This window comes from Clytia hemisphaerica, unplaced genomic scaffold, assembly GCF_902728285.1.
Source record: "Clytia hemisphaerica strain Z4C2 unplaced genomic scaffold, Clytia hemisphaerica genome assembly, whole genome shotgun sequence".
Lineage (NCBI taxonomy): Eukaryota > Metazoa > Cnidaria > Hydrozoa > Leptothecata > Clytiidae > Clytia > Clytia hemisphaerica.
In genome coordinates, this window is record NW_027103421.1 from 1,561,996 (window position 1) to 1,706,174 (window position 144,179).

Below are 144,179 nucleotides of genomic sequence, written 5' to 3' on the forward strand. Positions count from 1 at the left end.
GTTGGGGATGCTTCATAGCTCCATTGGTTGCATATCCAACGGACTGATTTTCTCTGGACACATTCTAGTTGATATGTTAACGACTGATTACCAACTGGATCCCATACTGTGGAGGCATACTCAACGATTGGACGAATAAAGGTTTTGTAACAGGGTTCGAATTATAGCTTCGCACTTTGCAAAATGCGAAGTGAATTTTAGATTTAGCGACCAAAAAAGATTTCCCAACTCAAAAATGCGAAGTTGAAAAATTATAAGACAACTCACTTATTTTGCTACCCACAAATTTGTTTATCTAATGCTTTATCTACTGGCTACCTCGCAACTTTCTTCATTCGTTTATCTAATGCTTTATCCACTCGCTACTTCGCAACTTTATTCACTCGTTTATCTATTGCTTTAACTACTTATCTACTCGCTACTTCAAAGTTCACTATACTTAATTTCGCATGCGGTGCTCCCTTTTTTACCTCGCTTCGCTCGAAAAATAACGAAGCTCCTTTAATTTATAATTCGAACCCTGTGTAAATTTGCAGCTTTACCTCTTTTGAACATTTTCCAAGGTTACGTTGTAGAGAAGTGTCGGCAGTTTATTGTCAAGAGTTACACCTAAGTATTTTGCAGTTTTAACAAGCTCAAGATTGTACCCATGGATTGAGTAGGTACCTTCAGTTATTTTTCGTTTATTTGTAATTCGTATAACTTTACACTTGTCCGCATTGAACTGCATTGACCAGTCTTGCTCCCACTGAATAAGTCAGTCTAGGTCTTTTTGAAGATCACGTTTGTCTTGTGTAGATTTGACATTTTTGTAGAGCAAGGCATCGTCTACGAATAAGCTTATTTCAGATGAGGTGGTTGCTGCAGAAATATCATTGATACAAACAAAAAAACAATAATGGATCCAAAACTGAACCCTGTGGTACTCCTGAAGTAACACTCCCTTCAGGCGATTCAGACCCTTTAACAAGAACTTTTTGTGATATGTCCCTTAAAAAGTCCTCAATCCAATCAAGTTTATTTCTAATACCATAGAATCTCAACTTCAGCAACAACTTTCGATGACACACTTTATCAAAAGCTTTGCTGAAGTCGAGTAAGACTGCATCTGCTTATATTTTATCATTTAGGGTTGAATTTTCATGCTTTTCATGATAGCTATGCTCCGCTGACAAAGTTTCATTTTTTTTGCCAGAATCCTGTTAATGATGTTCCATGAAAGTTACTTTTTTCAGACTAATTTTAAAGAAAGTGAAAACAAATTCATGGGCAATTTTTCAATAAATTGTCATTTTTAAAGGATTTTTATTACGGTATAAGTTTTTGTAGACTCTAATAAAGCATGATCACACTCGAAGGTGAACATGTCAAAAAAATCCAGAATTGAAGAACAGGTTTAAAAAAGTACATGACATTTTATATAAATAAGTAAGGTGTAATAGTAGTGGAAATAAAGTGTTTGCTTGTTACTTCATAAGGCATATCATACTGTTTTAGAGAAAACTTCAGCTCTAGTCTAATCATGTTGCATAAGGTTGGTAGGATTTCCTAATTCTAACTCATAATTTGCAATTTATTTCTTATACATCTTTACTAAAACTAACGTTGTTTTTAACATGTGATATTATAGAGGTTTTCAAATTAAAAAATTAATGAGAAATCTGAAAAATAGGTGTTGGCTTTGTTTATGGTAGAGTCTCCTTCTAAAGGATTGATTTTGGACTTTTCATTGAATGAGTTATGAAAAGAAATTAAATATTCATTAAATTAAATTCTAAATATAAAACATGTATTCAGTCCAATTTATTGAAACCAGAAATTTCATTTATATACATCAAAAGGCTCCTTTTTTGAATCAGAGATGAAATTTTTTTGATTCGTTTTTACCTTGTTTTACCAAGATATTATGCACATAGGGAGAACTTTGACAAAAAAAGTTGGTTTTATAAAGAGAAGAAACTAGTTCAATGTTTTGGTGCTTTATCGACTGAATTATCATCAATTGTTATCACTTTTTGGCTGAAAGAAATTTTTAACCCCAAGAAGATTTTTTTTAATACTATGTTTTGAATTGTCATATCATTTTTTCGTAAAATATATTGAGAAAATGTGATACTTATTATATGATTATATCTTGCTTTGAACTACTCATGTGTGCTTGGGGATGGAGGATAATATATTCTATCTTAGGGGAAATGAATTTTTTTAGTGATTGACAATTTCCATTGGAGTACGAAATAGTCAATCATAAACATTCTGCACCCAGTAGTTCAAACTCCCTTCTTTTATAAAGCATCGTGTTGAATTTGAGTTTTAGGAGGAGGGCAAATACTTAGTATCTTGAAAGATACACAAGCATTGGGGTTTGGCATTTTTCAATAGAATGAAAAGATACACTGAAGGTATTATCCAGATTACATACCATGTAGTTAATGTTAAAAATTATGTAACATAGACGAGAAAAGCTTTTTGCATTGTATATTCATCACACCAAATTCTCGTGGTATTATTTAAAAGTAATAAATGATGGAATTCAAGGAATTCGGTGCAAGTAAGAAAAAAATTTCTTTTCTCATTATTATATAGTTGTGTTGTGAGCTATATGTGAGTAAGATAATGCTTTGAATTTAGAAACTGAAAGCTTGACAGTGATAACAAAGTGATAACAGAACTTTTTATTCAAGGGGAATTATTTTTTATCTGCTTGCTAACGGTTTGATTCCAATCTTAAATTTTATTTTGCTCCCGTTTGAAAACATTTTTTGCTCTGATCAAACAAAAGATGCAGGCAGAATCGGTTGTACGAAACTTATTTTATTATTTCGTTTTCTAATTGAATAGTAAATGTGGCCAAGCAAGCTCGACTGTCATACACCCACTTCTCACAGACCCAGTAGGGTTTTTTCAGTCTTTTGGGGTAAATATAACGGACAGAAATTCGATGTGAATTAATATTTGCATGCTTTTTACAGCTCTGTGGATGTAAAAAATGAAACGATATTTTGCAGCGAGGATTTGTTTATTTCATTTTTATCAGCGGGACAAAAAATGAAGCTTACTTTTTCATTGGGGATAATATTTTGGCCAATTTTCTATTTTTGGGGGGGGGGGCCGGGTCTGTGAAAAGAGGGTGTTTATTTGTGTATTTTGCTCTATGCCAGAGAGCTCAAGACAAGGCATCAAGTAGGAAAGCATTTGAGTAGCGAACTGAATATATGTCTCTTTAACAATTTATTTTATTTTCATATAGAATGAACTTCAACATGGCAAACGTTAAGAAGTTTTAGTGGAGTGAAAACGTGCTTGTCATTCGTGAAACGTGGCCACCCCGCATGTGGGAAACAGATTTCCCCTATGGGAACAGATTTCCCCTATGATTTGCTTTTCTTTCATTAAAAATTCTCAAATCTTTGTTATTATCATATTATGATTTTCAATTTATGGTACCTTTGTTTGTAATGGAAGGGGCAGGTGAAAATGAGAGAAGAATGAAGAATAATTTAAAGAGTTTCTTAACTTCCTTGTTTAATTCTTCGTTCTCTTACGGGATTCTTTATGTAAGAAAATTTAACGTACACTGTTTCAAAAAATGTGTTTTTTTCTGAAAACTATGCACTATAAAACTATATAAAATTCCTCAGTTTAGATGAGGACCCTCGTTTGAAGTGAAGTCTTAGCTTACGTATATATGAAAGGTACAATGAACCCTAAAAGTTAAATTTGTCATTTTTTTTTCAAGTATATTTCTTATTCCTGTAGGTTTTCTAAAATGTGCTTTTTCTTTTATTTCTTATGAATTTTTCATGACTTTTCCCTTAATGATTCGTATATTGAAGACATTTTTCTCATTTTCTTTTTCCTCATAATATTTTATGATTAAAATGTAAAACTGGTAGATTTTAGCTCCAACTGGCTCTTCAATAATAACATTTCAGTAAAGAAACCCTGAAACGAGTATTGTGATCAGATATAACTTTTTAGGAGGAAAGCTCTTTTTGACTCGATTACCTTTTTCTGTATAATTATAGTTCGAAAGTATATGGTGAGATAACGGCAACATCAAAAACTTTAAACAAATTTTAAACAGAATCTATTCCACAGAATCTATTCCACGGTTTGTTTATTTAGTAAATAACGTCATTTCATGTGACAGACAGAGTACTCTAATACTAATTTAGCAAAAAGCCAGTTGGATTGTAATAAAACGCTGGAAAGGGTATTTTTGTTTGTAAATTGTGATTTTAGTGTCGTGATTACTGTAAAGTTCAGCAGATTCATGATATAAATAATATGGAAACTGAAGTATAAGCAAAAATGCTTGATGATGCTTATTTTGATTATGCTTACCATAAAATTGTTTGAAATTCTGCTCTTTTCCTCGTGATTTTCCATTTTGCACAAACATCAAAATGTAATTTTACTTTTAATTACTTTATAACTATTATTTGATAAGATTATCAGCGTGATGCAGAGATAAGCATTTTTATACCAATGAATATAGAAAAGACTCTTATAATTTACATTCACGGTCTAACTGTGGAATGTAGTGGGGGTCTTAGATTGAAATTTTGCCCATTGGTGTTACTATAAAAGGTTTGTATCTGACTCTGATGTTTGTGATCATATGAAATGTGATCATTACCTAGTTTCCTTTAGTTTCTTTACTACTTGGGCAAAAAGGGATACGGGGATTTGCTGCTGGTCAGGGTACCTTTTTTCACCTCCATGACTCCCAGATAGGGTCGCAAAAACACAAAAATAGAAAAATCAGTCCCTCGTTGGGTACTTTTTTGGGAGAATTTGGAATTTCAGGTCACTTTAAAAAAAAAAACTAGTCCCACGTAGGATCAATTTTTCGTAATTCAGCGGCACACCCCGTCGCTCGGCAAGGGTAGTACCCCCTCCCCGGGCTTTACTATTATTGTCCCTCTCCGTCTTTATTTCCTTACTATATTACTCCGTTTCCTCTTGAACCTTGAATCAGCCTCGTAATTGAAATACTATGCAATGAGTGCTACTATGCATAAAGTTTATAATAATAATTGTTGATACAGAACATATAGAAACCCATAAAGAGAAACTTTTTAGAGAGTGAACCTACTACATGACCAAAGTAGATTCAAAAACAACGGAGATGTCTACCGAAGCTGTCAATGTCAAGGACTATCAGAATATCGACTACAATGATGATAATCGTGGCGGTAAGAAAAAAAACCTCTAAAAATGTTCTAAAGGTAGCCAGACACCGGAGTCATTTAACTCATTGATCAATTTTTTATATTATAGGGGTTGAGCCGACCTCCTGAGATACGTCACTGTATACTGGCTGTGACGAGTACTGAATAGCTCGTTCGTCTTTTTGTAAAATTATACTCTTTTAGCAAGGCATAAAAAGCTCTGAAAAAATTGAAATAAACGCCAATGGCTCAAATTATGAAATTCTAGAAGTCTTTCGCTTTCACACTTCTTTTCTTTGTTTAGATACTGGTCTTGGATTATGTGGCTGGGTGTTGACCATTTTCTCCCTTCTCATGTTCATTTGTACATTCCCTCTCTCACTTTTTTTCACACTCAAGGTAAGTCACTTTCTCTATATGAAATTCTGAAATATTTGGTCATTCAAAGGAAACTGTTGGCTACAATTTCATATACTTATTTACTCTTTCCTCGGAGAATTTTATTACCGAGTGGAGTACAATATGGTGTCATCGTCACAAACTAGATGGGGGTTCCCGGTTTGAATTCCCGCACTTTCTCATGCCCTTTCACTTTCAGCCGGCTGGCCGTGGGGCTTTGTATATCTTTAACATGAAGCTAACAAGTTTCCTATGAATAAAGAGACAAGTTGTCATTAACTTGGGAGAAAAATAATATGTGGATTCAATTAGACAGGCACGATTGAATCGGCAAAAGATTTTAAGCGATATCTTAGCCATTTTAGTTTTTTTTGAAAGAATCTTGGAATACTAGTAATACCAACTCCATTGTTCTTATGATTGTTAGAAATCTTTATCTTCGTCCTTTTTTTTACATACAAAATGCAATATGTTTGTGTATTTTGGTATTTCTTCATGTGTATTTTTCATAGATTGTTCAAGAATACGAGCGAGCTGTAATCTTCAGAGTGGGTCGTCTCGTCAAAGGAGGAGCTCGTGGACCTGGTATTTTTTTCATTCTACCATGCATTGATAACTACCTTAAAGTCGATTTACGTGTTGTCTCATTTGATGTCCCTCCACAAGAAATTTTAACCAGAGACAGTGTCACCATTACTGTAGATGCCGTCGCTTATTTCAGAATCTCAAATCCTATCTCGTCTGTCTGTAATATCGAGGATGCTCAAAGATCCACAAAACTGTTAGCTGCAACTACTCTGAGAAACGAGTTGGGTACGAAAAATCTCAGTGAAGTTCTTTTGGAGAGGGATACAATAAGCCATTCAATCCAACAAATTTTGGATGCAGCTACAGATCCATGGGGAGTGAAAGTTGAACGTGTTGAGATTAAAGATGTCCGCCTTCCACAAATGTTACAAAGAGCTATGGCTGCTGAAGCTGAAGCCTCCAGAGAAGCCAAAGCTAAGGTATCAAAAATATATATAGATATATTACATATTGGTATTAAACTTTACAGACTCCTAGTTAGTTTTGAGGACCATAGCTACAAGAAGCAAGGAGGTTGTAAATGTAAAGCCCTTTCCGGATGATAACCAAAGCCAAAGCAACATTTTACTTCTCAAGATTTCAAAAAACTCTTTGTGTCTCTTGTTTATGCTTTTTTAACTTTCAATAATAAACATATCGATTATTACTGTATATATAGAAAGATTTTTTAAGAATAACTTTTTCTTGAGATATCTGATACCTCGATTTGCTGATTCTTCTTCCTTCTATTACGAGGGAAACTAGCTAGACGCAGAAGCTTTACTACATAGGAGACAGTATAACTCTCACGTTTATCGCTTCGTAGTACACTCTGTGCACATAATCTGTTTGATAAAAAAATTCCCGTACGGTAACCTATGCGATAAAGTATGATTTATAAATAGCAAAACTGCCCTTTTTCCCCCAGCACTCCATCGCAGTGGTCGGTTTGAAAAATCCCAAATGAGAAAAGACAATGATAACAGACCCTCTACGGCAATGAATTTTGATATTAGCCGTAGATACTGGGTCCTGTGTACAGACGGCAGTATAACTTGAACCTCAGCTCGAACAATCTGCGTTCACCGTGACTCTATTTCTACTACCTTATCGGGGAAATTTTCGTCGGGGAAAATTTTCGTCGGGAAAAAATATTCGTCACTTGCTGGTAGTTGGTAAACGCATTAAGGCCGGGGAAAATTTTCGTCTGGGAAAAATATTCGTCACTTGGCCAATATTTCGTCATTTTTCCCCGACGAAGTTTTCCCCGATAAGGTATTCTATCACTACTCTTTCTTTCTTAGGTGATTGCTGCTGAAGGAGAGATGAATGCTGCTCGTGCTTTGAAAGAAGCTTCTGACGTCATTTCCGAATCACCACAAGCTTTACAACTCCGTTATTTGCAAACCTTACAAACCATTTCAGCTGAAAAGAATTCCACCATCATTTTCCCGTTACCCATTGACATGTTATCGAAAGCACTTAGCAAATGAGAAGTGTACGAAGTGTTGTAGGCGCTCCTGGAAAAGACATGCAATTTAATTGTGATGTAGGGGTGAGAGTCATTGAGTTTCACTAGCATGGAAGTTTGTTACCTTGTATGAAAATTCACAACGCATGCGCGCAAGTGATTTTATGCATCGGAGTTCCTCTTATTTTTAAAACCAAAACCTTCTTTTTTTGTGTATTTCCTAGTTTCATATTCAGGAATTAATTTAAAGCTTTTCTTTTAAAAAAAGTGAAGAAGGAATTTCTTCGGATATGAATTTTGATTTTCTTTTCGATTATTAACATCTTTTTTTTCATTTATATCTTATTCAATGAAAAAATTAATTTACGTCCCGTTGAGAGATTTCAAGGTTATGAATTCAATATCGAATATTTTTTCATCGGGACAAGTATGCATGGGAAACATTTGCTTAAATTAACAGTTTTTTTAACTCGTGAAATATTATTTTGGTCACTTTAAATTTTGGTTGTCTTTTATTTTTGTAAATATCATTTGGTACTGTTTAGTAGTAACTTTCGTTGCTTCATCATGCACTCGGGAAGATTGTTTTTTTCCTGGCTAATCGATGAAAATAACATTAGAATCTTTAGTGATTTTTTACTCGCTTTCCCTATTCCCTTACAGTTTTTTATAGTAATTTATTAATTGATATTACTGAAAAATTTATTACTAATCATTTTGTTTTGTTACTTTGTAGCTAAAAATTATACATAAATTGATCACACTTATTGTACGATAAATAAATTTAATTAGGATACCGTTGTGTGTTCTCTATGACTTGATATTCTCGCGGTTGCTTATTTAACTAGTTTTCTAAGCGTTGATTGACAACTTGTTAATAACTTGTTATAATCTCACAATTTTTATTCGTTTTTATATTTTACAGAGAACAAAGAAACAAAAAAAAACGAACGAAAAAACATTGGGAAATAGATGCAACAGTTTGATGTCTGGCCTTACTTAATTTTGATGTTTCATGACTGGTTGAATTTATTACTTTGGTGAAAAAGAATCCATTACTGGTGATGCTTGATTGAAATTCCAATTGGATGTATACCCTCCACGGACACCTGTTTTACCTCTGGAAAAGCGCCATCAAATCACTTATCACCCCAAACAAATTTTGAGAGAACTCTCCCCCTTGTGAATTATCGATTCTGAAAAAGCCCTTCTTATCTAGAAATATTATTTCTCTCAGATGTTTTCCAAAATCTCCAATTGGTTTTGAGTTGATATATCAGACATTTTCTTGAGAAGGTAATTTTTGGATATGACCGAGATTAAAGGGCAATTTTCCAACTGACGGTTTGCGCGGCGAGGAATCGCACCCTTACAGTGCAGAATCGGTGAAATTCATACCATTACAGTGCTTTTTTCAAATTTTAAACTCTTTTCGAGCAAAAAAAAATCAAGATTTTCGAGCTAGATTTGCTGAAATTTCCACCCATACAGTGCATTTATCCAAAGTCCACCCTTACAGTGCATTTCTTATAATTTGAAAAACATACCCTTAACTGCCGCACATACCCGTCGGTCAACTTGTCTGACTGCCCCCCAGCCTTTGTCACAGATCCAATGGGATCCCAATTTCATCCACGGTGGGAAATTGACTTAAACTTTATCCCATTGAAAATCATGTAAAAAATTGCACTTCAAACTCTCCGATTGCAATTGGGCACCCCATTGGACTCTCGCTCGATTTCTTTATATGGAAAAAGTTCCACCTGGGCTGTGAGACAGGAGTGTATAATTAAGTACACCTTTTATTGAATACTTAAACATTGGATTAATCACTTTATAAGCTTGAAAAAAGAGGGAGGATGGATATCATCCAATTTTGAAATCACAACATAAAAGTTCCCGTTAAAAGATGTCAAATATAAGGAAAAGCTTCAAATAAAATAATCTGAGATAAAAGCCTTTCCCTCCCTCCTCTTCTCTATACTCTTTTAGTTTTATTAAATGTTACTTTCTATCTATTCTTCTTTATTTTCATTTTATTTTGCTTCCCATGGCTTCAATACACGTTTTTTTTTTTATTAGAACCTAGTTTATAAGAACATATAGGCTGAAATTCGTCGAAAAATTAAGAACATCTTAAGAACATGCCCAGCCTCAGTTTGGAAAAAATGACAAGAAACTACAATTTTTTCCTCTTTTTAAGCAGTTTTAACCGAATTTAGGGGTGGATCTTCAAAAGTCGAGAGTCAAATATTGTCCAAATTTTGCCAAATTTAAGGGCTCTTTATTTTGTATCATATTGTCGATTTAGAGAAGTCTGAAAAATTAAGAACGCATTTAAGAACATTTTAGGCTGAAAATTGCTAAAATAATAAGCACATCCAGGCTCAGCCAAATTTTAGGTGTTCTAATAAAAAAAAAAACGTGTATTCTCACTTTAAACGTAACTTTCCCTCCCATGAGGAAGTAAGACTGGGGTTCTTTTCCAAAATTGTTAATGTGTTTAAATTTAAAAGTTGGTGTTTACATAATTTCATTATTTGAAACTTGAGCATATTTTTTAAAGAATACAGGTTGTAAGAAAAGCTATTCCAAGAAATTGCCAACCACGATTAGAACCACGTCTTGGGGTGATATCTAAAGGCTCCACTTGCGCGCGCTTCGATCACACTTTTTCGAGCAAAGCTTACACGCTATTAGTCACAAGAAAAATGACGCAACTCCATTGGCACGATCTGACGTAACGGTTGAAAAAGTTGAAACATGTTCGAGCGCGCGCTACATTTTTATGACGTAATCTTTTTTCCAAGCAAAAAGGATTGAAGCCAAAAGGTGCAATCACAGCGCGCGCAAGTGGAGACCGGCCTTAAAGGTGCATGGGTTTCGGGCTCCTAGCTCCCTACTGGCGGTATCCAGTCAAAAATAAACGTACCCATTCATCTGGAATGGCCGTGCAAAGTTATACCTTAAATGCTTGATAACCTTCACTGATTTTCTTCTTACAGTGTAAAAGAACTCAAAATAGAAAAAAGAAAAAAATAATTTCACTTTCCATATAAAGACACATGGAGATGTCGGGCAAAATTGACTCCACCGAGCAGAACAATCACAACAGCAGTGAACCAATTGATATCCGAGAAACCCAAGGTAAAAAAACTGATTCATTTTTGCAAGAGAAAATAAATCTCGCGAAGTTGTATGAGATTATTGCTAACTCGCGAATTTCGTCCATGCGGAATTTTCAAAATTATATTTTCGGATCGCGAAATAAAATGGTGCAAAAATTTGTCTTCAGGGAAATGATAGTCTTTATGACTCACTTATAAAACTATAAGATGATTTTTACGAATCTACAGGACCAAAATTTTCATTATTTTCTTACCTTTTCAGAGATATTTAGTGATAAATGGACCCTTTTCGAACGCTATAAGCTTACAGGCGGTTCCGGAGGTCCAAGGGCTAATTTCTGACCAAAATAAAGAACCCAGAGGCTCTAACCCCTCTAAATCGCATTTTCATTTTAGACGATGGTGTTGGTTTGTGTGGATATTTGCTGACATTTTGTTCGCTCATCATGTTTGTATGCACCTTACCTTTGTCACTACTCTTTTGCTTGAAGGTATTTATCTTTCTTTGGCTTTGCTAAACTATCTGAGGCTCAGTATACCTCAGACTCTAAAGACAAGGCTTCATTCTTTTTTTACCTTGCAAAAACAACGAAAATCTGGTGGACTGTTTTACAGTCCGCCTAAGCAAAAGCATATTATCATATACTACTACCGGGCCACTTAATTGCGCCATCCAGTCTATAAAAAAGCCTTAAGTGGACCCCGGACTAGGTATACCTTTGATAAACATACAACCAACAAGTCATACACATTTTTTTTAGATTAACTTACCTGATAAGTGGCAGAGATGTTTTCTACCGAATTTTCATCAGCCGACCAGATCTTTCCACCAATTTCTTGTCCTTGGCCAAAAGAAATTCGTACTCTTTTGTGTTCTTTGGAAATCCTTTACTTAGAGATCTAATTTCCATCGATGAGGTTTGCGACTGTTCTTTTTCCTCTCATAGATTGTTCAAGAATACGAGCGAGCTGTAATCTTCAGAGTGGGTCGACTCGTCAAAGGAGGAGCTCGTGGACCTGGTATCTTCTTCATTTTACCATGCATTGATAACTACATCAAAGTCGATTTGCGTGTTGTCTCATTTGATGTCCCTCCGCAAGAAATTTTGACCAGAGACAGTGTCACCATTACTGTAGATGCTGTCACTTATTTCAGAATCTCGAATCCAATTCAATCAGTTTGTAATGTCGAAGATGCCCAAAGATCCACACGGTTGCTTGCACAGACTACTTTGCGGAACGAGTTGGGTACGAAGAATCTCAGTGAAGTTCTTTTGGAGAGAGATACAATAAGCCATTCAATTCAACGAATTTTGGATGCAGCTACGGATCCATGGGGAGTGAAAGTTGAACGTGTTGAGATTAAAGATGTCCGCCTTCCACAGATGTTGCAAAGAGCTATGGCTGCTGAAGCTGAGGCCTCCAGAGAAGCAAAAGCTAAGGTACGCACTTTTGTACTTAGTTTGTTGGTCCTTGTAACCCCAAGGACGGGATGGACTTTTACAATGTTAGCCACATTCATGTACAAGCATAACGGCCAAAGTATTTTGGCTGAGTGTACATACAGAAAATAGCAGCGTGGTAAATTTAAGGAAAAGTTAAGAAAGAGGACCGAAGAAATAACATTGAGAGATGCTCGATTGACTGTTGGGATTTTAAGTTTGGATCTGGATTTTTTAACCTTGGAACAATAGAATTTATATCCCAATAGGTATTTCTATAGGAATTTTTATCCCTACTGAGGAAAAAAGTTTCAAAATGGTTCTTGATGTCTTACTGTTTAAATTGATTTTACAATTACAATAATTAAAGATTTATAAGGATTAAAGAGTTCTAGGGAGGAAGCTCCTCCCCTTCTTTCGTATAGATCACTATAAAACACTCAAAATATTTCCTCCTCCTTTTCTTAGGTGATTGCTGCTGAAGGAGAGATGAATGCTGCTCGTGCTTTGAAAGAAGCTTCTGACGTCATTTGCGAATCACCACAAGCTTTACAACTCCGTTATTTACAAACCTTGCAAACCATCTCAGCTGAAAAGAATTCCACCATTATTTTCCCGTTACCTATTGACATGATCCAACGTACTTTAGGAAAATAAGACCATCTTGTTATTCAATGCAATACATCTGCAGGTTGTGTGGTTGTGTAATTCAAATCGTGAAATCGTGGTTGGTTGACACTACTCGGTTGAATTGATCTTCTGAAAGGGGAATACATCAATTAAGCTTGAATTATAATCAAGTTTGTTAATACAATGGAGTGTCCATAACTCGTACACGCACGGGGAACGCAAATTTGTTCAAATTATTGAAATTTTGAGTTACGGAGATTGGTTTATAAGGCATTGTCAACTGAAGTTTCCAGAAAACTTGTTCGACTAAAAAAGTTATTTGAGTTATAGAGGTTCGAGTTATGAAGACTCCACTGTACTCTGTATTGCCATATCAACATCTTGAAGGTTGTTCATACAAAGTTATCACTGTCATGTATCGCTTTGGCTTTGATTAAAGACATTTTTGTAAGTATGCGTTGAATAATAGCCTTGTTTTGAGTGCTAGGTATACACCTTTTCGACCGTAGCTGCCAATTGCCGCGCGGGCATTTTTGTCCGTTTTATCACCCTAAAACCGTCCCAGTCTTTTTTTACACCTATGGATTGGATCGAGTTTTGAGGGATAATTGAATAATAAAGTGGCACGCGCCTGACCGCGTGACTACGGTCGAAAAGGCGTATTATCAGGATTGTATTCGTTCATGTAATTTTCTTCATTATTCTATATCACTACATACTTCTTCTCAGTTTTTGTTTGTTTTGAAATTAGCATCAAATTTATTAACAAAGCTTCTCTATTCCAATAACGGACAAGTCTATCAACCGCAACCCGTAAAATGATCCGTTAAGCGGTACAATCTCTGACGAAACTTTTCTAGAAGATGTTTACTGCTCTTTGGCCACTTTCAATTTCTTTTTAAATCTATTTAATTATTTATTTAAGGATGCAGTTATTTCTTTAGGCAATTTATTCTGCGATTGAGTAGGATGGTTAGTGAATAGACACTTTTACGAGAGTTTTTCTTTAAAATTCCAAGTCACTAATTTCTGATAAAATTATTTCCAAGAATTACCTACTACCTACTCTTTTGTGAAATGAATTTCAAGATAATGATCATACCTTATAATTACCAAGTTGTACAAAAAAATAATATTATTATTAAATTTTATCGGAGTAATCGTGCGTGTAATTAAAATGTAGAGCATGAAACTATGGTCACATCTTATACGTTTTTTTAGTAAATGGTAGTAAATAAATAATCTTCAGTAAAATTCTCCCTCCCTTAATTGTTTTCCTGAAACCGGAAGATGCCGTCGGTTTGAGTAAGATTAATTCCGCTACCGGGACTTATAGACCCCTTATAGATTCTACTATTGCCATTTTCTAGCGAAAAAGATCAAGAGTCTAGATAATTGTCCCGAATTTACAAAAATCTGGGTATTTCTTCTCATCAAAACACAAAAGGTCGCGATTTTCGATTAATTGAGATCATCTGGGGAAAACTTAATTATAATCTGTTGTTATATGTTCACGCTGTAATAAAAAATTAAAACACACACCTTATCGGGGAAAAAAATGTCGAGGGAGAGTGACAAAAAATTTGAGAGGGTGACGAAATTTTCCCCTGGCGAATTTTTTCCCCGATATTTTATCACCCGACCAAAACTTTTACCCGATTTTTTAAACCCCAACCCAACCAATATTAAAATCTAAATTTTTTACACCTTTATTGACCGCAATTAGTGCTTTAAACGCAGAATTACAAGATCTTTTTTCGAGCTAGTGAAGGAAAGCATTTCATTTGGACAATTTAGTTGGGTGAAAGTGACTAAGACGAAAAAAAAACCCCGACTAAATAAAAGTCCGAAAAACTCCGACATTTTTTTCCCCGATAAGGTATATCATTTTCATTTTCAAAATCGCCATGTATTTAGAGATAGTGTAATTGTAGCTTTAGAATTTCGAACGTTCGAACCTTTTGTAAACATTCCAAATTCGAACGTTCGAAATAAAAAAATAATAAATAGAGCGACAAAATCAAACAAATGTCAGTTTTTCATGAATAGAGGTGCTGAGAAAAAAGAGAAAGATAATTGGTTAGAAAAAACACCCAAATCAGAAAGAATTCAAGAAAACCAAGAGATGGCACAAACATCCCCGATTGTACAGCCCGAGGTGGCATCAAAAGACATTCGACAAGCTGATGGTTTGTAACTACCTTTTTCTATTAGATATAGGGCTTTACTTTTTATATGTAAGGTTTTGAGAATTTTGATTAAAATAATCTTTTTCTGAACTAATTTTTATCCCCATTTTTATATTAAAAATTAAACCTTTGGAAGTTTGTCTTTTATGATTGGTTCATTCTACATGATTTAAGATGGAATAGAACTGACTTCATTTTCATTTTCCATGTCATGTAGTCCAACAGTAAAATTTTGTACAGTTATCACACAGACAACAAGGGTCGGAAATCGGAAAGTTTTAAATGTCGGAAAATTCAGAATTTTTAGGAAATTTTTTGATTTCCAGAGAAAAAATTGTAATAAAGTCTCTCTAAGGGTATGACTTTTTTCAAAAATCGAAAAATAAATTTCAAAAAGTCTCTCTAAGGAGCCATAAGCAAAAAGCTCGTACCCATGTCTATTTTTAGCTGTTAAAGCATAATAATTTGAGTTGAGTTCTTTTTCAGGAAATGAAACTTGGATATTCAAAATCTACTCAAAATTCCGCTTCCACTGATATATAACATGATAGGGTTATTTTCAAGTTAATATTCCGGTTTTTTTGGATTTCGGCCTAAAAATGACCCATTTTTGTCCAAAAAAGTGATGAAACGCTAAAAATCAAAAATGAGAAATATGTAATTATTTTCCTGAATTTGTAAGAAATATTATAATTTTAATGTAAAGTTGTCAGAAATACATACTAGAATGAGAAAAATAAACTTAGAAAGTTAAAACACGACCTAAATCCTAAAAAAAAACCGGGTTTTTCCAAAATTAGTCTACGAAACATTTTGATCAAAAATGAGAAAATCCACCTTGCAGGACCTCTAGTTCATTGTAATTCTGCATTTTTGACTCTATTTTTTGCATATTCTGATATACTCTACCTATTTGAAGAATTTTCAAGCAAAGAAATCTCAATTCAAGTACAATTGACGAAAAGATAGGGGAATTTTGACATAGGCCCAAATTTTCCGTCACGGCGTGACAAAAACTAAAAAGGGCTACAGAAAATCTTGTGGGTTGATTTTTGAATTTCTATTTTAGGTTTCTGATTAACACTATATGGTTGATGTTTCATGGAGAAAATTAAGGCCTGATTCCATTCCACTCTCATAGATTTTTACAGGCTATTGAAAATTTTCCGTCACGGCGTGACAAAAACTCTGACCTAGTACTAGTCAGTGAAAAAATGGATTTGAAAGCCTCAAATCATAGATTAACCAGTCCAAGTCCTATAGAAAGTTGCCTCAGCTTGCAAAAGAGGCCTTTTGGTAAGTTTTTTGAATCTATACCTGAAAAAAAACACCCTGTAATAAGGACATCATTCCAAAGCAGTTTTTTCAGTACCGTAGCAGCAGGCTCAGATTAGCCTATGTTGATTTTTCGGGAACATATGGCATGTTATATATCAATTGTCGGAAATTTTATGTAGATTTCAAAAATGGTTAAAAGTAGGGGTTAAAAATGAAGTCAATGAGAAGAAAATGCAAAACTTGATGATTTTTTCTCCTATTTTGGCCTGCGATTTTACAAAAACCTAAAAAATGCGATAAAAAATTTCTAAAGCGAGGTTAAGCTCTATTTTTTTTTGCTTTTTGCTACAAAATACCATAGCTTCCCATAAAAATAGGTTTTATAGAGATTCGAAGACCTTCATTTTTTGACATTTTTAAAATTTTTGGGTACGAGCTTTTTGCTTATAGCTAAGGGTCACCTTTTCAGCAAAAATCAGCCTCTCTAAGGGTCGGTTTTCGAAGGTCCCCTCATTTGCCAACCCTAGTACCCCCCACCCCCCCCCCCGGGCTTCGTATATAAGTCACCGGTACATTAGTTGCTACTAGGGTACTGATGAACCTCCATTTTTTCTGGAGGTTCAGAAAGCTCAGAGCTGACAGGTCGTAAAAAGATCCTGACTCTTTCAAAGCTAATTCAATTACAATTCAATGATCTATTCAGTCTACCCATAAAGGCTTAGATAAACTGTAAAGTAATAATATCAAAACCCGGTACTAGGGTTGCAAGCTGACGGGTATATGCCGCCCGACTTTCGACCCTCACACCCTTAGTTAGTCTAAAAAGGAGAAAAATAGGAAAATTTTGCGATTTTTAAGACCCTTATTGGGACTAATTTGACCAAATTTTAATCTTTCAAGGAGCCAAAAGTAGAAATTTTCCTATTTTTTCCGACCCTTACAATTTATGAAGAAGACTCGTCGAACTTTTTCGACCCTGAAAAAAGAATCTTTCATAATTTTCGGACAGAAAAGTTTTTCCCATTGTCCTATAATTGACGGGTCTTTTTTTCTGGAAGTTACACATCCTATTGTACCTATTGCAGAGTGTTATGCCTAAATTCAGCTTACTGGGAGCTTTGTCCGGGTAACAGTGATGAAGTTCGCCGTACTCTAACTCTGGACTATTATGTTTTCTTTTTTTTCTTTTTAGAGGGCACTGGCATATGTGGCTTATTCTTGACATGTATTTCTATTTTGCTTTTCATTGCAACGTTCCCAATGTCATTGCTGTTCTGTTTGAAGGTTAGTTTTTTTATATCCAGAGATTTTTTCTGATAAGTGAATTTAAAAAGGTGGCTTCTCCTACTCTAAGACTTCTGAGTATAGACCAATAGGATTATTAACTTCTTTAAAATTTGCATAAATAAAGCAGATTCTGGAAAAATTTCCAACTTCCTTTATTTGCTCACTGGAAAAGCATGCCATACATAATTTTTTTGGAAAGGTAACCAAATGAGATACAAAGTCAAGAACTTTTAGAGTAACCGGTAGTAAAAGGTATACTAGGTAAAATTGATTAATTATATAATTTTATAATTAACCAACTAATTAATTAATTAATCAATCAATGAATTAATAATTTAATTTATTAATTAATTAATTTTAATAACTTATTGATTTCATTTTTATAATTTCAATCTTGTATGATGTAGATTTTGAAAGACTTAAGAGAATAAAACTATTCCTTACCACTACTTGAAGTCTCGTCTATGGTTTCCAATTCAATTTTGGTGAATTTGATATTTTGGATAGCACCCAACATCAGACCACGTACATCATTTGCAAGATTTTTAGTAAGAACGACTCGTGCCATAGGGCGTTCGTCAGCAAGGGGATCTCGGAACTCGGGATTTTCAATCAATGTGATCTTTCTCTTCACTGCTGCAGCTCTAACAGCTTCATAATGATACCTGAGCGCTCGACTACACACTCCTCTGTTGTTATGGTCTTTCAACACTTGGAAAAGCAACCTTGAATACGCCACCAGCGTTGTGTAAGTTCCTTTGCCTATAAGGCAAAAAAATAAAAATAAAAATAAAAAAAATAAAAAAAAAACGTTTTCAAGTATTTTATAATCGAAATTAATTTTCATTCATTTTTCCAAAAATGTAAAAAACTATTTCCAACTGGCTATTGGTCAAGACGCACTTTTAACACTTGGGGAAAACGCAATTTAATATTTGTAAAATTAGTGTTTCAAAATGAGGTTGGCTTCTCAACTTAAAAACAAAATTACAAAAGATGCCGTACCGATTCACAAAACTTGAAGCCGCCCCTTTTAATATACAATAATTTTTACCTCTGACAATGATTTCTTTGCAATCACTAACATTCAAGCCAGCCAACATAATTCGTTTACATATTTCCGCTTCGATTTTATTTGCACCACCTCGTGTTGAAGATATCGCTATCCAATATGAAATCCCTAAAAAATAGTCCGTCCCAATTAACAAAAGAACAAAGTTTTAATACCTTAAGAGAAGAAATTTTGTAAGAGAAATAGAGACTAGTGTGGAAAAAAATTAAGTTTGGCCATAATCATGATCAATTTTTGAAAATATCGTCGATTAAAAATCAAATTATGCAATAAATTTTTACCTGGTATGACGGTTTTCTCCCCGTCTATTTCGTAACTTTGATAATCCTCATCCGAATCTAACGGTGCTTCTCTTCTCTCTTCTTCTTGCCTTTTTCGTTTGATTAGTTTGTGTCTCATGTCGCTCACTTTCATGCCACAAAGACAGGAAAAGTAAAGCATCACTTCATCAAAACGCTTTATTATGGTTTCAATCTCTTCTCTTTTATTTCCAAGGTTGTAGTTGGCTTTTTCAAGGTCTTCATCAAAAACATCCCATAGACAACGAAATGATATAACAAAGTATCTATCAACAACGATAGGCACTATGAAGTTTTTAAGTGCACTTTTTATCGTGTCACATCTTATGGTCATTTGTACGCCTGACATCTTGCTCACGCGAAGTGAACATCTTTCACTCATATGGCTATTTTCAGCTGTTTTCTGGCTTATTCGCGAAATTAAATCCACGCGAAATATTTCAAAACTCTGATAATCAGCCATGACGAGCCCAATACCGGAAATTCAGAAGTCAATAATCGTATTCAATTGGCATCTGCAAAATTCAACGAAATGTCAAACCTCCTTCAAAATCAGCGAATCAACCTTCCCACCCGAATCAACTTCCTCAATAGTTTTGTGAGAAGTCGACTTTCGTACGCGTGTCAAAACTGGAACCTAACAAAAAATCTATTTGAAAGATTGAATGTTAGTTATCGTTCTTTTCTTTGGCGAATGATACGTAATGGTCAAAAGTTTGTCGATTTCAGAGATTAAAAATTAAATTAAGAGTTTAAGAATTTCAATAGAAAAAAGCTAAACTTTCGACACTATCAATATCATCTCAACACCAACAATAAAGGAAAATCGCAGAATATCGTTTAACAGCAAAGCCGACTTTCCTTGACCAGGTCGGGTGGATTCTTGACTAGTTGGGGGGCCGGTTCTTGACCAGGTCGGGTGGATAGTTGACCAGTTGGGGGCCGGTTCTTGACCAGGTCGGGTGGATTCTTGACTAGTTGGGGGGCAGGTCCTTGACCAGTTCGGGTGGATAGTTGACCAGTTGGGGGGTCGGTTCTTGACCAGGTCGGGTGGATTCTTGACTAGTTGGGGGGCCGGTTCTTGACCAGTTCGGGTGGATTCTTGACCAGTTGGGGGGCAGGTCCTTGACCAGTTCGGGTGGATAGTTGACTAGTTGGGGGGGCCGGTTCTTGACCAGGTGGGTGGATTCTTGACAGTTGGGGGGCGTTCTTGACCGGTCGGGTGGATTCTTGACCAGTTGGGGGGCCGGTTCTTGACCAGGTCGGGTGGATTCTTGACCAGTTGGGGGCAGGTCCTTGACCAGTTCGGGTGGATAGTTGACCAGTTGGGGGGCCGGTTCTTGACCAGGTTCGGGTGGGATTCTTGACTAGTTGGGGGGTCGGTTCTTGACCAGTTCGAGTGGATTCTTGACCAGTTGGGGGGCAAGTCCCTTGACCAGTTCGGGTGGATGTTAGTTGACCAGTTGGGGGGGCCGGTTCTTGACCAGGTCGGGTGGATTCTTGACTAGTTGGGGGGCCGGTTCTTGACCAGGTCGGGTGGATTCTTGACCAGTTGGGGGGCCGGTTCTTGACCAGGTCGGGTGGATAGTTGACCAGTTGGGGGGCAGGTCCTTGACCAGTTCGCGGGTAAATTCTTGACCAGAAAGTCAGATTCTTGACCAGCTGAGGGGTGGGTTCTTGACCAGGTTTTTTGTAAGATTTTACGAAATCGGGTCAGTAAAATAAGTCCCGGGTGGATTCTTGACCAGTTTCAAAAACTAGTCAAGAATCCAACCAGCGACCAGTCCAACCGGACTTGATCCGATTTTATAGTATAATTTAAGACCCCCCCCCTTTACGGCCTGAAGCCGTTAAAAAAGGATGCTGTATGACCTGGAAATTTTCGATCTGTTCGCACTGATATTTAAACTGTTAGCTGGAAATTTTCGATCTGTTCGCACAGATATTTAAACTGTTAGCTGGAAATTAAGTGTCTGTTCTTTAAAGTCCTTCAATGTCGAGCTGGAATTTAGCGATCTGTTCTTATAAGATTTTGTCAGCCCTGGTAGATAAGAACAGTTAACTCGTATAAAATCAGTCACCTGGTAATTTCGTACCTGTTCTGAAAGTTTTTTTACCTCCTAGCTGGAAAAATATAACTGTTCTGAAGTAAAAATTTCTCCCCTGGAAAATGAGGAACTGTTCTTAATTTCGGGAAAATCCTTCCAGCTGGCAAATAAGAACAGATATTTGCAAATTTTAGGTCGGTGGCTGCTTCTGAAATTTTCGAAGTTAACAAGCGGGGGGGCGCTTTATTTGGCACCTAAGATGAGTAACTTTTGCGTGTTGTTAGACCTGGTCTACATCACCAATCAAACTTCATGCGATGTAAAAGGGCCTGTAAATTATGTGCAGAACTAACTCGCAGGAGATCGATCTAGTCGGGTCTGACCGTAATATACATTGTAAAATCGATAATTACGCCAGACAAAATTTCCCAAGGTAAAGAGGTAAAACGGGAAAAATGTATTATGTATTGAAATCAGAACCGACTGGAAGCTGCAGTGTGTGGTGTGGTGAAGCGGCGAAGCTAGCAAAACAACGAGCTACAAAAAGGTATTGGAAATGAACTGATAAGCCTATTCTAACCAACTCTTCAACTCCTGGAAATCATTTTTTAAAGCCAATGTTCCCTAATATCTATGATGTGTGAGTTTTTATGGTCTAGTCTCTTTCTCATGACGTGATGTAGCCGTGCCGCCAGTCTGGAATTCATGCACAGTACCAGACCCCCGCGCTCGATAGGATCGATCATCGGAACGGCTCGATGACGGATCGATATGTGATCGATGGATTACTTATCGATCCGGATAGGAGATCGACGATAGAGGATCGATACTCAAGATTTTTTTTTTTTAAGCTTATGATTAGTTATCGATCTATCATCGATCGATCTATCATCGATCTTTTATCGATCTTATCGACCCTATTGACTCTTTCTAAAAATCGAGCTCTAGTATTAATCGATCTTTCTCGCTATCGATTACCTATCGACACCTATCGATTACCTATCGACACCTATCGATTACCTATCGACACCTATCGACACCTATCGACACCTATCGATTACCTATCGACACCTCTATCGATCCAATCAAAATATCGACCGTTTTTTTATATTGATTAATCGATCCATATCGATCTAATGGCGTCAAACCGGATTTACTTATCGGTACTTATCTGGCACCCGATGTAGAAATTATCTTTCGACACGCTAAGAAAGCTCTGGGAAAAGGTCGGGGAAACTTTCAACATCTGCTGTGGAAAGTTTAGATTACGGCGGAATTTCGCCTGAGCCCTAGCTCCGAACTTAAAAAAGCGGATGGGGCCGGCTTAAAAATGGCCGATATGGTACTCTCGGGTACCTAATATAATAAGCGTCCCCCGCCCCTTAGAGCCTGAAAAATTAAATAAGCTTATTCGAGGATTTACGGGCTCGATGTATGATGGATACATGATCGATACATGATAGATGCATAATCGATTTATAATCGATGCATAATCGATAATCGATGACGAATCGATTAATGATCGATGACGAATCGATTAACGATCGATGACAAATCGATTATAAATCGATGACGAATCGATTAACGATCGATGACGAATCGATTAACGATCGATAACGAATCGATTAACGATCGATAACGAATCGATTAATGATCGATGACGAATCGATTAATGATCGATGACGAATCGATATACTTGATTGAAATACTAGCTCGATAATGGATCAACGAAGGATCGATACTCAAGACTTTTTAATGGCTGAATCTTCGATCGATCTCCTATCCGGATCGATAAGTAATCCATCGATCACATATCGATCCGTCATCGAGCCGTTCCGATGATCGATCCTATCGAGCGCGGGGGTCTGGACAGTACGCTGAATATATTCGGCGTGAGAATGTCCTCAATTGGGTGTAACCTTCTTGATCCTCAAAATATCTTTGGCGTGGCTTTTGCATGGATTCCACACTGGCCGTGCCGTGGACCGTGCACCCAGCCCAGGCCAGGCCAGCCCCAGTTTGCAGAGTATCTATGCCAATGGCAGAAATCATTGAGATCTCGGGGGCAGAGTGTGTATCAGTTTCAAGGGCAGGGGCAAATTTTTTGATAATTTTCTGGTCTCGGGGGCAAAATCACTGAAAATTGGCCAATTTTGTTACTTTTTCTGTTTTTTTAGCAGCCTTTCTGGGTTTCTTTCTGGGACAGTCACGTGCGTTTCGTTTGGGAATGCGAAACACGAACGCGAACTACCCATGTCTAAACTTTTCAATATATCTCCAGAACTAACAGATTTTTTGAAATTTTGTAAAAAGGTCCAAGTTCCTGAATAGGTTTTGCTATGTTCTGTGAAAAAATCATAATCATCAGTAGGGCGGTCGGAAGTCGCGTATTTTCCCGCGTGACAAAAGAAGCGGCAACAAAAAAAGGATAAAAATAAAATTCAGAATTAAATATCTAAATGATAAAGAAAGATATCTGCATGATTTTTCTTTTTAAAATGAAAAGAATTTATTCACCTTTATAGTGCAAAAAACCAGAAGTCTTTAACGTTCTTCGTTCATTTGTAATCTTCGATTTTCAGAGCTTGGGTTGCCCTATTTGTTGTGAACAAGATTACGGCACCGCGAATTTGGAAAAACCATGGCTACTTTTGTTAAGATCACGAAGGAGCAGATCGGTCCCGTAACAAATGGTTTTTTGTGTTTGAAAGATGGTAGATCAAGCTTTCTTTTGAAACCGTTCGTTCTGTGGGGTCGTGCATTGTCTTCCAGCAAATGTAAATCAAAGAATTAAATCCAAAATTTTTGCGAAGAATCCGTCAAATTTTTATGTGGCGAAAGGTAACAGCAGAGAGTTTAGACCTTCCTCTTTCATGCTGTGCAATTATCTTTTGTGTATCTATATCTGCTCCATTGTAAGGGAAGTTTAATGGTATAGTGACACCCGTCTCTATGGCTCGCACTACGGAAAAACAATCTCGCCCCAAACCTCCTGCGCAGATTTTTTTGTAAAACACTTGATTTCAGTGCCGTGGACATGTTACAAGATGGTAGGAGGTTTTTGAACAGGAATCTTCAAAAAAATGGAACTTCAAAATGGAATATCTGAAAAACTACTAAATGTTGAAAGATAAGTGACCCCTCATTTTTTTTCTGAGGATAAGGGCTTTTCATTAAACTTGGTTTTACATTTTGAAAATGATTTTAGAATTTCGACTGACCCCCCTACGTAGGCCAGGTTTTAAACGCATCCACTTTGCTCTCCCTTGACCGTCATATAACGATGTAGAGTGTAAATAGAATATAAAGCGCTTTTAATTCATTAATCCCTAATCCTATCAATTCCTAAAATATGGCTCATAGTCATGATTCATTTAACTTTAAACATTTCTTTCTTCTGTTAGAAGTACCAGCAATTCAAGCTCTTTTTCTACAAATTTTGAGCAACTTTTAGGCATGAGAAAATCAAAATCTCAGGGCTTTCGGGGGCTTCGCCCCCTAAACCCCCACCAGGGCTCAGCCCAAGACCCGTGGGGGGGGGGTCAATACCCCCTGCAATTTCACCCCCCCCCTTTTCTGCAAGCAAAACTTCTTTTGGCATGCACCTCACTTTAATCAAATAACAATTCGGCATGGACTTTGAAATTGGATGTTAGAATGACGGTGCTCCTTTCTTCTTGATTACCTTACCTTTGATTCCCTTTGACGTGTTTCAGCAAATTCTCTGCTCACTCAACCCGTGGGGTCCGGTGTTTGACCATTTCAACAATTGAATTCCAGTCAGCCATCCTGTAAGGGAGATAAGCAGGGAGCAGTGGCTGGTCGGGAACATCTTGGAGAAATTGATGAAGTTGTTTTTTGAAGGAATTTTTGGAACATTTGGTCATGTGACGTATTTTTCTTGGTAACACATTGAATAGTCTTTGACCGGTGTCTGAAAGGCACCCCTTTCAAATGTTCTTGTTTGTTGTATTCACTGGTTTGAGGTGGCATTTTCTTCCCAGGTGTGGTTTGTATATGAATAAATACCGCCTTCCCCTTCACCATAGTTAAAATTTGGCACCAGTTGTTTGATTATACACCATGTATATATAATTTGGACGACACAGAAACCCGACGATTTCAGGTCTGCTTATATCGCGAGCAAGCCTAGCCAGTTAAAAGGCAATATCTCAACTTTACCTGACATCAATAAAGTCAATGTAGTGTCATCTCTCGGATGTGCAAGAGCATTGGTTTTCCAAACCTAGATGTAACATACTGTACTGGTAATCGTCCAAATTCAGACCATGCTTCCCAGACACAGCAGTCTGGCAAAATTTGTCTGACAGATTTTAAATGCTTTCCTATCAAATTTATTTTCTTAAAAAGTTTTTAAATAAAAGTTTAGCGCCATTCCAATTCAGTCCTTCTTTACACTCTCTACCATTGTTGGCTACACCAAAAAACTTCACATTTTTGTTGTCCTCAACATTCTTTTGTGTTGGCCAACTCACATAGATATATCTTCTATCTACCAAGTTTTTTTGATTTTAATATTGAATATTAATAAAATTAGTAAACATAAATTTACATGTAAGGATTTTATTGGAAAAATTTCTTTTTCTATTCAATCTAGAGAGTGAGTAAACGAGTATACAAGCCAACAAGCCTGGGTAATTTGGAAAACATCAATTAGATTTTTACACCAATGTAAAGAAAGGTAGTCACTGTTTATCCAAATTCTATTTGAGACTACTGCCTTTCTACTTTCTACTTTCTGTCAGTTCAACAGATTGGTATAATAGCTGGTTTTCATAAAGTCCATGCAACTGGTTTCTTATAAATTATTTCTTCTTATTATTCTAGAAAATCAAAATCAAAGTAAAATGAAAACTGACAAATATTTTGATAGAGGACCAATTTATGAATATGTTTTGATAATTATTGGTTTCTCTATGCTTGCATTTTTGGTTTACCATCCTGAACCTGAAATCTATTTAGGTCAATTAGGGTTTGTTGGGAAATTGCTTTTGAATTTGCATCTGAATTATCACAAGCAGTTGTATAACACATTATTCATTTCAATTACCATTCATATTCTTGAAACCTTGTTAATTATAAAGATGGCTTACAGTTTGAATATGACAAAGTCAACAGTATTCAAGTGGGCTTTTCAAACTTGGTTCCTGGGTGTTTTATCTTTAATGAGATTGAGAAGATATCGCAAAGAAAAACTTTCTAAAGAGAAATAAATTGATAAATTTTACGTTTTTCCTACATATGTCTGTGATCTGATGAGATGACTTAAATTATTTGATTAAAATAAAGAATTTATTTAGATAAGATTCACAAAATGTTCTACAGGTGCTCACTATTTTTATACTTGATTTATTTTTTGATATTTGGTCCAATATTTTTTATTGCACTCCATCCAGAACCTGCTGTTTACTTGGACAATCTTGAAGTGGTTGGTCATATATTCTTGAAAGGCCATAAAAATTATCTACTCTTATTCCAACTGGTGGCTGTAGGGACTTTGGTGGGTCATTTTCTAGAATCATTGTATGTTATAAAGCTATCTGTTGAACTTGGTTTTCCTTTCAACTCAATCATGAAATGGGCCTTTCAAACTTTTGTCCTTGGCTTTCCTTCAATGATGAAATTTAAGGAACTAAAAGTGAAGATTTTGCATGCTAGATAATGTTTAAAATTTTTTTGAAGTTTTTTTGTAATTTTTGTTGATTTGTTTTGAAACATGTTATAAAATCTCTTTTTTATAAGAAGCTTGATTCTTATTCCAATCTGCTAAAAGGCGAATTCTTTGTTTGAAACAAATCTCTTTTCCTCTGAAATTTTAATTAAAAAAATTGTTCATTAATAAACAGACCTGGACGGACTCAAAAGTTTTAAAAATATTAAGTTATTATAAATTCTTGATCATTAATTTATCAGTCTAAGGGAATTTTCTATTTTATAAAAAAAATGATTTTAATCATTTAATAATTACATCAATTCTTTATATATATTTTGATAATTTAATATTTTGAAAATGATATTTTATACCACATGTTAATTCTACATTTTGATCTAAAAATTAATCTTTTCTTTGTTTCCTTTGTTTGCTTTAAGCTTACTCGGCCAAATCAAAAGACATCTGTTTGATAGGATTCTTTACATTAATTACAGTATCATCATTCTTATATATATTTTTAGTGTAGCAAAAAGGTATGGAGGAACTCAATACAGGCAGACGACCTAAGAAAGAAAAGAAAGAAGAGTCTCCTGAGGATGCAATAGACCCTGAATTTTTTGTTCGTGTTTCTTTTCACAAATTTTTAGCCATATCTTTGGGACTGGCTTTGTATGCTTTCTTATGTTTTCATCCTTCCCCGGAATCATATTTGGACAGAATGGGCGGACCTGGACAACGACTTCAATATCTCCGCGAAAATTATATGATACATATGAGAATTGGAATGTTTATTGCTATACTGTTACATATTATTGAGGCATTGTATGCTATTAAACTTGCGACTCAACTTGGTTTGACACAGGAAACCATCCAAAAGTGGGCCATTCAAACAGGAATGATGGGTTACTCATCTCTGCAAGATCTTATCAAATATCATGATGAGAAAGTGGTACAAAAGCAAAAACGAGAGTAATTTTTTATATGGACTACTAACATTTTCTTAACTTTAACTTATTTACAGGATTTTTTTCTATTGAATATTTAGCATTTTTATACCTCTAGTATTTATTTTTACAGGACTATAAGATTGTTCTCCATTTAGAAGTTCCAGTTTACAATTCAACATAATAATTTTATAAATCATATCCGATGTGATGGATACTTGTTTTTAACTTTTCCAATTTACAGTGTTATTTTGTTTTCTGATCCTTTTAAAGAATTAAAAAGTTTCACTAAAATAGTATTACTGAATGTTAGTCGTCAGTCGTGCCAAAATTACTTGAATCTGATTGGTTTAATAAAGGAGTGAAATTAATTGTTAGTTGCATTATTACCACTTTTTGTACTCTACGACAGGGGACACTTTGGCCCCCCTCTTATTCCTTTCTCTCACACACCTTTTGTAACAATAAAGTAACTTAACTTCATTATTAAAAAAAAACAAAGAAACTTCGCATTGTAGTAGATTCTTATTAAAAATCGCACTGCAACAGCTTCTTTTTCGACTAAAGAAGAGAGAGGTTTTTCGAATGTTTGTAAACAAAAAAAGTTGGAGTCTCTTTCAATAGAAAAGTAAGAAAGGAGAAAATACCATAATTTTTTTCTTTTGTTACTCGTGATTAATCGTTTGAGGGGTAATCAGATGGTTTGAGATTTTTTGCCTGAAGAAACCCTCTGTGGTTTTGAGTAATATCGCAAAGTATTTTTGTCTAACTATATTCTAAAGTTGAGATATCACAATTTAAAATTTCTGAAAATGGGTTCTCACACGGTTCTAAGTTGAAATTCTATTGTTTTTTACTCAAAGTAAAAAAATAGTAACTTAATTATCTCGATTTTGGGAAGTATTTAGGGGAAAATATTTCGAGGTTTTGCTCAGGAGGACAATAGAGGGATTTCACATGCCAAATATCCCAAACCACCTGATTATCCCTTTAATTGCACTCCAAAACATACCATTACTAGTAAGTCAAGCAACACTTAACTATCAGAGTGATTCTGTAATCTTTCTGCAACACTTTGTTTGATACAGTTATTATATAATTTGTTTTTCTTCTTAGGGATTTAACTCCTTAATAAGCAAAAATTAAAAGTGAAACTAAAAGAAATCAATAATTATGGAGGAGGATGTCTGGAATGAGAATGTTCGAGAAGCTTCCAGTATTTGGCTGTTGATGGGCAAAGGTTATCGTATTTCCAGAAGCATCCGTTTACAATGGTTTTTCCAATATCTTAACAAGATCATTTCACCAAAATCTCCTGAAGAAATAGTAAGTCTGTTGTAAAAAATTCTGTCTATTCTCTTGTCATCTTTTGTCATTTTATCTTTTGCTTCTTGACACTAACCTTTTTATACTGAAGTGATTTCGTGCTGGTTCTACTGTTTTACTTCAGCATCAATCATATGCAAAACACATTTCCTAACCTTTTATACATGAAAAGTATGTTATTATACTGTATAGCTTTTCCCTTGACATTCCAGGTAGATTCTGAAGAGGAACTTGAGGTTCTGGCAATACTTGAGGGTGATAATGAGCATGACCTGCTCGCTACCAAACAAATACAATCCTCTGAATCTATTGATCAAAGTCTACTTCGTATCACACCAGAGACTCGACTAACATTTTTGGATCGGCAATATCGTTTTGTGTATTGTATTGATATGAGTCCCTCTATGGCTATGGTGGTAAGCTAGGGCTCTGAGCTGACTTTTTTAAAATTATATGGTTTTTACAAGAGCCTGATCGGGGTGGTCTCGCTTAAATGGAGAAGTAAGGTGAAGTAAGGCTCAGTGTCTATAAGAAATGATTATTTTTTCTTTGGACAAAATTTTTTTAAATTTAAATTCAGATAAGTTTTTAAAGCTTGGTTCATCACATACTAGTGTCATTTGCTAACTCAGCCCCCTTTGGACCCCTTTAGATATTAATTACAATGACTTTTTCTAATCATTTTATGGTTATCCTTTATTGAAATTTTATAGGATAGCAAAACTGGAGAAGTTTTGGTCGATGATATGTTCAACAGTATCAAAAACTCCCTAACTGGTCTTGTACAACCTGTAAGTAAACTTGTATCATTCAATGCAACTGAAAACATTTTCATTTCCTTCTCTGTTTTTATGGATCTGTATTTGTTGATTGCAATAATTGCTCAATTCTTTTAAAAGTAACCCATCCTGATCAGTTCATAACGATTTGAATCTAAATTTGAAAAGGGTTGTCTGGGATCATTATCAACATCTGTGAGAAAGATAGGTGGGATTGCATGAAGCGTGACCAGTAAATTCAAAGCAACTAATAAGGATAATATAATTAAGGAAAAAATGTAATTCATTCATAATAAACTCATTAGCGTGATTATCATAAGTAATATTTGATTCTTTTTAGTTTTGTGTTGGAAACAGTCCTTTGGAGCTTTCTCCCAGGCTTGATATCACCGTTCTTGCTCACACCTACACTGACAACAAAGAATGTCAAGTAAGTTTGCTGTGTTTTTAAGAAGGGTTTTTTTGTATATCTAATACTAAAGTATGTTAACCAAAAAGGACTGGGGTAACTTAAAATATTTTTCATCAAAATAACATAAAGTTGCACTTTAATCGATAAACTTTGTTTCAAGTGGCCCACCTCTTTTAATGAAAAACAACAATATGAATTTGTGTATCATAACCAAAAAGCATCTAAAGCAGTCTTAATTCTGCAACAGTTTCTGGCTGGACAGAAGTGACCCCAAACCTTAAATAAGCATACCACATTTGAAAAAAGTTTTGGCCATAATACATTATTCTTCCTGAATTGGTGAATAATACTGCATTATGTCACCTTGATTGATTTGCACTATTATTGACTTATTAATTTTAGGTACTGATGCAGGGATTTTGTTTGAATTCAAAGAACATCAATGATTTCTTATGTAAACTTAGAAGAAAATTACGAGAATTGTGTGAACGGTTGATCAGTGGTATTGTCGAAAACAAGGTAGATTCTATGACTCTTATATACTGATTATTAGATTTTCATTTTGTATGGATAAAACGAAAGAAGAGACTGCTTCATATTTTTGTTTTTGTGTGTAGACGAAAAGTCATTGATTTCAGGTACTACCTCAGTACCTCAGGTACCTGGGTACTATTCCACAATTTTTCCAAACTGCAAAAGCTTGAAAACCATGTTAACAAGTTAATTATGCCTTTTCGTTAACAGGACAAGGTTGACAATTCTCAAGGTTTTCAGAAGAATCAAACAAGTCTCTTCCACATGATTCGTGACAGTCTACTAGCTTTGTACCTCCTTCCCAACAATGCTTCTGCAGGTTTGAAAATGATCTCATATGATAGCAGGCACTTCTGATGAATAAAATGAACGTTTCAATTCGAAATTTGAATATTGATTTTTATAGAATTTTCATATTTTTAAGAAAAGAAAGCCAATTTTTTTCCAACAACCCTCTCAAAGTTAAAGGGAAAATGTGTCTCCTGCCATTTGCTGACATACAGTGTTATTAAACAAAAGAATTTGAGCAATTTTTCCCCTTTTGTTGATAATTCTCTTTTGTCAGCATTTTAAGAGGTGCGCATCCCTTCTTATCATGAAAAAGAAAATCTTTAACAAGAGATTTGTATCCAACTTTAATGTTTTACTTTAGCTATCGTTGTGGTCACTGATGGTGTGTTCATTCTGGAAAACGCATATTTCACAGATGCATTACTAGCACAATGTAGAAACTCACAATCTGTTGTGTCATTCTTGCAAGTTGGAACTGGATTTCAAAGAGCCTCCGTAGAGTAGGTTGAAACACATCTTTATATGGATCAAAATGGTGTCTTATCCTGTCTTATGCTCCCTACTTTATCCACCCTTTTCAACAAAGTGTACTTACCCATGCAGTACCTTCTCAGTACTCACTGTCTTTTCAAATTTAGATTTGTGTATTTGACTAGCATAACGGTAATTCACTTCTTTTAAGTTAGGCGTTAAACATATTGGTCAACGTTAATAACGGGCCTCGTGACATTTAAAGGGACATAAAAGTAATAAAATGTATAAACATTGCGCGAACCATTGTCATTAAAGAGAACAATTAAAATCACGTGTCCAAAACAAACTTGTAAAACAATTGAAACAATCAAAATCAGGCATATTTGTTTTTATTTTTTATTTTGACATGTGACATTTTGTATCCCGCTGCATACGATTTGTTTACAATTTCGTCAGTACTTTTATGTCCCTTTAACAAGTACCAAAAGATATTAATGAGTGATCTGTTACCAGTCCTCTTATTTTGACCCAGCTAACAGCAAATTTCACCTGTCCAAACCACGAAAGTTATTACAATACGCTGGTCGAAACATTCTGTTTGCTGCCTCAAGTGCAATTTATTGATAATCTATTCACTGGGCTTGCTAAGAGTTAATTTTTCATTCGTCAGCCTATCAAAAACAAACCAGAACCACCGAGTAATACTTTCCCGAACTTTCATTTTGCCTAAAACTTGTGTGTCTTTTGTTCTCAAACAGGTTTGGTTTTGTACCTCATTGCGCATTGATGCAGTTTATTGCAACAGCCACGTCTGGTGCTTACCTTTTGCAATGCCCACCGGTAAGTTCTCACATCCATGCCATTCACAGGCATTTGCTCTACCATTGAGCTACGGTTCCATGTGGAACCTCAGCCAATGCCCGCAAATGGCATGGAAAAGGGCAAAATTCATGATTTTTAGAGGATATAATGCATCACTGTTTTATACTAATGCAGATTTAAATGTTAATTTTCAATCACTATTCATCAAAGTACAACATGCTCATGAAAAAGGGATTTCATGAAAACCCTCACAATTTATGGGACCTTTTAGAATTCTGATGAAAATGGATCAAATACTTTCAGTGAATCTGTTTAGTAGTGGGGTTGCTCAGCATAAAAAAATGTTTTTGCACACTATTAATATATGAAATTTAAGTAATTTAATTTTCCTCTTTCTGCCAAAAGTTTCCATATAATAATAGTGTGTAAAATATCAGACAGAGCTAAAGAACTATTCGCAGTAAAATTATGTTCATTAGAGCTAGGCTACCCTACTGTAGTGTTGTCTCATCATTATTTTAAAAATTGTCTTTTTTTTTTGTGTTTCAGATTGATACACCAGAAGGTGAGATATTTTCACTATCTCGAGCCATGGAAAATGTTTATAGATTTTCGTTATACAACTCTCATAATATCAAGTTTATCTCAAGGATCAAAGCTAATCACTTACGCACTTCCTCAGGCAATTCACATGGCTCGTTCGTTTGATTCTTAAAACAGTAGACCAGTTTTATAGTGATAAGATATTTGATTTTGAATCTGTTTGTTTACAGACAACAAGATGAACATGTACCACAAAGCTTTGCTGTGTTGGAATTTCCAACGTGATATTGACCAAGGGAAAGTCATGATTACCCAAGATGACATCTCAGACTATTTGATCTTTCCTGCGTGGGGTGATAGAACTAGCCTGTCATCTGATCCTAAGTATGAACAACAATTTCACATGCCCGTACAACCACAGCAGACGACCAGATACACTGGTCTTGAACTCGGCACCAAAATATCAAAGTAAGAGACAGTTCTCTCTCATGGGGAATGCCTTTATAAATTATACGCAATCATTAGGGTTTGGGCAATAATCTTTCGTATTATGGAGAGAACTCGACAAAAAATAAAGTATTCTAAAAGTAGTCTTCCTCTTGACTACCACTGACATATGAGATCAGACTTTTACTATAGGTCTGAACCTAGGTATGAGCGTCCGCCCATTTACAATCGATAGATGTTCTTATAAATTAAAAGTTGCAGTGATATGGCACACTGTAATATCATCAAAATGTAGCTTTGATTTCATTTCAATACTTTTATAGCTCCCATGTCCTATATTGGTTGCTTTTGGACAATGAATGCTAAGATCCAAAACTAAAATCCACGAACAAAGTTCATTTGAGCATTCGCTTTTCAGCTCTTCCGATCACTTTTTATTTTTGAATCGCCATTTCTTTCAGCTTGTTGAGTTTGAGAGCACGTGAAGGTTACATCACTGATGGTATCCGTTTTCACCAAAGACAAGGTTCGAAGTCTATCTTTATTTCAACTCCAATAGCATACCAACAGCTAGCTTTCTTTTCAATAGTTCACTAGCACAGGCACTCTTTTCTTTCAAATTTCTCTTCGACTGGAACACTGGACACTTTTTACGTCATATGATATTAAAACAGAGAAGTGATATCCAAACTTTAGACGTAAATTCCCTATTATTATTGGCTTACTAGTTTTTTATTATGAGCTAAATAAATATAATTTTTTTCAAAAAGTATAAAAACACTTAAATAGTCACTTTTGAGACTTTCAATCAATTATGGAAGTAGCGGATTAAATTTAAAAAGTAGTACCTCAAATTTTAAGTTTTAGGGCTTCTACTTTCCAAATGCTATAGCTCTAAGCACTTCGGGACATAATGGCTGACCTTATCATCTCCCTTCTTACTCCAAGCAGTTTAGGAAATTCTTCGGCATCAGGACGTCAAAAACTGTCTGAAGTTATATTCATAGTTAACTCAGTAGTTGAACCTGGGTTGGCTCAGATCCTGCAACTTATTGGTCTGTCCACTGCTCTTATGTTACGTAATTTACATGTTTTTTTTTATAAGCATTGCACTTATAAGCATATCTAGGCTCAGATATGGGGAAAAATTAAGCATATGGCAAGCATTACTTGAGCCTACGAAAAATGTTTTTTTCCTGATTTTGGCTTTTTCGGCTGGAATTTTACGGATTTTCAGTATTTCCCTAAATTTATGCTTTAGATTTAAGCATCCCCTCAAGCATTTTTCAGCCTTATTAAGCTTTCGACCTAAGCATCTCTGAGCCTGTTTTCGGATTTTTGTATGCTTATAAAAAAAAAACATGTAATAAAGAATTTTAAAAACTTGTGTGCTAGAATAAAATAGTTTCCATCGTCCATTAACTTAACACACGTGTTTCTCATTATATTTTCAATTAGGAGGCAATTATATCATTGAAGTTAAACTTGTTTGGCCTTGGAAAGAAAACGTGACCATTGAATACATAGCGAAATCTGTGAGTATTGTCAAACTATTGATGTTTCCCCACAATAAAATGATTCAATTTTGAGCAGTTTAACTTTTGACACTGTAGCAATAGTTGTAAAGGTTGACATCGGGTTCACTTTTTGATAGAATGGATGTCGCTTTAAAAATGGCCCGATGTTTTATGGTAGCTCTCAATTTTTAGCTTTTGCTTAAGACAAACTGGTAAAACTAGACTCTAGTTTTGGTTGAAATGCATGGTCTTTGTGTGAGTATAACCACTGACCTTTATATATCCCTGGACCAAGTTTCTCAATACCGGCAAAGCAAAATCTTTGATCGGAGTTTTTTGAAAAGTGGTACCTTAATGGCGGCCTTACTCAATAGTGGTGTAAATGCATCGAGAGCGCTAGGTCTCCTTTTCCTCAACTACTTTTGATGATATAGCGCCGTTAGACGTTAATTTTTAACATTGCAATGGCTTCAACTCGGGTAACCAATTCCAAAAAACTCCAATCAAAAATGGCGGATATAGCTTGGTCCAGGGATATATAAATGTGAGTGAGTATAACATAATGACGACAATAAAAAATGACAATTGATTAATTTATGTTTTGTTATATTTTCAGCAATGGCCATTTGATTCTGTCAGGTATCAATTCCTTTGTTCTGTTTCCTAAATTGGTATGCTATACTTTTGTTAAGCTACACCCCTCAAAATGTCCGAAAAAATATGATTTTTGGGTTGGACAAGGAGCAATTAGGTCCGACCGTTATTTCCAGCTACGGTGTTTTTTAGTGTGCATTGTTTTTAGCCAGTTACAACGGTGACATTGAATAATCTCTTGCTTCATGTCATAGCAATCAAACACATGTCATCATCAATGTGAGTGGACAGTATGAATTTCTTGTCGACATCACTCAACAAAAACCCAAAAAACAACAAAGCAAAAAGAAACCTTACAGGTAAAAAGTCAAGGGAAAAATAGGGAAAGTCAATAAATCTTTGTAAAATACCTCTTAAAAAATTAGGGAAAGCAAGAGAATCTTTTTCCAGAAAGTCTTGCATTTAGTGGTTAACAGCCAATTTTGAAATAGCTATTTTTTGATTTCGTTCATTTAGAACAATAAAAATTAGGCAAAACCCATTTTCAGAAACAGCCGAGAACCCTGTTACTACTTTTGATACCTATTGCAGAAGATGTTTAATTACTTTAATCACTTTACTTTATTTATAGAAAAATAGTGTTGCAAAGATTTGAACAGACCATGAGAAGGTATGGCAGTCCCCATTCTGATCTCAGTTGAGTTTGACTTATTCGATTTTTGTGACTTTTTGCACAAAGGTGCGTTATCATTAACCCTGGAATGTGACAGAGCCCGATTTTCGGGAATGTCCCGAAGAAAGCTGTTTTTCTGGATTTTCTCGAGATTTTTTCGGGATTCTCTCACTAGTTTTTCCTGCTTTCTTATTCATTTCGAATTAATGTTTTCTGTTGATATAGCCAGATAAGCACATAAAAGTATCACTTATTTTATTTCAGCTTGGAGCAATCTGATAAATTGCTTGTTCACCTTCAGTCTTTCTCAAGCCAACCATTAGCCTCCAAGATACCGGAAACCATCGCTAAAGGCTCTTCCGTCTTTTGTATGGCTTCTAATACTAATTCACCTGTGAGTACTTTTTTCGTATCCACGACGCTCACAAATTACGCATGATTTTGAAGAGGAATTCAAGATATACAATGATCCTGCTACTCTTCCGACGTCACTTAACGACGGCTCATAGCCTGCAATCACTGGAGGAAAATCTTTAATCTGAGTTTTTTTGAAAGTGCTACCCTAATGGTATAGCACTACTCAGCACTAATCTATAGCGATCATGTTTATGCATTGAAAGCGCTAGATCTACTTTTTCTTAATTCTTGCGACGAAGCACCGTTGGACATTGCTAACTTATATAACTGCAATGGCTTTTTCACGGGTATGCTTTCAAAAAAACTTTGATCAACAATGGTGGATATAGCTGAATCCATGACTTATAAAGATTAGTGGTTGTAATTGACTTACTTTGATAGAAAAGGCCAGAAAAGATGCATAATTTTGTGAAGTCGTTGCAGTAATGAATATACCTAAATCTACTGCTGATTCAAGTATTGTCGTATCTAATCAATTAGGTATTCAAATATTCTTTATTTTTTTTCGGAAAGAGTTGGAACCGTAAAGTGTGAAGTGAAGCTGAACATGGTTTTCCTTTACACCAACTTTCGCTTTCTAATTGCCAAAACTATCGATATAAAGTTTCTAATTACTTTTATTTCAGGTTTTATCATGGCAATATGGGAAAGGAAAGTAAGTAAAGAATTCATATTTTCAACCGCTCCTTGCTCGCTTATTTTTGATGCTTTAATGAGGGAAAGAGTCTCTAAATCATCATCACTAACCGAACAGTTAGATCTAACTGTATCTAGATATCCTCTAGAATTTATTGAAAAGTATTGAGTTGGTATTGCTATGACATATACCTCATCCCGAGTACTCTTTTGAACCACGTGTCATCATTGATACATTGTAGAAAATCGTCCAAGTCTCCCGAAGCTGTCTTCGCTGGTTTTTGGAAACCTGTCGTCTCCCTGGACACAAAAATGTGGTACGTATTCCATTCTTGTTTATCTATAATCAACGTCATTTAACATTTGGCTCAAAAGAGGAATTTCCTCAAAATTTTGTAATATTGAGTGCTTTTTATAAGGGCCTTAACTTACGGTTGGAAAGTAGAGTTTTAACTCTGAGTTTTAACATGAGTCTTATAAGGATCTAACAACTGTTCTAATAGGGCTTAGAATAATAGCCTGGACAAGCGTCCACTAGCAATCTTACCTGGGTTTCAACTTCTTTTATTTAGATGATTATTGATAATTGAGTACTTTTATTTTGAAAAATAATTGAGTACTTTTGTTTGGATACTGGCCACTCTAAAAAAGTGGTATTGTAGGAGTTGAAATGTCATGTCAAGCGATTTCCATAACACCCGAATGAAACTGGATATCTAGATATCTCGTCACGGATCGTTAATAATCTTAGAAAAACCTTACGATTCATCTTCGTAATGCAACTTTTTCTTTTCTTTCGAAAGGTCAAAATGGTTTCATTGTCATCGTATAAGAATTTTGATGAAACATGACAGGTAATGAAGTTCTGTTGTAGTTCGGTCAGTTGCTGTTTAAACGTTGATGCCCTTTATGAACTGAGTGGGAAAATAGAAGGCACAGGGACTCGAACTGGGGACTCATAGTTTATGACTCTGATGTCTTAGATCAATCGGTTATCGCTGCATCCAGTTTCACTGTCAAAACTTTCTTTAAGTTTAATTTGTTGCATGCTTTTGGTGTAAATAGTTCCGATATGCTATTAAATTGAATTCCCAATTGTAATTAAATTTTAATAAAAGATGCTGGTCATCTTTTCAGTTTCTCTGTAGGGCTCTTTGATAAGAACAAGTAAATAAGTGCGTTCAGTATAACGAATCGCTTTGAAAGGATTGGGAATGCAAATCAAATTTCAAATCAAAACAGATGGTGTGATCAAATTTAAATCAACTCTTTGAAAAACTCTTGTCTTTACAAGACTTATTTCGACACTGTGATGAAAAAATTGCATTTTGAGATTTTGGGACTAGCCGTTCGCTAGAGAAACCGTCGTTGTAGCCCATTGTACACTGTTGAATTTTATACATTCGTAATTCTTGCTAGACCGATCACCAAAGAATTGTTTGTGGCATCAGCGACTGGACAATATGCATCAGTACCCTGTCGTATGTCTATCAGTGCGTACAACAAACTCATCAAGGACTGGTGTGATTTTACACTCTTGGAAAACCATACTTATGTTAAATTCCTCACACAGTAAGAACATTCTTCTATCATTTATTTTGCATCTAAAAAAATGACAAAATTTTCGTGCTAGATATCCAATACCGTAAAAAACTACTTTCCCCAGAAATAAGTGCCCGCCATAATTAGTTAATGAAAAAAGTTGACGACTCATTAAAATTGTATTCAGATTAAATCGTTGGAAAAATGACTACCACCAATTAAGGAATCCCACATAGTCCCAGTGTTTATCCCAACTTATATCCAAATACAACAGGCTTCTATAGAAGAGGGGGCTCAAACTAGTCTGGTACTTGTATAAAGGCCGGTCTCCAATTTCGCGCGACATGAGTGAAAACTTTTTGATGTTTCTGTAAGGTCATTGGTCGGTTGAAAAATGAAGCAATTCCATTGGTCGAAATTGACGTAACGGATGAAAAAAGTAGAACTTCCTTCAACTTTCTTTTTGTTCGCGCAAAACTTTTTTATGATGTAATCTTTTCTTCAGGCAAAAAAGGTTGAGAAAAAAACTATCGCCCATTTCGCGTGAAAGTGGAGACCGGCCTTAAGACATCGAAGATTAATTGTTTAAACCTCTTTAAACCTATTCTCTTCTTATTCTTTCATTGCAATAGATAAATTTAGAAATCATGACTTTAAAATCTACCATTTCCTTTCAGTTCTGACAACGACCGACCGCACTCGTTCTGTTTGTTGAGGCTGACGCCCAAAGGTCTTTGTATCATCATGAGATTGGCTTTTCTTCTTGGCACGCCCGGCATCGAACGATCAAAGGTATGTACAGTTAACGCTCTACCCGGTAGGGGGGTACTAATATTGGAAAACGCATCGGATAGTTGAAAGCTGCTTTAGTTTTAAGTTCCGTTTAGGATGGTAATTCCCCCTTTATTACAAAGTGATTCATGTGTGATTACAAAGCTTTTCGTATCACAAAATAACACAGTCCGTTAGGTAAATTAATACAAAGTTTTAATACAAAGTACACTGGACATGGCTAACTTTGAAAGTGCGTTATGTATTACAGTGTAGCGATATTACAAAATGTATTTCCGTATTACTCCGGGCGTTTATTGAATTTTTTAGGGGAATCAAATTCCGGACAACACTATCAAAATCGGGGGAGTTTATTCGAGAGGGATTTGTTCATTGAAAGATTGTTTTTTCGAGGGTGAAGGGGCGTTTAAAAGAAGTGGGCGTTTTTTCAAAGTAAAAGATTTGTTTTTAAATTGTTTTTCGTCAAAGGTGACTGAGGATTTTCGGAAGCAACTCTCGACAATGTCTGCTCAACTTGATCGATCCGTTCAAAGTTCAGAGACACAGAAAGGAGAAGAACCTTGTATAATATTTCTCAATAAACAATTTGAGAGGATTCTTGTCAAGTAGGTTTAATCTCTGTTTTCGTCTGCTTTTTCTTTCAAGACCTTCCATTATGTATTAAATTTTTCGAGTCGAAATTTTTTTTCTGCTACTTGTTACAGCACAACCCTAATTTTGAATGTTTTCAATTAGGCTGAGGCAATCTTCCACGATCGTTTCAAGAGTGCTCCCGCTCCCGTTTCTGGAAGTTTTCCACCTTCCGGTTCGGGAAATGTTGAAAATACATTTTGATATAGTGTTGAAAGAGGACATTGTTCATATTTTCCTAAGAAGTCGGTTGATTTAGAGTCTAAAAATGAACTTGACTTGCTCTTATTATTTTGCTCATCGAATCCTTATGCTCTCATTTAGTTTGTATCGTGTATGTAGCAGAGAAAATTAAATATGACAAATTTTTCTAGATATGATGGCATTCCTGACGAGATTCGAGGTAGCAGTCTACCTGGTTCCAACTCAACCACCTTTTCACCAGTGCTTCAAGAAGCGTCCATGGAGCTTCAACAGCAACAACAAGGTTGGTGCAAATCTCTTATTGAGGCTTTCTCTAGTGCACGGTTCCATACACCTTTTCCGACCGTAGTCGCCAATTGCCGCGCGGGCATTTTTTTCGTCCGCTATATCACACTAAAACCGTCCCAGTCCTTTTTTCGCACCTATAGACAATAGAAAAATGTGTCAAAAAAGGATTTGGTCGAGTTTAGGGGGAAAATTGAATAATAAAGTGGCACGCGCCTGGCCGCGCGACTACAATCGAAAAGGTGTATTGCTTGTCAACTAAATTATTCAAACATCAAGATAATATTTAGCCTCTCTGATTTATTTTAATTTACGCGCGCAGTCTACATATCAGATAGGCTTACACACTCATTTTTTATAAGGACCACTAAATTTTTGTTGGCCCTTGACTGTTCTTTGAGCCTCAAATTGTTCTCGTCCTGTTCTTGTCTCAAGGGAAAAATTGAAGTATTTTGAGGCTTCATAGGGCTTTTGTACCACATTTTGTACCATCTTCCTACCCTTAAATTTAATCCTCAGAGTGCTTGAATTTGAGTCATTCTTCGTAACTTAATTTAATCTTCTTCAAACTCATCTTCTGAAACTTTTTTTCGCGCTTTTGAGCCTCGTATTTCTACTAAAATTGTTTTTAAAAAACTGTAGCTGCTTTTTGGACCTACCTCCGGGTGCCCCGGTGGAGGTTCTATAAATTAACCCATGTTTGTTCGTCCGTTCGTCCGTTCGTCTGTTCGTCTGTTCGTTCGTCCGTCTGTTACCAGCTTTTCTCAGGATTGGCTCATTAGTTTTTTCTGACTTTTTGCACAATGATGCGAAATGGCAATGCCCAGAACGTGACGGAGCCCGATTTTTGAGAAAAAATTTATTTGGGCAAATTTGGGCCAAAAACTACTTAAAAATAGGGTTTTTGGACTTTGTGCAAAATCCTGTCATTACTTTTTTCTGATTTTTTGTACAAAGATGGAGGGCAAGATTCTCTAAAGAATGACCGAAGTGGTTTTTCCCGGGAAATTCTTATTCGTCTTAAAAGACGGATTTTCGTATTTTGGGGAAATTCCCTTTAACCCTTTAAGAGCCATTTTTTTTAAAAACCTTCAGAATAAAGAGAGTCTGATACCTCACCCTCTTAGATTTTGATGAAATTTTGACCAAATGATCTATCACACAAGAAAATAAGACTCTGAAAATTTCACCTTGATATCTCAAGTAGTTTTGAAGATACAACGTCTCAAAGATGGGCTACTAAGCGAAAATTGACCCCTAAAAATCATGAACTCTGGTGGGGAGCAGATTTTGATAGCCAATGAATTTTTATTCAAGTACATTAGAAAGCTGATTTACAGTGGATTTCAAGAACTTTTTGTAGGGAATCAGAAAAAATCAAATTGAGTCTCCAAAATTTTCCCTGAAAATCTCTAGCACCTCCTGTAGAGGGCTTCAAACTTTGCGTAATCTGGGTTTGGAAGCACTTTTAGCTGGCTGCTGATGGTCCTTGGGACTTTTTTGAAGTAAACTTTTGACCTGGAGTGGTTTTACTGCTGGGTTTTGCCACAAAAATAACATTTTCAGGATTTCCATCTTTGCGTAACCGTCAAAAATGGCCGAAAAAATTGCTATTTTGGCAACCTGGAGCAAAATTCAAGATGGCGTATCTTTTTAAGGCAACACCAAATTTTTTTGAAATTTTCAGCAAGGCTTCCTTAGTAGGTCTAGTTATAGCCTCAAAAAAATCTCAATGGGCTTTGAAGTCTCTTAAAGATATGATCGATTGAAAATTTGCTTAACTTCGTTGTTTTCTCCCTCGTAAAATGCTAAATCAGGCCCACTTAAGGGCTCTAACAGGATAATTTTTGTCAAAATATTGGTTGATCTTCTCTAGCCAACTAATCATTGGCATTAGGGGAACAACTGAAAAAGATTTCAGGTCATTTCCATCAACAGATGACATTTTATGACTGTTTCTTTATTTTTAAGTACAGAATATGTAAAAAAATGAGACTGGCATCTGGCCTTTCCTACCATTCCAGAGCCCATATTTCCAGGAAACGCCTCAACCTTTCACAGTTTGGTGAATAATAATCTTAAATATAAGCAGGCTACTTTCAACTAAATGGGTTTAACAGTACTTAATTCCTATTCAAAAACTTTTTAGACTCATTCAGAAATCCTACTTTGACAATAATTTGCGCTTTACCGCAAAATTTCTAAGTCCAAGTGTCGTGATTAGCTTTTAGACTGTCCAATATCTCTATAATAGTGTACACTAACAGTCTTACTTGTTGATTCTTAAATAACTAGGCAACATTACTAGGGTGATAATTTATGAGATACTGCAAACAATGCTGTTTAAATCTTCTGGACAAGAAATATTGGACAGTCTAAAGCTAATCAAAACACTTGGACTTAGAAATTTTGCGGTAAAGCGCAAATTATTGTCAAAGTAGGATTTCTGAATGAGTCTAAAAAGTTTTTGAATAGGAATTAAGTACTGTTAAACCCATTTAGTTGAAGTAGCCTGCTTATATTTAAGATTATTATTCACCAAACTGTGAAAGGTTGAGGCGTTTCCTGGAAATATGGGCTCTGGAATGGTAGGAAAGGCCAGATGCCAGTCTCATTTTTTTACATATTCTGTACTTAAAAATAAAGAAACAGTCATAAAATGTCATCTGTTGATGGAAATGACCTGAAATCTTTTTCAGTTGTTCCCCTAATGCCAATGATTAGTTGGCTAGAGAAGATCAACCAATATTTTGACAAAAATTATCCTGTTAGAGCCCTTAAGTGGGCCTGATTTAGCATTTACGAGGGACGAGGAGAAAACAACGAAGTTAAGCAAATTTTCAATCGATCATATCTTTAAGAGACTTCAAAAGCCCATTGAGATTTTTTTGAGGCTATAAACTAGACCTACTAAGGAAGCCTTGCTGAAAATTTCAAAAAAATTTGGTGTTGCCTTAAAAAGATACGCCATCTTGAATTTTGCTCCAGGTCTGCCAAAATAGCAATTTTTTCGGCCATTTTTGACGGTTACGCAAAGATGGAAATCCTGAAAATGTTATTTTTGTGGCCAAAACCCAGCAGTAAACCACTCCAGGTCAAAAGTTTACTTCAAAAAAGTCCCAAGGACCATCAGCAGCCAGCTAAAAGTGCTTCCAAACCCAGATTACGCAAAGTTTGAAGCCCTCTACAGGAGGTGCTAGAGATTTTCGGGGAAAATTTTGGAGACTCAATTTGATTTTTTCTGATTCCCTACAAAAAGTTCTTGAAATCCACTGTAAATCAGCTTTCTAATGTACTTGAATAAAAATTCATTGGCTTTCAAAATCTGCTCCCCACCAGAGTTCATGATTTTTAGGGGTCAATTTTCGCTTAGTAGCCTATCTTTGAGACACTGTATCTTCAAAACTACTTGAGATATCAAGGTGAAATTTTGAGGGTCTTATTTTCTTGTGTGATAGATCATTTGGTCTAAATTTCAGCAAAATCCAAGAGGGTCAGGTATCACACCCTGAAGACTCTTAAAAAAAATGGCTCTTAAGTGCCGATGTCGTATATATACGACATGGGCTATATAGGAGGGCGAAGCCCTCCTGTAATGCCCAGTTTGATTTAGAAATCGTTATTTTTGGTCGAACTCGTAGGAATTAGATTGTCCTTTATGGTCAAGCAAAAAAAATTTCAAAAGTGAGTCTTTCCAGCGAGATTTTAAGCGAAAAAGTCAAAAAAATGCAAAAAATTGACAAAAATTCACTTTTTTGAGATTCTGACCGTTTTTTGACTATTTTTGGTCAACGAGTGATCCAAGAACCTCCAAATTTGGCCCTGTTTTACTTTATTCTGTCTTCTAGTGAATCGATTTGAAGTTTTACCACTGGGCACCTTTCCATCAGTTCAGTCAGGTCCGCGCAGCGGGCCTGACTGCTTTAATTCCCTAACCTACCCCCCCCCCTGGCCGCCGCCCACCACGCCCTTCCTAAATCGGGCACTCAAAGGGTTAACCAATTAAGAAAATATAGCTTTTCTCAATGTTGACTCATTATTTTTTTCTGATTTTTTGCACAATGATGCAAAATGGCAATGCCCAAAATGTGATGGAGCCAGATTTTTAAGGAAAATTATTTTGGGCAAATTTGGGCCAAAAACAGCTTAAGAGGTTTTTTGGACCTGAATGGTTTAAGTGATTTTCGTATTTGGGGAAATTCCTTTTTACCATTTTACATTATTCAACACACAAGCTTTATTTTTCCATTCTGAATTTTTGTACAATTATTGTCACTTTTTTCTTATTTTCATCTGATGTTAATCATTAGGTAGGTCCTTTCAGCATGTTGCTTGTTTGTCTTTTACTGATCTTATGAATATGCAGATTTTCTGAGCTAGAATGCCATATGCGGGGCGTTTTTAAGGAACACCCAATAATCTGCCCGGGTTCGCTTGAATGCGGATTCGACATCTTTTGTAATTTTCTGCACATCGATGAAAGTATATCAAGACGTAGCCCGATTTGGAAAAGATGGGAGCATTGTTACAGCTTGTTTATTTTCAAGTTTTCATTTTGTCAGGTTCCCCACTGACGGTGTTCGGACAATATTTGTTTAATCAAAGATGGGTGTGGTCAATGAACGTCAATGCAACGACATCTTTTGAAGCTAAAAGCATCGCCCAAATACTCAACACCATAATGAAGTAGGTTATAATCAAGCTGGCACACAACGTTGTTTCAACGTTTCTCTTATGTTCACAACGTCCATTTAACGTTCTCACGATTGATTGGTTTTCAAAGTTGGAAAATGTTTCCGCCATAGAAGATTCGGTTGCCAGATAGTATAACTCCGACGCTCTTGAAGACTTTTAATGACTTTCCCACTAAAATTGTAGGGTAATCTGAAACTCTAAGCAACAGCTCGTGTGAGATTTCACCAATAATCTCTTTTTTCGTTCATTTTACAGACAACGCTTGCACGAGGGTTTCAATTTTTGCAGTTTTGGTAAAGGGATTGTTAGCTTGACAAAAGAAGTGAACGTTACTGTAAGTTACCATCATCAACAAACATATTTTTTTAACGCTAAAAATATACTCTTCACCCCGGAAGGGAAAATTGAATTTTGAAATGGTGTTTATTTTTCTGTATTCTTAATCTTATTTAGTTTGTTGTTTGTTCTTTAATATCCGCTAATGCTGAGCATCAGGTTGTTCTTAATTTGTTCAAGGTTTTGGCCAAATTTCAGCCTTGTGTTCTTATAAAATTGTTCTTATGAAAACAAAAAGCGTGTGCTTCAGTGATCTTTTTCAACACTATCAACAATTAATACTCGTTCTGTGCGTTTATAATTATTTTTTTACACCATAATGTACTTTCACAAAAAATGTCAACCGCTTAAATTAGTTCCCTAAAAACAGAATAAAGAGTCTTTTTCTTTCAATCGTAAAGTCATGTCAACAAAGCAATACTCGTTCTGTATGCTGTATAATTATTCACACCATTCCCATTAAATGAATTTTCAAACAGTGATGTTGTCTTAGTTGATAGATTGGTAGATTGCATTCTGAAAACTTTCTTACTCATCCCATCCAAGGTCAATTCATCGGAAGAGAACATTTCCAACTGCTGTACCATACAATACATTATGTTTCCACCACACCAAAAACTCAAACATCAAGAAGATTCAACAGAGAGTGATGGAGGAGTGCTTCACGAATTCGCCCCAGACCTCCAAATGGTGGTTGAAGTGTGGGTGGAACCGCAAATGGGAACGGTTGATATACCCGATTCTCCACTTTCATATATCCATGGCTCAGAGTATCAACGTATACCGCAAAAGGTACAATCCACTGACCTCTATATATCCCTGGACCAAGCTATAACCGCCATCTTTGATTAGAGGTTTTTTGGAATAGGTACCCGAGATGAAGCCATTGCAGTGTTAAAAATTAACGTCTAACGGCGATACATCATCAAAAGTATTTGAGAGAAAGTAGACGCTCTCGATGCATTTACACCGCTATTGGAGTAATGCCGCCATTAGGGTACCACTTTTCAAAAAACTCCGATCAAAGATTTTGCTTTGCCGGAATTGAGAAGCTTGGTCCAGGGATATATAAAGGTCAGTGGTACAATCGCTTTTTCATACGCGCCTTTTTATAAGAACCATCATATTTTTAGTATTCATGTTGAGTTGTCTTCAGTTTGAGTTTAGTCTCCGTACCTGCATTTATACGTTTTTCTTTCCTCACTTGCATTTATACGTTTTTCTTTACTTGCAAGAAGAACGGATAAACTGTATTTTGGAGACCAAGTTAGAAACGTGCAGAAAAAAGGAGCGCTCTTTAATTTTCTCTACGGAATACCGAAAAATTCTCACGAGTTGGTCATTATCACCATATACAGTTTTCTCTCTCTTTAATTCGGGTCCAATTAGGGCCGTTAGTAACACCAAAATTTGGAAAAATGGCTACTTATGCTTCAAATTAGTAAATAATGACTAAAACCGGACTAAGGTTTTACATAAAATGTTATTTTTCAGTAGTAAACTGTTGAAAATTCCATCGAAAATCACTGATTTTTAAATATATTTTAAATATTTCACTGATTTTTTAAATATGGAGTAAAACAATGGATAATTTTCGTCTTCGAATCATACTTAAAATCCTTTAAATTGAGAAATAATAATAAAAAATTAACGCCGCTTTTAGGTTAAAATTGCAAAATCTTAGCCCTTATTACGGCGGCCCTTTTAACGCCGGCTCTTATTACGCCACGAGCCCAAAAATAACACCAATAAGGGCCGGTGTAAAAAGGGCCGATAAGGTAAGCATTTGTTCCACGCTTTGCAGATATTCGAAATGGACGCACAGATTGTCACAGAAATGACTAGCTATTTGGTTCTTCACAAAACATGCTATGACGTCATCTTGAAAGAAAAGATGCCGGAACGAGGAACACCAATCCCGGACATACCCGTCAATACATTCAACTCGTCGAATATTGTACAAATTCCGTTGTTATTCGAGCTTCTTCCGCTGCTTCGTAAATCTAGTTTCATCGTCAGTGTGTACCCATTGTTGATCAGTTTGAACGAAGGTTTGTTATTGTTTTCATTAGTTCTCAAAAATTTTTATTGGCCAAGTGTCGGGCCTTTCATTAGCATGTCGCTGCCCATAGTGTGTATGTCCGTTTTCGAAGAAGCAGCGCGATAGTGCCTATGTCAAATATAAAATCATAGTCCCTGATCTTGATGCTTATTGTTTGAACTTTTTGTTAGCTTTTCCCTTTGTTAATATCAAAAGATAAAAATCGATTTGCTCAATTTTTGATCACGTTACCAAGTACTCCTCTCGGGATTGGTTTAAGATTTAATCCAAAAAGTTAGCGAAGCAAACTGATTTCTCAGCGTAAGTTCAAGTAAGAAACAATGGAAAAAACAGACCAGGGTTTTTTATACGGACTATGATAAATTTTTTTTTTCTCTCTAGAACATGGCAAGGAAAATGACCTTTTGCTGGAATACCTCTTCAAAACACTTTCACACATGAACGATGTTGTTCTTCATCTCAACGACGCTGAAAATAAACAAATACTGCATCATCTCACTCAACGTTGTAACAACAACAAATCCATATGGCTGACTGACGACCGCCCGCCCTTCCATGACGCCCCACATGAAGAGGGTGGCATTGGATTCGAATGCTTCTTGAAATCTTTTGGATCCAGTCTTGTGGTCACATTGGTGCCGGCTACAGTGGCTGATTTGACACAACTTCTTGGATACGCTCATGGTAAAATATTTCCTACAACACTAACGTAAAGCTTAAAATGTTAAAGTTTTGATAGTCGAGACACTCACTATATATAACAAAGTGAACAAGCTGGAAGATTTAAAGCTGTCAACAGAGGCTGCGAAACTCACATAATGTGTAGGTTAGGATATATAGTACCGTAAATTGGTCTAATGTCGACATCCCTCTTCTAATTTCGATATCCTTCTTTAGAGATAGGAATGGACTCCTCAACTGATTAGTTTCAATCCGCAATTCCGACCTTCCTATCATTCCTATCTTTAAAGAAGGATGTCGAAATTAGAAGAGGGATGTCGACATTAGACCAACTTACGGTAAAGTTTGTCACTAATCAATTTATTTCACTTCTTACTATTTCAGCTAGTGATAAAGAAGAAAGGATGTTACTACCCTTCTTCATTTTTGAATGTCATTTCGATTCTTTACAAACGGTTCCCAACGAAGAAGCCAGCCATGCCGACGATGTACTGCAAGATTACACGAAAGCTCTCAACGAAAATGAAATCATCCCACGTCACATTAATCAAAAGCTTCCTGAAAACAAATCGAAATCCATCACTAATTACTGCCAGGTAACAAGTCAATAATAGTAACAATTAATACTCTTATCAACTTTTGACTTGAGCGGCCGCGGCTTCACTTTGAAATTGACAGGGCCATGATATACTGAGGAGGGAGGCGCCGACGGTCAAAATTTTCTGAATTTTAGCCCTTCTAGATCGCCTAAAACAGTTTTGTTTTAACGTTATTAAACAAAATTTGGCTTGACTACTATTATTTTATTTTGTTTACTTTGAAAAAATGTGGTGCCGCAGCGCCTGTGAGAAAGAGAATGAAAAGATATTGAAATAAGAATGGGTTCGGTATTATCAATAATGTTGAATCTTTTCAGATTGTCTAAGTGATCAAGTGCTCTTTTGTACCATTTTTCTCTGAAACTGTGCTGGCTCATACTTGGAAATAAAAACTTGAATTATACTGTTGCGTTTTATTGTACGCGTTTTCGAATTCGTACAATGAATCTTATGTGTTTTTGAGTATGTAGCAGACGGTTGGAGCGAGTAATGCTATGCGCCATAATTTTGTTATTTTTAGAGGTGATTGAGTAATAAAGGCTGCTGGTGTACTCATGATCTGTTCTTAATTGTTATCTTAGGTAATTTACGATCACTTCTTTTGGGCAATGGTAAGTGCTGTATACAGTTGTCTTAAGAAGAAACTTCCCCTCGATCCAGATGACGTTTCAAGCTCAATCGAAATCTTTTGTGAAGAATCCACTAAAGAAATCGACATCACCAGATTTTTAAGAATCCTTTGTAATCATTATCGGTCAAACACCTTGATAATCGACCAATGCAGTATTGACGATGTCGTCTTTCCTGACTACGCCAGCGGCAGCCAACATCTTGAGAACAAACCGTTGTCAAGGCTACAAAAACGTAGCTCAACTGGCGGATCCTCGTCTTTCAAGAGCAGTCGTACGTCACTTCGGCTAAAGAACGGGGAGTGCGAAAACGTTTTGTGTTGGCGAATGAAATCAAAAAATTATTCATGGATCTTCTTGGTAATTACTTCCAACAAGTTCCCGATAATCCTTATTACATGTTTTTCAATGATGGTCAATCGACCGATATTGAGGCTGAAGAGAACCAGGTGGCCGATAAAGTTAACGCGGAGTGCGAAGAAGAATATGAGACTGACTCTCAGGTAACGGAATCTGATTATATTTGTTTAAATTCATGTCTAAGTAATAAAGATTGACGAAGAAAGGTTTTATGGACTTTGGCCGTTCCATCTATTTTGCTTGTTAGCTTTTATATGTTTATTAGTCAGATATACATCTATCCGCAGACACGTTTTTCGTCCTTCCCAGGACTCACCAGTGCGGCTCGGGTAAGCGAGCATAGACTGCTGTTGTCGCCAGAGTGCTCAAGATACTAAGTGTTGAGCTTCGCACAATCGCTTGTGGTGAACGGAGAAGCAGAGCTTGCTCCTCAACAGAGTCTATATTAGTTAGATATATAAAGTCTATATTTTACCGGTAAACTTAGACTGTTTACACGAGCCCGCGGACTGTCTTCCTGGTGATCTACGAGATAAACAAATCAATGTAAAAAGCGGGGATTAAAATTGGGAACTAGACACTCGATCTATTTAGCTTATCCGTCTTAGAAAAAAACCTTGCTTTGACCATTGAAATTTATTTTCTCTTTATAGGATGCTTCCAGTGCGCATAGTTCACTGACAGCCTTCTCGCACAACCCTTCAGAATATTTGAGTGACAACCTCTCGTCTGGTCCTGAAAATGAACATGCTCGTGACGAGAAAAACACAGACCGAATGGAAGAAGAGGAGGATAATATTTTTGATAGTTCAGACGAGAGTTGTGAAGAGAGACCAATGTTTTTGCATTTGGTGTGTTCAGTACATTACAAAGCAAACGATGAACATGTGTTAAGACCCATCGGTGTTATATCTCTACCCACGTGTTTGGGTAAGTAAGACATACAGACGAGTCTCTAGCGAGTTTATGTATTTGCGCTTTTGAGGACGGTAAAGTGACTGAAGCGATTTGGAAAAACCTCCACTTCTGACCCGCAAAATCGAGGACGGTAAAAGTGCTGATTTACTGTTGTCCTCAGTTGGTCATGATCTAGTCAAATTAGAACCTTACCGTCTCCGTCGCTGAAAAACACACATACATATACTCGGTTCTAATTCGATCTGTAAGGAGCCAAGACTTTTCTTCGAATTAAAGAAAGATACGAATTAGAGAGATTTGACTGTAATTTGACTTTCATGTATTCTTCCGATATGAGAGACGCCTGTTTAAGTTTTTGCTTGAAATAGATTTAGGTCGACTTTCACTCATCTTGGCAAACAAAATCAGGAGAGGAAAGTCGACCGTCTAGATTAGAGTTAAATCCTCCGTATCCTACATTTTCTGCGACACATCTGAGTAAGTCAATAGTTCCATTTATATTGAGACGGAAAAATCGTCTGTGACGAGTACACGTTTTTTTTTTATTAGAACCTAGTTTATAAGAACATATAGGCTGAAATTCGTCGAAAAATTAAGAACATCTTAAGAACATGATCAGCCTCAGTTTGGAAAAAAATGACAAGAAACTATAATTTTTTCCTCTTTTTAAGCAGTTTTAACCGAATTTAGGGGTGGATCTTCAAAAGTCGAGAGTCAAATAATGTCCAAATTTTGCCAAATTTAAGTGCTCTTTATTTTGTATCATATTGTCGATTTAGAGTAGTCTGAAAAATTAAGAACGCATTTAAGAACATTTTAGGCTGAAAATTGCTAAAAAAATAACCACATCCAGGCTCAACCAAATTTTAGGTGTTCTAATAAAAAAAAAGACGTGTAGTTTGTAAAATGTGATCTGTAGAGGAGATCCTATTTATTGAAACATGAATGGAAAGTACACTCCTCCATAATGCTCATTTTCTAAATTGCGCGTCTCAGACAAATTAATAGTCTCAGTATAAATAGAACTATTAATAAAGAAGTGAAATTCAATCTCACGTTAAAATACAGTAGAATCTTGCAAGGAAAGCCAAAACTTTTTCCATACATATTTTAGAGAACTAATCTTGGCCAGCAGCAAAAAATATTAAGAGGAAAAGTTTTATGCAAAAATTAGGGGTATTTTAAAAATTAATGAAAAACTTTTTGCAACGAACCCTTTTTTGAGAGCCGACATTTTTATATTTTTTGCGAGAATTGAATTCGGCGCAAATTGCCAAAAATTTATTAGTTCTCGCAAAAATTAGTTCTCTTACAGTAAGATAGAATCTGATTTTTATTGGATAAATGGTAGATTTTTCGAGATAGAGGTTAGCTTGGAAGAGAATTGTTTGTTGAAATCGAAACAGAGTTTTAAAGTATTTTAATTAAGTGATCATTCTTGTGGAATTTTTCTTTCAGGGGAAATCTTCAATTCAATATCAGAAAGCCTAGGAGCAATCGATCCGTACAGCACCTCAATGACGGTCACATTGGACTTGATTTGTTTGAGTCAGCCGACAGAACCACAGGAAGATGAAGATTGGAAAGCATCTAAAGACTTCCTTTTGAGAAGACAGAACTCGTCAGATTCGTTTTACTCCAATCACACTCAAGAGTCAGAAACGGCGCGCGAAAAACGCTTGGTTTCTCAAGTGTCACGTGACGAGAGGTTAGTTATTCGTTAAATTGACCTCAAAGTAGTAGAATGTAAACATTGCCAAAGTCACGTGTTATTAGTCGAAGCAATTATAATATATACAATTTTAAATGTTTTTTTGGTGTATTCAGTATTCATACCGCTAGATTTTACAAATTATATGAGTTTTTGCCTTGAATTTCAAGCACAAAATTTCCCAGCTTGGCCGGATTGGCCGAAATTACTTCTATATACCAAAGAAACCATACAGTATGGGAAAATAGAACAGTGGAAAAATCTAACAAAACATCACATAGATTTTCCAAGAATCCAGGTAGATCCTATCTGGGAAAATTCAAAGTATTTCTATCCAACTATCTTCTATCAGGAGATTAGGTGGCAGAGCAGGTGTATGTATTTCGTCTAAATCGAGAATCTCCAGCACTGTACTACATCCTGTTATATTTTTTCTAATCTTACTGGTTCTTATTTATCTAGTTACATCCGTCAAGCCAGCGACTCTATTGAACACTTACCGCTCAAGCAACGAGCTGCAGTTGAAAATGCGTGTAGGGAAATTGAGTGGCTCCTTGAGGACGAAATAGCCTCGGCTTTGAGGCGCCAGGCACCAATAACGGAAGAAAACTTGAATCGCGTAGCTGAACACATTCGCTGCTCATATTCTCAAAATAAGAATTGCGTCTTTCAGAAGAAACACTTTAATTTTGTCACAGGTAATGCAATTTTCGAAATATCTGTGAATCATAACACTCGATGGGCTTTTTTAGAAAAACAATTAAATATGGGGAGTGGAGGATATAACAATTTTGAGTGATTTACTTCCCCGAACAAAGTGACTTTTGCCCCCCCCCGGACAACGAGTTTTACCCCCTGGACAAACATCAGTTGACCCCCCCCCCCCAGACAACCCAAATTACCCCCCCCCCCCGGACAGCCCAAATAACCCCCGGACAGATAAAATTTACCTCCCGGACAATATATCCTCCACCCCCCATATACGCACATTTTCTGGAAGAGCCCAATGGGGATCTAACTCCGATCTTTCGTACGAAATTTAATGTTGTTAAAAACTACACTACATAGCTTAAACTAGACGTCGCCACTTTTTATCTACGCAGTAACGTCTATTCCACTTTCCAGGTTTTCGGGCTCCAAACATTCGATTTTTTGAGATCACTTCAAGCTGCAAGTAGCGAAAAAGAACGAATTTGCGAATTAAGAACACGTGAAAGCCTTCTATTCATTAAAAATCAGCAAAATGGAATCTGACAAGAAACGAAATGAAAAATCAAAGTTTTGACAGGTCATGTGACGTAAGTTCACCAGTCAGCCCATGTTCAGACGTGACGGTTCCGTTTTGCTCCGAAACGAAATGAAGCCATTTTATTGGTTCCATTCAAGTGTTACGTCACTTCTAACCAATAGAATGGCTTCATTCGTGCGAACAAGGTCTTAATCGTTAGTATTCAGCGACGTTATCAGGTTCAATTACCAAACTATCTAATTTTAACAGGATTGGATAACGCAAGTAAAAATTGTCTACTGATGTTCATCATGGAATTGGAGAGCCACAATTTTGGTGCCTTTGAGTTGAAACGTATCGGGAAATACTATTGTATTGTCAGTCGCCCGATTATTGAAGAAGAATCAGATATCGGTGAACCTGGTCCAATGGATCCTGGTGTTATGGACAAAGTCAAAGAAAAGGCTAAAATTACTCGGAAAGGTATATAACTTAAATCTGTCTTTAACATTAAAAGCTAAAAGTTAAAGAAAATTGTGTTATGTTTTATTTTGATTTGGTTACACATCACAAGGCTTTTTATGTTTCACTAACTTAAATCTGTGATAGGCAATGTAACTCTAATTATATATCAGCGATTTGTTCCTTTTCGGGTGCATCACGGCGCGAGAACGAATGTTTTTGATCAGAAGTCAGTTTAATCTAAATTATGAAGCATGATAATATGGCGTCTTTTCAAGTCTTTTCGCACTGACATATTTTTTCCGTTGGAACTACTGTATGTGTATGATCTTGCTTCTGGCTGAAAGATATAATTTTTAATCTTGTTTTTAAAGGTCTTGGCCATCGTCGAAGCCACTCGGACTTCTCTTCACAACGTCACGAAGTCATTACTGAAAAAGTCAAATTACGCGAAAAGAAGAAACCTCGTAAACGCGTGAAAAGTTGGCCGGAATTTCAAGATCAGTTAGATGTCGATGCCAACTTCATTTATGGCATGGATAACCCACCGCAAAACCAAAACGTCGCCAAGCCTTATTGGGAGATTGACGAAGATGATGACTCTGAGATCTTCTACTTGAGGTCACAACGCTCGAGCACTTCCAGAGACCCTTCGTCCGCCTCACCTTTCCCGTACGATACACGCGAACTATTTCAACGGTCAATTAGCTTTTCGGAACACAACAATAAATACGAATTCAGGAATGAATCTCACAAACGGTTTAGGAGCCTTCCCAATATCAATCGATCAGGTATGTGAATCTTGACTGGTTCTTTCTAATGGCGTGGGGCATTTTTTTGAAGGAGCGAAAGTCATTTTTACGATACACCACTGTTAATTTTTTAATGATAGTGTGTGGTTTGGTTTCAGATCTTATTAGTTTGTGTCATTGTTGGACCTACCTTAGTCGGTCGGTCGTTCGGTCGGTCGGTCGGTCGGTAATTAGTTAGTCATTTACAAGCTTTCCTTGTGATCGACTCATTCAATTTATCTTATTTTTTGAATGAAGATATTTAATCATAAACACTCGAAAATGGCGGATATAAGTTTTCGACACAATGATGGCAATACTAATACGTATCTTACAAAAATACTCGAGGAAATCCCAAAACACTCCTTTCTCTGGGATATTTCCGGATCTGGCGACCGGAAAAATTTTCCCGAAAGTAGGGCTCTTTCACAATTTGGGAATTGTGCAAAAAGACACGGAAATCTGTCGAGTGTCAGTCGTGAAAATGGAGAAAGCCTGTTTTGGGCCGGCTTTTGGCTTTTCCGGCGATTTTTAAGGACTTTTGGATTTTAATGATTTCTTTGGAAATTAAGCGATGGAAACTTTTGGGTATCACCATGAAATACCTTTTCCTGTAAAGAGATGATCAAATAAAATGAAAAATGGTTAAGATATGTTAAAAATCTTATGTATACATTCACAAAATAAAAGTGCTGGGAAAAACAAACAAATAAATTATTTAAAAGAAAATAATATAACTATTTACATCGATAATTTACAAGATTTATACAGACAATTTTATTTACATCTTTGTTTTGTCTCATCTTCATGACAGCATTCCACAAAGTAAATGAGCTATTCTCTCTCATGCTATCCGAAAGTGAAAGAGCAATTTGTTCACTTATTCAAAGTGATAGAGAAAGATTTCTCGTGTAAAAAAACAGCAGGTGTAAAAAATACTAAATAATCAATTGTGGGTTTTACTTTAAGAATAAGGATTTTCGATTCTTGTCGACCGGTAAACAAAGGTTCAAGATATGGGCCGTTTTTAAAGCCGTTCATTGTTAAGGGAGCGTTTCGATTGTTTTGGGTAAAGTGCGGTACATAAATCAGTTTTACAGTTGATGTCCGAAGAAAAAAGCAGAACAAAATTATATTTTTCCAAAAGTGCCTGAAAAAAAAGCCACTCAATTTCTCAATATCTTTTTCACTAAGGAGTTTAAACTTGTTATTCCCTAGTTTTCGCCATTTTTGTAGTGATAGTAAAAAATTCGAATAAATTCAAAAACTTCAAACACATTTGAAATTCTTAAAATATTCGAATCTTTTATACACTAACTATAAATCAGATAATAGAATATCTATGATCAAAGATACTAGTACTGGTATACGTCTGTCAATTATTTCGTCTGACCAGCATTCGGGTTTTGATGAATGGATGTTGAACTTTATTGCCGCCGCTAGAAGGAACTATAAAAGTGACTTTATCCCAAACGATCCCTGCATCGCTGCCTTGAAGTCCATATATTCCATTCAAATGGATCTTGTAACAGTTGGCAAACCACCAACCTGAGCCGCCCTTTTCTTCTGAGCAACTTAAACTTGAATCAGCGTCAATAGTGTAGAAGATTTTTCCGTCGTGTAAGCCAAAACCTTGAGTGAAAGTTACATCCGCATATGAACTATCTGGAAGATCAGGATCATAACGGCTATTAACATGGAGACGATATTTGTTAGATTCACCATCGATGTAGAAATTCCTGTACCCTGCGTTCGTTTTGGTTCCGTCATGCTTTGTGAGATCAAAGATGATGTCATTATCGTTGCCATAATGGGTTGTGAGATTGTGTATGCGATCATTACCGAACCAGAAGTTAGTAGAGAAATCACCGAAGCCAAATTTGTAAGAATTCCATGTTCGATTGAAAGGGATGGAACCATCCACACGTTGCTGAATCACTGTCCAGCCACCACCTGGTGAAAAAGAAATAGAATCTTTTGTCATCAATGCGAAAGAATGTTGCAAGATTAGTAGCAATGCATTAATGAAAGTTTTAGTTTGTATATGTAATCACATAATGTGATTAGTATATGTAATGATAACGAGTGCAATTCGAGAATAATTGCACGAGTGATTTTTTTTTTCGAAACAAAAAAATCACGAGTGCAATTTTCGAATTGTACGAGTTATTATGTGATATCGAGCTAATCGCACAATGGGTTTCACTACTTTTTCCCAGTTATGAAAGTAAATTACAGAAATTACACTGAAAATTTTATATTTTTCTCTTCTCTCCATGTTTTTCTTTTATTGTTGTTCATACTGTAGTCTTTCTTTCTCACAAAATAAATTTCGAATGCAATTAAAACGTTCGAATAAAAAAAATAAGAAAAAAAACATTGAAATCAATTTTGTAAACACTTGCGCGGCATTGGAGAGTGTGATTAACAAGTACTTGTATCGGCCGCTGTGTGTGGAGTTTTGATGCTACGTCTTTGAAACTTTGCGAGCTTGTTTTCCGGTTGGTAGAGATGCCTCACGGAAAATTTGACCGGCTGAAAACGCCGTCCGGCCCGGCAATCGTCCTTACGGGAAAGTGGCAAAACGGGATTTAAGCTAATTTTTGACGTTTGCAATAAGATTTCTTAAACCCTTTAAAAACCGATGTCAGCATATGTCAGTTCTTAGCCTCCCTATTTTCCCTACCCTTCCCGTACTTGTAATGGGGTTTCCACTTTAACTTTTATTTTGAAACGCGAGGTAGGCCCAACCTCACAGAAAAGGGGTCAAATAAAAAAGATTATTATCCGAAGCGCGTAAATAGCGACATTTGATTGGCTTCTTTGCTGTCCAATATTTTCGAATATATAGCTTCCATGGGGGCTACATACAGTTCACGCTCTCTAATTCGACATTCTACTATTCGATAGGCTCCCTTATTCGATGAAATTTAAAGTCCCTGTCAACAAGAAACTCGAGTTTATGTATTTGCACTTTTGAGGACGGTAGAGTGACTGAAGCGATTTGGAAAAACCCGCAATTCCGCCCCGCAAAATCGAGGACGGTAAAAGTGCTGATTTACCGTCGTCCTTAGATGGTCAGGATCTACTCCAATTAGAACCTTACCGTCTCCGTCGCTGAAAAATACACATACATAAACTCGGTACTCTCATAAAGGACGCTCCCTTATTCGATAAGCTCCCTTATTCGATGATAATCCAATTTCCCTTGAAGATCGAATTAGAGAGCGTATTTCAAAAATTGACGTCACAAACAAGTTCAATGACAATTGAGCATCTTCTTTTTGACGTTACGTCACAAAATAAAAATAAGACTTTTGAATAAACAACTACCAAGAAATCAAATTTACGAGCTTATAAATTGGAATTATGCTTGAAAACGGGAAATATTTTAGCGATGAACGGATAATAAACCATTTATTTGGACGTAGTCTCATCCAATATGAAAAATATTGGGCTACGAGAAGAGTGCATATTGGATTCGACTTTTTCCAATAACTGCTTAACATACCTGCTGTGTCCATATCACAGAGGATTGGGACGTATTTTTGGACATCAGTTGAAACCATGTAAACACCACTTCTTTTGTGGCCTTGATTCATGACATCTTTGCAATCTGTAGCATTTTCGACCGTTTTTATAATAACCGGGGTAATAGGCGCTGTTCGTTTGTCATAAACTTTGATACCAGCTTTCTGCACGAATACGCCGTTTGGTGAAAGGCGATTTACGTCTCTGAACTTGCAAATGTTGTCTGTGGGATAAAATGCTGCTGACCGACATTGAGTTGAATGATGGCATTTTGACCTACATTGAGGTTCGCTGGATAGCGGAATAATTTTCTCCCAAGAAGAAGAATTAGCGTTGATAATTTCACCTTCGATTCTCGACTTGAAAAATAAAGAATCACCGGGTGCCACTGACGAAAAGTCGATTGAAAAACATACACCAAAAGTACACATCAAAATGATGACAGTGAAAAACAACATGGCAAACATCTTGCGTCGAAAGAAAAAAGTGATTTGTGACGAAATACTTGAAAACTTGGTTTTAAATATTCCACTTTACCATTCAAAATGAATCGTTCAAATGAATGCTTACATCATTCATATAATCGATGGGTTTAATTCAAAATACGTACCGCAGATATATTTAGACGGTAGAACCTCTATAAAAACGAATTACATTTCTCCACTATTTCTCCTCAAACCCCCCTCAAAGCTTAAGAATGATACATAGAAACTAGAAATAACAAGAGACATGAATTTGTTCGTTTATTGGATACATCTTGCAATGGAAAACGCCTAGTTGAGATATTTTTCAATAACTATAATTAGAACGAATTAAAATAGCCTAACTATTGAATGTACAAGATTTGTGATAAGCATGTAAAATGGTAGACAAATAACAGAATAAATGTCGTCGATCCTTTCGCAATCGTGCCAACAACAACAAGCAATGTAAAAAAAACAATTATCAGATGATAAAATTGAATAGGTTACATATAAATTGTTCCGCTAGACCGGGCAGAATGAAAATATCGATAAATAGAATATTATTCATTATTACAGTAAAAAGGGATATGTCAGTACTAACGGTGACTAAGTAGGTAGCGCAAAACCCCCCAGTGGCTGTTTATTATGGAGAAAACATTATCTCCGAACCAATGGCATCAGTCACCCCGACCTCCAGAGTTTAAAGGTCCTCCCTTTGTAAATAACAAAAAAGTTATACACAAAAAATCATAAAAAACAGCGTTGTTCCGTAATCTGCATTTATTGTTTGGTCATCATTAAAGGTCGTGTGTAACCATAAAAATGGCCAATTTCGCTGCTCATAATGAGGATAGCCATACATGAACCATATCGAACAATGTCGTTGAATCCTGTTCTCTTCTCCAATGCTGATGTCGATTCGTCTCGTTTACACATGGAAGTGTACTGGAGCCTTATCCGAGTGCTGGCCTAGCAGACGAATAAGACGCAGTGTGTGAGTGAGTCTAGACTACGAAAGGGGCGGGCTAAAGGAACCTAGGGGAGTAGAACCTAATCCTATTTGCAGACAGGAACGGGAGACTATGCAGTTACAATAAACTAATATTTAACAATGAGAACGCTCTACAATCGTGCTATAAATAAGAAAAGGATACTTACAAACCTATGTCCTGAGCAGGTCCGCCGCTGATCGCTGCCGAAACAACACTAAAGTTTAGGAGGGCTGGACAGCAATTGCTAAGTTGCTGCCCAGTGGAGCGTGGAAGGTGCAGTTGGGCGTTAGAAGGGCGCTAGATACGATCAGTAAAGGTATAGCCGAAGGAACTTTAGTACAGAAGCAAAATAGAAATAGAAGTGATTAGCTTAACTCAACTACAACTTTTGCAAGAGCAAGGATTTCGAAATGAAAACACGGGACATTTAAACATACATTTTGGACGCATGCGCGCAGCTTGTCCCAATTTGCGCAAAGATCATCAAGCAGCTTTCCGTGCAAAACCGTTGAGAAACTCGTTTCCCGTCATTCTTCGATCGCCGAGAAACACCCTGACATCAGACTCTAAATTGTTTATTTAAAGGTTTTATTTTTACATAAGTGTTCCCCTTTCATATCAGACGGGTTAGTCGAAAACATGGCCTATCTCTGTGGGCCGGCCATATGTCTTACCCTCATGGCCCACCAACAATTTTAATTTTAATTTACCATACGGGTGCCGACCACCCCCTTAGCGCCTTTTCGGCAACTTTTCAGGACTTCCGATCAATTTTTTCGGAATATATACCCAAGAAAAACGTGAAATATTGAAAAATTGGTGAAAAATCTTGAAGTTGACCCGAACCCGATTCGATGTCGGGATCCCTAGAGCGCGATTCCAATGCTCTACCATTAGGCTGACTTCTGGTGATGTTGACTTGTTTATGTTTTTTGTTTATTTCAGTCTCGTTGTTTTTATAAATGCCAGAAAAACCAAAGTGAGGTTGTCAGAATTTGTTTCCAGATTTTCAGAATGATAAGAATCAAATCTCTTTTAGAGTTTAAGGTGGGCCATAAGGTAGGCCATAAGGTAGGCCATATGGCCGCGCCAGAGAGGTAGGCCAGGTTTTGGACCATATCAGACACATTTTTCATATCAGAATGGTGTCTTCCTATTTTTTTATTGTTCTGAATAAACAAAAAATTATTTTTCTTCTCATCTTTCTGACCAATCTTGCTCCGCATTCGTTTCAATTCATTGTGAAAAAGCTTGTAAATAAAAATTGATGAGTAAGCAACCGATATCACTCTTTATTTAAGAAAAAAAACCTTTAATGCAATGACCAAAATAGCTTGGCATATTTTCATAACTACAACTTTATTAATTTATTAATTTATATGCTCGTCCGTTCTCATCACAAAACCAATGAAAAACCAGTAAAAAGTTGAAATCTCGAAAGAATAGTTTGTTGTTTTTATGAATAAAACGAAAATCTAAACATAAATCATGAAAAAAAAAATTATTTGTGAAAACTCATACGTAGGCAAATTAATTTGTTCTTATTCGCCATTCTGGAAAGTAAGGCATGTACGCCGGATATCTTCAGCGTAGACTATGGGTTTTATAGGCTTACTCCAAAGCTTGGTCGATTGGTTCGAAACAAGAAATTAGGAAAAACAAACGGGAAAATTCGAGAAAATCACAAACGACTACTTTGTTCGGGATCTGTCATTTGAAATGAAGATCTGTTTTTTTTCAAAATTGCGCTCCGTCACATTTTGGAAATTATTATTTTGCTTCATTGTGCAAAATATCATAAAAATCTGTCGAGTGTAAAAGACAAAATGAAGGAAACCCGTTTTAGTTAGGGCAGATTTTAACTGAAAAAATGAAATAAAATAAGCTCTTTCAGTGCATTTTCTCTTGATTTACCCAACCCTTATAGTGCACTATATTTCTCAGCTGTAAATCTGCGTGATAGAAGAAGCTTGGGAAATTTTCTGTTTCAAAGAAAAACTGAGAAAATTATTCTTGTCAGCAGTAATTATCAGACAATAGAATCTTTTTCAAACAAACGAGAAGTAAAAACCTTTCTTTCTAACAATTATTTTGAATTTGTTTTAAAATTCGACCCTTACAGTGCAATCTCAAAGAAACCCACCCTTACAGTGCATTTTGGGATGCTGAAAAACCCCACCCTTAAGCGCGGCACCGGGACACAAAAAAATCTGGAATTAGGAAAAAAACTGAAAATAAAATCTCGAGAAATCCCGAAAAACCACGATTTCTTGCACAATGAAGGAAAAAGGTAATTCCCAAAATGTGCCCATTTTACGGGAAAAAATGTTTACGATTGATAGATTCGCAAATGTCCCAAAAAAAGTCGTTAGCTGTTTGGAATTTCACGAGATTCCTTTGCTTTGTGTTCCAATTAGAATGAACTAATAAATATGGAAAAAACTAATAAATATGGAAAAATCTTCTTTGGGATCCAAAACATCAAATTCAAAGTCAGTTTTGACTACCTCAAGTGTTCAGCCATCTTGTTTGATTTATTTCCAAGGATAGAATGAAGTTTGTTTTAATTTTCTGCTCAGTCCTGAAGTAGCAAACTCGTTTCCCGCACATACGAATCGATCACGTGACCAAAATAAAAAATTGACCAACCTCTGAAGCTGGGACTTTCAGACCAGGCAGATATTCAATTGACATTCGTTCGTTCGGCAATCCCTTTTATGTTGATTTATTTCTCTTCTTTCTGTAGTCATAACAGACGATACCCTGGTACCTGCTGAGGAAGAAGAAGACGTTGCATTGCCGGAAAACGAGGCTGTTGTCGTTGACGACCAGCAATCATCGTTTCGAGCAGCGTCACAGAAAGGTGATTTAGTGGATGTTGATGATGAAGAGAAGATGCTTCAACCACATCCACAGTTCTGGTTGTTCCTGGAGATTGACGAAGAACTCGTTAATGTTTATTTCCATCACAGGTAAACGCTTTTTTTCGTGAAATACTCCCAGAGTCGAGCAAAGTCGGTTTTCGAGCAGTAGAGAAAACATGAAGAACAAAAGAGGGCAAAGACCCTCTAAGGAGGATAATGCCCCTAAACTAAATCACATTTGTTTATCAAATATATCATTCATGATAGCCTAGTAACCTGGATACAGAGACTCGGGCACATTTTACACATTAATCAATAATGGACAATAACCCTCACAGGAGGGAAACGCTTTTGAGCTATATCACATTTGTATGAGGAATATATTAAAAGTTTAAGGTCTGGGGCTACTTGAAACATTTTTCATCAAAATCAAACATGAACAAGTTGCAGTCCAATTGCTAAACTTTGTTTCAAGTAGCCCACCCACTTCAGAGAAATTTTAACAAAAATAATTTTGTCACCATCAGGTAACTACAATGAAAATTTTCCAAAGTTTTCTGCAACTCTTCTTGTTGATGAATTTTTTGAAACCTTTTTATGTTTCAAAAACCGATTTGTATATGTTTTCTTTCGTCATTTGAGGTGGGGTCACTAGTAACTTTTTCATCAAAGTGAAACTTTTTGCGTGTTTCAGTTTTCAAATGTTTCTATTTGATGAAAAATGTTTCAAGTGGTCCCAGCCCTTAAACTTTTAATACATTTTCTGCTCTTTTGCTCCTCATACAAATGTGATGTGGCTCAAAAGCGTTTCCCTCCTGTGAGGGTTATTATCCATTATTGATTAATGTGTAAAATGTGCCCGAGTCTCTGTATCCAGGTTACTAGGCTATCATGAATGATATATTTGATAAAACAAATGTGATTTTGTTGAGAGGCGTTATCCTCCTTGGAGTGTCTTTGCCCTCTTTTGTTCTTCATGTTTTCTCTACTGCTCGAAAACCGACTTTGCTCGACTCTGGGAGTATTTCACGAATAATTTTACTAAATTCAAAAAGAAAGTGACAAGATTTTTTTTACCATTTCCAGGTATCAATAGATTGAAAAATTCATCGAAATGAAAAAAAGTCTGGAGAGACTTTGACTTTTAAAAATGGGTTTTTGTGAGTTTTAGAGCGTTGAATCTTTTTCTGCTTTAACATAAGATCATATATCTTACCTGTGCCGTGCTGTGCTATGCGCTCTCATTTTCGCATCATCAATCTTTTTTACTTCAGTGGAGTCTCCATAACTCGAAACGCACGGGAAGACAATTTAGTTCGCGTTTAGGAGATTTCTAGTTATGAAGATTGGTTTATGAAGCATTGTCAACTGAAAGGATCAGTTAAAACTTGTCCGAGTTAAGGAGATATTCGAGTTGTAGAGGTTCGAGTTAAAGAGAGTCTACTGTATATTTAAAAGAGTACTTGCATCCTTAGAAAGCACGCTTCTCTCCCTGTCTGAGATAAAGGGGATATCACTGTTTTGAAGTGGCAACCTAAAGCATTTTTTCTAATCTCCTTTTTTATAGCGAATCGTTGAAATATTTGGTAGCATTTATTTGAGTTATAGAGGTTCGATTATAAGAGACTCTATTGTACAATTTTTTCTTCAGGCAAACTGAACCAAGCGCCAGTGTTGAACATCTAAAAACCTCCTACACACGTTTGTTGGAGGGAATGGATCAAATTTGTAAACTGGTCAATCAGGTACATACATATTCGTTGATTCATCATATCATATAATTAACTCTCCATTTTTCGAAACTAAACTCTCTATGAGGCGAGACCAATTTAATTTGTTGTTTTACGGGCCCGACCGACCCTATTTTTGCTAAAATCAAATAATTAATAATATTGAATTTCCACTATAATATATTTTACACACTAATTATTTTGTAAGAATTAAATTTGAATAAAGCTGAAAATTAATTCAAAAAATTGAAAATTTGAGAAAATCAAGCATTCTATACACTGAAATTTTATTATGATCTTCATCGAAGATAAAAAAAACATACTTTTTTTGGAAAATATTTTCGGTTACTTACCAACCCTGATAAATGTAAAATTTATTCTTATTTTACCGACCGACAGACCCATATTTTTCTAACGATCTGCCCGTAGAACAACAAATTGAATTGGTATCGACTCAGATTCGAAAAAAAAACTTGAATAGTGAATTAGTTCGAGCCCCGTTAGAAGTTCATCTGCTAATGAGTTGAAGCTCTACTGATTTTTGAATTTACTTTTGCTTGTGAACTTTTCCACATTTGCGCTCGGAAATACGATTTAGTATTTTTGTGTCTTTGGCATAACAAAATATTGATCTTTGCGCCGTAAAAAATGAGTAGGAATAACATCTGTGCGATTGCCAATATAATCATCTGAACCGATCGTTTTACGAATCTGTCTCTTTGTAAGTAATATAAAGGGAAAACAATCATGTATGTGAAGGTTATGATTAATGTGGAATAAGCGATAGGCATTGCTTCGTTGAAAGGCCCAGGCAGATTCCGACCACGATACGCTTGGACAGCGGAAAATAAGTGTTGAATAATGATTAATAGGATTTGAGCATTGATATGAAATCCGGTATTACAGTCGATGGAAATCTCATATTTGGAATGGTCTATATTTGTTAAAACTTGTGGTGTTCTGACAATAACTGTCCATAGTAATACACCACTTTCAATTAACATGAACGATACGACGATTAGAAATTCCATAAGCGCTGATTTGTTCTTTTGCGTGCTTGATATAACAATCTTAGCATTGAAAGCTGCTAAGATTTTCTGTGATTTGATTAGTATAAGGATGGCTGGATAGGTGCAAAATATTAATGTCATTACTGGACGCGAATAACAAATGACTGTTGTTGGTTCGCCAATAAACAACATCGGGAGTAAGAAGAACTGGCAACACGAGGTCAACAGATGTAGAAGACAGTGTCCCATATTAGAGGCTCTCACAAGTGGAGTCGCCTTGAAATAAAGAACTAAAGCAATGGTGAACAGGGAAAACCCAAAACCAGCTCCACATAAACCAATGGTTATTAAGGCACTTATGTGGTGAAATTGAATGTAATCTTTCGTATACGGATCGTAGCAACCTGTTCTGTCTTTAGTTGAAAAAGTCATTTCTGGACATTGTTGGCAGCTATTGTTTGATGCCATCCATATCGATTTGAAATGTCTTTCTGGGCATGCGCGACAGCTATGACCGTATCGACTGATCCAACTTTCTGATTGGTTAATGTATCCAAAGTAGGGCTCTTCACCAGCTGAGCAAACCAGACGAGTGCACATCATGGTTCTATATCTATAAATAATTCTCCTATTCACTTCGTCAAAATGTTTTATTTCGAAACCGCCGGTAAATTTGCTGTGAATCTCAGAAAAGGCTCTTTCTCCATTCTTATAAAATTTGAACCGTTTCAAAGTTGATTTTTTGAAACCTTCAAAAGAGACCCATTTGAAGACGCCAACATCTAGTCTCATAACGATTGTCGATATCATACGTAATAGTTCTGCTTGGTACGAGTCGTAACAGTATTTGGCCAAAACAGACTGTGAAGCAGTTAGATGTATTAAGCCTTGAAGGGGTGAAGTCCAGCCGGTGTATGCTAGAAGTGGTATGAAGTATGTGTAGAGAGAAAAGTAGTGGAAGTACCAATCTGCTTTGAGATCCATATCATAAAAGACAAAAGTTCTTCGGATTGCACTGTTGTATTGGTTTTGGATTTTGGTGAATAATCGACTCTGTATGTCTGGATCGCCAATAACGATCATCATCTCCAAATGGTGCTCCTGGTTCAAATGTCTGAGGAATAAGTCAACAGTAGTTTCATTACTTGCATCTATTTCGTAAAGGATGTGACACATTCTATGTTTCTGGTAAGTTGCCAAGACATGCTTGTAGAAGGATTCAAATTCAATTTTGTAGAGGGGCGAAGAATGTTTTAAATAGAGAATCCCAAAGTTGGTCACTGCAGATCGTGCTAGTCTTTGTACAAGGTCTTGAGCATTGAGATTAATGACACCATCATAAGAGATGAAGTTATTTCCTGATAAAGATAATCTGATATGGAATTTCGTGTTTAAGAATGATACTCCGTAAGAATCACTATAAAAGAATTGCTGGAAAAAGTCGGAAATCTGCATCGATGCATGTAACAAAATATGAAATATTCTTGAAGCTCGTTGCCAATTTTTGATTTTGATGTTGTTCCATTTAGGATCCTTTTGTGTTGAGTTTGATACGAAATAACTGTGGTTCATTTTCAAATCTAACGCAATTCGGACAGCATCTTCCATCGTACAAATCTCAAACCTCATATATTCAATATCATCTGAAGACATCAGATTGCCGATATTGAATTTTCTGGAAAGTAGATTCCAAAATTGTGTCCTATTATTGTAAGCAACGTCGATTGCAGATTTACAAATATTGACGTCAGTTTTCTTGTTGTGTTGTTTTTCATTTTCTTGGCATTCTTGAAATATACCAATAAATAACATTGGCTCGTTGCCAGGTCGTAATGATTGTTTTGATAGATGTATGGAAGAGTGCAAAAAGTATAGTCCAAAAAACAACCAACCGACTATCATTCTTCTCAAGCAATAATCGATATATATCACTGCAAAATAAGTGTTGTTCTTTTCTTGAACGTCAATTCATAAAGATATTTAAGCCATCTTCAAGGTCGTTGTTGACACTGTGGTATTTAATACTGATTCCAGCTGAAAAGCATAGTTTGAAAGCAAATGTAAAGGCATCAGTCACGCAAAAGTTTGATAACGATAGGTTACATAATCCTTGTTTGAATCATTGTCATGAAATTATATTGAATAGTGCTCGATGATAAACAAACAAGATACCAGAGCCAAGTAAAATTTGGAAGTTTCTTTAATAAAAGTACATACAAACCACATCTATTGTACATTTGAACAAGTAAGTGCATAAGCACGAATGGGGCACGAATCTTTAAGTTATGTACTTTTATTGATCCTTGTTTGAGAAAATCTATTTTATCAAATTATTAAATTTTGATCTGAAAATAAATACACCTGCCCCCTTCAAGAATTTAAAAGAAATTGAATATGATATCAGTTTTTGAATAGTTTTTGTTAATCCAATTAGCATCTAGAACAAACAAACAGAATGAAAAGGTGAAGTATTTAAAAATATTGTTTTTCTCAATTTTGTTAAGACTTTTCGTATCGGGGGAGGGAGAGTACCAGACATTCTTACAAATATTCTTACTTTTGAACAAAACTTTCGTTTTCTTATTGTTTGCTACTATAAATACTGGAGCTTGTCGAATCGAATCGACGATTGGTTTGCGGTAACATCTCCCTAAAGACGACCACCCAATGAAAGCTAAGTACGACGATCGTTACCGATGAATAATACATAGGTATATCTTAGCCAAAAGCTCTTAATCAGTTTGATACTTAAAACCAAACTAAGCAATTTAGCCGTGGGAACGCGATACACAAATTTACTTTGCCAAGTAAATGACTGGTTACTTCAAAGGTCACTTTTTAGTATCCTGAGGTCTCTATTTGGGCATTCTCTACGGTGGAGAGAGCAGATAAACTTGATATCCCAAATTTATCTGGTCGCCGGTCATGGTCGCCATTTCAGGTCGATGTTTAGAAACTCTTCTTAAAGGAACTTATGATTTATAACATACTAGAATGTATAAAATAAAAAAAATATTTAGCTTGTTAACAAATAAATATTTTCAAATGATTCACGTTTTTCTAATGAGAATGATGTTTTTCCCATTTCATCATGGATATTAACAACTTTTGGAAAATCATCTTAAAATAATTTTAAGGTATTTGACTACAAATTTTACCTAATTAAAACTAAAGACAAACCTTATTGGGATAACTTTGGGATAATGGAATTTTACAGGTAGAAATGCTCTAAAAATGGATAGATGCTCTAATAATGTGCTTAGATTTAGATTTATTTAGATTTTGGTATCTAGTGTTTAAGTAAAGTTCACCAGAAGCCATGGTTTATAAAGGGGGAAAATGAGTATCTGATACAAATAGATAATAAAATAAAGTGGAGTCTATAGATTTCATGCTGTAAAGTATTAGGTTCAGCTGACAAGAGATATCTCATCAGAGTTCCCGTGAATGGACTTTTCAATTTACACTTAGTCAATGAAGTTTGTAGGCGTTAGAGAACTGTCAAAAATATGAATGGCATATTCGACAAATCCTTATTGCCCTTGAACCCTTCAACTGAGTGAAGTGATATGCGTTCTGAAAAAGTTAATTTTCCCACCGTGTAGCTCATCATAAAAAATCATTTACCTCAACCTCATTCCTTTATTGATCTCGATTCGAAAAACTCCACTGCGATAAGTTTTAAGTTTTCGGCGTTTGCTTGCTTATTGTCACTCTATCACGTCTTTCTTCCACATTGTTTCACAGTAAAGACGTTTAAGACAAACGAGCGAAACTCTGGATTCATTTTCATATATATGAAACAGTTCGCAACACTGTTGATGAGGGGCATATTCAATAAAACAGCTCGGACATACAGCAATACGGTTACCCAATCTGTGCTCATTTTTGATGTGTTAATCTCACCCAAACAGAAATTCAAAACTTTCGAAAAAGTCATCGTAATTGCAAACAACCATAGCAAGAACTTCAAAGTCTTTAAAGCTATTTTGTTTCGCTCTTTCGCTTGGCTGTTCTCCACTGACCTTATCAAAGCGCTCGAAGTTTTTCTATAGAAAATGACTAGGATCAACAGTAATGTACATCTTGTTGAAAGGTCGATGACTGTTCGGTATAAAACGTCCTCCCACCCATAAAGCCACATCAAAAACCATGCACCCCATAGTAGAATCGAAATCGACATACTTGCAATGGACAGATACATACTTTGCCGTTTGTTGATCTTCTTTGTGAAAGGGTACACTATGCTTTGGTATCTCAAGAATGATATTAAAAGTAGCACAAACATTGTTTGAAAACTGATGATTTTGATGGTCAGGTCTATATAACTCTCGATGGATGTACTTGCATTTCCATTAATGATCACTGCAACACAAATCAAAAAATCTAGAACGGCTAACTCTATTAGCAGGAAATGGTACGAACTCATCTTATGAATGTTTTTGACGTTAACTTCAATGAAGAACCAAATGATTAGTACATTGCCAATGATTCCAATACATTCCATAGCTGTAAAGAAATGATCCAAATGTTCTCTGTTTATTTCGACGCGGGTAAGATGACTGTTGAGAACACTTGTATTATTCATGCTTCCAGTTGAGCTACACGATTATTTTCTATAAGAACAAAGTGAATAAGAACATTTGTTGTTTTACCAAAAAAAGAGGGTCGGTCGGTAGGTAAAAAAATAAAAATAAAAATAGAATTTCACCTCGAGGGCGACCCGAAGGCTCCATTTTCGTATATAGCTACCCGAAGGTAAGGAAGTGCGCCATTCCTTTCCCTGGATTTCTCAACTTACCCTTGATCCGTCTCCTTAGTTGCTGAGCATCAAGCAGAGAGGCATCAAGTATCATTTTGGAAACCTTTGGTATGCACCGGCTAGGGATCGAGCCCACAACCTTGTGCACCGTAGCTGGATGCTCAACCTTCATGCTACGGTCGCTTTTCGCTTTCACCTATAAAATTTCCTATAAAAAGGCAGCAAAAACTACTGCATCTTGATAAAAATGCGAAATACAAAATAGAAAGACATAAAAAGTTCGAATTCATGGATAAAATGAAAAATTGAACATTTCACTCTCAAAACCTTGGAAAAGCTACCAAAATATTGAAAATTTAGCAATCTGGAAATAAAATAAAAATGTACTACCAAAATCAATTTTATTTTTATTTCAATTTTTACTTCAATTTTTGGAATTTCAAGGTCCGTCGGTCCCGTAAAACAACTAATCAAAATTGATCTCGCCTAGTGTATTTTTAAGAAATCCGGTGTTTAGAGTCCGAAAAGCTTATTCTTAATTTTTTCTTGGCATTTGGACCATTGTAGCTTCGTTAATATAAAAAACGTGCATTGCACCCGTATCACGAACATATCTAAATAGTATCAAAAAATTTCAAATTTCAAAACCAAAATCGATAAACGAAAACCGATATTAAAACTGTGTAGCATAAAAATTTTGATTTATTTCTTTACCATATCATGGAGGGACAACCATATCATGGAGGGACAACCATATCATGGAGGGACAACCATGCGATGGGGAAATTAACTAAACTACCATTAACAGAATACGGCAATTTTTTTCCGACGAAGATTATTCCACAGTTAAAGGGACGTAAAAGTAGTAACATGTAAACATTGCGCGAACCCGTGTCATTAAAGAGAACAATTAAAATCACGCGTCCAAAACAAACTTGTAAAACTATTGAAACAATCAAAATCAGCGATATTTTTTTTATTTTTTATTTTGATATATATGACATTTGTTTTGATTATGTATCCCGCTACATACAGTTTGTTTACAAATTTCGTCAGTACTTTTATGACCCTTTAAATTCAGTATGACATTTTACAACAAATCATTTTAGCCCACCTTTTTTCCCTCGATAAGACTGTAGTAGTTGTTGAAAGAAGCTTATCTTTTTAATCAAAAAACGCTTTCATTTCATCCCACTCAATTTCTTGAAATCTAATATTTTGATAATGAAGATCGCTTGCCATAAGAATTCTTATTTAATTTTGCTTTATTTTTAACTCCAGATATTCGGGCCCTTCACTTCAATCTCGCCCTCGTGTCACTTTTTCTTTCCCTCATATTAATTAATAATTTCAAAAAGGCCAATTTATAAAACAGTGTCAACGTTAAAAAATTGATTTATTCTTTCTCCGAATCTTCACCTCGCTACATGAAAAGGCTTTCGAAATTAAACTTTAATTCAATTTATCCTCACTTTTTCAATTTTCAAAACTTTGTTTCCACTTTGACCTGAGAGACCTGTGAGAGTGTAAAAAAACTTTCAAACCTTTCGGGAATTTCAAGTCAAAAAGCCTTCCATATTTTTTTTTATATGAGCACAAACTTTATAAGAACAATAGGCTTCGATGGCCGAAATATTAAGAACAAGTTAAGAACATTTTACGGACTTTAAAACACCCAATTTCTTAGAAGAATGCAATAAAAATACGCAGAAAAAAGCGAAAATAAAAACATTTTAGGAAAATTTTAAGCTTAAATCTTAAAAAAATTCAAGATCATCCGAAGGCTACAAGAATTTTTGTTCTTATAAAGAAAATGTGAACGAAAAGTGCAAATGAGACAAATTTTTGGACGCCTTCCATTTACAAGCACACTGACTTCGAACAGATCCTGATTTCTTTACGCATGGCATGTAGGCACTCTAAAGGCCATGGTTCCGTAAGAGCCATCACAACATTCACATTCACCACACATCCCTTTAGAGCAGTGCGTGATGTGCGCGAAATTGATGACCTGTTTTGAGATCAATATCCAAGAGAAAGTAGGGTAGGATGATGATGATTTTCTATTCCCATTGGGATTTCGATAGAAATTTTTTCATCCCCACTGTGGGAAGAAGTTCCACCGGGGCTCAAAAATCAGGAATGATAAAAATAGTTCACAAGGTTAGTAAAAGGTTTGGGAAACCAAAAAAACGGAAGACAGGACAGACTAAAAGATATCTAAATTACTTACAAGAGACGATCTACAATACTGCACATAAGGATCAATTTCTGAAAACCCATTTCTTCGCAAAAATAAATTTGATACAATTAAAGTCTTTTCACGATAAGTGTGCACTCTTTTTTCATTTACCTATAACTTTTGAAGGAATTCTTCAATCTTTATAAATTTGGTATCATTAGAAAGATATTAGTGGGTGGAACAATTTGAAATAAAAAAATCTTTTAAAATATTCTAAAAATGAAGAAGAAAAAAATTAAGATCTTATAGATCCTAAGATCAAAGAATCTCTCCAGTGAAAATGAAAGTTATAGGACTTCTCTACAAGATCTTCATTTTTTTTTTCTTCATTTTCATCTTCATTTTTAGAATTTTTTTAAAGATTTTTTTATTTCAAATTGTTCTACTCACTAATATCTTTCCAACGATACCAAATTTAAAAAGATTAAAGATTTCCTTCAAAAGTTATAGGTAAAAGAAAAAAGAGTGCACACTTATCGTGAACAGACTTTATTAGTTGATACACGTTTGATATAAGAACATATAAGGCTTCGAGGCAAAAGTTTTTAAGAACGTTTTAAGAAGCTTTACGGACTGTAGAACTTGATTAATGTAACCTGATAACAGCTGTTCACAGTTTTCTCATGCGCACGGTAAACCTCTGAAGGTGTGGTGTGCAGAAACGATCACAATCTGATCTTGGGTTAGATTAATGGGGAAATTACACATCAATACTAAAATATGCCGAAAATAGGAACAATCCAAGGACAATTTAGTCTAATATTGAAAAACTTAAGCAGCATCCGAAGGCTCTAATTTTTTGTTTTTCTCATAAACTGAATAATTTGTACTGATTTGTACTAACTATTGAAGGCAAAAATTGGTGAAAAATTGGTGAGGTGAAAATTATTTTTTCAAAGAAAACGCAAGAGTAACCACACCAGTTATACGACGCTATAATGATTATGATATGAAAGAAAAGATATTGAACTTAGTTTAAAAATGCATGAATCTCCTGGAAATATTATCAGCAAGAGAACCGAAAAATAGATCACATTAAACACACAGAGCATCCCAAAAAAACACAGTTTGTCAATAATGTCAATCACTTAAAGTGGAACATATACGCTGAGCAAAAAAAAATTGTAGTCTTTAAAACATAAATCATGAACAATAACGCACTACGACTTTTATGAGAAATGAATAGTTTATTTCATTGATCACTGTTCATTTACGATCAATCAGCCTTCATGGATAAATTGAAGCCTAGGTTACCGAGCATCTCAGTCATTTTACTATAATTACCATACACTCTTTTTTATAAGCACAATTTTTTAAGAGCGAATGCGGATGAGGCTAAAAAATTCTAAAAGACGATAACAAATTTTTATTTTAAAACCAAGCTGCCTGGAACAGTTGAGTTCTAGGCAAATAAAGGTTTAATCCTTCAATGACTAATGACGATATATGTCGTTATCGCGTTCCGTGCCAAAAATACTGATAATACAGACAAGCATAGCCAATAAGCATAGGGTGAGAAGAAATAGAGACCCAAAATAAGAACAACGGAGCCTCAACAAGAAATTTACTGATTCCTATAGCAATGAAGAGTGTAACACTCATTGACTTCCAAGTCACTTTTTCCCCATCCAGAACGCCCGCGCCCGTGGTTTTTACACAAACGCTGGATTTCAAAAAATGCAGTCCTCGAAAACAATGGAACCGCTAGATACAATCAGTCGTCATGATTGCAGTGCGTTCTAGGCGAGTTCTGAATGGGAAATAAATGGCTTACACTTTTTCTTGCCTGGGAATTAGAGATTCTACTTAGACCTTCAGGCTTTAAACTCAATGGTGACACTCTAGTATGTTAAATACCACCCATACAGGCGACAACACGATTCCATTAGTCTATAGAAACTGGTAGAAATGTAACTTCGCCTTTCCAAACTTGTTAGCCTCTCTACCTTTTGCTTAGGTATTGGGTAGATACCTTTTTTCGTTGGTGTTTCAATAAGGGCCGGCGTAAGAATCAGATTTACATTAGAGCCGGGGTAGAAATGGGAAGGGTTGAGCTTTGGTGTAGTAAGGACCGGCGCTGAATCAGGACCGCCGTAAAAAGTGCCGAAAAGACTAATTTTGTCGCAATCATTTCTTTGTAGAGTACACTGTTGGATCATCTGTATGATACGTTCAGCGTTCACAATCTTCTCATCGCTGAAGAAGACGACGAGCTATGGAACCAAAGCATCGAGAATAACATCAACACTTCACCAAAGGATGTGGTCTTCGTCAAATCAAGGGAATCTCAAACTACACCATTTCAATCAGTCGTTCACGGTGAATATCAATTCCAACCTGGTTACTTTGAGTGTAGTTTGGTTTGGCAACACAATATCTCGATTCATTCACGACTTTCGACTATCACACCAAAGACTGGACAAAGTATTGCTATGAATACTGTTCGATCGGTGTTGAGTCAATTTCAAGTGCACAATCGACAAAACATCTTTGTCATCAAAGAACAACAACACAACGTTGTTTACGTTAGGTAATTGATTATATACCTGCGACAAAGCTGTATCCGCCATCTTTTATCGGAGTATTTTTTGTAAAGGGGTACCTTAAAGCACTACTTGATGGGGGTCAATTCAATGAAAAAAAAATAAAAAATTTCACCCAAATTAAGTAGTGCTACCGCAAAGTTTTTTTCCGTAGACGGGCGGAAATATCTTTAATGGTCGGAAATATCATAGCGTAATGGTCGGAAATATCTTTTGATGGTCAGAAATATCCAAAACTCTGCAAATTTGAAAATTTAATGGTCGGAAATATCATTTGATGGTCTTTTGATGGTCGGAAATATCCAAAACTCTAAAAATTTGAAAATTTAATGGTCGTAAATATCCCGCGCTTTTAAAAATGCTTCATCAGCAAAAAAATGTAAACAAAGATGGTAGCAAAGGTGGTGTGTGTGGCCAACTTGTTGTGTGTGCCAGAAAAGACTAGAATCTACTTCTGGCTGAACTTTGCTTTTTGATAATTTTTGATGACGCTGAGTCCAGTGAAGTAGACTAGGAGCGTTTTGCGAGGTCGCCATTTTGAGAAAGAATGTTTAAAATCCAAATAACAAAAAACTACTTGGAGTTGAATAATATAATCAAAAATGAGAAACAAACGTCAATAACAGATTTGCGATCCCTTATTCTCAAATAAAAACATTGCTTCATACTGTTTTTACCTTCCAAAAACAACTAAAATCTGGCGGACTGTTTTACAGTCTGCCCAAGCAGAAGCATATTACCATATACTACCGGGCCACTTAATCGCGCCATCCAGTCTATCAAACAGCTTTAATTGGACTCCGGGCTAGTGCCAGACAAGCTTTTTAGGGAGAGAAAGTGGTATTGACCTTTTTATTCAAACACGACTCTTCGTTCTTTCTTGTCTTTTTTATATCCTTTCCTCCTCTAACCCCCACTGTAAGGGTCATTTTTTGGCCAAATTTTCTCTGCATGCACTGCCAGCTGGATGCACTGTAAGGGTTCGATTTTGGAAGCCAAATTTTCCGCCGAACGTATGGTCGTTTTCAGATCGAGTGAGATGGGAGGGTGTCCAGGTAGGGTTGGGACTAGCTTTAGGGTGATTTGAGAGCAGTGGGGGCTAGAGGAGGAAAGGATATAAAAAGACAAGAAAGAAAGAGAAGATTCGTGTTTGAATAAAAAGGTCAATACCACTTTCTCTCCCTAAAAAGCTGTCTACGTCTTGTGTAAAATACTGTATAAAGAACTAAGAAACAGAACAGTTCTCGCTCAGATAGTGTCCCAAAAACTTAAAATAAAAAACTACTCTTGTCTGGCACACACAACAAGTTGGCCACAACACACCACCTTTGCTACCATCTTTGTTTACATTTTTTTGCTGATGAAGCATTTTTAAAAGCGCGGGATATTTCCGACCATTAAATTTTCAAATTTTTTGAGTTTTGGATATTTCCGACCATCAAATGATATTTCCGACCATTACGCTATGATATCTCCGACCATTAAAGATATTTCCGCCCGTCTACGGAAAAAAATTTGCAGTGCTACCATTAGGGTACCACTTTCAAAAAACTCCCATTAAAGATTTCGCTTGGAAAAAACTTTGTACCCTAGTACCAATACCCTAGCAACCTCAATTTTGTAGCGAACCCACTAAGTTGAGCACTGGAGTGACATTCACACTGATAACTTTTGAATCGCTAGGGCTCTATCGATTGATCTATCCAGTCCGTGCTGGGAACAGCGTTGAGTTTTGGATTTGGTCACTCAACGAACCTGACAAACTTCTTTTTTGTAAAAATTTTTCTGTTAGAAATAAAAGTCTCAATTTGAACATTGATACACCCCTATGTCGCAGACCCGCTGGGATCCCAGCCCCACTGGAAAATTTTGCCAAAATTTCGCAAAAATTTTGTCCCCGGTACTAAAAATACCCCAAAAGGTCAGCCCCACTGGAAATTGACTTTGATTACATTCCCATTCAAATTTCATTGTAAAAAGTTGCACTCCGAATCCCCACTGGATTTTTTAAGCTTGGAACAATAGAATCTACAATGGAAAATTTTAACCCGCTATGGGAAAAAGTTTTACCGGGGCTGTGAGACAAGGCTGTATTGATTTTGATAATTTGCTGGTTACTGGCGTGCGCTTTGGTGTTTGGGTATTGAACAACATGTGTTCATTTAACAACAATCATATACAATAAACTACATTTTTGGACCTACCTCCGGGTACCCCGGTGGAGGTCCTTTAAATTAACCCATGTTTGTTCGTTCGTCCGATCGTTCGTCTGTTACCAGCTTTTCTCAGGATTGGCTCATTAGTTTTTTCTGATTTTTGGCACAATGATGCAAAATGGCAATGTCCAAAATGTGACAGAGCCCGATTTTCGAAAAAAAAATTATATGCCGGAAAAAACTGTTTTTTTTGGCATTTTCTCGAGATTTTATCATTAGTTTTTTCTGATTTTTGCTCAAAGATCCGTATTAACAGTGCCCAAAACATGAACGAGTCCGATTTTTGAGAAAAAATTTTTTCCGGTTGAAAATGCCGGAAATATGCCGGTAGTTGCCGTTTTTCTGGGTTTTCATTGGACTTTTTCCTTATAATTTGTTGTTTTTTCATTCAAAAACATTATTAATAGCAATGCCCACCATGAAGCATGTTTCAATTTTCAATAAAATTGATTTTTGAAGCCGGAACTATTTGAAAATCGCCGGAACAGCCTTTTTTCGCCTGAAAGACAGTATTTCTTGAATTTCTCGAGCTGTACTTTTTTATGAAATTTTGCAAACTGATGCAAAATGACAATACCTAAAATGTGACGGAGCCCGATTTTCAAAAAAAAAAAATTTTCCGGTTGAAAATGCCGGAAATCGCCGTTTTTGCAGATTTTCATTGGATTTTTTCCTTATATTTCTATGTTTTTCACACAAAAACATTATTGATAACAATGCTCACCATCAAGCATGATTCAATTGTCAATAAAACTGATTTTTGCCACCAGAACTTTCTATTTATTTTTTCCCTACAATCCTTCCCTCTCCCCCCCCCCCCATCAACAATCAATGATGAATTTATTGCGTTATGCATTTTCGCTTAACGCTATATTTTATGACTGATTTTTTTCATTTTTCTCCTCGCATTGCTATCTAACTTTCATCATCAGGTAGGTCCATTCAGCATCTAGCTTGTCATTTTTACGTTTTCTTAGATTGAGTGAGATAACAACTGGAGAGACAACCCCGCCCGATGATAGCGTTTTCCGCCCTGTAGAGGAGGCGTCAAGAGCGCCCTCTGTCTCCTCACTGCAAGTGAACAGAGAAGACGGTACCGTGGAAAGAATGGAACTAGAGGTAGGACGGTTGATATGAAGGCTCAACTGAAAACGTGTTTTTATTTAAGAAGAATTTATCCAAAATTTGGGTTTTTCTGATGACATTTTTTTATTTCACCTTTTATTTTTGTTATTTTCTCATTTCACTAAAGATTGGCGTTGAGACGACAGGAAACTTTTATCATAATACTGTTCCATTAAATTATCGAACAAGATAAAAGCAAGATAAAAGACATTCCATTAAATCTGTAATATAAAATTATCTCCCAGTTGATGAATTGATACCGTTTTATATTTTCCATTTTCCAGCGCCAAGATTCTTATCATTCTTATCAATTCATGGGACCAAAGTACGATGATAAATCCTATACACCAGAACCACCTTCTCAAGTGTCCGAATCAAAGTCCATTTCGTTCTCAGTGTACGGCATCCGGGAGCCAGGACACGAAATTAAAAATGGCGTCATGAGCATGATCACCAAGAAATTGGATTACAACACTCTGGACTTGATCAATCAACACATAGCGAGAAACCCTAAATGTAGACTTTCTTCTAAGGATGTCGAGGTAAGATTTGCGGATCAGGTCCTATACACAGGTCATTTGTGGTCACAGCCGAGTATCGGGATTCTAAAATGCGATACTAGGACTGGCCTTTTGTTCTATTCTGACTTATCATCTGAAGCCATAAGTGGTTTCATTTCCCATCCTGGAGTCTCGAGTTTTTCGGAAATTTTATCTATAAGCTTGTATAATCATTAATCGACCGCCGGAGGCGGTTTCTTTCATAATGATACGCTAATCTCGTTTTGCCTTGGCTCATTACTTCGTCTACCATTTACTTTCGGTTTTTTTAACTAGATTACCCAGTTGTTTCTCTTTTTTTTCGCTGAATGTCTTTTATTCGGAATTGAATAATCGAGACATGAAAAATGACTATATTGTAATCTGTTTTCAATGAATAATCTAAAATGCACTGGAGATGACATGCAGGTGTTAATAATGTGCTCTTTCGAAAGCGTGATGCGTGATGGAAGGCGGTCGTTTCAGTGTGGTTTAGATCCACACTGTGACCTAGTTAACACTTTATCTTAAGATAAAGTAATCTATGCCCCCCCCCTTCCCAAAGATGTACGAAGGGTTAAGTCTGTTCAGGAAAAAAAACACAACCACAAAAAAATATTTTCATTTTACATATAGGAGAATTTATCTCCAATACAGTCCACTCTCGTTATTTGGAACTTTATTATTCGAATCTTTCTCTAAGTTGAATGGAATTCTTGGACCATAGACTAGTAAACTAGTCGTTGAAGACCCATATACAAAAATTCTGAATTTCAACGACTAGAAGCTACTTCCCTCAAAAACGTTGTTTAATTGTACAACTTTTTTTAGGTTTTTGAGAATCCATTCAACTTTTTTGACTAAATGATATTTCATAGTAACATTGAACATGGGAACATATAAATAAATGAGCATTTCTAAAAACGCAATAAACAGAAAGAGAAATAAATGCAATCCCGCACGGGTGAGACATACATAAATCTGTATGTCTCTCCTTACGATTTTAGGTGAAGAAAAAAAGGCGTTTGAAGTAGCTTCTAGTCGGTTATTTTCCTTTTCTCTCACGCGCGCTGAATATTTAATTAGTGTTTGATATTATTTGATTGACAGTTTTAAGGTTATAAGTAATAACCGACTAGTTTACTAGTCTACTTGGACCTTTGAAGATCGAATAAGAGAGTGTCAATTGTATATTATTTCATAAATAGGAATATATAGTTTTGAATTTCTTTTTGAGGTCCTTTAATTTGTCCGTTGTCCGTCCGTCCGTTCGTCTGTTACAAGCTTTTCTCGGGATCGGCTCATTTTTTTTTTCTTTCTATTTTTTGCACAATGATGCAAAATAACAATGTCTAAAAAGTGACGGAGTCCGATTTTTGAAAAAAAGAATATTGTGGGCAAATTTAAGCCAAAAACTGCCTAAAGTAGGGTTTTTGGACTTTGTGCAAAATCGCTTCATTAGTTTTTCCTGATTTTTGGTAGAAAGATAGAGTGCTAGGTGTCCTAAAATTGAATTTAATCTCCTAAACGGGAATTTAATTTGACGGTTGCAGGATATTTTTGACCAATAATGCGTTATTAAATAAGCGAAAAAACCTGTGAAGGCTTGAAATAGCACGAATTTGGGGAATACGTGAAATAAACTAAATTTGGCGGGATTTTAATTTGGCGGACGGATGAAGGAAAAAATAAAATTTGGCGGGAACTTAATTTGGCGGATTTTGGCTAAATCCGCCAAAATCGCCAAATTTTCTTTCCGCCAAAATATCTTCCTTTAAGGTAATATTTATGTCCTGATGTAATGCGTTTCTCGAAAATATATTTATTTGGGCCAAAAAGTGCCTAACAATGGGGTGTTTTGGACTTTTTGTAAAATTGCTTCATTAATTTTTTCTTACTTTTTTGCATAAAGATAGAGGGAAAGGTTTTCCGGAAACTTTTTCTTGCCGTAAAATTCCGATTTTCTTATTTGTTGAAACAAAAATACCCTTCATTGAATTTATGGGGAAATGAGTATTTTTCGCGATTGGCTTGGTATTATTTTCAGATTTTTATTTTGTCTGACTATTGTTGCCATTTTTTAAGCTAATCATTCTCCTCTATTTTTTAGTTCATCCAACCACCCGATAAGGCGCCCGCCAAAATGCTTCAACTTTGTGTCACTGAATTCGGTTTGAAATACCTTCACGCAACCATGTTCTACTTTCACCAACACTTACTAAAGAAATATAACACCCCCCGTTACGCGTTACCAGACCCCGTTTATCACTTCAAGAATTACGCAACGTATAAGCAACCACGTGGCACGGCTGAACCGATTACTTCAAACAATACTTATCTTTATAATCGAAGAGACAAGTCTGAAATAGGTATTGTTTTTTCAGATTCTTTTCGTTCCGGGATATTTCACAAAAATATAGAAGTCATCAGAATATCAAAAGTATCATCCTAGTAGGCGCACAACGTTGTTTCATCGTTTATTTAACGTTCACAACATCCATATAACGTTGGATGAACGTCGAAACAACGTTGTGTGCCAGCTGGGATATACGTATCTGACACTCGATGCAGAACTTTTTTCCGACGCTATAAAGCTCTCAAGGTCGGGAAAATTTTCAACATTTAGAAAGTTTGGATTACGAAATTTCGCTAGAGCACCTCAAGGATTTTGCGGTGGGAGGCCTGTAACTCAGTCCCCGTTTTCGAGGATTGTTGGGTCCAATCAAAATATTTTCGAAGGCGTACTCACTAGAGCAGTGGGAAGTTGACCCGCTTCTCAGAGCTTTAGCTTGGGCGACCTTCAAAAATCATATCAGATATACTGGATTTAGATTCTTCTGATTGGCTTAATATTAAACGTTAGCAATACATTTTAAGGAATAAATTCGTTGCATTGGATAGCATTTCATTAACAGTGGATATCGGAAATCTTTGACCGATACCATTATGCCTAATTCCTTCATCAACACTATTCCATTGAAGGTCATAAGTAAGTAAGTACTAGAATTATTCTTGGTTCTGCTCCTAAAGGCCAGTCTCCACTTTCGCGCGAAATGGGCGACAGTTTTTTCTGAGATTACGTCATAAAAAAGTTTCACGCGAAAAAGAAAAGTTGAAAGGCCGGTCTCCACTTTTGTGCGAAATGGACGACAGTTCTTTTTTGCCTGAAGAAAAGATGACGTCATAAAAAAGTTTCGCGCGAACAAAAAAAAGTTTTCATCCGTTAATTTCGACCAATGGAATTGCTTCATTTTTCAACCGACCAATGACCTTACAAAAACGTCAAAAAGTTTTCGCTCATGTCGCGCGAAAGTGGAGACCGGCCTTTAAGGCAAGATAATTCCTTACTATACTATCTTTCATGCAAGAGGTCTGAGAATTGAAAAGTTGTGTTGGATTCCTAAAAGTGCTAACTCAATGTTTGTTTACTCAATTTTACTTATAAGGTATCGGAGTTGTGTATGTCACACTGACAGATGAAGAAGGGCGTCACGTGATCGCTCAACCCTCGTTTCCAAACCTCCAATACCATCGCGCGTCCAAAGAAGAATTGACGCAGATCAAAGAGAAATTGTTACAATTCAAAGATTATGAAGAGTTGACAGAAAAAGATGAAGATTACAGTAAGTTGAACCTCTTAACCCAGTTTGAAAGAACATAACGTTGTTTCAACGTTCATCTAATGTTCAAAACGTCCATATAACGTTAGATGAATGTTAAAACAACGTCGTTTGCCACTTGGGAAAACTTTCCCGAGTACGTACTTTATCAAAGTTTGTTGAACATGAGAAAGGCAGTTTAAAGGTTTTTTTTTTAGTGATATCGTCTGCTTACCCATCAATTTTGATTTACAAGCTTTTTTATAACGAATTGACACGGATGTGGAGCAAGACTGGTCAGAAAGAGGCAAAACAAACAATTTTTTGCTTATAATCAGCATAATATAACAATAGGGAGACACTGTTCTGGTATGAAATATGTGTTTGATATGAAACGAGAACACTTATGTAAAGACAAAACCTTTAAAAATCGTTGTTAGGTTAGCATACACAAATTTTCAAGAGGTTGGAGGTTTTTTTATTTAAAGGGGGATCTAAAGGGGCCGAAGAGTTTTTCCTTTTCGAGAAAAAAAACGTGACTCTTATTGAGGAGGTTCTCTTCCAAGCGGTTTTAAGGTTCAAAATGTGATAGAATTTCGCTGGGTATGGAGAAATCACTCAAAAATAACCGCAATTTAATGTAGGGCAATTTTTTTTAATCGCAACTGATTTTGTGTTTGAAAGATGGCTTATTCGCTCTTGGCTTTCTCGCTCTTGCCAGGCAGGGTACAGTGCACAGAGGGACAGATATTCTTATCCTTTCAATTCAATTACAGTTTCACGTTCTGTTTGCGTTACTTTTGGTACATTCGGTTGAATTTGCTGATATCTTCACCAATACGCGACACGTATGAAGTGGGGTTAGATGACAATTTAGATTTTCTTTCTCATTTGCAGTGCGCAATTTCATTGTTCAAATCAGTATTTGGGAGAACGGTGATATCAACATTGACCAATTCGCAAATGAACTCAAAACCTTCTTCAATTATGCTCTCTTGGATGTCTTCATGGAATTCCATGTCTTAAACACCCCCATATGTGATATCCCTACACGCCTGCATTGCTCACATCATTCGTCAAGACGTGATTCAGTCATGCATCGCCGCCCTTCAATCAATCTAGGGCGTAGTGGCGGCCAGTCATCGGCCTCCAGCTCTGCCACTACACCAAAGTTTGGAAAAACAAGCGTCTCGCATACTACATCCGCATCTTCGACTGGAAAACGACATTTCTCGGAACCCGGCACTCCCGTAAGATCTGACTCCCCGGCTGTCATTACCACCGGTAGAGAAGAACTCAAACTGATAACAGAAGTGGTCGGTAGTTTCCCGAAAGATTATTCCGGATCACCGCACGAGGCTAGTCCTTCCGATATGAACAGGCCAGTCAAGAGGACTTCGAGTACAGACAGTAAACGGGATAGTCCGCATTTAACTTCTTCCGGGAAGCGAGATAGTCCGGCAATGCGACGTGAAGGCTCCTTCACCAAAAAGGAGAGCCCGGTTTTGCAACGCAAGTTATCAGGAAGGTAATTATTTTGTAATTTTCTTCACTAAAAGTGTAGAAAGAATGAACTTTAAACGCGCATTCTTTCTTTCGTTGTTTTACATTTAGAATTTATCATGATAAAATGACGAAAAATTCTTGCCTAGTAATCTTAGCTAGTTTGATTCCGGATAAAACAAGGATAAATCTGATGGTAACTTGTGACTAAATCTTAGTACTAAGCCAGTATTCCAAGACAAACTTAAAGTCCGTAAATATAAAAAATCTTTAAAGCACCGAATACATTACATTTCCTAAGCCGTGTGTCTTAACCTTGTGAATATGGATTTATTTAACTAGGCTAGAAAAATTTATCGGGGCACGTAACATCGTTGCCCAACTGTAACTTTTCAGTTATTGAATGATAATTGAACCGTTATTTCACTTAAGGGATAGTAACCACAGCCCTTTGACGCGTAAACGATCAAACAGTAGTCGTACGTCCAGTGTACGTTCAGATAACGATCTCACCACATCATATGAGGCTGCTGTTCAACATCAACTATCGACTGATGATACAACACTACCCAAAAATAAGGTAAGTTCTTCATTTTACTTATAACCTAGATTTGTTTGGGTCATTACTCACCTTAACAGGGAGTTGAAAAGATGTGACGAATTTTTCAGAAAGAAGAAGTAACAAAGTCCCTTCCCCGCCCAGCAATATTTTACTGGACGTGCTTAGTCCAATATTTTGGATACGACCATATTCTACTCAACGATGCTTTCCCCTACTAACTTTTAAACAGATTCCCAACAGAACGCCAAATCAATGTTATTTAGGAGGATAAATTTCAATCTTTTCTGTCTAATCTGATCTAGTGAGTAATCAAATTTGTTGGCTTATTACCGACTCAACAATCAGCGCCGAAATATCTGGCATAAAATTGGGGGAATTCCCTCAAAACTTTATAACCGCGAGTGATTTTTATCTGCTTTAAAGTACGGTTGGAAAGTAGTGTTTTAAGACTTAAGAGCTTAGGATTTCAGGATCTAAAAGCTCAAAAATGTCCCAATAAAGCTGAGAATATAGCCTGTAAGCCACTTTTAACACTTCCCAAATCGAAAAATCCAATGAAAAAATGGAATTACTGAAACTGCAATTCTCGCCAGAACTTCCAATTCTGAAAAAATGTTAAAATACCCAAAATTGCCAATATGTTTAGGCACTGATTGTAGCTCCAAAATGATTTTACTTGGTTTGATTCATAGGTGCTTACAGTGAAGGAATTGGAGAAATTGCCACTTGAGAAAATGAGTTACGTGTTGGTAACGGATGCAGAAGTCAGGGAAGCGGTCGGAAATGATGGGGAAAAGCAGAAGAAAAGCACATGGCAAGAATTAGAAATTCAGCGGCGTTTAGAGATCGATAAATTGAAGGAGAGAAGGAATCACGAACACGGCTTGACCGGTGACTTGCACGCTAAGTATGTACAGTTGATTCCCCGTAACTCGAACACGCACGGGGAATCGAAATATGTTCGGGCTAAGGAAATATTTGAAGAAAAAAATATGTTTGTGATAAAAACATCGAGGAAATCAGTAAATCCAAATCATGGAACCAACAATGTATTTTGTTTTATTTTAGAATATATTTCGATTCTATACGAATCATCATCAGCTAAAAATACCGGGTGACCCACGAAAAAATTCAGATGTTTCCCGACGTCTTGAGGCCGAACAAATGTCCCAAAGTGCTTGGAGTTTTGATATTTAGAAAGTAGATATCCTAACTTAAAATTTGAGCTATCACTTTTTAAATTTGACCAACTTGTTCTCTGCTTATGAGCTTTAAAAGTCAAAATTCACTTTACGGAAAGTGTAAAAATCACGTAAAAAAGGGGTAAAAAAGTTCCATAATGGTGGCATTATTGAAAACTATTTTTGAAAATTACCAAGTCCATGAGATGTGGGTATATTCAAGAGGCCTTTCCATTCCGTTTTCGATATTTTTAATACTTTTTATATCTATTTTGTCAGTTACTTCGACCATGCAGGTGAGATATTCGAAGAGATTTTGGAAGCCGGTAACACGTGTATTCACAAACAAGAAGGAACATTACATCATAATTACTCCATGGAATTTGTAATGAAAGAATTCGCAAAAGATATGCTCGAGAAAAGCCCTGATATGAAACCAAAAATCTTCAAAGCAGTAAACAGGTATCATACCAAATTTATTCTACATCGAAGCCACAAAATTGTACAAAGATTTCAGTCAAAGAGTCCAGTTTTGAAGTCGACTAGTCCACCATATTATTTTTTAATTTACCTTAGATTTTCAAACCTTCGACTTTCAAAACATTCGATTCGCGCTGTTGACCAAATTAAAAACAAGATAGTGTACTAGTCACTTCGATAACTGGACACGCTTCCTTTTTATATGAGAAGTGCAATCCAGTCAAATAGTTAGAGATTTGTGGTCGAAGCCTTCGGGTTATATGTACGAGAAATGTGGACGTTTTTAAAGGCCGGTCTCCACTTGTGCGCGCTGCAATCGCACTTTTTGGCTTCAATCCTTTTTGCTTGGAAAAAAGATTATGTCATAAAAATGTAGCGCGCGCACGAAAAAAAAGTTGAACACATTTCAACTTTTTCAACCGTTACGTCAGATCGCGCCAATGGAGTTGCTTCATTTTTCTTTTGACCAATAGCATGAAAGCTTTTCTCGAAAAGTGCGATTGAAGCGCGCGCAAGTGGAGACAGGCCTTAAGGATAGCAAGTGGTAGAGCATCCGACTACGGTGCGCAAGGTTGTGGGTTCAACCCCCAGCTGGGTCACCAAAGATTCCCAAAATGGTACTTGATGCCTCTCTGCAATTAAGAAAGGGTAAACGGTAAGCGGAGCAATCAAGGGAGAAAGAGTGGCGCCCTCCCCTACCTTCGGGTAGATAGCTATCGAAAGAGTAGCCGATCTGTAGAGACGACACCTTACGCAAATCTAACCTTTGCTTCCATAATAGACCACGTACATCACTTGCCTCGTATTCAATTACCATAGTGATTTTGTCCCTTGAGACATTAAACGATTATTTTTATGAATATATAGTTTTAATAAAATCCGTTGGGAGTTAATCACCATGGCAATAATTTCAAAACTAGGCAAGTGATGTTCGTGACGTAATTTATGAAAAGGTCTAGTCTATTTTATAAATATTTAACTAACGGATAAAGAGTTATTTTTTCTTCGCTCAGGCCTGTTCATTATTCTTTCTTACTTGCTAAAATCATAATTCACTGTATCATCAGTATTAAATGGTATACAGTATGTTGTTACAACTGAAGAAAATCGTTCACATTCAAACGAATGGACTTTGATACACATCTTCTTCTTTCTACAGAGTTGTGGATGGTGTGACAACACGATTCTTCACTTTATATGGCGAACGAACTGCTGTTAAGGTATCATACATCATACACGATATCAGCGATTTTAAATTCCACTGTATAGTAATTGATCCATTAAAAAACTATACAGTGGACGGACCTTTTCAAGTCAAAAAAAAGTTATTGAGAATGTGTGAATACATCCTGGAAAATGGAAAAATTTATAAAAATACCCTTCGAAATATTCTTCACATACAATAAGGTGAGGCTGGACGAAATAAAATCAGTCTTTTACCCCCTGAAAATTTTAACTGTTTAACTGTTTTAACTGTTCACCCTCTTAGAAAAATTAAAAAACCCCCCCTGGAAATATTTCTCGGATTACCCTCTGGAAATGTTTGTCCACCCCCTTGTATGGATATAAAATGGAATGGCCCAATCCTTTTTTTTACCATACACGGTAATACTCTCTCAAATTAAACGAATACACCTTTAAACGAATCTATATATTAATAGCCGTAGTCTGTATGTGTGTTTGTGTGTCACTTTCGTTTTCGCAAGCAATGTTTTGTTCTTTTAAAAGATGACTTTTGCTTCTTGCTCCACAAATGTGTTAAATCAGATTCGCGCCGTTTTATAAAGACTTTGTTTTGATTGATAGATTAGACTTTTTCTCTTTTTTTTTCTTTCTTTTCTTTTGTTTTATGTTTTCGAATGTAATTAACGACCTTATTTGATTTGAGACATTCGAATTCTTTCCAAAACAAAAGAAAATCTTTTAAACAGAATCTGTTAAAGAAAAGAACAAATATAAAATAAAACATAAGAATCACAAGACAAGTTTGTTAGAACAACAGCAACATTAAAAATACATTCAAAAGGCGGTAAAAACTAGAGTTCTTTCTTCGTAAAAAGGGACCTTTAAACATCTATGTCGATAATTATTTTGTTGTAAATCTAAGTCATCGTTGAATTTGAAAAGTTATCGAAGTTATGACGAAGTTGTTTTATAAAAAGCAACATAAAATTGCACTATCACGCTTTTTTGTCTGCGTGTCCTAGCTGCCTTCCGGAGGGACTATGGTTGCGAGCTATATTTCGGCCCTGTACCTCGGACCCTTAGCAGAATAAAGAGAAGAAACAAGGGAAATAATTGTGTGAATTTTAATTCACTTTTTGGAACTAATTTGACCAAATTTCTATCTTTCTGGGGGCAAAAAGTTGAAATTTTCCTATTATTTTTCCGATTCTTCGTGGGACTGAAGTTTGATTTTCCGATTTTTCAAACTGCCATGTTTCAAAAAAGGCACCCTTAAGGCCGGCACATACACGTACCCTTCTCTTGCCTAAGTACCCACCCCCGGCTACCTTTTTTCGACGAATCTCGTGTCATATGTATTATTCAACTCCGCTTATCTTGACATTAAAGTTTTTCCTAAACATCAAGAACTACGGCAAATATAACGCCAGCGAAGCTAGGAAAAAAATCTAATTGCAGAGCCGTCTCGGACGTCGCTGGTCGCCGGTATGGTACGCCCTTTTTCTGTTTTCTGATCATTTTTGCCACAAAAATCTTTTTCAAAATATGGTTAAAAGGTACGTCACCCGAAAGGAATAGAGTCAAACTTTGAAGAGAATTCTTCTCTTTAATTTTGATTTCATCGTGTTTAAGCCACCTTCCCAACATCCAAAGGACTTTAAATGCGTTCAGGAAACAACTAAACCGGCGTGCGACGCCGGGTACCGGCTAGTACACCTTTAATGTTGTTTTCTATTTGGAAAGCTCTCTTGAAATATTTGTCTATAATTTTTTCAGTTTCAAATCAGGGATAATCAGATGGGTTGAGATATTTGCCATGTGGATTTCTTCTATAATTTTTGACTTGTAGCAATAGAATTTCAACAACTTTTGATTTCAATGTAAAGGCCGGTCTCCACATGCGCGCGCTGCGATCGCGCCTTATCTGGCAAAGCTTCCACGCTATTGGTCAAAGGAAAAATGAAACAGTTCCATTGGCGCGATCCGACGCAACGGTTGAAAAAAGTTGAAATGTATTTAACTTTTTTTTCGAGCGCGCGCGCTACATTTTTATGACGTAATTTTCTTTCCAAGCAAAAAGGATTGAAGCCAAACGGTGCTATCGCGGCGCTTGTAAGTGAAGACCGTAGAGAAGAGATCTTAAGAATTGTGTTAGAAACTATTTTCTTAGGACCAAAGACAGTCTCTACAGGCCAAACACCTTAACCCTTCTGATTATCCCTTGAACTGCTTTTAGACGAAAGAACAAGGTGAATCGTCCATGGATTTACCGCATCGCGCATGCGTCTCATTACTACCTGGTGAAGATACAGAGTTCATTGTTCTTGGACACAACGCTCATCAATGGTTGTTAAGTATCGGAACTGATGTGGATGGTATGTAACATCTTGTAAATTGGCCTTCCCTGTGTATTACACTGGTTTTTTTAATAAGAATATCCAAATTTTGATTTTTTGAGTTTTAAGCCTAAAAATAGTGTTAAAATGTACTTATTTTCGCCATTTTTTTAGCATTTTTGTCTATTTTCCTAAGAAATCTGGTGTTTTAGAGTCTGCAAGGCCTGATAATGTTCTTAACTTGTTCTTAACATTTTGGCCATCGAAGACTTATGTTCTTATATAATTTGTTCTTGTATAAAAAAACGTATATTAATCACTGGTCTTTTTTTATTAGAACTTAATGATGCTCAGAAACGCCAAAATATGCTTAACCTTGAATTTCTGAATAAGCAATTTTAAAGGACAGAGGGGCAAAAAAAATAAAAACAGGCAGCCTCAACTAAAGTTCACTTGCTCTTATAAACAATGAGTGTACATGTTTTATTTTTATAAGAACAAACTATATAAGAACATAAGGCTTCGATGGCCAAAATGTTAAGAACAAGTTAAGAAAATTTTTAGGCTTAAAGCTCAAAAAGTTTAGAACATCCGAAGGCTTTTGAAGAATATTGGATGTTCTTATAAAAAAAACGTGTATCAGCTTTTCGATGTTTACTGAAGGGACCTTGCATTAGCCAAAGCCATTGTCTTCTCTGACGTAAATAAGGCTGGAAATAACACGGGGAATATTTGTCTGACGTTCAGTGTTTTCGCGAGTCTTTAATTATTAGCGAAATACCAAAAGTGGTTTTTTGATGTTTGAAAATTCTGCAAAATTCTGGCCAATTTGTCGTGTAAATTTCAACTTCCGCCTGAAAAAATATATAAATTTTTATAATTTATAAATGAAAAGTTTTGTTGTTGTTTTGATAAGTCGACCCTTATTGGATTAGGACTCAGAAAACCAACTTGTCATTCTTGCGAACAGCTTTTGGCTGACTGAATGACCGTATTGGCAAAGAACATGCTATAACGTTCAATTTTCTTTCTTTTTGTACTTTTTTAGAGTTATCTGATGATGAAGAAGGAGGGAGTACTCAAGGTATTTGTTTTACTCCTCCCCCCCCTCTGTCTTTTTCTAAATATCTGTAGACGGCCCACTTTTCGCCCTGCCTTTTCTAATAGACCTTATCGGAGTTTTTGAATTTTCTAAAAAAGCGATGCATTGTGGGATTGTTTCGAGTGTATTACAATAGAGTTCCCTCGAGGAATTCCTAAGAGATTTCTATTGTAATACACTCGAAACAATCCCACAATGCATCACTTTTTTAGAAAAATTAAAAACTCCGATAAGGTCTATTGTTGAAATGGGCAAAAAATTGGTCAAATCAATACATTGCTCTCTTTTGACGTCAATGAAATGTTGTTTTTTTTCAATCTTTTTCAATATTTGAATTGCCAACTTTTTGCCAACTTTTTTCACCTAGTCTGAAAATTAGAAAAAGCAGGGCAGAAAATCTTAACAGATAGCATTGAACCTTTGCTCCATTATTTGCTTACTCGTCGACTTCTCTCCTTTTGCTCGCATTCAACGCATACAAAACTGAGATTTCCTTTGTTAATTCTGCTTTACTAGCAGCAGTTTTGCTTCGGTTTTGTATCTCATTTTAAAATTTAATAGTATACCTTCAAATTTTGACTGAAAATTAATTCGAATATGTGATTTTATGTGATTTTGAACCTACTGACCTATGGAGGTAGTGGTTTCTTCTATCTTCGCGGTATTGCTTGCAAAATATCTGAGTTAATTTCTTTTAGAACAACTCGGGAAGCAACTGTTCAAGCCGTTACAAAATAACTACAACCTCTCGCACAGTGATCGTAACAAAGGTCTAGAAGCAGAGTTCCCATCTTGTATCACGTCAGATTTCGTACCACGCCAAAAATTCTTCATTGCTTTCTTCAAAAATAAAAAGGTATATTTTATGTACACTATTTGATAATACAGCCCTCGTAGTAGACATCTACGTTCTACTGTTTTATTAGTCCAATGGTCCATAGTCTGTACCAAGCAATGGAAGGGTTGAAATTTGAGTAAATCCAGGAAAAGACAAACGTTTTCGCCCAAGGTTTCTTTCTCTTAAAGGGATTACAAATTTATGTGAAATGGAATGAAAATGTACGGATTTCACTTTTTTTTACTGCACTGTATGATAAGGGTGCGATTTTAGAAGCTCGGATCTCACTATTAATAAGACAGCAAGTCACTTGTGTATTCGGAAGATGATCTCAAGTAGCTGTGAAAAATTTCTTTGTTTGTCTCAATCTTTGATTATGTGATTTTTTTATAAGAACGTCCTAAATTTTTTGAAGGCTTCGGATGTTCTTAACTTTTTGAGTTTTAAGCCTAAAAATGTTTAACATGTTCTTATTTTCACCGTTTTTTGGATATTTTCCATTTTCCTACGAAATCGGTTGTTTTAGTGTCCGCAAAGCCTTAAAATGTTCTTAACTTGTTTATAGTATTTTGACCATAGAAGCCTTAAAATGTTCGTGACTTGTTTTTTAGTATTTTGACCATCGAAGCCTTATATAGTTTGTTCTTATAAAAAGCGTGTATGTGATTAACCAATCTAAACAGGAGTATGTTGTAAGGTGAACGAAGACAAGTTCAACTCGATTTTTAATATTTGTTATTGACAGGGCTATTTATGATATCTACGCATTCATGACGTAATGTTTTCTACCCAGGAAAATCCCGGTTTTATGCCCTGAGTGGCACATTTGAGCTAGAGAAAAATTGCTTAAAATTTGCTACTACTGGAAAAGAACCGGGATGTTTCCGTAGAAAACATTGCGTCATGAATATCATGAATTGAAAAAACCGGACTGACATTGTACACTACGTTTCAGGTGACGTTTTATACGTACAACTTCACCAGTGAGATCACCACAGCATTGGACAAACAGCTGAAACGTCTTTACGCTTGGCACAACGTCCGTACGCACTTGAATTCATGTTTGTTCATGCAGAAACTTGGTCTCTTCCATCATAAACATTTCGTTAGAGATTGTCCGGACAAAGAAGATGCGGTAAGTCTACAATACGGAACATCAAAACTTTGTGTGATGCGGTATTTTTGTTACGCTATTTGAAAAAGAGTGATTTTAGATTCTGCAATCGGAAAAACTTAGTTCTGTTACAGTATCAAAGCTTTTTCACCTTTTTGTTGGGCACCCCTTAGATCAGAGCAAATTTTTCCTTTTTTGCTCCCAATAGAGTTTAGAACAGGGGGGGGTCTTGCAGTTACTCCTTGACACTATGTGGAGTAACTGCAATTTTGGACATTTTCTACAGACACCACCACCCTTGCAGTTATTCCATAGTGTACTAACTGATTTTACCCTCAAAATTGGTGTATACCACCCCCAAAAATGCCAAATTTGGCAATTTTTTCACTGAATTCCTCATTTTTGATACCATTTTACTGGGTTCGTCTTATTAACGACCGTTCAAGAGTTAAATATCTCAATTATTTTCCAAGTTTGTTAAAATATCTTTCATGCCTTGATTGAAGAAATAACTTTGTGATTTTTTTTTGACTTTTGAAAAAAATGTTTTGAATTTTTTTACTTCCGGATTTTTTAAAAACCTAAAATTTTAAGTGAAAAATTGAAAAATGTGCTCACTTAGTACACCATATCCTACCAAAATCGACAATTTTGGGCTTAGGCACCACCCATGTTGCAGTTAGTCCACTGGTGGAGTAACTGTTTTCCCAAATTTTGGTTTATATACCACCACGGTAGTGATTGTCATAGTGTTTATATAATAACTGCATGACCCCCCCCTGTTTAGAATTCACAAATCTCCTGCAGCCAAGTAAATCGATCGTTAGTTAATCGATAGAGTTTATCAAGGGCCTCTTTTTATTAATGATTCTTTCGTGGTCTGCAAATCTAATACTTGACTTGGTATGATTTCAGGATGTTGCCAGCTTTGCATCATCGTCGACGCACAACCATTTGGTACCACTCATGAAAGAAGTCTCACCCAAAGCAAGAGATGTAAGTTCACTATGATCATTGTTTGTTGCATTTGCTGGCCCAAAAAATATAGTTAATGAGGGGGATAGAGGATATAAAACTATTCACTTAAGTTCAGTTGCCAAATTCTGTTATGTTAATATTCTTGAAATATTCTTCTTTTTTTGGCTAATTGCGTCACGTATGTTCTTATAGAGCACATTTTTATAAAAAAGCAAGTTTTACTCCCGGAAATTAAATCTTCCCCACCAGGGAGGGTACGTACGTTTTCTGAAAAACGTCATTCCACGTTTACCATTACTCTGCCCGAATAGTATTTTTATGAAAAGTTTGGAAACAATCATTCTTGAAAGCATCTGGAATCAAATTGTGTAAATGGTTTATGTTAGCACGACTTCATTTCATAAATATTTTTGAAATTGCAGAACGTTAAATTCATAAAAATGGGAAACCTTTGTCTTTTTAATCTTCAAAGCCGTAACGACAAATATGTGGCCTGGTCAAATTTTTCTGACATACCTTGTTTACTTTAGGTTTTGCCGCTGTGAAAGGAATACACATGTTTCAATGAGTTTCAAATGAAAATTAAAGCATCAAAAATTTGCTTTTACTTTTTAGACACACCCAATAAATTCTCAATAGCTCGAATGATTTTTCTTGAAATATTTTTCTCTCGAACTAAAATTGGAGTACCCGGTGTGTATGGTAAATAAATAGTTGACGGTGCTTCGTCACGGTATTCAAAGGTCCCAAATGAACGTCTCACGCCGGTTATTCAATTTCCGTAAATTGTTATTATTTTTTGAAATATTAAAAAGCCGAATTTCTTTAAAAAGCTTGGTTTTAGTCTATAATGACCTTATTTTGAGCTTTTTAGAAGTATAATTTACTGCTTTTGATATGTTTGATCATGTATTAAACTTATTAACTTAGTAATCCCATAACGAATCTTCCATTCTGCTTTAAAAGGGGATTTGGTGAATGTGACTATGTTGCATTTCGCGTTGCTTTTTGCTCTTATACGAAAGCGAATGGGAATGGATTCATTGCCTTCACAGTAAATTTGTGGAGTACCAGAGTTTGCTTGGAGATTAGACTTAGGGAAGAATCTTACATTTTATTTCTTTCTTTAACAGCGGAAGAGCACAGATAAGCACCATTCACCTTCGGGCGTTCCCATCCCTGAATTCGACGAAATTTTCCGCGACAACATGCCGATCAAACCAATGCAACGATGTCAATATTTCACTTTCAAAGACTTGGTTAAAAGACAATCTTGGCAGTATCAGGTACTTAATGATTTCTACTTAGAACGGTGAAACGGTGTAATGAATGTATAAAGTAAACTTGATTTTAAATGAAATTCTAAGATTATGATTTATTTCAACTCTTTGTGTTACATTGTACATCTATTATTTGATCCATGCTAAAACAAAAACCCGAATTCTATTTTGTAGGAGGTACGGAACATCAAATTAAATGGTGAGCATATTTTAATACGTTATCGATCCTTGGTCCGGATCCTTGGCTCTGGTTTGACCTCGCCAAGACGAAAGTCGTCATTTTCGCGTCAGTCGACCCTGGTGTCTGATAAACAGGAACCGATTCCTGAACTATTTCCTGTAAAGGTTGCTACTTTTTCAAGATATTGAAAGTAGAATTGAACCAACCTCTCCTTAAGCTATTAGCATTCCCTAACGGATTCGTGCTCCTTATAATATCTACATAACTATCTGCGGTTTGGTAGAGATCTGCGATTCTGATTGTCTGACTAAAAAAAAGAAGGAAAAGTCTTTGGTATATTTCTTAATTTCTTTTAGTGGCATACCAGGAGTCGAGATTGAAGGAAATCTTTGATGCGTGGAAACAGGAAGGTGCTCATGTGCCCATCTCTGTAAGTTTTCCTCGCATTTTTTCTCAAAAAGCTGCAAAAAGGCAAAAAGGTTACTGAGGACGCTCCATTATTCGATAATATTGAAAGTCACTGTTAACATGAAACCCCGGTGTGTACTACCCTTGCCGACTGACGGGGGTGTGTCGCTGAAGTTTGAAAAATGGACATTTACGTGTTTTTTTTTTTTTTTCTTTTTTGAAAAAAGTAACCCTGAATGGGAATGAAATTCCAAAATCTTCTCAAAATTTTCCATATTCTTTGCATATTCCTTCAGAAGGTACCCTACGAGGGACTGATTTTTCTATTTTGGTGTTTTTGCAACCCTACCTGGAACTCATAGAGCAGCGACAGCGAGACATTCCTGTACCTCTTTTTGCCCAAGTGTAAACTGTATTCGACTTCTCTTTTCAAATTGAACTTTTTGAGTTTTTTGCCCAAACATCTATCAGCTTGGTAACCAACTTTTTTCTTTTCTTTTATTACAGGAAGACAAGTTGCATTTATTGCAACGACGATCTCGTTATTTGCATTATTGTGACGCGCCAGTCATGTTCAAAGATCACGAGAAGTTTGAAATATGTGGAGTTCAAAATATTCTCAAGGTATTTGTTACCTTTAGCATTGAGCAAACCGTACTGTAAAGGTAGAGCGTTCGGCTCCGATGCCTTATATACCTCGGGTTCAATCTCTGACCGAGGCAATCCAGGGATTCCGAGATGGTTTTTAATTTCTCTCTTTTTGATGCGCATCATTTAAAGGGAAGAATGAATGGTAAGTAGAGCAATCCAGGAAGAAAATTGGCCTTCACACTGTGTTCCATGTTCTATGAGTTATAAAAGAGACATCTAGTGTTACTTCCCAAAAGACTAACATCCCCAACGTCAAAGTTAAGAGATGCAGTAGCGTAGACAGGAGGGACGCAAAATTTGTGTAGGAGAGCAGATTTTTATGACGCTGTAATTATTTATTCATAATATAAAAAGATGATTATTGTGTCATAAAAATCTGCTCTCCTACACAAATTTTGCGCGCCCCTTGTTTACGCTACTGAAATGGCTGTCACACGCTACTTGTATCGTCAGTGAACGTTAGAAACGCGATTGTTTGAAACTTACTTATCTCTTATATTTTCCCTTTATCGCGTTTCTCCCACCAATTCTATTAAACTATATAATATCCAATCTTTTGCGTCAGAATGCCACTAAATATTCATGTACATCTTCACTCACTAGACTGAAATTGGAGGGGACAGGGAGCCTGCGAGCAAATCAAAAGATACGCGCGAACCATCGACAAATGAGGAAGCCGGGAAAGATGATTGGTATCGTGAATTGAAATCCACTTTGATTCAAAAATACATCCAATATCTCCAAACGCTTGGTCTCTTCATTGTACAGATCACCTCCAAAACGTAAGTTTCAGAATACACTTTGCAAATTTTAAAGCTGACTGGGTGCGAGCTTACAAGGAAGAAATGGCCTCAAAATACCTGAAGTCATTGTATTGATATCCTTACAGACAAAGAAATAGACATCATTCCAACCCCTCCCCACTAGATAATTCAGCTGAAAATCGTCATTACCTGAGAAGACTACCCTGAAATTTTGTACCATTGCTAAACTCACTGAACTTTCATTCCCCCTGAGAAGAAAATCCATCGATTTTAAGATTCTCCACTGGATTTGTCAGCAATAAACAATAAAATCAACTTGATTAAAACATTTTTCCGTCCCCATCAGCATTTCACTCCATAAATTAAAAGAGCATAAATAACCTTATTTTTTCAGTTCAACGCAAAAGGGGCGTGGCCATCAACGAACCCATTCCATCCGCACAGCAAACCGGACACTAGAAGTAACGGAGACGGCCAATAAACCGGAACAACGGCCTTCCGTCTTCCGCTTACAGAAAACCACTAACGGTGGTATTATTCTAATGGATGTATTCTTCAAGGTAAAATAAGCCAGCTGTGCTGGAAAGTCACATCGAAAGGCTTAAATTGATTAAAAATAAGAAATCAATCTTTGTTAAAATCTAAACAGCTTGCAAAAGGGGGTATAGAAAGAGCGCATCTATTTCTTGAAACGTTCTGACGAAAAAGGATTGGCGCATAGTGGAATCCGTTCAAAGAAAAAGTTGGTAGAACAAATAGAACTAATGGAACCTGTCAACCTAAGTAACAGCAATTTTAGGCTATTTGTAGTCACAGTTTCAACTTTGAACAATGATCATTTTTATGGATATTCTTTATTCGGTTAAAATCTTTTGACTTAAATAACTGTATTTAACTTTGATTACAATATACTTTCTTCAGCATAACCACTTATGTTACAAGATGTCAGCATTTCAAATACGTTCTTTATGCACCAAAATGGTCACTGTCACTAAAAGTGTAAGTCTTACGAAAATACTCTTACAGTTGAGTCTCCATAACTCGAACACGCACGGGGAACGCAAATTTGTTCGAGTTACGGAAATTTCGAGTTATGGACTAAGGTTCATGAGGTATTGTTGACTGAAAGTATCAGCATGCTTGTTCGAATTAAGGAGACACTCGATTTGTAGAGGTTAAAGAGACTCTACTCTATTATCGCCGTATTATTATCGCCGTTATCAAATCGAAATGAAAAAAGTTAAAATTGTCAAATTGAAAATAATGCCAATTTAAGAGACTCATCTTCAGCCCCAATTTACTACCTCAATTTAATATGACTAAAGAAATTATTATGATGGTTTGAGTAAACGTTGTTTGGTATGAAAATAAATGAATGATTTCATCTCTCTGTTTAGGACGTCCGACAATTTTTCAACGACGTCAACCGTTACAAAGACCTTACACATTTACGTTCATTTACGTATGATTTCCACATCCGAGAAATACAAAACCATTTGTCCGGTAGACATTCCCGCTTCAAAAAGACGTACCCGGTCCACAAGCTAATGATGTTGATCATCAAAGAATATCCAAGACCACCGAAATTCTGCAGATGTATATTAGCTGAAGGTAACCAAAGAACTGTGTGGCTTTGTCCGGCGCTACATCACAAGTGTGCAAGAAAAATTAAATCTAGCGCTTTCGACGCATTACACCGCTTTCAAAAGATTTTAGTTGGCCGGAATTGAGAAGCTGACTTTAGGGTCTTCTTGTAAATGTAAAAATCGAGACGGACGTTTGTTATGTCTTACACGGCTGGACGTTAGACAACAAATCTTGTCTCAGTTTTAAAGTTCTACCACCAGTAAAGTCAATATTTCAATTTCTTTTGAATAGTTTTTCTCCCGATCATCTTGTTCCGACTTTTAGGCCGTCACTTCGGAAAATTGATCGTCAAAATTAGAACACATTTCAGGCGCTTTATTAAATTTTCATTATTCATTTAGGTTCGATCAGTGTGCCCTGCTCTGACGACCTCACGCCAGCTACTGTTTACGATTACTTTATTCTGAACGCCAACATTTACGATCTAGTCAAGGTGCAAGTCTCTAAAGAAGATTCTAACCTTGCAACCAGTCATATTTTAACGTATGGTTACGTGTCGGAAAAGAGCCGATACAATTCCCGGAAAGTTGGCGAACGCGACGTGATAAAACGGAATATGACGGCAACGTCGCCATTCATTTCTCGCACTCAGAGAATGTAGAAGTGATGAACTTACCGTTCTTCATAGCGCTTGCTAACAAGAAAGAACCTTACCCCTCGTCCGCACATGTTTCTCGAATGTTTCTTCATTGAAACGAAGACAACGAGGATCGTCTTATGCTGACTTCCATGTTGACCCTGACAATGGTAGGTTTAATAAAGCTATCGTTTTGCACCATATGCAGGAGCAGCAAGCGGTGAAATTTTTCAAAATATCTGTTCTTTTTTCCAGGAGAGGGAATTTCGGAGTAAAATCCAGGAGCCAAATCCAGGAGCCAAATCCAGGAGCCAAATCCAGGAGCCAGTTATTTCCCAAGCACTTCAAAAAATCTAGGAAGGAGTATAAAACATCTGTTCCAAAAATCCGGGAGCAATAATTTTGGAAGAATTTGCATTTTTTTCCAGCAAACCTTAGATGTCCCCTGTTTAAGGAATCCAGGACTAAATTTAAAAAGAGTATGCAGGTGCTGTTTTTCCAGAAGCATCTCGGCGCTTAATTAAAGAATATAAAAACAGAATTTTTCCAGGAATATCATGATTTAAACTCGGAACAGATCGAAATTTCCAAGAACCTAAATTTTTCAGGAACAGATACGGTTATCCAGGAGTCTGGCAAGAAAGGAACAGATACTTTTTTTCCAGGGAAAGTTACCCTTCAGAACAGATAAATTGGAATTTTTAAGCCGTTGGCTGCTCTCGCATATAGTATGGAGGTTTTATTCTGGTCTTTTTTTTAAATAAATGTATTGAATTCTTCGTCCCATTTCGAGGATTCACAGTCGTAAATGGACATGGCCATCAAATTCGAAGCTCTAGAAAATGAGTACAACATATATAATCATTTGACCCTATGAGAGTCTCACCTTAACGAATGGTAGAGAGAACTTTTTAAGAGAGTTTCTTTTTGACAGTTACTTTCAATATTAACGAATAATGGAGCGTCGAATAGTCGAACGTCGAATTAGAGAGCGTCAACAGAATATAAACTATTCCCTTTCATGTACAGGTTATACTCTCTAATTCGACGTACAAAAGACCAAGAATATCTTTCAAAATAGAGAATCATTCAAATAACACAAGTACCCTTTACAACTTTACGATCAAAGGTACCACTAACAAATCTTCTAGTACTCCCATTTAGAATTTTTGATAAATGTATTTAGACTTTTCTCATTTTACAGTGAAACCAAAGACACGTGTTCGGTTCAGCGACACCAGCGAATCAAACGAAACTGTATTTATACCTGAAGTTCACAGTGCGGGTGCTCTACGTAGACTTCCCTCGTGGAACTCTAATCTCGTCGAAGCGCAACATCATCCCAGAGGAAATGCAATTAAAACTTCTTCACTTCGCGGCTCCGAGTCAGATTCCAGCCTACCGTCTACAAAAATTGCGAGCTCTGTTTCACCCGGAAAAGTAGCGGTATTCAGAGTATCGCCGGATCAGCATTTATCCGGAGGCTCCCCTGATTCAGACGCATCCAGTGAGATAATGAGTAGGATTTCTAACCCGACCATCAACTCATCAACCACTCAAGAAAATTACATTCAAAATGAATTGAAATTCGTCAACAAAGAATTAGCGAAAGTTCGTGATAATCTTAACGATAAGGTATGTTTCATGTTTTTTTTTTTAATCTGGGTCTACCGTGAACTAAAAAACCAAGAACCCTGATATTCTTGATATGCGTAAGTTATTCAGGGATTTTTTCTAAACGCTTTGAGTACGGGCCTTTTTTGTAAACTTAGATTCAATTTCTAATATATGCCTGAAAGAGAACTTTCTCAGCAAAGCTGTGCATTGATGAAGCGGGGGTCTTGTGGGTGTTCAGAGAGTGAAACTCCCAAAAACTCTTGAATATGTAAATGATAATTAGTTATTGTTGCAAAAAAGGTTAATCTCATTTATTTTGGATTGAGTTTCAAAATCTCAATCTTAGATTGAGTATTTTGGCCGGTATACGGACGTAAAAAGGTGCTTAGAAAAATCCCTGTTATTTTTTAAACGGAAACATTCGAAGAAATCCTGATTCGACCCCTCTCTGTTACTAAAAAAAGGAATACGTTGGTCAAAAACCGGCTTTTTTCGGGTGCTTCCGTTACAAAATATGACATCACCTTGACGTCATCAGAAAGTATCAGGCTCAGATAGCAATCGGGGATATCAATAAGTGTATTTAACGGATTTCAAAATGAAATGAATTACGAAATGGAAAATGGCAAGAATTCTTATAAAAGAGTTGTTTCCTTTATTTTAACCACAAATTCATTTTCCTAAGAATTTCGGGCGTTTTCAAGGTAATCATTCAATTCAAAGCAAAAAGTGAACAACTTCCTTAACTTTATTTTCCAAAGGTTGGACGATGTTTAAGTAATTGTTGGCGCGACTTGTTATGGTATTCTCTCCTCATTGCCGATACGACGTGCGACGAAGAAAGAAAAAGTCGCCACAAGAAGACCGCTTCCGAGCAACATTTGTACGAACAGACCATCATGAGTATCGATGAATGGAGAAAATTACATATGATCAAGGAACTTCAAAAAGACCTCAACCATAGCAGTATTGTAAGTTCTATCTACTCTTCTTTCTATCTTATGACCTTTATTTGCAAGCTGTGAGTATCTGATGAATGCGATATTATCTGTCTGTTTGTTGCCTGTCTTTTGATCTATACGGTTCAGCAGTTCAATTCGTAAAAATGGTGATTATAAAGCATAATTTTAAGAATTTATTTAGGCGCGTGTAAAAATTTTAGGGCAAGTGAAAAAATTACATGTTTTTTTTTATAAGCATACAAAAATCCGAAAACAGGGTCAGAGATGCTTAGGTCGAAAGCTTAATAAGGCTGAAAAATGCTTGAGGGGATGCTTAAATCTAAAGTATAAATTTAGGAAAATACTGAAAATCCGTAAAATTCCAGCCAAAAAAAGCCAGAATCAGGAAAAATACATTTTTCTTAGGCTCAAGTAATTTTTGCCATATGCTTAATTTTTCCCCATATCTGAGCCTAGATATGCTTATAAGTGCAATGCTTATAAAAAAAAAACATGTAGTGTGCGTGAGAAATTAAGGTGCGAGGGCACAAGGGATTGTGAATTCAAAGCAGTGGCGGCCTGGCAGGGGGTGCAGGGTGTGCAGTGCACCACCCAGAAAGACCTGAGAGGGGCGCCAAAAAAGCTTTTCAAGGGGGCGCCAAAATTTTTTTTGATGTTTGGTTGGGCGATTTTGCGCCCTTTGACACGTTTTTAGCGCCTTCTATAAGTGTAATGTAAATTTTTTTTCGCCTGCGGCGCTTCGTTTTTTTTTACGAATTTTTTTCAAAACTACTATCAACATTGAATTGCGAAAAGTCAAAGCAAGAGAAGTGTTGTGTATCCACCAGGGCTTAAAGAGGATGCTCACCCCCAAAATGAGAGATTTATCGAAACTGCTCGCTGTGGTTTTTGTGGTCTAATGCGGGTTAAATTTCTCCTTTTTAGAATATCTTATAAGCTGTTTGACCTTTCTCGCACCAAATTTTTTTGCCTGCGGCGCTAGAATTACAAAGAACCCTTATTCTTGCCAATTTTTGAATTTTTGGGGCCTCTTTCAACCATTGATCTTTAATGGAGAGTACAGTAACACCAGGAAATAACAAGGAAATAGATATCAAATTATCATTACCACCACCTTTGTATAAATAAAACTTTGTTAACTCAGAGATTCCGGGCGTTACTTTCAACCAGTCACTGCTCTTACCAGTTTAATAGTTTCACTTACTGGTATAGGGCGCAAATAAGGACAAAAATACTAGGGGCGCCAATTTCATAGTTTGCACCACCAAGAAAATTAAGCCAGGCCGCTACTGATTCAAAGAATGGGGCGCTTGAGGCGTGTGATTTAGCAGACTCGAAAATCTCGCTTGATGTTTCTTTTCAGGCGATAACATACGGAACAATGAAATTGTTGACCGGTTTGGTGGCTTCATATTCCATGGAAAAGATCGAAAAACGAATCTCCGAAGCTTTCATATACGTTCAACCAGGGATGCAACAGCAAATTGTTAGGTAGAATGCATAGGACGTGAATTTGGCTGATTTTCAAGAACTCTTGTTTTATTTCGAGATTTTCAAGCTCAAATGACTGGAAATATTTTTTTTTTAATTGTTTGAAATTTTTTCTCCACACGAGGCTTAAATAAGGCTTTGACAGCCAATGCTAAGAAAATGATATAACATTTTTTTTTAGAGTATTCTGTTTTTTTTTGTTTTTTGAAAAAACAGGTGTAACTTATATGACAATGAACTTTACCTGGAATAGTTTCATTTTTTGGGTTTCTGCCCTTTCTGTTAGAGATCACTTCTTCGTTCAAAAAAAACGGGGAATAAACTTTGCTCACTATTTTATAAATTTAAGATTTGAATTTAATTTTTCCCGCCATCCGCCAAATTAAATTCCCGCCAAAACTAATTTTTCTGCCGATATGCCAAATTAAATTCCCGCCAAACTTTCTTTCGTTAATGTAATTAAAGAAAGGGTGTGGTCACCACCTGAATCGGCATCAATGTCCGTTAAGCCACCACACCCAGTCGACAATATTTGGAGTGCCATGTAAATAAAAATTTTCTAAATTTTCATTATTTCAGGAATTTGATTACCAGATATGGAAGTCATTGTCGAAAATTTATTTCTGAAGATGGTGACAATACGTATCTTTGCATCTTGAACCCTGACGATTTGGATATGTTTTATCTGGTCATGACCAGTGAATCACAAGGAATAATGGTATTGATTATATTTCTTGATGTCATGGCACAAATTACCCGCCTGAAATATTCCCATCAAACTATTATTTATTGTTTTATCATCATTTTTATTATCGCTTTTCTTCAACTAGAAGGTAGTTGAAAAAATGTGATAAAATAAGATGATAAATAAGAGTGATATCGTTTGCTTACTCATTAAATTTAATTCACAAGCGTTTTCATATAGGATTAACACGGATGTGGAGCAAGATTGCTCAGAAAGAGGAAAAGAAAAACATATTTTGCTTATATCAGCATAATATAATAATAGGTAGACACTGTCCTGTTATTAGATATGTGGCTGATATGAAATGGGAACACTTGTGTAAAAATAAAACTTTTAAGGCTATCTTTCCAATAGTTCGTTCAATATTTATTGACCATCGTTTTTCTGGGCACATCACAGTGGACAGAAATCAGGAGTCAGACACACATTTAGCCACAACTTTTGATCTAGATGTGTTTTAACCCCTCATTTTAAAGCATTTAAGGTACAAAATCAGAAAAATTGTTTTTCAAAAATACAGGGTTTTCCCCAGAAAAAGTTTTTTCAGATTTTTATACTTTTTATTAGAAAAGGCTGGGGAAACACTAAATTTTGACAAAATGCAAAAAAAATTGTCAAAAAGTGCATTTTTCGTCGCTCAAAATTCTTTAAAAATTAAGATATATGGATTTAGTCCAGCTGTGGCTTCCAAATTTTATCAAGTATCACGGTTGACTTGTTGCTATTAAGGAAAAGAAAATTTGGAAAACTCTTGTTAGTCTTGATGGATGATGCAAAATGTCACAATCAGAAAAATGCTTAACTGAGCTTTTCAGATGCAGTTTTGAATTTAGTTTTTGAAAAACATATGGTTTCATATATTCTAGTTTGTGGCATTTTGAGAAAAATTGAGCTTTCTCTTAAAATTTTGCTTGAAAAAGGTTTTGTTTTTACATAAGTGTTCCCGTTTCATATCAGACACATATTTCATATCAGGACAGTGTCTGCCTATAATTGTTATATTATGCTGATATAAGCAAAAAATGTTTTTCTTTTCCTCTTTCTGACCAGTCTTGCTCCACATCCGTGTCAATCCAATACGAAAAATCTATAGTAAATTAAAATTGATGAGTATAAGCAAACAATATCACTCTTATTTAAAAACAAAACCTTTAAAATGGGATTTTTCCATAAACTTTAATTTTTTCTAACGCATTTTTGCTTTTTTTTTTTCAACTAAAAATTACATTTTCGTAAATCACAACTTGGAAGTGAACAAATTTTCAAAAAAAATCAGAAAATCTGATATTTAGGTCAATTTGTAACGACTTCAGGATCTGGACAGGAATGCCAATTTTCAAGTATTCCATTGATTTCAAATTTGCCTTAAATTGGACAAAAACACAAAAAATCGTTTAAATTTGCTTCGAACTAAATCAAAACTTTATGCGAATTATGAAAAAATGATTGAAAATATGACAAAATATGACAAAATTTTAGTTTTCTAAAATGTGCCCCTGGTTGCCCACTGTGCACATATTGTTCGATTTGGATAAGTACATTATAATATTTCGATTTGAATTTTAAAGTAAGTAGGATTTCACTCGAAAAATTTCAAAGTGTACGTCATGGAAATTCAAAATACTCCACAACAACGAAACTATTAGTACATAATTCTAACAAATCTTGTTCTGTTTCTTTTCAGGAGTTTTCGGTGATCTACCGTTGCAAGCCATCTGCTTCTCCCATTGAATGTAAGAATGAAGAAGTATTATCCATCAAAGAAAGGAATGCTCGCCGCCATATTGAAAATGTAAACACGTGCCTTTCCTACAATATGTGGATGCAGTTATTACCATCTTGAACTTTACAAGACCAAATACGAAGGCGAGGTACACTGGAGTCTTCCAAACTCGAACCTCTTTTACTCTAATATCTCCTTAATCCGAACAAGTTTCCTTGGCCTTTTCAGTTAACAATGTCTTATAAATCAGTCACCATAACTCGAACAAATTTGTGCGTATTCGAGTTATGGAAACTCCACTAGGCTGTCTTTTTCAGATACGAGTGGACTGAACAGATATTTAATTTATCTGCTTTTAACAAGGCAGAAAACAGTAGCTTGCTATTTTAAGAGTTAATAAGGGGAAACTCGGAGAATTTTCTAACTCGGGGAATATTTTGGGCTGATTTTTTTAAGCTCGTCCTATCAATATATATTTCTTAAAAGAGCAATCGATCGATACATCGATTACATAATTGTCCCGTTTGAATTTCTCTAATAGAAAACAATGAAAAGAAAATTTCATTTTTATTCCCACTGACATGGAAAGAACCTCTAAGTGGGGGCATAGAATCAAAGAGCTTTTAACTAAATTTAATATCGCTTTCTCTTATGGTGGATTTGCTCCATGACATTTCATCAAACATATCAAACTTTGACCAAAATAAATTTTTACAAAGAATTGTTTTACACACCTTAGATAACTCATTCCAATAAACGATATCGGCTTTCCGAATTCTCCCCGAATGATTACCCATGATGCATTGCACAAAAAAAAATCACGGACAATATTGACTTTCCGTGAATTTTTTGCGCAATGCATCATGGGTAATCATTCGGGGAGAATTCGGAAAGCCGATATCGTCTATTATGTACATAAAGATTTTCCTTGTCATATTTCGTAAACACCAATCATTATTTGTTACAATTATAAATTTTCACGATTTTCAACAATTTTCTGGAACCAGAATTCCAATAGTTTTTCTCTATTTTTTCAAATCTATTTGTATTTTGATTTATTAGCTACCTTTCTTCAGTATGGTCAGAGGTTAGGGTCGATCCTTCCTCCTATGTAGGATTTTACTACATAAATTGTGAGGTCCGCCTGGTTTCATAATACATTTTGAAACCGAATTTAGCTTTTTTAGCGGTTTATTGTTTAAGACTTTTGAATATTTTTTGATGTATTTTTTAAAGAATTTTGACGCGCCAAATTAAGGGGCTAGATTTTTTAAAAGCTTTTTAAGATATTTCAGTAATTATCTTAGTACTCTTAGGTTCCAAATAAATGCGGACTGCATCACATTACATACACGGCATTCAAGAATTGTACTTTTGTTTTTTTTATCCTGCTTCATTAAGCTGCGAAACAATATCGCGATCACTTTTTTTAAGAACAATTTTAATAGAACATGAGGCTCTTATCCTAAATAAGAGTTTTTAGAAAATAAATCTGGGAGTATTTTTTTGAAATAAGAATTATATTATTGTAAAAGGAAAAAGTAAGAAAAATGATTTTTGTGATATTTTATGATACAATAGATTAAAGATAACATGCCGTCTTATATGTACATGAAATTCGCAAGTTATTACCGATTTGAAAACAACCGTATAGACCACAAAAAGGGTCGGATTTTCAATCTTACATTACAAAATTCAGTATCTCATATCGATTTTCAATTTTGCAGTTAGTCATCATGATGTCTAATACCAACTGCACGACCCCCCCCCCCCCTAGCCTGGAGATCCATGCTATGATTTTTTATTTTATTTACTGATGGCGAAATATATAGCATGGTATGGGCTGAGAGTTTGAATTTCCCAGATCCTAATGACAGTTGAAAATCACAGCCAATCAAATTCTGTTATTCTTTCACTGTTCACACTTTCTTAGAGAAAACGCAACTTCCGAAGTTTTTATTTTAGTAAGTGAGGACAGCGCTAAATTCGAATTTACCACTGTAAATTTTTTGAGGCAGAAATCTGCCTCACAGGTCATACCCGTCCTGTATACATCAGGTTATAAAAATACAGGACGGGTCTCCTGTTTAGACCCCCTGTACAGACCACAAAATAGAAAAATAGACTATAATTTGAATAAAGTGGTCTGGTACGATAAATTAAAATCAATTGTTAATATAACACAGCTACCAAGAAAGTCGTAGGATTAAAATTTTATCTGCTTGATCATTAATTTCTACCAATTTGCCCTCAAAAGGTAGGTGTAGCTAAAATCAAATTATTAAGCCCAGTGGTGTATAAGGGGAGAAACTATGAACATATTTTTGTTTTCCTTTATTGAATTTACGACCCGATGGATGTGCATGAGTATAATATCGTGGTGCTGCCACGATCCTGAAAATGCAACAATATGGCGGAAATCAACGAAAATTCTAACAAGGAAATTCAACAAAAATATGGATATTGCACACCCAATAACTGTTTAACAAACACCATCATAGCAGATAACGACACCTTACAATGTAGGAGATGTGATAGACTTGTCCATTATGCTTGCTCTGTGCTCCCGGCCTATCAGATTCAGCTTTGTCTGCAATATAAAAGCCGGCGCTTCGAATGTGGAAATTGTGTTACAATAACGCCACTCTTACTTGAGAGGATTAAAACAAGCAGACAAAAAGCTCGCAGTAACATTACAACAAAGGAAGCAGATAAAGATGAACATCATGAATTGAAATTAGGTTTCAATGAGAGAATAACCTCTCTAGAAAGGAAAGTCGAGAAGCTAACGAGTAAAAAAGACGTCAACAAAGAACGGAGCAACAAACGATCTGAAACACAGCTCAACAGCACAGAAACAAAAAAACAATCATATGCAGAAGTCACCAAAGAAGATCTACAAAAACAAGAGGTGACCATAAAAAGTTTCATCAAATCAGTGAACGAAGAGGAGCGTTGGCTCAAATCAACCAAGTGCAACATCATGGTGCATGATTTAGGTGAAAACAAGCACGAAAACGAAGAAGAGCAACGAGTTGGCGACAAAGATTTTATAGAAAGAACACTGAAACAACAAATGGGTTTCGATGTGACGATAATCAAGGTAGAACGCATATGTGCTCGTAAAGATGAAATGTATACAAATGAACGATGGAGACCATTAAAAGTTACTTTCAAGAGTGAAGAAGAAAGGATTAGGATACTTGCATCAGCCCACAAACTAAATAAAGACGATGATTTTAGAGTATCAGACGATTTTTCAAGGAAAGAACGCGAGATAATAAAACAATGGCATCATAAAGCAAAAGAAAAAACATCGAAAGAAGAAGACAAGTGTCATATATGGAAAGTGAGAGGTAGTCCTAGGACTAAACTCTATTTAAAGAAATTTACGACGGAAACAACATGATTGTAAGAAGAGTGGGTTAGAGGCAAAGGTGCCTAACTGTAAAACTCTATGACAGAATTGACAAACGAATGGAATGATAAGATCTATAAATTGTAAAAGTGTAAGATTGTTTCATAGAGGTCAATAGACCTGAGAAATACACTTCTATAAATAAATAAAATCTATGATTTTTATAAGATATTTCAAGGTTTTCAATGATACCATGGAGGTAATAAAAATATAAATGGAGAGTCAATGCCTTTTGTTCTATTCTGATTTATCATCGGAAGCAAACAGCTGTTTGGTTGCTTTGGGAATAACATGATTAATTTTGGGTATACTCGTGGGAATATTTAAGATGAATGAAAAGACATTACATTTTTAACAAGTATATTGAAATATAATAGCCTTGTCATGAAAAATTGAAAAAAACTTCACATAATAAGCACAATACTCCAAACTTCTAGGGGAAGCTGCCCATAAAGTCATCGATAGATTTAAAAAAGAATTACGTGTTACGATTAGGAACCTTGTATCGATCATTTTGTCAGAGTATGAAAACCGCTGCCCACTTAGACGTGAAGATTTTAAGATAAGAAACTTTCAATGATAATGTGATGCAACTCTCAATGTTAACAAAATGCCAGCCCAAATATGTGTCCTTATGAAATTAATATACTCTTTTAGTCTTACATCAGTTGAAGCTATTTCGAATCGCATTTTAGCAAGGATTTTTGGCAAAATTAAGTTTTTCAAAATCAACCAAACAGTCTCTTTCTGTTCTTATAAAGTTATAAATTGATGTTTTTTGCTTCCAATGATGGTACATCAAAGAAAAGCCGCTTTGAATAGATTTATAAAAGATTTCAACGACCATTTAGATCATTACCGAGACGTTTTCTCTCCATCTATATCTTTATTACCTCCATGATGATACAAAGTCCAAACTGAAAATTTAGAAATTTTCAAAATGACAATTCTCAACTTCAGTTGAGCTAGAATCTGAGAATGTCTGTGTGTCTGTGTGTCTGTCACAAAAACTTTGGGGCAGGCTTGAGACTTCAAAAATGGTCCGATTTGGCTGAAATTTTGCACACTTGATCCTTGGGTGAATCCCTGGGGGTGCTTTTTTCATTTTTTGAAAATTTTTATTTTTAAGGGCGTGGTCACGAGTTTAATCGCCAAAACGAGGCTAAAACTTTGGGGCAGTCTAGAGACGTCAAAAATGGTCGGATTTGACTGAAATTTGGCACCCTTGTTCCTTGGGAAAATATTTTGGGATGATTGTTTTTATTTTTCGAAAATTATCATTTTTGGGGCCTGGGGACGAGTTTTTAGCCTAAACGAGGCTAAAACCTATTTAAGAAATGCTAAAATTTTCCTTGAGCCATTAAGTTTACAATTGGGCCTACGAATGATTTCAAAGATACTGAAGGTTAGCACGTTCGACAGTTTTGATAAACGACTTTCTTAATAAAGTTTCTGAAAACCAATTTCTGTTAAAAATGGTTCCATTCATGTATATGCTGTGAAAATTTTACAGAAACAAAATGAAACTGAAAATATTAAGCTTTAGAGTTATTTTTCTCCGATATTTTACGAAAAAATGAAATTTTATATATAACGTTAATTTCTTGTCATAAACTATTAAGTCAAGCTATTAAGCTAACCTTTTATCTGCTTGATCATCAATTTCTCCAATTTGGCCTACACTCACATTGATTAGTCTACTACACCCCCGCCTTTCGGTGATAACGAGATTACGATTGCTCTCTTTTTCCAACGATAATTTCTGCCGAGACAAATAAACATCTTGATAAAAAAACATGTCCCTTGGCATTTCAAAGGGAAATACTCATTGCACTGATGAAAAATAAATGTTTACTAGCCGTATGCGCAGCGTCGCACGCTACGTGTCCCAATCCAGCAAATCACTATACATAGAAAAAACTCTAAAGGAAGAAAGATAGCTGCCTAAATAATAATACTATTTTCAATTTATGAAAAGGAGAAAAAAGATAATATTGCATTGCAATTTTTAACCACAATTAAGTAAATAGCTTAGAAAAATTATATTTTAGAGATCTTCTTAGCCATCGTTGCTAGCCATCGTGGTTGGACATTAGAGGGTGACTTTGAAAGACTTTGAAAGTGATAGAGAGGCGCTATTGTAAACATAGCCTGGGAATCCAAGCTCATAATCTTAGAAAAAAAAAAAATATACCTCACCTCACAAAGTTCTAAGATTATAGAGCTTGGTGCAGGTAGATTAGTCTGATACAGAAACAGAATGTTATAAACAGTCTGTGTGTGAACCCTTGTTGACAGACTTTCTGAACTTTGGAGACCCAGGCAAACACACATAATCAACTTACCATAAAAACTCTTTTCACAAGCTCTAAAGACTTTCAAAACTACCAAAAACCACATCTAGACATCAACCACGTGTATTTAGTCTTCCAGCCAACAGCCATTTTGTTTTTAAATGAATCTATGTTTTCATTTTCATTTGCATTCCCTTTTTCTGCAGAGTCAGCTTTTTCCATAAATTATGCGTGCGCATCGAAATTATCAAAATACGCGCGAAAGTACTGCTAAGTATAATACGCACAAAATCTGACCAATCAGACTGAACCTGCATTGCAGGGAAAAATCTCCCTGCAGGCGAGTTACCTGCGCCAAGCGTTAAACAAGCAGCAAAATTATCATAAACTAGACTGTGAACAAAGTTTAACGCTTGGATTCCCAGGCTATTGTAAACAGAAAGTTTTAAAGAGCATCTGAATAAGAATTCTTCAAAATGAACCCATCCTGCTCCAAACTTCCCGTATAGAAAATACTAGCCGTCACCCGGCGTCGCACCCGCCGAGTAGAGTGTTGTTGAACACATCAAAAGCCCTTTGGATGGTGAGGGAGGGTAATAAGATTGAATTCTAAGCCGAAAGAACAAAATATTACCACTTATCACTGATGGAAGCTCGAGAAATCGTATATTTAATGTTTGGTGACGTCATTTCGGTCCTAAATGACGTCATCAAAAGAGTAAGAAACTTTTCACTTCACTGAACTTATTTCTTCATTGACTCAAAAGATTCTCTTAATGATTTCCGATCCAATGAGGGGTCAATAATTGCTTAAATCCTTGTCAAACTCGAGATATTGTATTTTTCCAGTTTTGATGACGTCATCGGACCCAAAATGCCTCAGTTCGAATATATTTATTTTTGAAAGTCTCTATATACCCACCCTAACCCCTCCCAAATAATTCGACGTAAAATTTCCGACCAAATGAGGGGTCAACGACTTCCCAACTCCTTTTCAAACTCGAGATATCGCATTTTTCTGTTTTGATAACGTCATCAAGTGAAAACGCCTAAAATTTCAGCCAAATTTAAAAGTCACAATCAAGCCTCACAACCCCTCCCATCTTATTCTCCATAGAATTCTCGATCGAATGAGGGGTCACCGACGACCGACCTCCCAACTCCTTTTCAAACTCGAGATATCGCAATTTGAAGTTTTTCCCAAATCTGTGACGACATTGGGTCCCTTTACCCCTAATGTTGTCCACGATCAATTCGCGAATTTTGGAATTTTTGCGGTCAACGGGTAGCTTATGCCCGAGGGTCCCAAAAAAACAAAAAACGTCAATTATTTCCACGGGAAAGTGGGTTTTTGAATTTGCGAAAGATTTGCACTACAACGACTTCTCCACAAAAACGCTAATTTTCACACTCTTCCCCTGAACACTTTCGGGTCTCAAATTTAGTCTAGTGGTAGGAAATCTGCATTAGGTGCAAAAAGATGATGGTTCAACGCCATGAACAGGAGGCTTTGTAGAGCTTTGTTAGATTTTCGAAAACTTTTTACAAAACGTTGTAAACACACACGCACCAAATCTAAAAATAGTAGCAAATCTGAACTGATTTTTTCGTTTGTACGACTTGTGATCCCATCCTCCTTTGCGTTAATTGCTCTACACGTTAATTAATTCCAATCAAAAGAAAGGTGGTGACTTTCACATAACGAGATAAAAATTATTTCAACATTGAAATGGAGCTTACCCTCCACCACTGTGGTATGCAGACCTCTACAAAAGGTCGTGTGTAGATTGTAAATGACTCTCCAGGATTTTTTCTACTTTTTCTACTTCCTATCTTCCATTCTATCTCTTCGTCTTTTCTATTTTCTGACTTTCTGAGACTTGTTTTCTGATGATTTCTACTAACAGTTCTATATTTCAAACGTTCTCCAAATATCGACCCGACCGGGATTCGAACTCACCAAATGAAAGAATCTCTGATCAGAAACCCAGCGCGCTATCCGTTGAGCCACACTCGCACAGCAGAATACAAAATTTGTAAATACTTATAGAATGATAAAAAAGACGGGGGTAATGTTATTGTAATATGGGTAAAAGTACCCCTTTTTTAACCTGACTGAAATTCGAGCCGTTACTAGCAACCCTGCGGGGCCCAAGGCGCCGAGTATGCACCCGGCACAGTGACAAGCCGTTACTAGCAACCCTGACCCTACCTAACTGATAATAACAGAACCCCCGTCTCAATGGAACCACCATACCCCCGTCTAAACGTTTCCGCAGTTTGAAAAAATTTTCGACTTGGTAGTCATTTACATTCTACTCAACACCTCTACAAAACCCCAGGTAGTATAGGGAGTATCTATAAGGAGCACGAATCCTGGTGCTCTTGGCGCATGTGCCTTCACAATTCAAGGATTTCAAGATTTCAACCAAGAAGCTTAAATTTTAGAATCAGATCAGACTGTTGTTTGTTGATGAACGTGTTGACTTATTGTTTGTTGCACTTAAATTGATTTATGAAAAGGCCTATTAACAGGGCTCCTTTGATATTCCAAAAACACACACCAAAAACTTTTCATATAGACAATATAGACTCCAAGTCATATTTGATGATGAAAAACATCCATAAGGGCTCGACCGTAACGGTAGTACTTCAAAGGGTGGCCATAACTTTTGATACAGAAACTTTTGAACACTTTTTGAAATCTACTTGAGATTCTGCCACGGGAAAAAATTTTCGATTTCAAGGTTGGAAATTCAATATTTTTGGGTTGGAAATTTTTGTTTTATAATTGAAGGTTGGAAACTTGAGCGATTACCTTAAGCTGATTTGGAAAACGTAAATTACCCATAGGTTTTGTAGAATAAACCAATGCCCTTGAAAAATCAAGTGAAAAAAAACAATGTAGAAATGACAATTTTCCAAGGCTGGTTGGAAAAGATGACTTTTTGGGTGGGACATTTTTATTTTTCCAAACAGTTTGGGAATTGAAAAAAGCGTCAAAAATCGATGTTGGAAATAAGATTTTTTTAGAGATTAAGACTTCGGATTGAAAAACTAGTCTTTTTGTGTTGGAAATGTGTGTTTCTCCAAACCGTTTGGAAAACGTAAAAATTTCATGTGGAAATTACATTTTAGTGAAATTTAGACTCCTCCTTGGAAAACTAGACTTTTTGTAATTAGTTTTTTTGTGTAAATTGCCACCATAACGAACTTGCGAGCGTCGCTTCACGAATATACTGGAAAGAGGATTTTAATTCAAAAACGGCAGGGAAATATTTATTTGATGAAAAAAAAAAACATGTTTATGTGTTTCTTTTTTGTTTAGTTTACCGTTAATTTTTTTCTTTTCTTTTTTAATAATACGCAGATGAATAATTAACAAACTTTTTGTCTCCCGTAAAATATGTAACAAAAGACTATTTACATCAGTGTGAAAGTTATCGGTTATCACTAAAAAACAAAAGAATAAAACAAACATACACGTCTGGGTTGGTCTAAAAAGCAGGGTAGCCAATGGGGTAGCCAATTGGGCTAGGTTATGGGGTACCTCTTTTTGCCTAAACTTTTGAAATCTGAAACCTATTTTCATGTGGAAATAACTATACAACATCTTGTTAATGATTCCATGTAATAAAATTTAAGATTCCTTTCGAACTTCAGCCACAATAGCCTTTTTTCCAAAGGTACTGAACTTTGTTACTTCTCAAGAGACCTGGCGCCATTTTGTCTTCCTTCTTGGCTTCGTTTGAAAATTTACAGACCCGAATAAAAAATATATACAAAACAGTTTTTAATATTTAATATTTAGATTTTATTTATATTTTTAATTGTTATTTCCGTGAAGCTGTAATTCAATGATAATAGCTTTGGAATCGCCTTTGGGCCATATGATCTCTAATCTTGTCATATCTTAACAATCCTTTGTTATTGAATCTATTGTTTAATTTATATCATGTTTAGATGTTTCAAACAATCAATTCCTTTCAAAATTTTTTAATATGGCAGCTTATAATAGGTACAAAAAGTCTTTTGAAATAGCTCTATTATAATGAAGCTCTATTTCTTACTCCTCGTGCATTAACATGTGGTAATTTATACCTTTGTTTATCTTTGTAATCATACATGATCAATCTAAGTATCAATCAGATTCGTGCTCCCTGGTCAGTAAAATGTGGTTCTATGTATTCATTTTCGGTATTTCTATTCTGGTCTGTAAAATATTTAGGTACCCCACAACCTAGCCCAATTGGCTACCCCAATTGGCTACCCTGCTTTTTAGACCAACCCTACACGTCTTTAAAAAGCAAGGTTATAAGCAATACCACGGAGAAAGTTCAACTTATCGTTGTTGTTGTAATTCTCAGCAAGAGTTTGTAACCGTTCATTTATACGTCTGTATGCCAAGCGTTGGCGGGGTGGATTTGCGCCAATCAACACTTGAGCTCGTGTGTGGTCGTGAAGAGCTGAATCTTGCTTTAGTGCTTGAATAAATTTCCAAATATCAGCATGACGTATTGAAAGAAATGCGTTGAATCGATTATGCCAACCCTCCAGATGGTTATTCGTTCGCGAACCTAGGTCGAAGTCGTCTCCCACGGCGTTGTTCTCCTATATAATTCGATCCAAAGTAATCCAGGCCCGGGGGGGAGGGGGGCACTGGGTTTGCGGACTGACGGTATGTGCGGGCCAAAAATTGGCTTTTAAAATTGCACCCTTACAGTGCAGCAAAAATCAGTGAAAATCATACCCTTAGAGTGCATTTTCCCCCAAATTTTCGATCCCTTTCGTGCGAAAAAATGGTCAAAATTCTAGCATTTTTGGTCAAAATATCTAGATTTTTCAAGAATTTTCTGAAATTTCTACCCTTACAGTGCATCTCTAGTTTTTCCTACCCTTACAGTGCATTTTAAACATATTGGAGAAGGTACCCTTAGGACCCGCACATACCCGTCGGTCCTTTTGCCCAGCTGCCCCCACCCCGGGAATCCAGGATAACCTGCTCATCGTTTTTCACAATGGTTGGAAAGTCAATAAAAAGAACCAGAAGTCAAGCGATCAATTATTCAAAGTAAAAAGCCACAATTTTTTGAAAAGGTCCATTGTGTAAAAAAAGCAAATAAACCTTTAGTGGGGAGGAAGAAAAAGATTATCTTTATTGTTTAAAGTTGGGCTATTTAACAAACAGAAGTATATATTTTAACGCTGCAATGAAACCCCAACAATTCACATTAATTTCTTTGGCCTTTTCAATTAAAAAACGTGAGATTTCTCCTGTCAGTTCTTCATTAATCGGGGAATTGTCCGTTCGGGGAATCGTCCGTTCGGGGAATAGTCTGTCGGGGAATCGTCCGTTCGGGAAAATGTCCGGTCGGGGAATTGTCCGTTCGGGGAGTTGTCCGTTCGGGGAATTGTCCGTTCGGGGAGTTGTCCGTTCGGGGAATTGTCCGGTCAGGGAGTTGTCTGTCGGGGAATTGTCCGGTCGGGGAATGATCCGTCGGGGAATTGTCGGTCGGGGAATTGTCCGGATACCGTTGTGCACTAGCAATCGGAAAGTTTCACTGGGAATAAGGAAGTTTAGCAATCCTACGGTATGTAGTGTAAAAATCCTTTCACTTGCGAACATGAGATTTTTCGTATCGTGCGTAACCCCTTTCACAATTCTATTTTGTTATTGTCACCTTTGAGTTCTATCTTCTTGTTCTATCCTTTTACAATTCTGCTTCTACGGCAGCGAGGATACTCTGCATGGTGGCCGTACCATCCCTTTGAAGGTTATTGGACTCTTACTAGCAAGCAGTGTGTATGTAGCATCACTGTAGGAACGGGGTTGTTTCATCTGAATATAGTTTCTATAAAGTAGGTCTATTAAACCAGTTATCATTATGTCTAGTTTAGTTTGATCCGCTACCTCTAAATTTTGTGAGAGTTTTTCTACTCTTCCTAGGTACTTGGTAATACTTTCACCTCTTTGTCGGATACCGTGACGTTTTCGGTATTTCAATTCTGGGGTGTTGAACTTTCTTTTAAGGGCTCTGACCATAGTGAATTTTTCATAATTTTAGTTTTCAACCTCATCAAGGCTGGCCTCTTCTTCTGCCTACATATTCATAATTTTAAGTTGCTGGGCCTTTACGCCCCACGGGCTTGTTCTTGTTTTTTTATAGTCAGGCCTCTTTTGAATTTTTATCAAGAGTTAAAAAGAACGTGTACTCTCTGTTTTTTGATAAGAGAGGTATCACTTGTGCCTTCTGTTGATCGTTTAATTGGTAAAACGACAACAACAAATCGAGTTTAGTTAAAAACTCAACTATGTCTTCATTCGGGTTTTTACCAAATTTCGGGAGGGTAGATATGTCTACTTTATTATAGCAAGTAGAGAATGTAAGCAAAAACTTGATTCAAAACTGGATTTATTTATTTCAAATTTTTCATCGGATCATTTGGGTTATTCTTTGGGGTGTCACTTTTAAACCCGTGAATGGCAGGAAAGAGGAAGGATCCTCTTGTATGGGGGACTGGATTATTTGCTTTTATTCCTAGTCTTTCTAGGAGGTTTTCATGGCTTTTATTGTTTTTTTCTACAAATCAATCCAGGATTTGGTGAGATTTCTTAAAAGATTCAAAGGCTTCTTCAAGCTCATCTCTCAACTTTAGGGATGGGGTGGTGTGCTGTCAAATTGCAGCTCTTCTTGCAAGTCTTTTGATTCTTTGAGGATCCTGTTGACTTCTTTAGATATATGTTTTTTTTCTTGTTGGGATCCTCTTTGTTGTAAAGATTCTATCGAGGAGAAAGAGGGGGTTCCTGGTTCTTCTGGTTGTCCGTGACTTCGTCCAATCTGTTGTTCTAATGCTTGGGTGGTGACATCTTTTAAGGTACCTTATTACACAAATATTTAGGCAAGTATTTAACGGCCTTAAAATTTGCACGGATCTGAAATTTTTCCGTTTTTCAAGGAAACAGCAGCTGGTTTTAGTTGAGGGGGGTTTTTATTAGCAAGACATTTTTCAATTCGTGATAATAAAATGACTAGTATTTTTCGTGTAATAATATTAACGAATTAACGTATATTGTCTTTGGCCTTCAGACAATACATGAACACTTTGCTTGGCAGTGTTGATCTTGTACTGGATATTCACATACTTTTCTTCTCGCGTGTCTTGGATCGGTAAATCACCGGAGTCATGGGTCTCTTCCCCTGATAAATCCCAGTCTTGTCTTAGATGCATGCGGATTGTATACCCCCAGCAGGCACACAGTTCCTAGGGTTTTCTATTGAGCTCATAATGCGGGGGTTAAAAATGCATTGGGTACCTACATCCTAAAGGTTAGACGAAGGGTATTCCCCAGGGTTGTGAAAGGGATGTTTAGAATAAGTTCTGTTGCGCCGTAGAGGATGTTTGTCTCTAGGCGGACCAGTCATGTTTAGTACAAAAGACTCTCATTTAGCCTTTGGAAAATCTTCAAAAGACTCTCATTTAGCCTTTGGAAAATCTTCAAAAGACTCTCATTTAGCCTTTGGAAAACCTTCAAAAGACTCTCATTTAGCCTTTGGAAAACCTTCAAAGACTCCCATTTAGCCTTTGGAAAACCTTCAAAAGACTCTCATTTAGCCTTTGGAAAACCTTCAAAAGACTCTCTAATTAGTCTTTTTGAATACCTTCAGAAGCTCCCTTTTAGCCTTTGGAAAACCTTCAGAGGCTCCCTTTTAGCCTTTGGAATACCTTCAGAGGCTCCCTTTTAGCCTTTGAAATACCTTCAGAAGCTCCCTTTTAGCCTTTAAAATACCTTCAGAAGCTCCCTTTTAGCCTTTGAAATACCTTCAGAGATTCAGTTTTAGCCTTTGAAATACCTTCAGAAGCTCCCTTTTAGCCTTTGAAATACCTTCAGAGATTCAGTTTTAGCCTTTGAAATACCTTCAGAAGCTCCCTTTTAGCCTTTGGAATACCTTCAGAGGCTCCCTTTTAGCCTTTGAAATACCTTCAGAAGCTCCCTTTAAAATACCTTCAGAAGCTCCCTTTTAGCCTTTAGAGATTCCCTTTAAGCCTTTGGAACCTTAGCTCCCTTTAGCCTTTTGGAAATACCTTCAGAGATTCCCTTTTAGCCTTTGAAATACCTTCAGAAGCTCCCTTTTAGCCTTTGGAATACCTTCAGAGGCTCCCTTTTAGCCTTTGAAATACCTTCAGAAGATCCCTTTTAGCCTTTAAAATACCTTCAGAAGCTCCCTTTTAGCCTTTGGAATACCTTCAGAGATTCCCTTTTAGCCTTTGGAATACCTTCAGAGATTCCCTTTTAGCCTTTGAAATACCTTCAGACATTCCCTTTTAGCCTTTGAAATACCTTCAGAAGCTCCCTTTTAGCCTTTGGAATACCTTCAGAAGCTCCCTTTTAGCCTTTAAAATACCTTCAGAATCTCCCTTTTAGCCTTTGGAATACCTTCAGAAGCTCCCTTTTAGCCTTTAAAATACCTTCAGAAGCTCCCTTTTAGCCTTTGGAATACCTTCAGAGGCTCCCTTTTAGCCTTTGGAATACCTTCAGAGATTTCCTTCTAGCCTTTGGAATACCTTCAGAGATTTCCTTCTAGCCTTTGAAATACCTTCAGAGATTCCCTTTTAGCCTTTGGAATACCTTCAGAGGCTCCCTTTTAGCCTTTGGAATACCTTCAGAGATTTCCTTTTAGCCCTTGGAATACCTTCAGAAGTCATTCGCAATGACTTCCTGGTTGCTGTGAGCACACAGCAACCAGGAAGAACCAGGAAGTCATTAAAATGTCAATCTGTCTCGAAATGGAGATCTTGCCTGTTGTTCTTTTTTGTTTTGTGTCTGACACCTATAATTTCGAAACTAATTCATTTTCGGTTGGCAGATAAGAAAATAAGTCGATATAAATTAGATTAGAGTCTGAGCCAATCCCACCTTTGATAAGCCCACACAGCTTGTAATTAGTAATCAAGATAACATCTGATTGTATGCTTCGAAATACCAAGAATCTAGACCTTTTGAAAACGAATTAATTTGCTTGAAGATTCTTCCAATATTTGGAAACATCTTTCTGAACGGGCAGATAAAATACACCCCAGTGTCCTAATGGAAGACCCACAACACGACTCTAAAATTGGTCAAAATTTCGTCCTTTGTTCAGTAGCGTAGCCAAGAGGGGCGCAAAGTTTTTGGGTCTCGCTATTCATGGTATTAAAAGATAATTATAATAGCATAAAAATCTGCTCTCCTACACAAATTTTGCGCCCCTCTTGGTTACGCTAATGCTGGTTGGAGAAATACCATACCATCTCAGTTCTACTGAGGATTTCACTTTAATCACATTCCGATTCGAAATTAAAGGGGGAAAATTGCACTACATAAACACCCAACTCGATTCTTTTTACCCGGAGAACAAATTAATTTCCATCCCCATTTGATCGTCGGGGCTGTGAGACAGGGGTGATTTCTACGGCTAATTTCAAAATTCATTGTCGTAGAGGGTCTGTTGTCATTCTCTTTTCTGATTTGAAATTTTTCAAACCAACCGCTGCTATGGAGTGCAGGTGAGAGAGGGGAGACGACGAGAGAAGCGTTGCTATTTATAAATCACACTTCATCGCAGAAAGTTTAAATGTAGCTAATAATAATTTGGACAATGTTTTACCCTTTTCAAAAGGCACTTCTAACAGCTTTACAAGGCAGATGAAAATAGCTTGTTGAACATTAAACAGGTATAGAAAACGAACCGCAAAATATTTATTAAAAAGTAGGGGGTGGTTTTTTTTTTCGCATACAAAAAGCTAAGAAGAACCAAAATATAAAAAAAAATCAAAAGGTATGTCTTTAATTTTGTCACGTGGCCGAAAGTAATTGGCTGAATTTTTATTTTGACATACATACAGTTTTACAGATTTGAACAATTTCCCTTATAGATTTAGCCTTACTGTAGTTAACTTACAACAACCCCGGGGGGGGGGGTACTCAAGGTAAACGACCTCCCTACTTGCAGCCCTTATGGGTCCCTTTTCCAAGTTTCCCAAAGTGTCGAAACGAGCAAAGATGAGAAAAAGTGCACTCTAAGGGTATAAAATTTGGAAAATCTGACCATATTTTGCCTAAAAATGTCAAAAAAAACTTCAAAAGAGTGCACTGTAATTATTGATTTTTCACCAAAATTTACACAAATTCAGCTAAATTTTCTGCCCTGTAAGAGTCTGATCCCAAAGGTTAATTTTTGGCCACACGTGCGGTCATTTTTGAATCGAGTACCCCCCCCCCCCCCCCCCCCCCCCTGACAATAACTCTCTGAAACTAAGACCAAGCAATTAATATGAGGGGTTTTGGTTTTGGCTTATAGAAATCCACCGAGAGATCATTATTTAAAACCGTGTTATGGTTTTGGCGAGTAAATCGCTACAATCGCACGTGTAGCCAATAGGCTCACCCAATTGTCCGCGCGTCCAAAAGTGGTCAAATATAATCAAACATGAAACAGTTGAACTTTCAAACATGTATGTGTTGAACTTCCTACTTGTATCTAGAGCTACCCCCTTAGGTCAAATTCTTAGAATGTCTGATCTCTTTTATTTTATTTTCGTTTCAGCAGTTTTAGTGTCTTTCAGTGTCTTTTAGTTCAGTCAAAGATTGATTGATAATAACATTAACCATTGGATTAGCTTCATTAAGCACAACCTTCAATGTTTTATTAAGCCTGTGTAGTTCCTAGGGACAAATTTTTAGAAGGGAAAATTAGTCATATCTGATATCTATTTAGATCAAAGTAAAAAGCGTCGGCAATAGAGTGGGAGTATTTTTCACAATACAGGCTAAGAGATAAAAATTTTCTAAATAACTTTGAGTTTATCGGCCCGGTAATATTCCTAATCGAAGTTTTTCGTGGCTTGGATCACGTTTAGCTAGGTTTCGAAAGATTCTTCTCCCATCATCGGGCAAGGTGGAGGATGTTTTCTCCACTTTTCGTACTATGACCTTCTGACTACCCATAATGATCAAGTGCAATATTTTTATGAGTAGGGTCTGAGTTTTCGATGGAAAATCACTGACTTTGATTAATTCCTATCCAAAAGTTTTCTCTTTAAGCCCTTCGTGTTTCAAAATTAATAGTTCTATTAAGTAACTAATAGTTCTAAAATCTATTTTTTGTGCTTATGTACTTTGTTTTCTCTTATTTTGGGGTGATGTATTTATATCAGCTACTTCAAACATTTTGCAATTGCCTTATTCTTATGTATTATAATCATGAACATAATTATATCTAAGACAAATTAGTGTGCTCTATGAGTAACGTGTCTGCGTGTCATGATTTCTGATAATGTTTTTATTGAAACTGAACCAATGAAAAAGCAAATGACAAACGCGCATGCGTTATTAGCGATAAAAGTATAACAGCTTGATCAGAATTATATCTCAAACAATAAGTTAGAAAGATTACGTAAAGAACTTTCAATATGTCAAAACACTCAAACTTGTAGGTGAGGCTTGAATAAAGGCAATAGTATTGTCCTCGATGACTTCACAATGGTAGCTTTCATTATATCTATTATTAAGGATTTTTTTTTAGGTCCGCGGTTATAAAAGGAGAAATTCGAGTATATTCAATCCTTTCACTGGATGACCAAGGAACTACATATACGAAGGAAGAAGATTGCATGAATAAGGTATTTATCATTTTTATTTCATTTCTAGTGCCACGAGTGCTCGCCATAGATTTATAAAGCCCCAAGGGCTAGATGGCGTACTTTTGCTGAAAAGTGTGCCGTAGTTAGGTAGGAAATTCTACCTAGGTCACGTGAAATTACAATAGAATTTCAGCGCTTGACCAATCAGAAGCTTCGCGAGCTTTTGAAAACAATAGCAGTAATATTTTTTGCGATATTCACTTTTTTTTTGCTTGGAAGAGCTTAAAGCACAACATCTAACCCTTACGGGCTTTGAAAATCTGTGGTGCTCGCTAGCTCGGTCTGTGCTCTGTCTGCGGTCATGATTTCAGTGATGGCTATTTGAAATGTTTTCAATGAAACAAGGGGCTATTATTCCTAAAATCATTCGAATGACCATGTTATTCCTCGTGAATTATTACGGGTAAATTAAAATTCAGACACTCCTCCTTTTTACTTATTCTCTTCACCTATTTTTTCAAAGTTTCTTTTTATTTTTGTCACTTAATTGAAGTTTGAATGACAACTAACCAATCAAAATATTCAAATTGTACAACTACTATGGTATATGAAATGAATTAGTTTTTGAAAAAAGTCGGAAGACTTTTCTTCGAAGATTTTCTTTTTCTCTTTTCGCGGGGTGATTACGGGCTATTACGGATTAAGCTAAGTGTAATCAGCCATGTAATTATTTCCTTTATTGACCTTAAACAGTTAATATTGTATGAATGTCTAATTGAAGTGCAATATCTGCTTATTATTATATGCCTTGGTAAGCTTTTTCATCTGCAATGATTACGTCATTTCTTCCTTAGTTTGGAGCGTAAAACTTCTACTCTTCGGGATATGCGCACTGCTCTTGTTTTGACTATTGAATTTCTTCGGATATATCGCACGCGCACTGAGGTTCTGATGAAACAACAGAGAGTTTCGAAACCTAAGGCAATCAGACGTCTTTTAAACATTCTTTTATTTTAGATCTCTATTGACAAAATTATTTTGTTAAAAACTCTATTATGTTTAATCCTATTAAAATGCGAATTCCCGGTGGCCGCCCATAGCAGTGCTTATAGACCAAGAGTGAGGCCTAAAAGCCGGGAGCTGTCTATTGTGTAGACTATAATCACCGATGTTACTCACGACCGTGTAATATCACATCACTTATTGCACGGTCACGGTCTAAGGCAATATTACACTGTAATGTTTTAAAATTTTTGGCGTGATTCTTGATTTACTTATATTTACTTTACTTTAGCTTCATATATTTTTTGACATCAGGTTTCGAAGTGGATTTTCTTGCTTTGGTTTGATAGCGAAAACAATGCGAGGTTTGTGACTAGCCCTGCATCTAGAATTCTGACGAATTATTTTGGGTATACAGTCGACTTTCGCTTATTCGAACTTCTCAGGCAAATTAAGGTCTGTTCAGATTTTTCAAATTTACCTTAATTTTTTATCACCGTTTCCAGTTGTCATAGCATATCACTTCATATATCGAAAGAAGCGTATTGGAGACAAGATCACTGGAATGGCTGTGCCATTATTAATTTTTTCACCCAAAAAAAGATATCAGGCAAAAACCAAAAAATGCTGACGTCAGCAAAACTTGTTTTTTAAATAACTCCAGTTTGGCTAATGGTAAAAACATGAAATTTGGACCAAAGTTGCATATTAATAATAGGAACATTTTTGCATAATTTTTTAAATTAATTTGATTAACAGGCAGCTCTGCAATCTACACCCTAGTACGCTTCTTTTGACGTATTATAAATGACCACGTCTAAGACCCCCAAACTGGGTCCGGGTTTCTGCGCCAAACTTATGTCATTTTTGGACATGCCAGAAGTTACACGAGTCACGGCAATTAGGTCTCCCTCGTTTATTCAATTTTAAAGAGATTTCGGACCCCCTTTTTATTCGGACCCTATTATTCTTTTTTTTGAATTGAATTGAAAGAAATTTATTCGCCTGCATTGAGGACTAGGCTTTTAGGGGCGGTTCAGAACTAGGGGGGGGGGCTTTTCCTGTACCACCCCTTAACTTTTAATCTAGTGGGTCTTTTTGGATGAAATTTGGCACACAAGATCCTTGTGACGTAAGGTAACTTTTGACAAAAAAGTTTTTTGATGACGTCACTCATCATACCCAAAGTGAGCAAAAACCGAAAATTTCCTTTGTTCTTATAAATAGCTATTGTATTCTAACAAAGGCTTTTGAAAAAAGTTGCCTGAGTTTAAAATGCTTATTTTATCTTAAATATTCAATAAATTACGGTTTAAACGATATATTTGACATAAAAAATAAATTTGTATTGGAAAAGTGTCAATTTTTGTGACACCTGTCAGAAATGTCATCATGCTCAAGGTGTGAAAATTTTTAGGTGTCAAATCTTTTTTCATTTTGAAGCTAAATAAAAGTTAGGAATTTACAAAAAATTTCACGGCAAAAGCTCTATTATTTCAGGAGTTATTACCAATAGTTTGACCTCCGAACAGAAAGAGTCCACCTCCCCTAGGCCGAATAGGGTTAAGGGAACTAATTTTTGCGGGTTTAGCGGATTTGGCCCCAGACCGCAAAATTTAGTTCCCGCAAAAATTTCGTTGACCTACGGACCGCAAAACTTAATTTGCGCAAAATTTTCTTTAAGTTTCATTTCAAAGCTTTTTTTTTGCTAATAAGCACAACTACAAGAAGTTTTTAACAGAAGATATAAAGTAATGCGATATGCTACTATCTCCTCAAGAAATCAGTCAATTGTAATAACATTGCTGGGAGTCTTAGTACATGGTTTCGGTTGTTTTGGTGAAATTTAAAAGGAAAATTCATTTTTCATTGAAAATTAGCAAGAATTTTAGACCCATTTGAATGAATTTCTTTCTAAGCACACTAATTGATGCCATTTTTGTACAAAACGTATCAACAGAATTTTGGTTCGTAAAAATTTTTATTTCATGCTAGCTGACCGCAAAATTTAATTCCCGTAAATATTAAGATAATTTAACGACCGCAAAAATTGATTCCGCAAAAAAAATTTTTTGGATGGTCCGCAAAAATTAGTTCCCGCAAAAATTAGTTCCCTTAAGGTAAATAAAATAAGCAGCCAGGAAATTACCATCCAATAGATGCAAGCATGTAACCTATGTTAAAATTGATAAAATATTGAAATACCTAATCATTCTAGTCCTATAGAGTACATGTTGATAGAAAAAAAGAATATAATCAAGGATTATACATTTAACCTAAGAAAGAACTTATGTAATTGTGAATCTGGCTTAGCTAATTATGCAATTAGTTGTTTACTTAAGCATGCAATTAATCCATCCTTGTCCATTATGTGCATTTTGAATGATTAATTATTTTCCGGTTGGTAAAATAGTAATATAGCATGGACTCAGCTTGGAATAGACTTAGAATTAGATAAGCACTCAAGACTTTATGCCTTAGGTGAAGTCTAAAGAGCGGCCCTATTGAAAATACGTTTTTCCGTTTATAATGTCAAAAGTGTTTCTTGATATTTTAGGCAAAAATGGTTTTTCTTGATAACCCAATTTCAATAGAATCATGCTCTAGGACAAACAAAGACTAATAGAGACAATAGATTAATTTTGTAGTTCTAAAAGCCTTTTAAAGTTCTAATAACTAAACACGCTTGACCCCTGTGTTTGAAATCCATTAATAGTTGACATCATTCACTAAGATTATGTAATTCATCGCTGGGCTGTGTGTATCTGAAGTGAAACGGGGAAGCGACTATCACTCGGCATCTAGGTTAATTGCTTCGCGACAGACAGTAGTTCTTGATGTCAGATCATTTTCGAGTTTCTTTCTTGGCAATTTTGGATGTTTGTCAGTCTTAAAGGGGAACTAAACATTTTTTTGAAAATACCTAAATCACATCACATACTTCCAAGGAATGACCTCTGAAAATATTTTTCTCTAAAAACTTCTCTATCAAAAGATATAGCTCTTTATGTTTACAGAAAATCTAATGTTTTTAAAGCAATGCGTATTTTGTTAGGGGAATACTCTTAGGTTCCAAATAAACGGGGGGGTTCGAATAAACGGGGGGGTTGGAAAATTTTCTAGATTTTAATAAAACGGGGGGGGGACCCTAATTGTCGGGGGGGTTGGAAATTGTACTTCTGAAACCCTAAAATAAGGTAAAAATAGACTAAAATCAGGCTATTTAGAGCAAAATAAGGGGCCTTCTCTTTGACAGCTGAAAATATTCTTAGAGATTAATAAACGGGGGGGTCCTAATAAGGTCCAGGGGGGTTGGAAAATTTTCGAAAAATTAACAAGCGGGGGGGCCCGTTTATTTGGAACCTAAGAGTAGGTCGAGCCATCTGTTTGACGTAAACACGTTCAGAAAGTAATTGGAAAAGCTCTTACTTTTAGTTGATAGAGAACTTTTAACTTTTTTAGTGTAGCCATAACTTTTTATCCACAAATGGTTTAACCAAGAGACAGAATTCATTAATAAGCCATTTTTGAGTGGAGTAAAATTATGTTTGAACTTTCGAAAACAAGTGAGTGAAAATGATTTTAGAGTCGATTGAAAAAATTGAACTTTTTATTGGAATAAGCTGAATATCCCAAATTTAGTCCTTCCTGAAATCAAAAATGATTTTACTATCCTCCTATTATTTCTTGTTCACGAAATATCAAGCTTTAAAGTTGATGAACATACACAAAATTCATAGAAAATATGAACGATATGACGTCACAAACATGTGTAAAGTGGGGGTTCATTTTAAATTGGAGACAAAAAAAGCATGACCTCAAAAAATGTTTAGTTCCCCTTTAAATCAGTAGTTTTTGACGCAAGTATCGATTTCTCAGACTGATAAGGGTTTGATACATCAAGTACAAGTAAATTGACTGATATCTTTATATCAAATTTGTGGAATCTTATCTTTTTTTATTTCAGTGGTTGAATTTGAAATAGAATTTCATATACACCAGAATTGTCAATTAACAACACACATTGGAAATTTGGTTTGATTTGAAGCTTAAAATGGATTTTGAAACAGATGGACAAGACAATGGGACAATCAACCCTTCTTTCGAAGAACCAACGGAAATTGAACAAACATGTAAGTTTGTTTCTTACAACGTATAGCCCCCCCCCCTGGGGCACTTATTCTCTGAAAAAATCCTAACGAGTCAGTGAGAAGGGTTTTTTTTATAAGAAATACCTATCTAATGAAAAGCTTTTGTAATCTTTTCTATAATGCAACATTTATTCTTTCAGCTGCAGCCTGGATAAAAGACTCACCAAAGAACAAAAATGATACTCTGAGCAGCAGTGATTCTTTCGGTGATACATTCTATATCGAACAGCCTACATCAAACCAAAAGTTATCAAAGGCTAATGAGGGAGACGTCAACCAAGAGTCAAATTATTCAAACCAGAACGGTAAAACTCAAATCAAATCCAAAAAATCAACAGCTGCTCTTATTGAACCTCCAAATGAAGTTGATGTGATGACTGACCATTTTGTGGTCCGTAAATCAAAACCATTTGAAATATCTTATGAATATCTAGTCTGGGGATTATTCACTTTGATTACGATTTTGTGTATCGTTGATCGATTTGTTATGAAAGGTGATGTTGTGCTGGAGAGAAAAGGTAGGGAAGCTATTCCAAATCTCAGTTTGACCAGGTTGGACGTTGGAGGATTTCTTTAATTATATTATAGGTGATGATAGGTTATAAGTAATACACACTCAAATGTTGCTTGGTATTTTTATCAAAACTTTGAATCCTTTCCTGTCAAACATCTTGATCCAAATTCCTACGCTTATCAATTGATCTTTTCTGGTCCGTAAATTGCAAACCAGACAAATGTCTGAAGCCAATTTCTTATAAAAATTCTTCTTTTGTTTCCACAGGAAAACGTGTTTGGAAGTTATGGGGTGAAAACATTGGACAAACCATCACAAATGTTATTTGGGGAATTACAGCCCGTCTCATTATTACCTCACAAAACCTCATGTTTTATACAACTTTGTGGTGTATACCAAACCTTATCATCGAGAAAGCACCACGGTTTCTGGTTATCGCTGGTATAAGAGATATCCATATCAAAATGCATCGACTAGCCGGGATCTTCCTTATTGGTATTCCCTCATTAGCCCATGTCCTTGTCATATTCCTGCCACCTTTAGTAGATCGCACTCAATTAACATACAGTCCGCCTTCACGGTTTAACTATAGTCAACAATATGGGAATCTGAATTGGACCAAGATTTGGGATCCAGCAGCGGTTGAAAACTGGACATTCAATGATTCCAAAGGTGTTCATCTTACTTCAGACGAAATCTACCGCCTCTTACTCATGGTGGCTTTATTCTGTCTCATCTTTCCCCTCACACGAAGTCAATTCCTCAATAACCGTTCCTACTCACTTGCCATTGCAATCCATGCATTCGCTGGCGTTTGGTACGCTATAGACAATATCCGAAAGATCACACATGGTCTAGCGCATGTTTTCAATCTACCAGTTCTTCTAATCTGGTGTATTGATCGGCTCATTAGCATAGTTTATTATCGGAAATCCCGGGGTACAGCCGAAAGAAAAATCATCGGGAAAAACGAATACATCGATGTCCGTGTCAAATTGAACAAAAAATTCAAACCAGAAATTGGAGACGTTTATTTTCTCCTTAAGAGCAACGATAGGCGTTTCACCTTATCTCCCGAAAGATCTCATCCATTCACATCATTCAGTAATCATGACGTCACTGATGCATCATGGGACATTGGATTCATTATAACAATGATGGATGATGATTCGCAATGGTTTCCAGCATGGACCAGAAGATTAAGAGCAAGTGATCATGAAGCTCAAAGTAAGTGAACAGATTTAAATCGAGCAACCCAATACATGGTCACTGACCTTTATATATCCCTGGACCAAGCTATAACCTCCATCTTTGATCGAAATTTTTTTCAATTCATGATATTCATGATGTAATCTTTTATACGGAAGCACACAAAATAATCCGGAACTAGTGGCAAAATTTGCCACTAGTCTTTTGTTATTTTGCCACTAGTTCCGGGTTATCTCGGGTGCTTCCGTATAAAAGATTACGTCATGAATATCATGAATATTGGTACCCGCAAAGAAAGCCATTGTAGTGTTTGAAACTTTGCCTAACGACAAACGGCGCTACATCATTAGTGTACAAGCTAAACTAGATCTAGCGTTCTCTCTGCGGGTACCAATTTCAAAAAAACTACGATTCAAAAAAACTCCGATCATAATATTTCGCTTGGCCAGCATTGAGTAACTTGGTCCAGGGATATATAAAGGTCAGTGGACTGAGCTCGAGTTTACCATGGTCATGGAAGAAGGGCGTCTGAATGTGTGAAGTCATTACAATTGAACTCGTATAATATTGAGATTTGACGTCATTATTCATGATACATTTATGTACCATTGCAATGTCTTCTATCTCACTACACATTACATCACGGACAAAATAGCTGATTGATTGTAAGTGACGTAAAGTCAGTCAATATGTCACTTTTAACCATGTACTTTCAATCATTTAAAACATTGCAATGGTGCATTATCATGAATACCGTAGCAAACTTTAATTTATTCATGATATGCATCACTGCAATGACTGTACGAAATTTTGCAACTTTTCTGTTTTTGTTCCACTCAATACGTCACTTTTTCTATTGTTTAAGTGACGTATTGGGTGGGAAATTTTAATGGTTCACAGAAGACTCTCCAGTGGTGCATATCATGAATTATTATCAATCCTTATAAACTTTGTGGTCATTTTTATCACAAGGGGAGGGGGGCAAATCAAATCTTCTTCCTTTAGAAATCTTGAATCCCATAGACAGAGGTCAAAGCTGATCAATATGTTAAAAAGAATTCGAAGAAAGTTAATTCTCACGGCATATACTACTAGTTCCTTAATCAAAGCAAAATAAACGGAATCGTACATCATCATTTGAATATTGTATGCTTACTTTTTCCGTTACTTTTTTTATCAGGTCACCAAATTAAATGTTGGGGTCCATATCGTTCATCATCTTCACAACTTTACAAAGAATTAGAAATCGGTGAACAAAAATCATTCGTTCTCTTGGCGTCCGGATCTGGGTTTGGCTATCTCTACGATTGCATCAGTATTTTAGCACATGGTAACCATGGTGATAATTTCAATATGGCAGAATCGAAACCAACGTGTATTGATATACACTACACTGTACGTTCGATTGCAGTTTATAAAAATTTTGCAGACGAGATTTCAAAGAAATTGAGATTGATCCAAAATAACAAAAATGTGAAAATCACTTTCAATTGGTACGTGACCGAAAAATCGACAATTCAAGATGGTAAAGGAGATGCTGAAATTGTTGATGTAATCAATTTACTTAAAGGTATGAGTTTATATCCTTGATAGATTATTAATAAATAAAATCACTACATTTTCCAATATTCTTTTAACAGATACCATCAAAAGCAAAATTTAAAAGCTTAAATTCAAATTTCAGGAAACTTTATTCTAATTTTGGGTAGACGCAAACTAGGGTATAAGTCGTTAATTCTACGAGCCCCCTTAGGGTTCAGTCGCAAACTTGCTTACCTTTTACGAACATGTTTTTACTTATTTTTCTAACAGGACAAAGAACTGATTTCGAGAAAGTCATCAAGAACAGTGCAAAAGACTCCAGTATCTATTTCGTTGGTCGACCTTCGTTAGCAGATCAAATCAGTAGTTACTGTGAGAAACATAATCAAACGTTAATCAAGGACTTCACAAACTCACAACGAGGAACGTCAGATAAATTGGTGATGGTGCATTATCTGAAATATACTTTCTATGTGATTGTAATTACCATTGTTTTTAGCATATTTTTGCACATTTTTCTGAAATAGAATCAATGCAATAAAACTATTAACAGAGTACTGCCGTAGAATAGACCTTATCGGGTGTATTACAATAGAAATCTCTTATAGGAATTCCTCGAACCAATCTCACAATGCATCCCTTTTTTAGAAAAATCAAAAACTGTATATTTTAAATATTCAGAAGTAGCGTGTTGGCAGGGAGCAGTAAGGACAACTGCCCCCCCCCAAGTGGCAGTTTTTTGGGGGTGCCCCAGAAAATAGCAATTTTCTAAATATATTTTTTTTGTATTTTTAGTAGGTCTTTATCGCATTAGCTTTTTTTATTGTTCAACCACGGTCACTTTCTGCCGGACAGAATTCATAATTTCATTTGTAATTTGACAAAAAGTTATATTAAATTATTCTTTTGACTTTAGTAATATACAAAATTCCGTGATATTTAGTAATTAGATCTTCGGGTTCTTTTCTTATACACAACTGGAAAGATATTTGCGAGCAGTATAACTATCTAATTTATTGGAAATTATATAAAGTTACAACCCGGTATAGTGCCGAAAATGATTAAAAACAGCCTAAATAGACCTACTCCGTAAAAATCTAAACACAGATTTGTAATAAGCGAGGTTGAAATACTAAGTTGAATGGGAATTACCTTTTTATAACCTAGCTAAGAAGGAAAGAGATTTTCGAAAATGAAAAAGTGTCCTTAATTTTCCTTGAATAGGATAGGAGATAAGTAGTGTTTCTTCTAGAAAGGCAATGTAGAAGTCACCGGAGGCGGCTGTGTCCGTGCGAAAAATAAAGAATTTTGAAACGAAATCTACCATTTCTAAAAACGATTTGTTGCAATATGATAACTTTTTTTGTCCCGCGCTGTTACTTCTCTTTTACATTGGTCGTTAAACATTTTTTACAAAATATGATTGGTTATCAAAAACAAAACAACTTAAATTTATTGTTTTTTAGCCTTGCTAATTCACGATCCAATCATTTCCATATTAACTCGGTTGCATATCTCCACATAAGACCAATACTATATCTGGCAATCCTTTATCGTTGATAAAATGTTCAATTTGCAATATTGTCCGAACCAAAAGAATTTTGAATATCGGAAGAAATATCACGATCATGTATATAGTTGACGCTCTCTAATTCGACGTTCTATTATTCAATAGAACGACGCACTACTATTCGATAAGCGTCAACTGTATCACGATCACGTACAATATTTTAGAGTTCCACCAAATCGTGGATTGAAAATTGTCTGGAAATTATGAAACTCAAAATGAAAAAATCTTTCTCACAGTTAATTACCCATCCCCATTCGGTGAGCGTCTGCTAAACTTTGAGGTGGTGGGATTTCTTGTAGATTCTTTTTCAATTGCGCTAACCATCTTTTCGTGGAAGTGTCATCTTTTAAACAATTATTAAACGTACTATCTTTTAGATATTCCGGTAAACATTGGCGAAGTGCTTCACGTGCTCTGAGAGATAAAAGATGAAGAAATTTTAAACAGTGAACATTTGTGAATATATATTGGAAGAAATGGAAGAAATGCATCTTTCCTTTCTAAGTGGGTTTATTACAAATTATTCTGAGTGGTATGCTAGCGGGACTGGTTTTTCCCAGATTAAGAATGATTAAAAAGATTTTGTTCCGATAAGGTAATTAGCCCATTTCATAGGATTCTTGTTTTTTAGTACATGATATTTTTCTACGTCACTGCGTAACTTTTTTATTGTTGAACACACTCTTTTGCGCGAATTGAGATTGTTAAAGGTTTACAAAGAGAACTGCAACGGAAAAAAGTTCTGGAACAAAATGATGACAAATGTTTTTTCAATGTCTGCACAGATTTTGTATATTTCTAATCTTAAAATTGAGTAGAAAATAGCATGTAACAGATGCATGAATCCTGTGAAAAAGTCTTGAAATTTTTTTAATTGCGATATGATATATGCTTTTCTTTACAACACTTATCATATGGCAAAAGTGACAATATTTTATTTCAGTTTTTTAATCACATAACTGGTAAAATGGCTGCAGTAAAGTTGCGTAGGGCTCAACAATCTACCTTGGGTTATCCGAGAGTCTCAAATAACATCGAACGACATGTTTGAGTAATCGAGGCGAAGGTTCAGATGAAAGTGCCAGTACCATTTTCCCCTAGAAGTAAGAACATTTTGATCGTTAATTGGTTCTCCACAATGTATTGTTCCGCAGTAGAAAAGAACAAGTTTCAAAAAAAGAAGACCGACCGAGAATTTAGATGTTATGAATTGTTTATAAGAAATGTAAAAAATAAATAAAAATTTGAAAAATGAATTTTCATTCAAGTAGTGTAGTTATAGGATAATAATTTGTGTGCAGAATAGATCCGAAGAGAGCTTGGATAGAAACCAAGGAAGGGCTGGGGAGGGTCAAAGTAAGAGAAAAACGATGACGTTCCTAATACCAAAAACTGTACATCATCAATCATTTTTAGGTAAAGTCCCCCAGAGCCTGACAAAAAAACATTGAAGAACCCGACCGCCTATTCGCAACCTACAAATAAACGACATAGATTGAGTACCTACATGAACTTAGTTAAGCGCCATGTCATCCTCACAAGAGAAAATTGCCTTCAAGTCTTTAAGAAGATATCAAACTTTTTGCTATTCTTTGACCTCAAAAGCATACAAAATACACCTTTTCATAAATTATGTCACAAACATCACTTGCCTCGTTTTGAAATTATTGCCATGGTGATTAACTCTTAGCGGATTTTATTAAAACTACTTTCTTTTCATAGAAAAATCAATTAATATATCCCAAGGGACATAATCACCGTGGTAATTGTTTGAATACGAGGCAAGTGATGTTCGTAACGTAATTTATGAAAAGGTCTATTAAACCAAAGACTCTGGACAACTGATTAGATTATTGAGATCAAAGGTCACTTACCAGTATCAAGGCTACATGAGAAAATCGTTCGTAAGTTTGACAAATGTATGATAAACCAGTTTCGTCAAGTAAAATCTTTTGCAAGATGAAAGTTGCTACCTGTAAAATTGTAAAAGAAAGGCTTTGATAACTTGAACACATTTTCAATACCTCAAGTATATAACAAACGCAATTAGATATTTATTAACTATTAAAAAGTTCCTAAAACCTTCAGATCTTTTTATATTTGATAAAAAATTATCATATCTTGCTAAGATTTCGAAAAAAGGTAGGGTATTTATTCATTTAAAACAAAATTATCTTGCTGAGGCATTTAGATAAAATTAAAATAATTCAAGGAAATGTCAAGTTACCGTTTTAGAAAGTTCACTTCCAGATTCCATGATCCGAAGACACAAGGGAATAATTTCCGTTGACAGAAGAAAGGTGATCACTTCTTGATCGTCTGTCTACAACATAAAAAACGTAGATTTGTTCAAGTTAAGAAAATTTCGAGTTACGGAGGTTTGTAACACATTCTTAACTGAAGGGATCTGAAACGTTGTTCGAGTTATAGAGGCTCGAGTTAAAGAGACTCCACTGTACAATACATTCTTCTAAAGATATATCAAGACCATTTTAAACCTCGTTTTCAAATAGAAGAATTACTCAAAAACGACGATTCCATATTTGATAATATTAAATAATAATTCTAAAAAGCCGTCATCAATTTTGATACAGAAACGCCAGGATTCACAAATGAACGTTAAAGTATCGACATTTCTTTGAAAACGAGGCCCTAGAGGGCTTCTAAGACAAGGCATCACTTGGAGACAAAGCATCACTTGGTGACAATTCTATTCATTTTAACGGGTTTCTTAAAAGATGATTAAGTAGATGTCCAAAATAATGTTCATATGTATTTTACCTTGACTAGAGCACCAACGACACCAAGACTTGTCAATCGGAGATACTCAAATGGTCTAGTCTTACTTGTAGTGTGAAGAAATTGGTATAAGAACAATGGAATTTGTGCTTAAAAATAAGAATATTATGAACCGTATAGCAATTGGAACCAACTTTGAATTAGTGAAATAAAGAAGAGCATCGAGAGTGTAAGACATACACTATGCTCAAAAATCAATACCAAAAACTTATATTGATATACAATCGATTTGTGTGCAAAAATTAACAAGCACCATACCATGAATGAGCGATAAATGGGTGAATTGCGCCAAATCTGTACCACAAAAACTTAAGCTCTAATACCTAACACATCCACTTCTATGGCAACTTGAAGACAGTTTGTCTTGTTTTCAAAACCATGGTACAGATTTGGTGCAATTCACCCGTTTACGATTACGTTCGATAGATTTTTATTTCAATAATTTCTGTCTGGATTAATTTTTTAGAGCGGGTAAAAGCCGAGCTTATATTTTTCCAGTGAACACCCAGTTTTAAGATACTTGCATTATTTTTTCGGTGTACTTTTTAATCATCCAAACTACATAGATAGTTCAGGGCAAACTACACATTTATTACGAACACACTAGAGAATACTGAACTACCTTAAGAGAAGAAATTTTGACCGGAAAGTTTGGTGCAATCTGGCGGAATTTATTTTGGCGATTTAATAAAACTTCTAAATATTGGTGAGAATTAATTTTGGCGAACGACCCATTTTTGGTGAATATTTAAGCTTTAAAAAAGGATGAAAAAAGGGGTTTTTAGGAGAAATAGAGACTAGTTTGAAAGAAATTTAAATTTGGCGAATGGCCTATAAATAATCTAAATTTGGCGGGGAAAATTTTTGGCGAATTTAGCGAATTTTTTCGCGATTCGCCATATTCGCTGAAATTTCTTCACTTTTAATATGTCAGAAAACAAAGACACAATAGAGAAGAAAGGCTTTGCATAAATATAAACCTTGAAGAAAGGGTGATCTTGTTTCTTGATGGGATGCAATACATTGTAACAAAGCAAGTGCGTTACATACACGATTTGATTGGTGAGCCTAAAATAAAATCAGATGTTGAATAAATGTGAAAAATCATTTTTGGCCCAGCTAGCTTTAGCGTACTGGGCCTTTCATTAGCATTCTGCCCGGTGTCAGTGTGTAACAATTTACTAGGCGATACGCGTTTTCATATATGGCGTTTTCAAGCACAGGCTAATTCAGATTGTGAAGGATTTGATTGGCTGTTAGAACATGATTGACAGAATAAAAAACAATTGAAATCGTCTTTATTGGTTAAAAACATAAAAGGAGAAAATACAATTAACTATTAAAACTATAAGAACATAACAGATGTAGTGTGTTTTAAGAAAAACAATGTAACAAACCGTAACAAACCTTCTTCTCTTTAGGAAGATTTTCTTTTAAAAAAAAGTTGTTTTTACATTTCTCTATCATGTGAACAGTTCAGTTGTTCACGTGTTAGGAAAAAAACATCTCTGTATATAAGATTTAAATATCATGAATTATTTCTCATTGTTGTAAATAAGAGACAGCCGAATGGTCTAAGGCGTCTATGGCTTGTATTAGCGACTCCAGGTTCAAATCCCCTCTGCTACTCAAGTCTTGTTCAGTTCATACTTTTATTCGCTGGGCCTTCATGCCCTCTGGGCTTCTTGTTACTATTATTATGTTACAGGTTTTGTTTTTGAATAAGAGTGATATCGTTTGCTTACTCATCAATTCTAATTCACAAGCTTTTTCACATTAGATTGACACGGATGTGGAGCAAGATTGGTCAGAATAATATAACAATAGCAAGACTGTCCTGATATAAAATATGTGTCTGATATGAAACGGAATCACTTATGTAAAAATAAAACCTTTAAGGAAGTGAAGAATATTGAACAACAGATATCTCACTTTAAACCATAAGAAAAATTGGATAACGATAGATATTCAGTCAAGCTTATTAGATGAAGCGAAGTTAAAAACAGTTTTGAATAGTAGACTTCTACCTACCTACCTCTCGCACGAATTTGTTACAGGATGCCAGTAAGTAGTTATAATAAAGATATAATACATAAAAAATAATACCTTATCACACTTTCGTCAAATAGACACATAATGAACAGTCTTGAAATTAACACACATGCTTTTTTCAAGGACACCACGACTGGTTTTCAATTAAAGGGGTTTTAATCAACACGAAATTTCCAAATTCGGGTTAATTAAATGTTTACTTATTTTCGTGTAAAGGGCTCTTCCAGAAAATTTTTGTACATGGGGTTGGAGGATAGATATATTTTGTCCGGGGGTAGTGAGTGAAAAATCTGCAAAATTTGCCTTGTTTAAGGGGCAAACTTGCTCTGAATAGGGGAGACTTCTGGAGAATGTCTGGGATCAACTGACACTTGTTATATCCTCCACTCCCATTATTCAATTTTTTTTATGGAAGAGCCCAATAAAGGATAACTCAAGAAACTAATATTTCTTTACCGTCAAATTTGGTGGGTTGATCATTGGATAAATGTTGACAATCTCTTGAAGTAAAGCTGCAATTGTGCCTGATAATAAGAAAAGGTATTGAAAAAGATTGAATGTAAGATCGAGAAATAAAACATCAAAAACAAATAAAGTTCATTTTACTAAGGCTTTGTACCTTTGTAACTTAGGAAAATGGACAAAAATACTCACTCACAAAATGGTTAGATTAAAGAACATGTGGAACGTTTTTAGGCTTAAAACTCAAAAAGAAAATCTAAATTGTTTACAAAATTTTAGTTGTTTTAATAAAAAAGGTGTGCGTATAACAATTATAGAAACCATTTTTTATGCCTTCATGCTCAATTTTGCAAGTCGTAAAAGAAACAACCCAAAAATTTGAAATTCTATAGTTCATTAGAAAAACCTTTTTTCAATGAACAATTAAAAAATGCAAAATTTTACCAAATGAATGCCATAGCATCGGTGCTAAATCTGCGACAACTTCTCGCTTCTTGCTGATGTTTGGATTAAAAATGAAAGAAATGGAAATTCCAATTAGCTATTGATTCTAAATTATAGAGCAACCTTAAGTTTTTTTTATAAGAATGGTGTTTTTTCATTTCATAATGGATATTCTAATAAAAAGGGTTTCGATCATCATATTGAAAAGAACAGCTTCTGTTGAATATCAAACAGGGAGCTTTTCAGCAACTTTCTTTTTTCAAAAACAGGAATTTTTGACAGAATCAAAATTTAAAGAAGGGCAGTTCTAATACCTGGACACTGAGACGGCGTAAAAATTGCCTGGTTTAAAAACATAGACATAAACTGATTCGTTTTGAATGAAAACCATACTCAAAATTACCTTAGTTCTAAAAGTGCATGTTCTCGTGTATCAGGACTAGCAAGTTCTAATATCCATTGATAAACTCGTTCTCTATCAGTAGATGAGAGTTGGTTATTTGCCATGTGTGGCGGCGCAGCACCACCAGCTGCGGATGTAGGTGGTGCAGGTTGGGCTACGTTGTTCACATTACCAAATCGCTATAAAATATTGATAATTAATTTTTGAATATGTTTCTTCTTGGGAACTTTTATTTTAACACTATGGCTAAACAAATATGGATATACAATAGAAAATAAGAAAAAGCAGCATAATTATAAAAATATTATCTCTATTTTTCATAGTATGAACCCCCCCTTTTTTAAGGGGGGGGGGATCCAAGTTTTCAAGGAAGGCTTTATAGGGGGGGATGGGCAATTTTCCAGTTAAAATGGGGGGTTTGAGCTTATAGGGGGGGATCAAATAAAAATGGGGGGGGGGGGGGATAGTAACTATTATATTGATGAAAGTCTTATTTCTTATTTTTCCTAGTTTTACTATTATTAGTTTACAGTTTATTTGCTAGTGTTTTCAAGTTCATTGACTATTGGTACGAATTCACACTGAAAAATATATTTCATTCATCAAAATTCTTCCCCAATACTAGGAGTACAAATTATATGCTGGGGGCTCGGACCCCTGTAAATGGTGCGGGATCAAAAAATTTAAAAAATAGGGGGAATACCTTTATAGCGGGGGATGAAATATTAATGGGGGGGGGGGTTCAGACCCCTCTGCACACTATGTTTTTATGTTTCATTTTTATTTTATTTAGTATTTTCACACTTCTTTTTCTTGACCATATGTTTTCAGATCTTCACCATATATATGTTTTCAGTCAATAAGTGAAACATAAAAAGCCTTGCAATGTGTAACCAAATCAAAATAAAACATAACACATTTTTCTTTTAACGACGTTTCGACCTCCTTAGTATTATGTGTCTTTTTCAAGTTCAACTTTTCAGTCAATAATATTCCTATCAAGCTCTATTTAGAAGTGTCGTAGAAAGAATGTAGAATCGCCTGTGTTACAATTATATCACTCTAAATTATGATTATAAAGTGAATAATTAAAAAAATTGCTTCATTAAAAGCCTTACTTGCTGACCCATTGACTGCATCATGTTGTATTTATTATCTTTTGTTTCTATAGACAACAAAAAATACCAAACAATACAGTAATTTCAAATTCACTCCTCTAGGCTTTTTTTGTACGGCTTTCAATTCTCTTCCATTTATCTGCTCTAGAGTTTTGATGTTTCTTTCTTCTTTTGCCTCGAGTCTTTCTTTTATTCTCCTTGCCTCTGTCTTCAGCTGTACAAACATGTCGCTCTTCTCCTCCAATTTTTGTTCACAGCACACCTCTTTTTTTCTCCTTCCCTCTCTTTTGCGCTACAGTTGCTGTTTCTCCGTTTCACTTTTACACATCTGACAGAACTATTTCAGCAATGGGTTGTCTTCCAACTCTTTTATCTGGTGGTAAACTTTTACCAAATCGTTACCACATTGCTTGTTACAGTGGAACCATTTGTCACAACGGTCACATTGGATAGCCTTGATGGTAGACTCTGTCAATCATCAATACTCAAATGTCAATCTTTTACCTTCTTCATATGATCCTCATATTCAATCTCTCTTGGTTGTTTCTTACTCTCTGTCTATTTCTTCATTCCTGAGTGTAACTACTGGTTGGCTTAAGGTTTCTTCCTCGCTTTGTGATATCATAGAATACCTCCTCTAAGTCTCCATCTTCCTGTTACTATCACGTTCTTGCACTTCTATGTTGTTGTTTTTCTTGCCTTCCATTATTTATCTTTCTGTTTCTGATCTGATGGTTTATCTTGTTTTAGATATTTTACTGCCTCACTTTTTGTCTTGAAACTTTTGTAGTCAGAGCCTTTATAATTATATCCTTTCAATTGTTCTAGACATTCTTGAAATATCAATAACTCGAATAGTCCTTGCTGTCTGCAACTCTTACTGCATGGATTTTTTTCTCGATCATTCTTCTTATGGGTGTGTGTCACATCTGTCGCTCCTGCCTGGTGCTTGCTTTTAGACTAGCCTCTACTCTCCTGATGCCTGCTAGCTCTCAGTGTAGTATAGTAATTTTATTAATGTCCTTTGAAACTCTGTATCAACAGGCCTCACACTCCAGAAATTATAAAGGATAAAGAAAGGATAACACAGTCAGCCTTCTTAAAAATGACAGATTAATGTATACATCCTATCCTGGCAGTGCTGCAAATAAGGAAATTTCATTTGGCTGGTAATTTTTCAAGCTTTAAAGAGAATGATTTGGGCAGGGGATCATGGTCAAAAATAGTGTGACATTTGAAAATTGACAATTTTTCAATCTTTTTACACTTCAGGTGATAAATGTGGCTGACATTAGTTTTGACAGCTGAAAATTTACACACTTCAAGTTCAAAGCTTAACCTAGGCTTCTAGTAGTTTGAAAAGTTCTGTTAGGTGATGGTTTGTGGCTTACAACCATTTACAGTTGACTACTTGGAACTGTCAACCACATGTTTTCACGTTGAGTTTTAACCACGATCCATCACCCATTAATAAAAATTTTAATTCTCTATCGTTTCATTGAAATTTTCGCTGTTTTTTTTACACATACCTGGTAAGCCACAATTGTTCTCTAAAAATTGTGACTGACGTAAGCCACATGACAATATAAGCCACAAAAAATCACCTGATTTAAAGTGAAATTTAGGGATATCTAGAAGAGATATTGTAACCGTTTTTTCTGCACTTTGAAATTCGATCTTTTCCCCTTTTGAGGAATATATAAACTTAGTGTCAGCCACATTATATCACCTAAAAACCTTTGGTTAAAGATATCATATACAAAATGTCACAAAAACAGGGGGTATTTTTGACCATGTTCAGGGGGTCTGGCGGAACCCCTTTAAAATTTTGACTGAAATGACCTTTAGATTGGTTAAGAGCCATTTTTTTTAAAAATCTTCAGAATAAAGAAAGTGTGATACCTCACCCTCTTAGATTTTGATGAAATTTTGACCAAATGATCCATCACACAAGAAAATAAGACCATGAAAATTTCACCTTGATATCTCAAGTAGTTTTGAAGATACAGAGTCTCAAAGATAGGCTACTAAGCGGAAATTGACCCCTAAAAATCATGAACTCTGGTGGGGAGCAGATTTTGAAAGCCAATGAATTTTTATTCAAGTACATTAGAAAGCTGATTTACAGTGGATTTCAAGAACTTTTTGTAGGGAATCAGAAAAAATCAAATTGAATCTCCAAAATTTTCCCCGAAAATCTCTAGCACCTCCTGTAGAGGGCTTCAAACTTTGTGTAATCTGGGTTTGGAAGCACTTTTAGCTGTCTGCTGATGGTCCTTGGAGACTTTTTTGAAGCAAACTTTTGACCTGGAGTGGTTTACTGGTGGGTTTTGGCCACAAAAATAACATTTTCAGGATTTCTATTTTTGCGTAAGCGTCAAAAATGGCCGAAAAAATTGCTATTTTGGCTGATCTGGAGCAAAATTCAAGATGGCGTATCTTTTTGAACCCCCCATTTGGAGACTCAATTTGATTTTTTCTGATTCCCTACAAAAAGTTCTTGAAATCCACTGTAAATCAGCTTTCTAATGTACTTGAATAAAAATTCATTGGCTTTCAAAATCTGCTCCCCACCAGAGTTCATGATTTTTAGGGGTCAATTTCCGCTTAGTAGCCTATCTTTGAGACGCTGTATCTTCAAAACTACTTGAGATATCAAGGTGAAATTTTCAGGGTCTTATTTTCTTGTGTGATGGATCATTTGGTCAAAATTTCATCAAAATCCAAGAGGATGAGGTATCACACCCTGAAGACTCTTAAAAAAAATGGCTCTTAAACACCTATTTCAATACAAAACCTATTCCTCTTTTAATAAGAAGCGCTATAAAGTATTTATCAAAGCCTCTAGTCTTCAAGATTTTTAATCGGACAAAATGAAAAACTGAGCTTCACAGTGAAACTAGAAACTACGAAATGACTGGTATTTATATTTACTTCTAGTTCTACGTTCTAGTTTTATTAATTAATTACATAATACCCTAATGTACATTATCATGATATTGATAATAAAAGTAATCAAAAATACCTAATAAAACGAAAACGACTAAAGCTAAAAGGGACTGCAATAAAAAGTAGCTAATGCAAAGCTAAAAGTAGCAAGAAATGACTGGAGCTGAAATACCACCACAAGGATATAGTACCTTATTGGAACTGATTTTCGTGGTCGAAAAAAAATATCCGAAAAAATGCATTTCATGGGTTTTAATTTTTGTGTTTTTTTTCATTCTGGAATTTTCGCAGGTCTTAATTTTCCAGAATTTTCGCGGTTTTGCCCTTTTTTGGACAAATTTCTTTCATTTTCCTAGGGATTTTTCAAATTTTTCGATAAAATTTGAAAAAATTGTATTTCGCAGGAATTAATTTTGCGGTTTTTAACTTTCTTTTTCTTTCTTTCTCACCCCTCAAATATTTTTTTCAATCCGTGATCCTAAGGCTTAGGTTTTTTCTCATCTTCAATTTTCTGAAGAAAGCGGGAATTTGATGCAAGAGTTAGATTGACAACAAAGTACCATAAAAAATCATCGAATAAAAGAACTTTAAATCTTAAGTATTTTCATTTTGAAGAATTGGTGCAAAAAAGTGAAACATGGAAAAGTTTTATTTTTTATTGGTTCAATCGAAATAGGGGATTTGGAAAACTTT

At 35.9% G+C, this 144,179-nt stretch overlaps 7 protein-coding genes across 9 annotated transcripts in view; 4 read left to right on the forward strand and 3 right to left on the reverse strand.

Moving 5' to 3' along the window:
* The window catches only part of LOC136797865 (stomatin-like), a 13,242-nt gene extending 4,812 nt beyond the window's left edge, over nt 1-8,430 (forward strand). Inside the window, exons 1-4 of one of the 2 annotated variants that reach the window (XM_067054447.1) lie at nt 5,024-5,201; nt 5,482-5,576; nt 6,089-6,583; nt 7,448-8,430. In XM_067054447.1, the coding sequence (XP_066910548.1) occupies nt 5,105-5,201; nt 5,482-5,576; nt 6,089-6,583; nt 7,448-7,636 (876 nt within the window). In that variant the 5' untranslated portion in view covers nt 5,024-5,104 and the 3' untranslated portion in view covers nt 7,637-8,430. Of the gene's footprint in view, nt 1-5,023; nt 5,202-5,481; nt 5,577-6,088; nt 6,584-7,447 lie in introns of those variants that run through there. The other variant, XM_067054448.1, reaches the window with a different exon arrangement.
* Nucleotides 8,431-10,600: 2,170 nt separating this feature from the next.
* LOC136797866 (stomatin-like) lies at nt 10,601-14,068 on the forward strand. The gene is made up of 4 exons (XM_067054449.1): nt 10,601-10,761; nt 11,139-11,233; nt 11,690-12,184; nt 12,653-14,068. Exons 1-4 carry the CDS (start codon nt 10,680-10,682, stop codon nt 12,839-12,841), a joined length of 861 nt encoding a protein of 286 aa, XP_066910550.1. The 5' UTR covers nt 10,601-10,679; the 3' UTR covers nt 12,842-14,068.
* Nucleotides 14,069-18,001: 3,933 nt separating this feature from the next.
* LOC136797820 (uncharacterized) lies at nt 18,002-19,321 on the reverse strand. The gene is made up of 3 exons (XM_067054404.1): nt 18,922-19,321; nt 18,623-18,748; nt 18,002-18,330 (listed from the first exon to the last, which is right to left on the reverse strand). Exons 1-3 carry the CDS (start codon nt 19,319-19,321, stop codon nt 18,002-18,004), a joined length of 855 nt encoding a protein of 284 aa, XP_066910505.1.
* A 28,219-nt stretch (nt 19,322-47,540) lies between these two features.
* LOC136797868 (KICSTOR complex protein SZT2-like) lies at nt 47,541-100,919 on the forward strand. Its single transcript, XM_067054450.1, has 36 exons — nt 47,541-47,605; nt 47,998-48,300; nt 48,682-48,893; nt 49,478-50,028; nt 50,539-50,815; nt 52,262-52,511; nt 52,977-53,212; nt 54,013-54,225; nt 54,579-54,995; nt 62,729-62,954; nt 64,498-64,591; nt 74,732-75,120; nt 78,327-78,468; nt 78,759-79,016; nt 81,124-81,382; nt 82,460-82,636; nt 83,510-84,140; nt 84,548-84,695; nt 85,370-85,584; nt 86,138-86,320; nt 87,498-87,558; nt 89,760-89,898; nt 90,908-90,943; nt 91,660-91,817; nt 92,755-92,934; nt 93,829-93,909; nt 95,025-95,177; nt 95,346-95,370; nt 95,709-95,782; nt 96,268-96,384; nt 97,015-97,193; nt 97,570-97,735; nt 98,097-98,174; nt 98,573-98,786; nt 99,164-99,569; nt 100,604-100,919. The coding sequence occupies exons 4-35, from the start codon at nt 49,873-49,875 to the stop codon at nt 99,421-99,423; spliced, it is 6,192 nt and encodes a 2,063-aa protein (XP_066910551.1). The 5' UTR covers nt 47,541-47,605; nt 47,998-48,300; nt 48,682-48,893; nt 49,478-49,872; the 3' UTR covers nt 99,424-99,569; nt 100,604-100,919.
* On the reverse strand, nt 55,585-59,027 carry LOC136797869 (ficolin-3-like). Its single transcript, XM_067054451.1, has 2 exons — nt 58,507-59,027; nt 55,585-56,948 (listed from the first exon to the last, which is right to left on the reverse strand). Exons 1-2 carry the CDS (start codon nt 58,991-58,993, stop codon nt 56,371-56,373), a joined length of 1,065 nt encoding a protein of 354 aa, XP_066910552.1. The 5' UTR covers nt 58,994-59,027; the 3' UTR covers nt 55,585-56,370.
* A 27,325-nt stretch (nt 100,920-128,244) lies between the features above and the next one.
* LOC136797870 (uncharacterized) lies at nt 128,245-132,635 on the forward strand. Of its 2 annotated transcripts, none has more exons than XM_067054452.1 (5): nt 128,245-128,406; nt 128,565-128,942; nt 129,206-130,165; nt 131,328-131,717; nt 131,960-132,635. In XM_067054452.1, exons 1-5 carry the CDS (start codon nt 128,328-128,330, stop codon nt 132,214-132,216), a joined length of 2,064 nt encoding a protein of 687 aa, XP_066910553.1. In that variant the 5' UTR covers nt 128,245-128,327; the 3' UTR covers nt 132,217-132,635. The 2 variants fall into 2 exon arrangements, with proteins under 2 accessions (XP_066910553.1, XP_066910555.1); XM_067054454.1 differs by having other exon boundaries at nt 128,571-128,942; nt 131,960-132,232.
* Nucleotides 132,636-133,010: 375 nt separating this feature from the next.
* Nucleotides 133,011-140,586, reverse strand: LOC136797871 (CCR4-NOT transcription complex subunit 9-like). The gene is made up of 10 exons (XM_067054455.1): nt 140,538-140,586; nt 139,420-139,598; nt 139,017-139,069; nt 138,567-138,634; nt 137,039-137,126; nt 136,041-136,147; nt 135,487-135,582; nt 135,134-135,232; nt 134,265-134,356; nt 133,011-133,673 (listed from the first exon to the last, which is right to left on the reverse strand). Exons 1-10 carry the CDS (start codon nt 140,559-140,561, stop codon nt 133,496-133,498), a joined length of 984 nt encoding a protein of 327 aa, XP_066910556.1. The 5' UTR covers nt 140,562-140,586; the 3' UTR covers nt 133,011-133,495.
* Between the last annotated feature and the right edge of the window lie 3,593 nt (nt 140,587-144,179).

What these genes read in the sequence shown, in the direction of transcription:
- LOC136797871 (XM_067054455.1), bottom strand. Translation starts at nt 140,561, where the DNA reads ATGATGCAGTCAATGGGTCAGCAA. An exon ending in TCGTTGGTGCTCTAGTCAAG is followed by an intron (nt 135,583 to 136,040) that starts GTAAAATACATA and finishes TTTATGTTGTAG; the next exon opens with ACAGACGATCAAGAAGTGAT. An exon ending in CTCATGTAGCCTTGATACTG is followed by an intron (nt 134,357 to 135,133) that starts GTAAGTGACCTT and finishes TCTTACTTCTAG; the next exon opens with GGGAAAATGGTACTGGCACT.
- LOC136797866 (XM_067054449.1), top strand. Translation starts at nt 10,680, where the DNA reads ATGGAGATGTCGGGCAAAATTGACTCCACCGAGCAGAACAATCACAAC. An exon ending in TGATATCCGAGAAACCCAAG is followed by an intron (nt 10,762 to 11,138) that starts GTAAAAAAACTG and finishes TTTTCATTTTAG; the next exon opens with ACGATGGTGTTGGTTTGTGT. An exon ending in CCAGAGAAGCAAAAGCTAAG is followed by an intron (nt 12,185 to 12,652) that starts GTACGCACTTTT and finishes TCCTTTTCTTAG; the next exon opens with GTGATTGCTGCTGAAGGAGA.
- LOC136797869 (XM_067054451.1), bottom strand. Translation starts at nt 58,993, where the DNA reads ATGTTTGCCATGTTGTTTTTCACTGTCATCATTTTGATGTGTACTTTT. An exon ending in CTGTGATATGGACACAGCAG is followed by an intron (nt 56,949 to 58,506) that starts GTATGTTAAGCA and finishes CTTTTTCACCAG; the next exon opens with GTGGTGGCTGGACAGTGATT.
- LOC136797820 (XM_067054404.1), bottom strand. Translation starts at nt 19,321, where the DNA reads ATGAGTGAAAGATGTTCACTTCGCGTGAGCAAGATGTCAGGCGTACAA. An exon ending in GGAGAAAACCGTCATACCAG is followed by an intron (nt 18,749 to 18,921) that starts GTAAAAATTTAT and finishes ACTATTTTTTAG; the next exon opens with GGATTTCATATTGGATAGCG. An exon ending in CAAAGAAATCATTGTCAGAG is followed by an intron (nt 18,331 to 18,622) that starts GTAAAAATTATT and finishes TTTGCCTTATAG; the next exon opens with GCAAAGGAACTTACACAACG.
- LOC136797870 (XM_067054452.1), top strand. Translation starts at nt 128,328, where the DNA reads ATGGATTTTGAAACAGATGGACAAGACAATGGGACAATCAACCCTTCT. An exon ending in AACGGAAATTGAACAAACAT is followed by an intron (nt 128,407 to 128,564) that starts GTAAGTTTGTTT and finishes TTATTCTTTCAG; the next exon opens with CTGCAGCCTGGATAAAAGAC. An exon ending in TGTAATCAATTTACTTAAAG is followed by an intron (nt 131,718 to 131,959) that starts GTATGAGTTTAT and finishes TTTTTCTAACAG; the next exon opens with GACAAAGAACTGATTTCGAG.
- LOC136797868 (XM_067054450.1), top strand. Translation starts at nt 49,873, where the DNA reads ATGGATCTTCTTGGTAATTACTTCCAACAAGTTCCCGATAATCCTTAT. An exon ending in GTGCTCATGTGCCCATCTCT is followed by an intron (nt 95,783 to 96,267) that starts GTAAGTTTTCCT and finishes CTTTTATTACAG; the next exon opens with GAAGACAAGTTGCATTTATT. An exon ending in GAGTTCAAAATATTCTCAAG is followed by an intron (nt 96,385 to 97,014) that starts GTATTTGTTACC and finishes TTCACTCACTAG; the next exon opens with ACTGAAATTGGAGGGGACAG.